General features: G+C 41.8%; 1 protein-coding gene across 3 annotated transcripts; it reads right to left on the bottom strand.

Moving 5' to 3' along the window:
* Positions 1-25142: 25142 nt before the first annotated feature.
* pcdh11 (protocadherin 11) lies at positions 25143-137451 on the bottom strand. 3 transcript variants are annotated; one of them, XM_084010532.1, is made up of 6 exons: positions 136871-137451; positions 128764-131271; positions 92311-92370; positions 73601-73636; positions 66789-66987; positions 25143-25773 (listed from the first exon to the last, which is right to left on the bottom strand). In XM_084010532.1, exons 1-6 carry the CDS (start codon positions 137408-137410, stop codon positions 25313-25315), a joined length of 3804 nt encoding a protein of 1267 aa, XP_083866658.1. In that variant the 5' UTR covers positions 137411-137451; the 3' UTR covers positions 25143-25312. The 3 variants fall into 3 exon arrangements, with proteins under 3 accessions (XP_083866658.1, XP_083866659.1, XP_083866660.1); XM_084010533.1 differs by lacking the exon at positions 92311-92370; XM_084010534.1 differs by lacking the exons at positions 25143-25773; positions 66789-66987; positions 73601-73636; positions 92311-92370 and adding an exon at positions 122263-124302 and having other exon boundaries at positions 136871-137450.
* Positions 137452-144179: the final 6728 nt, after the last annotated feature.

The raw sequence follows: 144179 nt of genomic DNA, 5'->3' as shown, positions 1-144179 counted from the left end.
AACTGATGTCACCGCAGATTTAAGAAAGCGCTTGATCCCGCTGGTGTACCCGACGTCATGACAGGAATCTTTACCGCCGTCTTACCAGACGACAGGAAAACAATCCCGGGTCAAATAAAACATGACGTCGCTGATTGGGTCGCACTGTGGGTGTGAACGTGTAAAAGGAAACATCACATTTAGTCCTTTTTCTCTCAGCTTGATTTGGATATCAAGAACAGCTTAGAGGATTACAGACACATAGAGACAAAGACGGGTAACAAACAATTTGATCTTCCGGTGCATCTACTGAGGAGTAACTCCAGGTAGATATGAAAGCTTAAAAAGGGATTATTTCAACTCATCCTAAGGGGAAAGACATTATTTGTTGGGACAGTTCAGTCTATATTAGAGAAAACATTAAGATCCCTCCCACAGCCGGAGAGGCCAGAAGTGTATATCGGTTGAGTTTACTTTAAAAACTGGATGGCAGTTTATAAAATCAATCTCCCATTCACTGCAACAAGGTCAACACTGTCCTCTCTTTGATTTCACACATTAGCTAAGATTGTCCATGAAACATTGCCCACGTTGAAAAAAAAAAAATACTGCTTTAAATGTCACCAATTCTAGTTATTGAGTGGTGCACTTCTTTCCTTTCTATGCAGCAAATTCTCGCTGTCAGTGTGTTTGCGTGTGCACGCGCTCATACTGGCACACTGTGCACACACATCTGCGACATACTGACAACTGTCTCGCTCTGAAGAGAAGAGTTGTGCTGGGCCAATTAATCCCTAAAGACAAAAGCAACCTCTTCCCATCTTGCGAGACCTTTTTCTTTCAAAAACAGAGATTGCTATATTTCTATTGTGCATCGCCGTGGCAGTGACAAGGAAACCAATGCTGACCTTCATTTAGACTACACAATGACAATACTGGAGGGGAATCAGAAAGTGAGGGAGAAAAAGAAAAACGGAAAATCAATAGCTCATTTTCTGCTTTTTTGTATAGGGATTCTGATGTTTGCTGAGATAAAGGTCGACAAGCCTGAGAGATCTCTTGCACCGTCTCAACTTGAACAACCCTGAATTTCTATTGTGTCCACAGCAATTTAAAGCTGTGGAATCAGATTTTGTCTGTAGACCTCTGATGTGTCTTATAGAAATATGGCTCAAATGTGTGCATATTAAATATGCACACATTTGAGCCATATTTCTGCACGTTGTCTATATTCCCCAGGAAAAGAAAAAACACCCATCACAACATCACTCCTCTTTATTATATATAAGAAAGCTAACCATTGATCCAGAGACTAATCAAGAAATCGTATATCTAGAGGGTATTCTGTGTATGATGTATATGAATACAAAATAAAGTACTTGTAACAGCATGTGTTACAAGTTAGTGTAATCCATTTATATAATTTTAACACACCAGAATAAAATGAGGTATGGATTCAGAGAAAAGCCTCCACACAGCTGGCAAGGTGTAAGCAGTGTATTAAACATTATACAAGATACTTGAAGCAGATCATCAAAAACACTGAAAACACCTTGGATGGGGAGGGCCAACAGATGTTTGATTCTGATATGATGCATTACGATTGATGAGGAGATGTCTTTGAAGCAAAGCAATGGAGGAAATTGGAGCGATTTGCTTGATGACTAAACTGTCAGGTAGCGATTTATAAAATGTGGTCATCTCATTATTAAAAAAAAAAGAACAGAACATTTTAAACATTTAGAAAATAGAAGAAAAAAAAATTCAGTTTCACAAATGACCAAGAAACATCCTCCTTTATCTCATTCATCACAGAAAATGGAAAATGATTCTGAAGTAATATGATGTCAAAAATGATTCCTGCTTCACATTTCAGCAGAGCCATCCGTCTTTTACCAGATGCTCCCCGTCGTGCGTGCTCACAATAATTTGTAGGTACTGAAGATGGTGTGATTATGTCCTCAGAAGACTCTCACATCCATCCTCACTTCCATCATTTTCCCCCATTCAAACAGGGGACGTGTGTCACAGCCTCTGGTAATTTTGATGTCTTTTTTTCTGCAGGATGGACGTGTCAAGATGGGTCACAAACCACCAATTCAACCTGTGTCAGGGCTACTTAAGCCTACTTACTTCCAAGGGGTGACACAAGAGCCAATAAGCATTCAACAAACAGTTGAAAATAAAAAATCCTCATTGTGACATCTTCATAGCTGTCTGTAAATGTGTCCACACCTTCGTAGCTGCAGTCCGAATGAATCATAAAGTAGAGTGTTGTGTTGATGGGGATGAGCTTGTATGATCGGCCAACCCACTCCTTGTAAATAAACATCAAATAAATAACATCATAAACTGCTCCGCTAGCTAGGGTGGGTATTTGGAATTAGATGTGTGTGTTTGTTTCCTCAACGTTGTATCATGCAGAATTAAACATTATGCCATCAATCAACACAACCAAGAGAGTGGGTATTGAATTATGCTGTGTACTGAATGTTATATTCCATATTAAGTTTTTTTTTTGTGTTGTTGTTGTTGACTATGTTAGGGAGGTGTTGATCCATTTTTTTTGCCATCTGGACTACATTTTCTTAAAGTAAACATTGTTATTTTATTGAACAGCTTCAAATTATAGGGGTGTTTATGACAGTGTCCAACCCTATAATAGCAGGTGTCATTCACTTAAATGAACATGGCTTAGTGCCATTTGTGGAGATTGAGCATTGGAAATATAAAGCAGGCACTCCTCTATACTTTGTTCATGTCAACTCCCATGACGAGACCAAAACAAACAATGTGTTATTTTTTTCCCTCAATATTTTATCAACTAATTCCTACTGAACATCGTCTTTAAAAATGGGTCACAGATAGAGTTCCATTTCTTTTCTTTTTTTCAAAGGGCTCGGTAATTTCCTAAAACAGCTGGGCACCGTAGATTTTAACAAATGTTACTTAAATAGGCGTAAACACGACTTTTGTTGGGACCTATTTTAAGATGCAGATTAATACACATCTCCACACTCTAGCGGGTGTGTATGGCAGCAGGACGGTGTATGTGGGACTGACTTAAAATAAACCATGTTCATCATCATAAAGAAACATGTCATACAGTGTAACAGTGTCGCTCATTAATATGTTTTCAATAGTTTTTTCGGCAATGGAGCTTTATGGCACTGAGGAATAACATCTCAGGCTTTAGATAGATAGTGGCCTACTTGTTCAATATCTATTCATTTATAGTTTTGTCATGTCTGCTGTTATTGTGGTATTTGGTTATTGTGTTCTTGTTTTCGTTTCCTCATGTGTGTTCCTTCCTGATTGATTCCTAACCGCCCCTCACCTGTGCCTTGGTGTCTCCCCCGCCTCCTGCTCTATTTAGTCAGTGTCTTCCCCTCACTTCCCTGCCAGATTGTCTTGATTCCCTTTATGATAGCTCTCCCAGTGTTCCTTTGTATTCTTAGTGCTCCTGTCTTTTCACCTCGCACTGTTTTTGACATCTTTCATCCCCTTTGGAATTGTTTGCCCCGCCGATCATTTACAAAGGTTTTCCAGCCTCTGTGTGGTTGTGCTTCCGGGTCCCGTAACTTCTACTAGCTTGATAGGTTTTAGTCTTTTCATGGGTTAGAAATATAATATCTCTCTTTTTTAACAAGTAACAAACGTATGAGGAATTGTGATGTTCTTCAATAGCGATACAACATTGTTTGTCGACTTGATGAAGATCTGTTGATCAAACTCTGTCCATCGATAACAGTTGTGGTTGCAAGCCACAGATGGTGTTCCGACTTCTCTGCTCAAAAATCAGCTACAAAATGAATTCAGCCCCAAATTGTAAAGCTAAACGCCAACAAAATAAAACATGCATAAAACATGCCACTCATTCTCAATAATCTGATGATGCCGACGTCGTGTATGAATAATGAATAAAGAATAATGGAAGGTAATGCAGCAGGATGGATGCTAAAGTACCTGTAGCTGCAATACCACCTGTTGTATGTGATTATTTGTGACACTGATGGCATAAGGAATGGAACCAGATAACAGATGCTTCCATCTAACCAGACTGCTGGGCTACTAATGAATCACGAAGCCTTTGAATGCTGAGTGGCATTTGAGAAGTCCCAGGGTGTGTGCTTGTTTTTTTTAAGTTAAAATGTTTTTTTCCCCCCTCGGTGCACCTGCACTATGACAGCTAGATGCCTCTCTTCCAGTGCATCATACGAGTAGCTCGTCAAGTGTGTGGTGAGGGATTGTAAATCCTAATGCGGAGATGGAATAGCTTATTTAATAGAAATAAACTAACGCTATAGACATGTAATGTATATATGCTCATATTTGACCAAAATGTGTCTCAAGGGCAGGTTGATTTCCTGTCCACAACGATGCCTCCCCATCAGTGAGAGTGACTGGCAGGGATGTTAGAAATCTTTTATCTGAATAAGCAGCATCCCTTTGCCCCCTACACTTGACTTGCACACATCAGCTGTTGTCTGCTGTGATCAATTACCTCAGATGAAAGTGACAAGGCTACTGCACCTTTGCAGCGCAGCATTTCCTGCACGAGCCTCAGCCCGAGGAGTGATGGGATGTCTCTGTCAGCAAATCTATCTCTCGAAATTCAGGCCTCTCAGCTGTGACACATGCTCAAACAGCAACAGAGATGTGACTACGGTATGGAAGAGAGGTGTCAGTTATTGAATGACCCCCACATATATTGGTGGAAAAGAATGAGGTGTCAGAACAAAAGTGGTAATAGACTGGAATACATTAAATAAGCTGGAGTGTCCATTGGACTGGAACCAATTCCGCCCGTTTCTTTAAAGCTCAGTTGTCTGAGAATCAGCAGTGGAGAGCGGACCCATGTGTGGTTTAGGGGATTATGTGAGGGTCGGGAAATAGAGATGAAAATGGAATACAAACAAAGCTGTGTACGCTCAAAAAACATCTTTGATTTCATCTCAGTCTCAAATGGGAAGACGTATAACACTTTGTGTTTTTGTTAATTTAGTCAAAGAGTAGTTATTCACGGAAAATGTGTTTCTTTTTTTAAAAGTATCTATTTGTTAATTGTGCAAGTGAGCAAGAAATATGGCCATACAAGCGACCAACATGAAAATTAACAAATGAAACATTAGACAGCAGAAGACAAGAAAAATAATTTGACTCAAACAAACTGGAACAAAAGAGCAAGCAACAATAGCTTACCAACAAGAGAGAGTGTGTGTGTGTGTGTCTGTGCCACTCACGTTGTTGGGACATATATTTTTTGCACAGACACATTGCGGGGACTCTCCTTCTTTATAGTCCCCGTAATGTAAATCAGAACATTTTAGGGTGAAAACGTATACAGTATTTCTTAATTATTTTTATTGGCTTTGATTTTTTCATCCTATCCAACCTCATTTAATTTCTTTCGATGAAAGAAAATAATTATAGTTACAATTACCATTAATTAATCAAATGAAATACTCATAAAAAAAAAACATATTTCCAAGGTTATTTACCTTTTGCTATTAATTTAAAATTATTACATATTTGCATTGAGATCAAATGTGTTGATATTTGCAACAATCGATGAAGGGTGACACTTCAAAGTGCGCATGGTAAAAGGGGAAAAAAGGTGTTCATCCATTTCCTAAGCCTTTCAAAAGTAGAAAAAATGTCACCGGTTCATTATCTTACCCATTTGCATGTTGACGCTTAAGCTTCACATCATCATGGAAACAAAATGCCTCTTGTGACTCTCATTTGTCTGACATTTCAAAAGATTTCAAAGTACATCTATGCCCCCTCCCCATCTCACGCACATACACCCTCCTCTCTAGCCGAGTAAATCTCATGGCATCGGCTGTGAAAGCTGCTGGGATCTGCTATTTTGTTCTCTTTGGGATTGCTGCCTCTTCCCACTTGATCCAAACAGTCAGCTTAGGGAGCTTGTGGCACACGGGCGTACAAGTTGCCAAGGAGCTGTCACCAAGATGTCCGCACAAAGGATTTCTCCTACAGACTAGTGGAGTTTCATACACAGAACAGAACTTTCCCTCGGTATTTGAATGTACATAGCGGTAGGGGGTGATCCAATTGCAGCCCCAGGAAACGCTTCAGTTTTGTGCCACAAACCCAGTTTAGTAACAAAATGACAGCTTGAGGAATAAATGGGTGTCGATGAGGTACAAGATGCAGCTTGACAACGCAGACATGGGGATTTATTTAGCAGGAAACCGTTGATGTTGGATGCCATGCAAATGAAAATCAGGCAGAACTCAGGGAAGGCTGTTGGGGATGATAACTTGGATATCATGTATTTCTCAACCTAGCGCTTTAGACAGGGTGATAAAAAAAGTATCTAAAAAGAAGAAATCTACACGTGTCGTGATTTGAAATACACAATTTTGTTTTTGTAACCAGATAATAAGCCTCCCTTCCTGATTATTGATGATAACAGCCCCCATGTTTTTTGTTTACGTCGTTTCCATCAGCCCCCATGATTACCGGCACACCAGTGATATTCAGTTTGGACATGTTTGAGTCAAGTGTGGAAAAACTCCAGAGTGAATCTTCAGCCACTGTCCATCTAATGGCATCAGAGGCCACAGACAGCACTCAATCAGTCTGAGCCTTCAAACTGACCTTGCTCAGCAATCATCTAGCTTCAGGGGATTAGGCAATCACTCAAACCACCTGGAAACTACTGTTTGTTCACATCCCACAGCCGCCATCATATCACAGATATACGTCAAAAGTATTTTTTTTTTATTTTAAGCCATGGGATTCATCAATATCACTCTGATGAGGGAGAAACCTCAGTGTTTCATACAAAAAACTTCACTGTGTCAACTGTCCGTTCATCCATTTCATTTTTTTTTTTTAGATAGAGCTTCCTAATTGGACATCGTTGCTTGATTATATCTATTATACAATCAGGATAATGAGGAACTTCACACAAGACATTCAGGCTCGCCTGCTTTCAGCAATTACACATACCAGAATATCAAGTTGTATGAAAACGTATTACGGCCATTGTGAGTAAAAGAAAAAAAAGGAGAAAAAACTCACACATTTGCTAAATTATAAAGTCATACATGTATGATTAAAAAAAATAAATAACAGGCCGCAGTAATGCTAGCCATCTGAATTTCGTTTATCCTCAAGAAGTGTTATTATTTTACAGTTTTCCTCATTTGCTTTTGCACAATTCTCAAATGATGATGAATATTTTCAAATCAACAATGTGTAACCACTGGGCACTGGATCACAACACATTTGAATTTCTCATTCTTTTAAACAAATTACAAAATGCTTTAGCACATATGCAAATGAGTAAGTATCTACAACTTGCAAAATTACCGATTGAATAAATGTTCCTGATCACAACTTATGTTGCTTCTCAGTTGAGTAGTTGTTCTCTTCAAAAACTGTATGAATTATTTCGTTGTGTAAGTCATCAAATGCATAATATTCCGTTCAATTGTCACGTTCAGTATCATTACTGTACTATGAAGTATTTTTGTAACGTCTACTAAATTGGTAAATTGTCTGTCAGATAAAGGATTATCTTCACTAACAATGGGAGTTTTTCACATCTTACATCAATCATTCACACACTTTCTCAAATTAGCTGACAGGTGCTAATCATGAATATGGCTGACTAAACATATTTATAGACCTTGACTATAAGAGAAAAAACACATGGAGCAACAATGAGGAACCTGATCAGGTGCATAATGAACAGGGGCAACATTCGGTTCACTTAACAAAAATAACATTGTAAATAAACATATAGGGCCCTAGTTTCGTAGACCAGGCGCAGTCAGCTTTCAGCGCAGCTGCGCCGCGCCGACGGGGTGTGTCCGCCTGGACTTTGCAAGTTTCGTGCACCGCGCAGGCTCGCGCAGGCACACCTCCCGTCTCGCCCACCGGCGCAAGTGGGAAAGAGGGAGGAGAAGAAGGCGTGAGTGGGAGACGAGGAGGAGACGAGGCGTGGACTGGGATTAATACAGCCGATTCAGATCTTCACCAATCAAATGAGCTCCTCTCCTCTCCTTTAATGCGTTAGGGGAGGTTCAGTGCAAGTTCCGTCACTTGACAACCCGATGACAGAAGCAGCGCCGCCGCTCCCACCACGCTCATCACGCGCTGTGCGCGCGTATCATAATAATAACAATGCCCATATTATAAAAAAACAGGAGAGAGAGAGGGAGATGTTTTGGTCCGAGAGGCTGAGTTTCCGTTACGCGTGCCATCCGCCTTTGATCTGACGTCAGATGTGACGGGACAATCTATATAGATATAAATTCACGTGTTGATTCAATGAGTTGCATTAAATAGTGTTTGTTGTGATTGTTTATTGCATTTAAATGTGCCTGGAACTGTGGAAACCTGCCTGTGAGGTCTCGGTGATGTGTGCGCACTGCGTGCCGTCAGCCAAACTTCCACTCCGCCAGCTGTGATTCGCCTTGAATGAATGGACTTTATTTGCGCCTTGCGCCGAAAGTAGACCAGGTCGGAGCTGGCGAGCTTTCAGCGCAGTCTTGGCGAGGCTTTTTGCCACGAAACTTCCGCTACGCCAAACTGAATCTGTGACGCCTCCCCCTGCTGCGCCGCCACACCCATCTTGGCGCAGGCGATCCACCAAACTGCCAAACTGACCGTGCGCAAGGCTGCGCGGGTCGAAACTTGCACTGCGCCACCCTGCGCCGCCCTGCGCTGGTCTACGAAACTAGGGCCCTCAGTCTCAATACAGCTATTTTTTTAATGGCAAAGGTCCTGAAAAATACAATTGTTTTCTTTCATGTTGTTTTTGTGTTCTTGTATGAACATAAATACATGCTAATCTTTTAAAAGTTACAGTAAGATTGTGATTAACAACTTTCTTTGACTTCACAAAGGTGCTTGTCTTTTATTTCACCACAAAACATGTTAAAACATTACCACGGTGACCATGACTACATGCTACTGTCACTATCAGTGTGAAGGGAAAACATAACAGAACTGCCCGTGTTGAACCACACATCATGGTGAATTATGTCCTCAGAGTTTGTTAGTCTGGAATACCCTGCTTGGTGTTCCTGTGACCCAGCCCCTGCAGATGAGAATGGATAGATAGATCGAGTCTACTAAAATATAATATATTTTGCAATCGGCGGCTCACACTACTTTTGTTGTTTCTGTTTCATGGTGGCATCTGTGCTTTGATGAGGTTGATCCAATTTTGCACAGTGAAGTGATCTGGTTCCTTGACAAACCCCCCCTACTATTTTTCATTACTATGGTTTGCACTTCACAATGAGGTTGTTTTTTTTCATAACGACTTTGAAATCACATGATTTATGATATTTGTCTCGTAAATGTGCCACTTTTATGTCGGAGAATATCCAAGTTTTTTCCTCCTGCCTGGCTCTGTAATTATAATTATAACTTTTTAAACCTACAGTGGCCCTAAAACACCATGGTAATTTCACTCATTTCTGTGTACATTGTCTTTTCTTGGTTTATTATAATTGTTTGCATTGTTAATTGCTGCCGTATTCAAAAACAGTGTGAGGTTTGACACTTATTCCCATCAGAGGGAGGGTGTCATGGAAGTGTCCCCCCTTCCCTCCTCCCCGCAACAGCATCACCATGTTGCTTTGTGACAATTATTCCCACTTCACCTCCCAGTGGCTTTCATAGTTTACAGTTTGCTCTTTAATTGCAAATGAGACGATCAAAGACACATCATGACAGAATATTATACTGATGTCGTTCTGTTTTTCACCATCATATTTTTGATTGGTCATGTTTTTACAGTGGCCCTGAAGGGCAAACAGCAACGACATTAACAAAAACACAACGACAAAAAGCAAACCACAATGACATTAACAAAAACATGACATGAACAAAAACACACCAACATTAACAAAAACACAACATAAACAAAAACACAACCACAAAAAGAAAAACACAATGATATTAACAAAAGCACAACCACAAAAAGAAAAATGCAACATTAACAAAAACACAATGACATGAACAAAAACACGACATGAACAAAAACACAATGACATGAACAAAAACACAACATGAACAAAAACATGACATTAACAAAAACACAACATTAACAAAAGACACAACATTAACAAAACACAATGATATTAACAAAAACACAACAACATTAACAAAAACACGACATGAACAAAAAACGTCATAAACAAAAACACAATGACAAAAAGAAAAACACGACAAACAAAAACACAACATTCATTAAAACACAACCACAAAAACAAATCACAACGACATGAACAAAAACACGACATGAACAAAAACACGACATGAACAAAAACACAACAACATGAACAAAAAACACAATGACATGAACAAAAACACAATGACATGAACAAAAACACAACATTAACAAAAACACAACAACATTAACAAAAAACACAACATTAACAAAAATACAATATGAACAAAAACACATTAACATTAACAAAAACATGACATGAACAAAAACACGACATTAAAGTAATGGTTCGGAGTAAAATGCACCCGAGGTAATTTCCACCATGACAGCCAAATACCCCTTCGGAAGCATTTTTAGCGATGGTCAGTATTGGTCAACAAGCCGCTATCAGCCGAATGTCTTAGTACTAGCGCTACGGTACAGAGGGTATATCTCGTAAATTACCCCACTAATAATGCATGGAATGTTACCAAACTTCTGCAGTAGTACACATAGGGTCTGTACTCACAAAACGAGGCATTTGAAAGTTTGTAAGTACACCAGGAGTTTATTTAAAAGAACACTTGCCTGATAGCTTCTATCCTCGGCTGCTATGCTACCGCAGCGTAGATGCCACTTCCGTGTTTACCCAGCCGATGCCGTGATGCGAGTTTCACGCGAGAGTATGAGAGTTTCACAAAGCAGGTTTAGTGAAAACCTTGAGTTAGTTAACCCTGAGATGAGGGTAACTCTGGTTTTTCGGTTTCACAAAGCCAGTTCAGCATAAATCTGAGTCAGTTACCCAGGTAACATACTCCGTGAACCTAACCTGCTCGCTAGCAGGTTTGCTTCAACAAACCGTGAGTTTCTCTCTACATGTCTCCGCTTTTTTCCGGAATCTGAACCAACTCTGAAAAAAATGTGCCATCCTTTCCAAAGTAATCGATATGGAAATAAAAGTGATTCTAGCAGCTTTGCGTTGGGAGGCAATTTTGATTACCTTTCCTTCCAATTACATTAGATATTATCTAAACAATATTCTCCGACATTTTCAACATTTCATATCGCGGACATAATCCGCAACCAGATTCTTTGCGGAGGTAGTGTTTTTGCGAACGGGAGATTTCTGAAATGTTTAAGTACATTTCTGTGTTGAAATATCTGCTTATATTTACTGTTTAATATGTGAAATATGATTAAAATCATATGCCTTAGTCAACGTATTTGCGCAATATTCTTATGCTTAATTTTCAACTGACGCCACTTTCTTTCTGTGCCTGGGGGGATTACACCCAATGAAAATGATAATTCATTCAGTGCGCTACTTTGTGAACTACGGGAGTTGAACCCCTGTCGCCTGCGCCGTGGGCGGCGTTACTAAACATTACACCACAGTGTTGCTGTGCAAGTCTGAAAATAAAGAGTCATTACCTTTAGATCAATAGACTGTTTCATTCAGTTATACACATTAGATCGGGCAGTAATTGTCTGCCACGCTAACTATCGCTACTTTGCTGCAGTTACGTTGCTCCGCTTTCTCAGGATGAGCTCGTTTTCTACATAAACACTCAGTAATATCTAATGACGCTCTCCCCGTTGCCATGGTGAATCGTAGTATCGGAGCTCCATTGATGATGGCTTTATAGAGTCGGCAGGCACGCGCGTAACTCAGAGTTTACATACTCAGAGTTGACTGAATTAATTCAAAACCGCTGTTCTGAAACTGAAAACTCAGAGTTGCCCATCTCAGAGTTGGTCAACTCAGAGTTCAGTGTTAGGTTCAGAGTTTGTTGAACCTGCTTTGTGAAACGGGCCCCTGGTGTACTTACAAACTTTCAAATGCCTTGTTTTGTTATGTGTACTACTGCAGAAGTTTGGTAACATTCCATGCATTATTAGGGGGGAAATTTACGAGATATACCCTCTGTACCGTAGCGCTAGTACTAAGTAGGGATGCAAATTATCGAGTAATTCATTAATCGATAGTTGTTTCATCTTATCGATCGATGATCGATTAATTGATAAGCGGCAATTCTTCTGAGAAGCTGAATTTCCCTCTGAATAGGTTCTATCTACTGTATACGTAACATAAAATGCTAACTTCCTTATGATATAAAGAAAAATGCAAATCATATTTTGAATAATTTCATTTTAATGCATCAATTTGGGGAATTTCCATCCATCCATCCATTGTCTACCGCTTATAATTTGGGGAATTTTGAGAACCAAAATATGACATCGTTTCCTGACCAATTTCTTCCAAACTGCTGGTACTGATACAAATGTTGACATACTAAATGGGGTTGAGGAGTTTAAGCATTCAAGAAAAGATGAAAACAAAAATGACTAAAACACAGTGCTGAGCCTTTATACTATTAGTTTATTATGACTATTATTATTATTATTAATAATAATATAAGTGGGTGACTATTCCTCAGCCTTCCTTGGTGTTTTGGTTTTGACCTCGTTCACATACGTCGCCACTCGCCCATCTCTGAGCGACAGCTGTCAATGAATGTGAATGTGTTCTAGGAATGTGGCCAGGACAGGCGATGCGATGTGGGCGGGGACGGAGAGAAAATAACTTTAACTTTCTGCGATGCGAGTGAAGCGAGTACCAATCGGAATGTAGAATAGAGATGATTGACAGTTGACGTCAACAGATAGTTCCACAGAGATTTGCTGCTTGAACTAGCCGTCGGCGGCAGTTTTTTTTTTTTTTTACCAGCAATTTTGCCAGAGGAGTGACTGGCGAGTAGCGACGTATGTGAACGGGGCTATACGCGCCGTCAAACTGGCCAGCTGAGGGGGGGGGGGGGGGGGGCGGCGCGGGGGACGCCTCGCCATGGCAACGGGGGAAAACAGAACGTTGATGAGCCAAACCAGCCGCGAGGATTTCCCCTTATAATAAGCGCTGCTGCCCTCCTGTTTAGGCCTATCATTAGAGCCGCTAGTTAAGTCCATTTGCCTTGATGAAAAAATTTTGGGCGAACATCAAGACTATGGCAGCCGAAATTAGACTATGGTGGTGGGCCATAATGTGTGGGAAACACCACTTCCCGTTTGTCTTGTTGTTGTCGTCAGAGCCCTGCTTCGCTTGTGTTCGCGTATGTGCGTCAAGACCGCCCTCACGTGGACTGGCGGGGAATTACGTGTTCAAAACGCAATTAATTGCAATTAATTTATTTTAATCGAGTAATTTCTTATCGACAATTAATCGATAATCGATTAATTGTTTGCATCCCTAGTACTAAGCCAATGCTGACCATCACTAAAAATGCTTCCGATGGGGTATTTGGTTGGATGTCATGGTGGAAATTACCTCAGGGACATTTTACTCCGAACCATCTCTTTAACAAAAACACAACTTTAACAAAAACACAACGATATTTACAAAAAAACATCATGAACAAAAATACGACATTAACAAAAACACAACCACAAAAGAAAAACACGACATTCACAAAAACACAATGACAAAAAGGAAAACACGACATAAACGAAAGCACAACAGTAATTAAAACACAACCACAAAAACAAACCACAACAACATGAACAAAAACACGACATTAATTAAAACACGACATGAACAAAAACATGACATTAACAAAAACACAGCGACATTAACAAAAACACGTCGAGAACAAAAACAGGATGTTTGTCCAGTTTGCAGAACTACTGGGACCACACATCTCCGCGATCCACCTGACCAGCGGCTGCAGTACGTCTCTGATCCCAAACTGCTCGGCCATCACTCGCCACAATCTGTCCCTCATCTCCGCATCGAAGCAGCCCTTCCACCTGTTAAAAAGACGGACATGCTCCATCCAATCAGCTATGATGTGTCAGAATGTACGATGGAAAAGACATCAGGTTAATTTATTTTCCTTCAAATCTTTTAAAAACATCAATGTTAACTATTTTTCTCAGTGTAAAATGCTATTTGGAAAGCAGAACGACATTCACGATCACTGTCACTTGTCATTTTGTGTATCAAAATGGACATGTATGCCATCTTTCAGTCAAGCAATCTACGTAAATGGAGAAAAGTGTAGCTGTGCTTTTAATTCAGCCTTTTGAATTAAGCACTTGCCCACTTGATAAAGCACCAGGCGAGGCATTGCTGAATAGCTGAATGGAACCACATGAGAGCTAAGCACATGGCAACACAGCTCACAAAGAGAAGGAGCATCTCTAGAGCAACTGTTTTAGCACTGTTGCATGAAGGATATACATAGTAAGTTATCAGCTTCGTTGTTGTTATGCATTAAATTTCACACTATCCAGAACATACTTTCGGTAATAGGGACCATGACATTATGAGTCTCCCAGTTTAACGAGGAAATGTCAGCCTACCTTCAGTGTTTCTAACTTGGGGACTGACAAGTAAGGAACTTGGGTTTGGTCTGGAGGAATCATAGTATTTATTCACGACAAATAAACAGATCGCACGCCACACTGCTATGTTGAACTGGGTAAAGTTGCCTGTTTTATGCACACAGTAAAGGTGGCAATTATTTATGGATTTTATCATTTCAACTGGGCAGCTGATTAGGCTCAACTGAGGAGAGGCTAACATCACGTTGCAGTCGTGGTATCAGGTGCGGTTGTATCAGAGGAAACTTAAGTGTAGATGGTCACTGGAAAAAAAAAAGGAGCTGAAAGAGGTGGGCAAGATTCCGGGAAAAAGGTTGCAAATTTGTGACTTTATAAAGTAGCAACTTTGCCGCTTTATAAAGTTGCAGATTTACTACTTTATTACGATGCTAACAACCGGCATCTATGCTAGCTAGCTTCCCATAAATGTTGCATTTATTTTCTAAGTAATTACAGTGGCCCTAATACGGCGTCGTACAGTTTCAGACCCAATGCCTGATACTGGTATTGATTAAAAAATAAATTTAGGCAATATATTCAGCTCTCCCAAAGAGTACTGTGTTTTAGTTGGTGAATAGTCAAATGGGTTCTCTTAAATTTATCCACATTGTTTGTCTAGCAAAGCCATTCATTTAGAACACTTGCCATCTTCCAAAAAAGGCTCAAGACTCACCTCGACTTGTATAGCATGACCGATTAACAACCCCTATGTTCTATGTTCTTACCTATAGCACTTTGATCATAGCAATGTTGTACTTGAGGTATACTTGCTGAACAGCTACTAGTTACTTTACTCAGATGAGAACACTTGTTTCTATTTTTTTTAGCTCTTACTTTATTGGCAATGATATGTTGTGGTTTCCTTCTTTCAACAAATGTACTTATTGTAAGTCGCTTTGGACAAAAGCGTCTGCTAAATACCCTAAATGTAAATGCCTTTCAGAAGCTAAAATAAACCTGCTGTTCCAGTCAAAAAACAATCATTAAGCATTAATTAATTCTGATGTCAAATAATCATGTTTTTATGTGGTTAAAAGAGAGTTCATTTTATTTTTTTAAATTTTTGCCATCCTCTGTGGGTTCCCATAGTGGGGGTCGGACCCCCCCAGGGGGTCGCAACATGTCGAGGGGGGGGGGGGGGGGGGGTCGTGAGATGATTTTCATTACTTTGACTGAGATATTCTCTAAAACATGGAAATTAAAGTATTGTGTCAAAATTAAGAACAATGTTAACTCAAAAGTTACATGGAGATGACTTTGACTGAGATATTCTGCTTTTACCCAATAGTAAATTGTTTAAGTAAAATCATATCATGGTTGTCAGGCTGTTGTTCTTTTGTGTTGTCATTATGTATGGATACGCCTATTAGTGCGTGCGTCCTGTGCACCAGTCTCTGGCACTCTTATTTCGGGGTCGCGGACTGGAAAGTTTGGGAACCTTGGTCTCTGGTATAACTTCTGATGTAAACCTGCTGTGCTAACTTAGTGACATCTGGCCAAACAACAAAACGAAAATGATTATTGCATGAAGTGAGGGAGCCAGCTTCAGGAGTGACTTTTCAACTCAAGACACCAAACATCGACTCTGCTCATCCCTTGACTCCCTGCTAAATGTCAATGTGTTACTACAAATGAGAAGGATTTGCTGGCGGTCATTTTCAATCACACTGCAGCATCTCTCTCATCATCTCCACAGTGTTCTCTATAATAAAGCCTTGTTTCAGGAGCAAAAAAAAAATAAGCCTCATCACATTCCTGCTTTACGTGATACTTCCTGCATCCAATTACGGGCCACATTAGGGTAATTTCCTCCCAGCGCTGCATTTGCATTCTGTACAAGACAGGCGGCAGGGATGTCAGTCATTAATCATGGCCCAATGAGGGCTGTCAGAGCGTTGTCATGCTTGTCAAATGTCTGCTCTCTAAACTCCCTCCAGTTATCAAATCCAGATCTCTGACCCACCTGCAAAGCTTGACAGAACTGGAGGTGACCTCTTTTGTGCAGGTAAAAGCACAGAGGAGGGGTGTGTGTGTGTGTGTGTGTGTGTGTGTGTGTGTGTGTGTGTGTGTGTGTGTGTGTGTGTGTGTGTGTGTGTACATGTGTTTACGGGCATGTTCATCTGCCTCCCTGCTCTTCTTCCACCCACACTTGCTCCATGTCAGTCTCTCTTTGTATGTATGTGTGTGTGTGTGTGTGTGTGTGTGTGTGTGTGTGTGTGTGTGTGTGTGTGTGTGTGTGTGTGTTAAGATCTCAATTAGCTAATCGCTGTTTGTTGCTTGTGCGGCCGATTAGAAAAAAAAAACAGCATAATAATTAAGAGTTCTAGGCTGGTGATTGTGTGCGAACATAAAGAAGAACCCATTGATCAGATAGTGCTAAACAATGCTAATTTGGCTGTGGCGATGCAGGAAAGCAACAACAACAAAAAACGCTGTTAGTTTTCTCGAGTCTGGTGACACAAAAATCCATGGCAGCAGCGCCAGATGTGAGACAATGAAATGCTTGCACTATTTGAATTGGCTTTATGTCGCCTCTTCTTTTCGGTCACTCCAAATTACACCTTGATGTCCATTATCTGCACACATAATTACTATATTGATTTTCAGTGTTGCCTCTTTCTTTTCATGCCACCATGCTTTTTTTGCTCGCCATTGTTCAATAGATGTTTTCTTGAAAGTAAAGGTTGATTGGCTAGAATAATACAGCTTTAGAAAGGCAAAGTGTGGTATTTTCATTTTCAGTCTGGGCTTTGGTTTCTGTCCATTTCATTACTGCATGACGATTGAAAAGTTGATAGACTTTGGATGGATAGATGGATGGATGAATGGATGGTGCACATAAGCAAAGTCAATATACAGCGTAGTAGCAGGGTATATTATCACATTCATTATCCATTTAGTAATCTAGCAACAATACAACAACAAGTAAGAACCTCTGAGTATGGAAATTGATTATATATTCAAACCACAAACACAACACACACCCTGCGTCAACATTGTTGTTTTGTTTGATCTTCCGGATTTCAAAGAGGAGGGAGAGGCGTCCTACCATCGAGACTCTGACAATAAACTCCATGGAGGAAGAGCTTCAGGGACTTGGTGCCTTAACTGCAGGAAAGCTGCGTGTGTGCTGAACGTGAACAGACTTGTCAGGCACAGTGGCTGCCTTGTGATACCGTCTTTGGATTCGCACAAAGAACTCGCAGTAGAAGCAGTTTCTCCGATGAACTTCCTTTCTGGGAAAAGAGCATGGTGTGAACTTAGTTTATCTTCATTGCCTATCAGGCAAGCCAAGAATATGTGTATTATCGTTTTTATTTTTTTATACTAAGACAGGAAAACCCTGGGAGAATCAAAGAGTGTAGATGGTATTTATGCTGATACATTTTACTTTGCATTTTATATTTTTACAGCTTTGCTAGTGTCTCTCTATGGATAGCAACGATGCTCTGTCCACTTTGGCGGAAATAAACAAACAAACATTTTTGATTTATTGAGATCCCATAACTTTTCATCTAGTGCAACCGAGAAATGATGAGAGATATTTTTCAGTAAAAAATATAAATAAATAAATAAAGTATCTAATAATAAAGCTTAGGTGATCCTCATACCTCTCTTCTACAAACTAAACTTAAGAGTACATGACATAGTACAAAGTCCATGAGAGTCTACTTAAGGTGGGTGGGAGTGGACTTTCATCCAGGATACCAGTGTCAGTGTCCCATACCACGCTAAAAGTAAACACACAAGTCGCTCATCGTGTGACTTATCAAAGGTCAATTCATTATTACCAATTACCCCAAATTTGGACTAATGTGTGGGTCCTCTATAAAGGCAGTCAAAACACTTTCTTTGACCTTTCAAAACCTCCTATAGATACTAACTGATATCATACAGAATGTGGTTATTCAGAGGGCCTGGCCATGTGGTTAACATCATTGTCATACTACTTGTGCCTCCATAGCAGAGACATTGTCAACGAGGAAGAAGCCGTTCCTGGAAATAAATTAATAAATACATTTATTTTCATGGAGCATTGATATCATACCCACATATCAGCTTGATTTCACATCAGGTTCACCTTTTGTCACTCGAGTTCCACACGTTGGTGTAGCTTTGAGGGCTAGTTTCCCCACTGTTTATATATTCATGTCTGAGATGTGGAGAACATTTTTGTGGAAGGTCCCGGGAGTCATTTCTGCAAAGTGTCCCTAAAGTTTGAGCTGAGATGGGAAAGAAACTCTTCAGGACCTCTGCCCTCTCTGTGCAGAATACCCCACAGAAACATTTAAAGTAGAAGGGAGTAGATGCTGCTGGTGGTTTTGAATGTCACTGCAGTAGAATAAATCTGTTGAATTATGTTAGCACTGCTTCGTCTCTCTTTTTGTTTTTGCAATTACCTTTAGTATTCATGTAACATTATGCATTTCTGCAAGAGTTCATCCCAACAGGGTGTCACATATATAGATAAACAAAGGTAAAATACAAAATAATATGCATTACGTTTCTTTAAGTAGTTGTTTTCAAGGTTTGTAACATCCTCTTGCATTCTCTGAGATCTAACGTGAATTAAAATATGGTTTATTTCCTGTTAAATCATGGCAGAACCACCAGTAAAGGGATTTATTCGACAGTCACCAGAGTTGAGTCCACTACAAAGAAGCATCAACTAGCACAGCAGGATAATATTGCTTCTTAAGCCTTCCTGTGACAAGGCTATCTACTCTCTCCAAAATATTTTACATGAACCTAACATTAGTCCATCTATTTTTTATTTTTTGTCATCAACATTCCTCTTTGTGTCAGGAACATTTTTTTTTCTGAGATTATCGTAATCATCTCGTTTGCTCGCACAGAAAAAAAGCTATGGTTTCATCCGTCTGCTGACCTCGTTTTCGTGGCCATCCAGAAAGCTTTGAGTGGAATTTTGTGTGCATGTGTACACTCAGCCGTCCCTTGGATGTCGTTGGCATGTCTCCGAAGCAATTTTCTCAACTATGAATAATTCACCAGATATTATTCCAAAGGTCATCTTATAGTAATTAGTACCCTGCTGTTGACTAAACAGCCTCAAGGTACCTGATGGCCAGTTTAATTACAATTTGAAATGAGTGTACTGTTTGACAATCTCTATATGTTCTCCTGACACTTCAACAGATGACACCTTGAGAACTAAGTAGGCTTACAAAAGTTGGCTTGTTAGCACATATGGATGGGGAGGGGGGGGCGCATGGTACTTTCTGTTCAAATATGCGGTAATTACTGGAAATGCAGATTGGTGTAGTTTTGTATGCATGTGTTGTGACAGTGTGGACACCCTCTGCACTGTCACTGTCTCATTATTAGCCAATTACCATTGAAAAAATAATGGGGCAGGTCACAGCTGGGTCAATTAAGGAGATTGGGGACTGAACATATGCTGGAGACGCGACGAGATGACACAGTCCAGCAAGCCTTTGGCGCGTTACGAGGTACATGACATGGCTCTTTGTGCTCCTCGAGTTCGGAGTCGGTGCCAAGAGATCCTGTCATGTCCTGTTGTGGTGAACATCAACCCCTGCACCGCACTGTAAGCTTGAGGTTTCCTCTCCGAGGGCTTGTATGTATTCATAAGAGAACAGCGGATAAAGCATTAAAGCAGAAGGGCTCAGGTAGGACACATAGCCCAGGGGGATTTGTCGAAACTGTTGCAGAGTTTGCCTTTGAGGCATCAAAGCTCATGGATAGATGGATGGACGGACACATGGAGTGATGGATGGCTGGGTTACATGGATCGATGGATGAGTGAATAGATACACAGCAGAAGTGTGTAAAAAGCAATGGCCAAAAAAGGTAATGAAAAAAGAGAGACTAATATACCATGAACACAGCTGTTTACTGTCGATGAGGCCACAGGTAGAGTGGACAGCCTCAGGGTAATACTGAAGGTGCTGCGAGTTATGATGATGCACATTAAGTCGGAAGTAAATCAAAGTTGACGTTCTTAGAAGCCATGGGCTTTTTTCGGCTCCTGGCTTAAACGTACCTTCACTTCTTGGCCCCAGAAGCAAAAGACTGAAATTAAGCTTTGTTGTGTGCTATTGATTTTTACTCTGAAATTTATAGGCTACTTCCTGGAGTGTATGGTCTATTCTGATATGATAATGGCTGGACAACCTAACAAGCAGAGGAGCGACCTTGTGTTGGGGGAAACTCAGTGATTTGTGTTGTTGGAGCAAATCAAAAAAGGTAGGAATTGATCGATGAGTCCTCTGCCCTTCCTAAACATAAACCATCAAAGTGCCCTTTAGACTCTAAAGGTGCCACGAGCTACGTGCTAAAGGCCCGATCATTAGTTTGTTTGACCACAAACATTTGAGGTATATTGACATAAGAGTTTGACTCACTCTATGAAAGCAAAATCAGCAGTTTGTACGCCCTTCTGAATTCATCATGAATGCTACGATGTTTAAAACCATGCTGGTTTGACTTTGTTCAGTAAAAAAAAATGGGAGAAAAAAAAGAAGAGTGAATGGATGTGCATCCAACAGATGGCCAGAGACTAAATTAATGCTAATGTTGCTTCGTAGGTGTTGGATGTGAAGGTGATACCATGGCAATGTTGAAAAAAAAAATTCTACTTTCAATGGTGGCCCCGGATGTGCTTAATACGGTTATGTTATTTAGATTTGTTTTTCTTTCTTTTCCCACACTGAAAAATGGAGTAACTTCCCCACATGATTAATTTCCTGAAATTAGGGGGAATGCCATGTCCAAATGTATGGGTCATCATCATAACCTTGTAATTGCCATAATTGGAATACTATGGCAGTATGAAAACCAATGCAAATGAAGGACAAGTGTGATCTGTGCATACTTTGAGGACTCAATATTTAATGGCTCAAGTAAAATTCAATGACAAGAAAAATCATTTCACCATATGGAAGGTCATTTTTTTCATAGTTTTCAAATGGGATATCTTACAAAGGCATGACAACACAGACTGTATAGCTTTAAATGACCAATACAGATTCGCTGGCGAGCATTGAAGCCTTCTCTCAAAGCAAAAACTTGACTTGACTCACGGATGACTAATTTACAAGCATATACTTAAGTTTTATATCATATTTTTGATATATTTTTTGTACAAGATACATTTGTGTACATAAAATATTCTGGCAAGGTGCATGCCAGTACACACACATATGTGCGCACACACACGCACGCTCATACATGCAAGGAGACACACACACACACTCTCCGTCACACACATACAAGATCACCTATAAACACATTCAAACGCACTCTCATCAATATTATGCATATGTATCCATTTACATTACAAGAGAGATTGTCATCTCATCACTTCGTATGGTTTCCCTTTTTCCTTTTTCTGTAGCATAGCAAAATTCCAATATTTAGCCTGTAGCCTTTAGTTATTACCGGATGCGTCTTTCCAGTTTGTAATTATTCCTACTAGTTCTTAGGGGTACTGCTATGTACAGTTTAAAATCCAGTTTACCTGACAGATAGTTGTGTGTACGCAGAGGCATAAGTGGAATGCACACTTCACAAAGTTTGAATGTACCATTTATGTTTGGTTCCGTAAGACAGACAAACAGGTAGAGCAGTAAACACCGATACCGACACCGAATCTAATGATAGATGCATGAACTACATAGTCAAGTGTCAAAAAACGCCTTGTGGAGGTCACACAGTTCATGCAAAGAATGACACAAGTTGAAATGGTAAGCATGACATACATTTTGAATAGAAACATTCTGAAAATAATAAAAAATAAAAGAAGAAATCTTCAGTTTTATGTAGACTATCCTCACTTTTAGGGCAGGGAGAATTAGAAAAATAGAAAAATAACAGTGAGAGCAGAATCATGCAAAGTGAAAACCTGTCACCGCCCTCCATGTGTTGTTTATTTCACTGTGTTTTAGGAAGTTGGAAACCTTTGACACAGAGTGACACAACTTCCTCAGGGGAACCTCATCCCCAAAAAATAAATGCAGATTCATATGGTATGCTCTTTGTCTGAGAAGTAAATAAATACAAAACCACTACTTTTACCTCTAGAAGGGCAAAGTAAAACAAAATAGGATTGCAGTCGACAAAAAAAAGTCATATTGGTATAAAAACCAACGTCTTACAGATGTACATTCATGCAGTTATTATACCTTTCCCTCTCAAGGTTGTCTTTCAATCCATGAAGCTGCTGCACCTTTACAACACACAGGAGTTATGTAGGCAGAGTAAGTTAAAACACAGTGAGGATTACAGATAGGTAATATTGTGCTTACTGTACACATGTGACCGGATAAATTATTTCAAACAATCACATTTTAATTACAGTGTGACATGTATTAGCCCGTAGATATTTCGTGGACATTCTTTCCCTCCATGGTATGAGGAAGGATGGAATGTTATATTTATACACCCTCCAACAGCAGATAATGTCTACTCTTATTGTTGATAAATGGCAAAGTTTCTTAAAAGCCTAATCGTTATTTTTCAGATTTATTTTTGTTTGAAAGACCCAAGCAGGAATTTCTTTGCCCTACTTATTCGCATAATTGTAAACAGAGACTGAAATACTTTTTTTTAGGCAACATTTGGATAAAAAAAAAAAGTGTTTGATTTGCATTTGTCAGAGTGATAAAATCCGAGCCAATTTTCAGTGACACTATGATGTATGTTCCCTTTGATATGTGCTCCTTTTGATTAAATATGTATTGTTTATACCATTTGGTGATGCATGTCTGTACTATAACAATGAAATGAGATGAAACGTGATAGAGAGGGAGAAAAAGTATCAGTAAATGCGCAGAAATTGGATTCCAAAACTGGGGCATTTTCATCAAGGGATGTTTATGGGAGGATTTGTTTGCTTGTTTTGAATTAAATTCCTGTTGGTAATTGACTGAGGTTAAATTGAATTGCGCCTGTTCCTTGTCCTTGACACACTGTTCCTTTAAGTGATCATTTCACTCACTCTCAGCTCAATCCTCTTTATAATGATAAGAGTACTGACCCCACGTATCAGAGAGAATAGGTGTGGTGGCTAAGAGCATGCAAACACAATTTGCCTCGCGCCTTCCCCTCGAGAATGCCACCTTGCATTATAGATATAGGCCCGTTCCCAATTTGCAAGATGGTACAAGAAAATTAAACGCATGAATCATATACCTGATGATGTAGACACCTGGCTTGGATGTTACTGGAAAGAAAAATTGGTATCAGCAAAGTCACTTATTGCTGTAGCAATAGATTATACTGCACCCAATTTGTTACCGCAACAAGTGAGTCTGAAGTAGTTATCATCAGCACAGTTTAGACACACGGGCAGTGATGCGGTGCATGGATGAAGAATCCATGTTGAGGGGCAGCCTGCAGGGAGGTCCTTTCAAATAATGCCAATGCCTATCCTTATGATAACTGCAAACACATCATTCACATAAATAATTTAGGCTCTTAGCCCTGAAGAAATTCTTCCACCCTCGTCTATTATTCCAGTGTCAACACATGGTAAAAACTGATAATAGCCGAACTGAGTTGTATAAAGTCATTAATGGCGAGAAAAGAAGGTGTTATTAATGGTACGATGGGGAGAGCTGCTATTTCTGAGCATGTTTCACCTATTCATTGCCTCTGAACATGCAGAGCATGTTTCCAGCTAGCCCAGAGAAGCATTCCTAAACCACAATAAGAGACACTACCGAGTTCACACATCAAAGTAATTAGACCGAGATTTTCATAATTGGCTCCATGGTAGTTATGACTGTATAAAAGTGTTTCTAAGCAGCAAAAATGTGAGAAACAGAAACGGAGGGAAGAAAAATAAAGGGTATGTTTCCAAAGGGCTAAGCCTTCAAGGCTAAGCTGTAGAGATAATGCAAGGAGTGAACATTGTCTTAATGGAGTTGGCAGAGATGGAGCAACTGCCATATGGAAAGCATCTTGAGTAAGTGTGTGTATGTGCAGGAGTTGTTGTTTTGTTTTTTTTTCATTATATTTTGTGTGCTAGTCCACGGTAAAAATGTAGAATGCAAAAAGATTGCCGGTGTTGTCTACCATTGGCCTAGTTCTGCTTTGTAGACTCTTTTTTTTAAACCCTTTCACAGTCCCCTGACCAAAATAGACTTCTGAAACACATTCAGGCGAGACAAAAGAAACATCTTCCACCACCAAAGGAGTTTGTGCCGCATGTTATACAGAGCAATACTTCACTAGAACTTGAACAGAAACACCATCCACTCAGAGCTCATAATTAACAGTTAGCGCAATTTAACTCACTCGACACAAAGTACTGTATTTGCAAGTGTTTCTACACAAAGAAATTATCTCTATTCAGAGCCTGCTAGGCTAAGACCATGAGGCTTAAAGCGTACGTTGCCCTTTCTTACCACAAAGCAAACATCACCAAACTTAAAGCAAATATTCGTCTTTTTTTTCTGTGATGTAACTACTTTGGTATATGACTACCTTTATTTATTATACATGGGCCTGCTATGTCAAAACTTGCATATCCTTTCAAATACATTACCTATCGGACTGAAACCGTGTGATTTTTGTCTGAACGACATTATCACGGTCCAATCCGTTCTCAGATGCCTTCATTAGTAAAACTGAGCGGGGAGCTGGTCGAAGTTATTCAAATTATGCATACCTCCACATGTTCGCATACATACTGATCATAACGTCACTGACAACAAGCCGTCTATGGATCGAGTCACATGTATGTCAGGGCGATGAAGACCTGTCTTTTTACTCTTACAACTGGTGCTCATGTAAGAAAGAGCCGCTGCCCCCTCCAGTGGGCGTCTGCTGCCCGTGGGAGGAGAAGCTCGCCAGCGGGATGACCTTGATGGGGTCCTCCTTCTTGCTGCAGTGTCTATCCAGGGTGTTGTAGAACTGCGGCCGATTGATCCCTTTGTCCAGTTCATCTTTTTTGGGCACGGACCTGCCCAAGGTGTGGCGACCATCCATGACCCCCATGCTGACCATGTTAACTTTGGCTCCCCGGGCGCAGCTCTGCTGGAAGCCAAAAGAGGGCATTGTACCGGTGATGGCGGTGGTGATCGGGGTGGAGGTGGGGCTGTTGCTGCCAGGACCCTGGAACTGGGCCAGGGCTGGGGGCATCCAGCAGCTGTCGGAGTGGCCCAGTATCAGACACTCCTGGGTGCAGGTCTCAGAGGCCTCAGCCAAGGCTTTCTGTAGGTTCACCTCAATAGCTGCAAAAAAAAGAAAGAAAAGGAGAATAAGAGAGAAAAATAAAACATAATTATTCCAACAGATCAGAACATACAGAGAGTGCAGCTGGAATGCAATAATTTTTTTCACGGCAATGCTGCGAAGGCACTGCTTGAACTCATGAATCATAATGTAAATAGAAGAAAGTTGTCGTCTTATCAGCGGCTGACCCACAAAATGTCAGCCTTTTAACAAAATGAAAGTCAGTGATAAATGTTTCATTTCATCTTGTAATGAGAAAAACACCAGCAGAGCATTTAATTTCCACTGGTATTCCCATGACTCTGTCTGTTTACCTACAATATGCAAGGAATTCCCTGTAGCTTAATTAGAGTTAGGAGGGGGAAAAAATGTCTTGCCGTCTGTGTCTCGGATTGGCTTTGCCGTGTTAAATATTTAATGAACACCTTAGCAGTGCATTGTTTATTTTAACCACTGTCAATGTGGGATACCTTAAACCTGTCTGATCTACCAGATTCCAAAATAAAACCTGGTTAAATGTGAAAACCCAAACAGGGAGAGCAAAGGAGACCAAATCCCATCACCCCAATATCCTTTTAGCATCTTTGGCGTATTCACATGCAATTAAAACACATGGTTAATTGAGCCAGCATTCAGTTTGCACGAGTGGAGGGGAAGGCAAAAACTCAAAATGCGAATGAGGAGGCGACTGGGCAAGGCTAAGCACTCAAACTATCTTATCTCATTATCCTGGCACTGACATCACATGTGGAATGAGTCTGGGAGGAGGTCTCAGCATTGAGCCTCAGCAATAAAGCCTGTCAAGCCAGATAATTAGAATGTAAAACAGTGTGCACCAAGGCAACCAGGAGCCTGCAGTGTTATGTTTCCTATGCCATGCGAAAGAAAAGAGGGGTCCTCATTCAAACATCACGTCACTCCTTTAGGCCTCAGCTTCAAGCTGTCATGTAGAAATTATTTAGTATATTTGCATAAGTAAGGATGTTATAAATAATTAAGCGGTCTAAGACCCCAGTATACAGGGATGACTATTTCCTTTATGCACACACATGTTTTGCATGCTCTGCGTCTTCTACTCCACCAGCATCTGCTAAATCTTCTCACCACCTATTGTTTTATTGCATTCTAATCAATGAAAATAAGTATTTGGTTATGCTATCGATACCAGTTTGGTCTCCAAAAACGAGATTGATGCGTAATGGGGCCAAAGCACTTTTTTTTTTGTATTTCCATGTGAGAAATGCAGATTGAATAGCACAGCATTTTTTAATTACAAGAGCAGTGTCTGAAAATGAGTCAGCTGGTATAAATTCTGAAGATATATCTGGCATGCCCACGTGGAGTCAAATCTGTCCTCTCCATACTGAACTGGAGCCTTGGAGCAGGAGTGTATAAATCCCCTGGGCGGTAAATGTGTCACCTTTCAGAGGGTCACTAACTTCATTAAGGAAAAAATGGATGCTGCTTTCTCATCCTCTGCGCTAGCACAATAGGGCCGAACCAAGTCTCGGCCGTGCCCCGACTCCATCGCGCTCCAAGTATTTCTGCTGTTGGTAATGCCTTTTTCAGGGTAGTCATTTTTGATGAGGTAATGTTAGCAACGTCTAATTCCACAAGCATGCAGCCGGACGCATGAAAGGACCTCAAAACACACAAGTGCCTCTATTCCAGACCTCTTCACTCTTCCTTAACTTAAAATAATCAGTGCAGCCAGAGGTGAAGCCGTCGTACTTTACAAATGAAAGGGGAAGTCTGTGGCGCCGTGACTTCACACGGCTTGAAGTCATAGCTGCTCAACAGCCTTCAGTGCCTTCAAATTCTGAAGGCAATATTTCACATCTAGCCTTTGCAACAAAAAAAAAACGACATTGGCCTGTACTATTTTCTATTCCAACGGGATAGTTTGGATAGGCGGCGGCGGTGGGGGTTGGGCGGGTGGGGGCGCGGCGTGAGTGATGTCGCTGACAGCTCTGGCTGCTTTCGTCAGCTAGAGGTATGCTGCAGCCTGCTTGTGATGCCACTGTCTTTTGTATTCAGGGGGAAACAACTGTACCCCGCGGAGCTTTCGGGAGGAATCACACATCACTGACGCCACGGATCCCCTGATGCCGAGAACATTCTTTTCTATGTTCCCTTCAAGGAAATTTGAATGGCAGACAAGTGGGGATAATGGTAAACAATTGGGCGTGATAGGCAGCGTGGCTTGGATCAAACCCAGCGTTCTCATTTGAGATGATTCGTCTTCTATACGAGCTGCGCTGGTGACGTGGTTGAAACAGGAGTGGGATACCTGTTTGGTTGCGCTAAACTCGACTTGACTGAACATCTGATAACGGGTTCACCTGCAATCACTCCCATCAACTGTGTTCATGTTCTAATTCAAAATGTCCTGCACACTAACTTGACTGCATAACATTTTTAGCTGCTCCTCTGTGCCACAATCCAAGGTTTTTGTTAAAGTTGATATTATGGTCATATACAAGGTCATTACCAGCAGTAGCCTACAGCAAGCTTGTTCTGCAGCATCAATACATCCTTTGGCCAGACACAGATCGAACACCACTGCATCCTCCTTCAGCTGACCTTCCGTCCGTGCGGTCAAGCAATACAGCTTGTATAAACATTAGACATGTGTAAGAGAGAGGTAAGAGAATGCTGCAAAGGATTACCAGAACGTTGGTTTTTTTAAAGTACAGCTGGAAATCCCAACGAGACAAATTCCACAATGTGAGTATTTCAAATATTGAGAAATACAAGAGGTCCACACAATGTTTTGCCCTAACAAAATAAAGTTTTGAGACATTACTTTTTTATCCAGACTTTAGTTTTTGTTGTTGTAAGCAGGAAAAATATATCCCACAGTTCCCCATAGTCCTGGGCCAATTTAAAACTGAATTAAACCCCTTCTGACACACACTTAAAGAAGCATCTCTCAAAGCTGTACATCTATTGTTTAATGTGTAATATAGTGTCCATATATTCAACCGTTTGTATCCAGCCCCCTGTTCAAACACATTTTGCAATATCCCAACCAGCTAGCGTACAGGTGATTCATCAATGATAATGTCCCTTTAAGTGCAGCTCTGATACTGAACAATCCCAGACAACAAATTCATGTTCTAATTTAAAACAATTAACTGCTGTGCTTGGCCCACCGGTATCTCCACTGCAATCTTCTATAACATATAGGATTTTTCCGGTTATATTTGTTGTGTGTAAGGCCATTCCTGCTCTGAATATTAATATGAGACATAATGCTGGAATAATAAGTATAATTCAAATTTCTAGGCCCATGCTGCTGCATTCTAATGGCGAGGTTCCTGTACACATTTGGTGATATAAAGATAATTGGTTTCATTTCGACATCAAGGTAATGTAATAATTTGATTTAGCCATGATAAACAGGTGGAAGGCATAATCCCATGAGGTTGTTGAAGTGCTACCTTAGCAACCAGATATTTGGTATGTTGACATTTTGGCGGGCATTATATTTTACCTTTTTTTATTATTATAATGCTATGCTTTCAACCTCGCTCGTCTTTTTCTCTAATGACCGTGAAATCCACTAATGCAAATACAAGTTCAGACAGACAGGCAGGCAGACACACGCACACAGCGAGGATGCATATTAGCTCGGCTTTTCAGCACAATGGCATGAGATATTTAACATGACAGTTGATGATATTTACTGACAGAGCGAGTTACATCTTGATGAGCTTCACATTAATGTCTGCACACATATCACGATTGAACGTATTATTTCAGCATGCACAAACTCATTATTGCTAATTAAAAGGATAATTGCATGCATCTAGGACATTAAATTCCTCAAACAGCCATCAGGAAGGTGGACGACGCCTCTGACTCATTCCTGCGATGTTAATTGGTGCAATCTTTTCGTTCTTTTAGCCTGAAACTTACATTCATCAAACTCACATATTTAAATTACATTTTGTCTTGTTCCATGTGTCAAATCTACGCTACATTTTCCAGAATTAACTATGCCAGGGAAATAAACCTTTCACCACTCAAAGCATTATCAGTGCCCATCAGCGTCAATTCAAACTGTTTTATGGTGCCAAATAAGAGAAGAAAAATGCAAAGAGGCCTTCTATTCGGCTGTATTAGATATTTACACATCTTTCATCAAGAGTAAAACGAAGCCCCCTGAAATACAACATGTACTGCAGCTATAAAAAGTGCAGAAATATGATCATTATCATATTTTGTGTTGTTGTGTGATGGGGAATGAGATGAAGCCAAGAGAGAGGGGAAGGAAGGACACGGTGCATGATCATGGCGGCGGTGTCTGGAAGGGTGAGACCAAAGGGCAGAAATACGAGAATATAGAAGATTCTTTCGAACAAATAGAAACAGTAGAAATAATTGGGTTTGTAATTACCAAGACTTTATCACTTCACTCGGCCTTATACCCGCTCCACACGTACAATCTGGATAAGCAAATGGATGGTCATTAATAATAATAGCGCTATTAAAAACCCCTTGGTGTTGCGGCGAAAAGAGAGATGCCAGAACTTTCACCACAGCTCTCGCAATCAACATTTGAAGGAGAGTCAGAATTACAAATCCAAGATACGTGTCGAGTGAAGTTCAAGATTCTGTTCAAGATATTGGGACGCTTGAGACTCTGCTTCCTGGAGGAATGAAAACCAGAAGAAATACTTAGTGCTGCATATGCATTACTTTTACGATGAATTGAGCACAGGCTCGCTCAGAGACCAGGGCCCTCATTTATAAAACTGTGCGTAGGATCCTTACTAAAAGTGTACGTACGGCAAAAAGCCAAAGTTTGCGTGCGCCAAAAAAAAATGCGATTTATAAAACTGTGCGCACGCAAGCTGTACGCAATGTTTCCTTTATAAATCACAGGATCACCTACAAGTGTGCGTACCTGAATCCCGCCCTGTACACGCCCACATTTTACTATGTTAATGAGCCGGCATGCAATCGTTTCCGTGTGGTGAATCACGGCGACAGGTCAGGAAAAAGCAAAGAAACGTAACTTTTCAGAAACGGAGAAAGAGACACTTGTTGGGGAGGTGAGGCCCGGACAATAATTTAATTTAGTGGCCACAGCAGCGGGATCACGAAGAAAAAGACGCAGTGCGAGTGGCAACACATTGCTGCAGTCAACGGCGTCAGCTGGACGGAGCGGACGGTGATCTGAAGGTAAATTACATCTTTCCGCTCCTAACATGGATTTAATGTATTGCTAGAGTATTTGAGGAAGTTTGATTTTGATGTGACTTTGACGGGGATTGTGTCCGAAAAGGAGGGAGACACAGACGCGAGACCAGAGAAGGGTGAATAGATTTTAAACTTTTATTGTATATAAAACAAAACGTTAAATCGTTTCTGTCCTTCCAGAGTCTGCAGCGTTGGGCTCAGAGGAGGGTGACGGTGAGGAGGGTGATGTGAGGAGGGTGAAGGTGACGGGCCCTCGGCACAGCGTCCGGGTCCGGCGCAAAGCAGCAGCGCACCCCGGGCGCATGGCACATCAAGCGGTCGGGTGCTCACTGATGCCGTCCTGCAACTTCAGCGAGACACAATCACCGCCATCAACAACGTTGCAGATGAGCTACGGCAAACGCGCACTGTGATTAATAAAATAATACGTTTACAATGAACATTGATTGTTGTCTTCCTTATCTTACTAACGCAGCATGACATCCTCACGGATTCTTGCGCCCTGTTGATACCCCTCCAGTCGGGCACGGGGCCGTGGCTCGGGCTCATCATGCTGGGGTCTCTACCACCTTTGCCGGGTGGTAGATTCTGCCTCCTGAAGTTCGGTAAAGTTGCGCTCTCCACGCTCCACGACTGAGCGCGCACGAGCGTGGCACTCATTATAGCGCATTTCCTCTGCGCTCTGGTGGTTTAAAAACGAGGATAAAGTGTAACAATTATACGATGGCTTAATGGCTGTATGTATGTGTGTTGATGATATATGCACATAAATAAGGAGAATATTTAGTTATTCCCGCTGTGTTCTACAGGGATCTAATGGAAGGTACATGCAATGGGCCGTCTCCTCCTCCTGCGGTGACAGCGCTGATTCAATATTTCAAAATGATTTTGATTTAAGATTTTAAAAGAAGGTGTTAATATGAAAAAACTATCACTCATTAAAAGCGTCAAAAACATTGCTGGAGTTCATCATGATAACGCAGATCTAACGTATGATATGGAGTATAATTAAATGTGTGCGAGTCATCAAAAATATATAGTTCTTCTCACGTTTACTGCTGATTCCCTTCCAGTCTCCAGAATGTGCGTACCGGTACGCATGCCTCAGAGTTTGCTTACGGGTACGCACACTTTCCCGTCAAGTTTGGTTTTTATAGATCACAACATTTGCGTGGAAAGTGGCGTACGCACGTTTCCAGCCCCGTTTTGTGCGTACGCAAGCTTTATAAATGAGGGCCCAGGTCTGTGACTTCTCTGGAGAAATCCTGTCTCTATGGCAATGAGACTTAGCTTCCCTCCGAATTTCAGACTCAAATGCAATTTGGTGTTTTTTTACTTTTATCAGGAGGAGGTACAGTATAATCCCCAGCGAAGGCAATAAGAGTTGTCATTGTCACCGCTGACAAGGGCATGAAGGAGGAAGTAAATATTCCTTTGTAGCAATAAACCTGGCATGATCTTTGGAAGGGGGATATCAACTGTGCGGCAGAGGTCAGTGGTGCCATGTAGGAGGTTGACATGTATTAAGATATATAAGGAGACGTGTTGGGGTAGACGGTCAAGTTTTATTAACTTTATTGTAGAATGTGGAATGAAACAATAGAAATATCACCATGTAGCCTGTCTTCATCCAATAACTATTGTTATCTGCTAACACATGCTCTGAGAATTGCAATGACTTAACTATGATAATAGCATAGTGGGGATTTTTCCCACTGAAACGTAATTTTCAGAACAATTGTATGCATCAGCGATACAAAGTGAGATAAAAGAAGAGGAGAAAGCTCCTCTTTCTTGTTTTTTTTTTAAGACAAATAGTGCCACATGAAATAAATGGCCTTTTTGTAAAGCAGACAATGTGACGCAGATAAGAGGGGAGCGAGGTTGTCCATATATACTCTGGACTAATTACTTTTGATGCATTTACTGAGACGTTCGCTGAACGAGGCGAGTCTCTGGGCCACATACGTATTTATCAGCACTTGTGGGACCCATACAGTTCCTCGCCTGTAATCCATCTACCCTTGTCTACTCCCGACCCCTTTTGCTTTCCTAGTGTTTGACCCATTGTAACTGAAAGTAATTGCAGGCAGAAAACAACATCTAATGATTACTTTATCTGGGAGTCTGAGAGAGAGTGAAAAGTCACAGACAGGTACTTTCAACAAAAGGAGGAGGCCCTTTTTGTTCCCCGACACACAATTTCAGACAACAAAGAATATTATTGACTAGGCTGAGATTAGAACACCAAAACAAATAACAAAGCACAGAGAGAGGACAAAGTGCACAAAGGGAGAAAGGATCCCTTGAACAACCGAGTGCCAAGCACTTGCTTCTTTCTTTTTTTTTGTTGCCATTGATTAAAAGTATGTTGTAGGTTGAAGCACCCATTTCTCCGCTGAGACTATACAACAGCGACAACAATGCATGGACTTAATTTAATATTAATGCATTTATCTCACCTTTGTTGTCAGAGGGAGGGAGAAAAACAACTAAAATGTTCTTATTACAGCAAAAGCAAGCACGGAATCAACAACGGCAATTGTGCGATTCCCATCGACAGGCAGCTTTCCTTCTTTCCTTCTCTTTTTTTTTTCCATGCGTGACATTGGTTGATTACGTCTCCTTCATTAAATCTGGACTACTATTGGGCCTCCCCACCCGGTGTCAACATCAACACAATCAGGCCTGGCCAAATACCCAGCGTGGGCCAGATAGATGAGAGGTGCAAACACCCAAACAATCTGCAATCAGCGCTCATCACCACAACGACACACGAGGAGGAGGAGGCACGGAGTTTCGGTTGGGGGGCTGAAAATACAAGACATGCTCATGTAGATAAACACACACACGCTCTTCTTTTGAAAAATAATACCATACAAGAGCAGCCGTTCATTCTCGGACAATGCCGTAGATATGCTGTAGGTGCGCCGTCAGTGACAAGGAAGCAATACATAAATGCATATTTATAAGATAAAAAAGGGGAATCCGCCTTAAAATTCATTGCACATGGATGAATGTCGGAACATTTCCATATTGTGTAGATAATGTGGGGTCTGGGAAATGAAAATAAAGAGTGTGGAATGAAAAGGAAGTGAATTTCTCTTTTCTTTTTTTTCGAAGACAGATGAAAAAAGAAAGCAAAATAGGCTGATTAAGTGCGACTTGACAAAGCTTTGATATTTGCAAGAAGATTGGATTGTTCCAGTGGAAATACTATCTAATCAATCATGATATTTTTTTAAAGAAATGACTGATCTAAAAATGAAAATGTCACTTTACACTCTTAGCTCTCCTTTTTAAAATCAAATTAAAAGCCGATTCCGAGCGTAAGCATACTCGAAGGAGAAGGGGAAACCTGTTGCGTGGCAGTCTCTACAACAAAATGGATGTTTTCAGATAAAGAAGATCGAGGCCTTCGCTTCACATGATGGAGGAGAGACCAGAGAGACAAACTGTACGGCAACCAATGTGCGACATCCCATGTCATGTAACAAGCAAATTCATCACACTGACCCATTGCCCCCAATTATTATGGAAAACAAGAATGAATCAAATTAACATTGAAGAAGCTCTCGGATCTGGCAGCCTGTCTGTATAGCCGATGGATTCGGCAGGAGGAAAAGAGAGGGTAATAAACAAGGTGCCACCGCATATGCCATATATCTTGCAGTCATTGATGATTAGCTCTGTTTTCCCTTAGCCATACATTACTGTTATTGCCTCCATGGCCAGGCAGATAGGAAGTGGATACAAAGGCATTGTGAAGCCCATCTTTCAACGGATAACTGGCAGGCTGAAAACCACTCAGCACCGGCGGCGGCAAGATTTCAGTGCATGAGTGATCCGGGCACGGTGGAAATTGTAATCTCTTATATGACAGAGATCAGCCGAGGACCTGCTGTACCGCTTTTTTGTTGTGTTTTTCTTTGGTATGTGTGTTTACAGCGAAGTGAAAATCATTCACTGTAGTCACAAAAAAAAAACGAAAAGGAGTCTCTCTCTTCAGATGTCAACAGCTCAAAGTCGCCGTGTTTTGTCCTACCGGGCAATCCTGAAAAGGTGTAATCTATATGAGGTGTCGGTGTCAGGAGCAGACACTCGCGTCGTCCCCTTTTCTCTTTTCCCTTTTCTTCCTCCATCTTCAAAATATGACGAGGACAGCTTAGTCGGCGGATGCAGACTGTGTACGGTATTAGTCACAGTCATTAGTGCTGAGCAAACTGATATTTGCAATATCAGTGTGCAGCGTAGCATGGTAAAGGTTTTAACATGAGGGGCAGACTCTTCACAGATCTCGCCGTGCATGTACACTTTAAAGGTTTTCCTTTTTTTTTTCGGAGCGCCACAGACCCTCCTCCTGGGACAACTATTAATTTTTCACTGAAACCTCCCCTGAATAATGAATTCCGTCCTATTTATATGCCGTGATAAGTCCGCTGAATGTCTAAAAAGGGGTTATCATGAAAAGGGTAAGGCTTTCAGAGGAAGACCTGTTCCTGCTTAACATGTTTAATTCATCCGCGTCGCCATGTTCTTGAAAGCAGGAGGAAAAAAAATGCATATAATGTATCACTGGCAAACATGAAAGCAGACCCAAGCGGCACATTCAATAAATCAAAGCTTTACTTTTTTTGATGTTGATTGTCACAAGCCTCCACCCAAACACCAGCTGTTGAAAGTTCAGATATATGACTTTTACTCCTCCAGGCACGCTGACAGATTTGCTCTAAAAATCACAGAGGTACTCAGTGGCTTGTGTTAATGTTTCTGTCACTGCACACTTCATTTGGGGTGTTGAGTGCAGGCATTGTCAACCAACGCTCCCAACAGCGGGAGCGACGGATACAGATAGACACATGGGAGGGGGCGGGGTAAAATGGCAGTTGCTGAAACATAAGGGAGGGAAAGGTGTTAAGTATAGCCCTACAACACAATAAAACCGGAACTTGTTTGAAAATCCGTGAGGGAAATGCAAATGAAATTGATGTCTGACACTTAAAATAGGCTAACTGTTGCTGTAGTCACTTCAATTTAGCCCCGGATAGAAGAAGCCTCATTTGTCTGCTGTTTGTATCAGCACTCTGAGGGAAGAAACCCATTCGTTACAGTTTTCTGACACAATTAATTGATGTCGCAGTCGGTTCTTCGCATAGTACTATCGAAGGAAATTAACTGCACATAACAAAGACGTGTGGCGATCTTATTCAACGCTATAGCTCAAGCATTTTTTCACGTCAGTACAAATGCAATTATAACTGAGTGTAATTAGGATTTAGTTTGTATTCTGTTGTAATCTACTTATTTACTTAGAAATTGCATACATGGTATTGGATTACTTCTCATAATTAAGAATTGGCCATACCTAGTCCTAAAAATAATTAGTTATATTCTTGTTAATTACAGTCTGCTGTCATTGTTTCAGATGTGATCTAAATATATTGTTAGACAATCAAGCTAGTTGGGCATGAAAACCTCAAGTGTCATTTCTCGAGTGGCAAGTCTTACAGCTCCTCTTTGGTTTCTAAATAGTCTCAACAGGAAATAAAAAATAATACGCTTTTATATATATACTATACTATTTATTTATTTCATAAAAGGGCGAAAGCAGGAAGTAGGCCTGCTGATTGTGTTCCCTCTGTGATGATGAAGAGAATGCTCCAATGGTTCCAACCGTCCACAGAGGAGGCGGCGGCGAAAATAGCCACACAACTACTTTGCTCCAGAGACTGCAAGCAACCCATTGACCTCAATGTCTTTTATGCCGTTTACCCTGGAGCGCTAACTATCATATATTAACACCCCACGCCTTTGATTTTGTGTGCCTGTCAGGCCCTGAGGACACTTGTATATATTGTGTCCCGGGGTGCTATCTGCTTCATGTGAGCTGTTTCATCCACCTCTAACACGACAAACACCCACAAAACAGGCAAGGGTATGTCACATTTCTTCTGCCTGGCATCTAGTATCGACTCTAATGTTGACATGTCTTCCTGGTGCCTGGGGAAAGCGTGGAGACACAAGAAGTTGGCAAAAAAAAAATAAATAAAAAGCCCTGAATGTCACTAACGGATCCGGGTGTTCGTAGGGATTGGAGGAGACATTTGCCGCCGCTTCCTGCCTTATTACTACTGCCAACCCACACTTACGATGACATCACCACACAGCCAACTTCATCCCGCAGTTTATTTGGAGCTAACCACGTTTGTGTGTGCATGTGTGTGATGGAGAGAAACAGGCTTGCCCTCTATGTAATTCAGTGTGTGAAGGCACCAATACCCATCTCTATGATAATGTCCTATTCGCCATGAGCAAAGACAGCAACACTGATACAATTCATTTCCCCTTTATTAACTGGCGTGGAAATGTAGTGCCCCGGCAGAAGTGACTCCCAAAGTCCATCAGGGATGAGGGGTGGCGGGGTTTGTTTTACGGGTGCGAGGAGAAAGCTACTCGTGCAGGGTGGGTGATTTCAGCAGCCATGCATCCATAACAAAGCATTTGTCAGTGTCAGTGGCTTAGTTTTAATGAACGATTAGCCATCGCATGGTACCCGGGGTCAAATCAGCGCCAATGATACACTCCTTATTCTCAGGGAATGAAAATGTCTGGTCACCTCTCGACGACTTCTAGCAGTTTTCAGTGTCATAAGTCTCATATATCTTGTTTGCATTACTTGTCTGAGTTCCGTGTGTGACGTCCGGAGTCAAGTCCAGTCAATCACTGTGACATTCAATTCACCAGAAGTGATGACTTGCCACCATTTTTTTCACGGGACTGATGTCCTCTTTATTTTTCGCGTCATCCCGGGACTCTTCCTGTCCGCCCGCTCCGATATTGCTAATTATTTCCAACTATCAGATAGACAGTTTCAATTTCAATTAAATCCCGTCTTCTCCGCTGACCTTGGGGTGGAGAACGGGGTTTGATCTCTCAGCCCGAACAGTTTCACTGGCAGTTATGGGTGCCATTTAAGAAGAAATTTAAACTCAATTTTAGCCCGACTTCCAGTGGAGACGCACCGGGTTCACCCCTGTCGAGACAGAAATGTGCTCAGTATATGTATTCCGGTAACACACTTAATGTGATAATTAAAAGAGGGCCCAATTAAAGCTTCAAGGCATAACTGGCTACTCTGATACACCCTCGGGTAGCTGTGAAGGACAGATTTACAACCATATGCAGCTAATCTAGCTGTCTGGGATGGGTTATGAATCTTAATACGACGATGTTACAACGGCTGCGTTGGGTGTACAAACACTGTCCCTCGTTCACAGCGTCAACAAGCAGGTAAACGCGGCCATAAAAACCGCTGTATGGGCAGCAAATGTGTGCACTTCATAATAATGGATCAACACGATAATAAGTTCTGCGTAATGGCACGCCGGGACGAATGGGATATTGGGGGCCTGCTGCAAAAATAGAAGGCACCATGTATGTAAGAAAAAACAATTATGTGATATTGACAGCGAGCGCAATCAAAGGCTCCCCTGCCAAACGCAATGAGGTGCCAATCAACTGAGTGACTCTGCCTCACGTTGCCGCCGCCGCTGCTGCCTTTCATTTTAGAGTCAGAGGAGATTCTGCCGTGGTGAATCATCAGTCAATAGCTCAGAGCTGATGGTTAATGCTGATTGATGACATTCACCCCCAGCACCACCACCACCGCCCACCCACACCCCCTGCACAAACACACACACACACACACTCCCCTGCATCATCTGCAATGAAATGCCACGGAGTGAGCTGAAATCAGGGGAAATCAAGAGGAAGCATGCAAGGTAGTTCTGTATTTAAAATGTTGCATTATTATTATTATTTGTGTTTTTTTTGTATGGGATTTGTAGCAGCTGTCACGTTGTTTTAGGAGTAGTGAAAGACGTGTTTTGATTAGCATTGTTCCAAACTAGCTTTACAGCCTCTGTCACCACGTTTTTGACGGCTTCATTGTTTCTTCCTTCGCGAGACACACGTTTGCTCAAGGAACGCTACTAAAAGGTCACCCATGATTGATTCAAGCTCCAATTAAAGTGATTATTAAAACAAATGATAAAGCGCCGAACATTTTCTCCCCGGCTCTTCCCCCCTGAAATAACGTGAGAATGTCATTCAAAGCCTGGCATTAGCCCGACACAGTGTACGGGGGCATCGGAGAACAATTTAGCACACGCATGTAATTAGCGTGATTCTATCAAATGTGACATTTCTATCACCACGACGCTCCGCTGCGCTCTTCCCCTTCACCTGTGGCGTCTCACTCACGACCTGAATAATAGAGCGAGATCGCTCCTCGACAGCGAGAGAGATCATTTTTCTGTGGAAACGTCTTAATGTGTATTTATGTGAAACACGGCGATGGTGAGCTGTAATAGGCACTTTTTCTAACCCAGAAATGTCAAGCAGGAGAAGGAACAATGCAACAAAACATAGGTATGATATTGAGTTGGCGAGAAGCTTCACCCCTAAACAAAACTCAAATTGTTTTCTCTTCCTTCTGCCTTTGCCTCTGCCGCTGTCTCCCTCTGTCTCCATCTCTTGTTATCCTCTGTTGTTTACTTTTCTAGATTTCATTCTCTTCTTCAGGGGGACTCTTTCGGATATTCTATTTTATTATCAAAAACATGCACTGGATCAGGCGTCTTCCACTTGAAGATTGTCCATACAACAATGAACAGGCAGCAGGTGATGCGGTCTTAAAAAACAGACTCTGGTGATGGTTTCCCATACCGCAGGGTTCGTAGCGCTTCTTTCATCTCCCCTCCACTCCACACCCACACATCCACTCTATTTATTTACAGTGGTTCTCAGGCAGTCAACACATTGTAGTCGGAGTGAAGGAATGCTGGATGTTTACCATCCATCTCTTTGACAAGCAGCATAAACTCATTTTCTAATTTGCAAGCGTGTGACCCCAGTCATCTCTATTCATAATTCATTACGGAAATATAATCAGACATCATAGCTCACCTTAAAACAACATTGAAGCATTGGAAAAGAAAAAGACAATGTATGAGGGACCTTTTAAATCAACTATCTGCACTGCTGAAACAATCTCAACAATGTATTCAGTGCTCAGAGACCGCTCCCCTTCATTTCAATTGCTCTTTGATTCATGTAGGTCTTCAAAGAGCAAGGTAGGACAATTACCATTTTAAGTGGTTAACATGCCCCAACTGGTATTTCTTTCCATTTCCATTTGCAATATTATTCATTTCCACTATTAAAACATGCTAAGAGCACTTCTCCCTTTTTATTCCGGGCTACATTGTACATCTTACCCCGCGAGTAAACAGACTAAATGCTCCTGAAACTGAGTGGCAAGAGGGGAATAATCATTAAGGAACAGCTTCCTGGAGACACTTTTCCCCGTCAAGGAACTATTATCAAGAATTGAAATGCAATGAGGAATAAATCACAATGATATTCTATACGCGACACTTAACTTCTCGTCTATTCCTCGTTCTAGTCCGCACTTCACAGAGCACACAACAAAGAATTGTAAACTCTACTGGCAGAAGAAGAAAGGGTATTCATTTTCCAACCTGTAAACTGTAAACTGAAATACCTGTGAAGTGGATAATTCTGTCAGGGAGAGACATGCATTTCCCCCTTCCTTGTGTCAACACAACTTCTTTTGAGGTGTGCAGCGATGTCTGTATAGACCTGATAAGTCTCTTATTCTCAGCAAAGAGTAATTTGCAAAATGCAGACGGCTGTACACAGACTCTCTCCACATTGTTAATTAAATCATTCTGCCTTTGATGTTTTCTCAGGTTTTAATGGGAAAATAACAGAATTAAACAGGATGCTGTCTCCTCTCCTTGTGAAAAGAATGATCCACGGATGGTGCATCAATTATTGGGGCTGAAATACTGTAAATAAATTAAATTCACCATAAATAAAACTGCGTGACTACTTGCTGAAAGCAAAGTATTGTGTGTCTTAAAAGCTGTCAAGGTACTGGCATGTGGAAGCGGGGATGTATTATTCACAGTTATTTGCACTTCAAACCTGTTGCCAAATGAACATTGACCATATGGTCAGGAAACAACCAAAAGGTGTGTCTGATACAAATTCCATGTGTGTCTCCTTATTATTTTAAATGAAATATAAAGTTGCATTCATCCAGGTCCTATCCAGTAAAGCTAATTCAGGAGGAAATGTGAAGGGGAAAAAAAGAGAGAGGTCGCTGGTGGGGTGAGATGGTGGTGTGGTGCTCGATGATCATGATTATACAGTATTCACCAGAAAACACCTGCCATCCCTTTCTAGCCTTCTGCAATTGCCTTTTAAATTTGATAAGCAAAAAAAAGCTGAGTTTCTTGCCGTAATGAAATTCACACTCAATCACAAGTCCACGGCCGCCATGAAAGGTCAGGCTATAAAAGAGAGATTTTGTTTCAGGAAAAAATAGAGACTGCCTAATTAGTTTACTCTGCTCGGCATGGGGCTGCTGAACAGTCGTGCTGAAAAGTATGACGCCATCCATTTTTTTGTTCACTCAATAACTTCCTGGGCCACAGATATGCAGAGGTTTATTACACCGTGACCTTTGCACTAATCAATCCACGGACGCTTTGTGTCTAAAGAGTAAAGCGGAAATCAGGCGGAGAGAGTGTATTTTACAAGTAGGGTCAAGCTGATAGCGGAATACAACCCCTTAAGTGTAAATGGCACTCTGATTATCTGAATAGTTAGTGTGTTTTTTGTTTTTTTTACCCCCGACCTCTAATTACTTCCAAGGCTAGTCTTTGAAAAAGCAATTATGGGCTGGGCCAAACTGTGCATCTCACTTTAACGCTTCAATTATTTTATAATTCATTTATTCCAATTTGCAAATATCAGCAATAAGAAGATCAGGGGGAAAAAATAATAAAAATCTCACTTTCTTTTTTTCTTTTGTGCCTCCAGCTCCACATTCCATTCAAAATCAAATTCAGTAAAATCTACTTAACCCACAACACATTCACACCTGTGATCATCTCTGTGGATACAGTTAATTGTTACAGATTAACTGGCAAACATGTCACACAATTAAGCACATGGCTCTGAAGCTCAAGATTATTTAGCGGTAGTCCGTGCCCTGAAAGTTATCAATAGGCACCTGATCTCAAGTGAGCCTATTAGGGAACCAAACCCCCCTGTATTCATTGCTTTTGTCCACCAGTAGAGGGCATGTAGTCTCCCTCAGACTCTCTTTTCAATGTCTTGCATGAAAAGTTACTTAAGACCACACTAATGCTACAGCTAAGCCCCTTGATGTGCCATTCGCTGTGAGGTACCTCTGCGGGGCTTTCTGTTTGTTACCATCACACATCCAGCCTTACAACATATGTGGCATTGCACAACGGGGAGCAACAGACGTGCACAAACCCCATCATCAAGAAATGCGCAATGGCTTTCTTTAGCGCTCACTTGACAGAAAGTGGATTTTTCAAGTGAAAAAAACATGTGTTTAATCAACATTCATTCAATCTATTTGAATCTATTCTGTGAGATTGCGAAGGTGTGAGGCGCCCGCTTAAAAGACGCGCCCCGCGAATGTCTAGCCACAGATGTCCAGAACCGAGTTGACAGCGCGGCCCCACAGACAGGCCCAACATTAATGATTTGTGACAGCTTCAACGAGCCAGGATATGAACAGTCACCCTGCAGCCATTACATAAGTAGAAACAGCTGTTGTTTCAGCAGAGGTTTTTTTGATTTCTTACAGTAACCGCTCCTGATAGCGGCACGGCCGCAGAGGGGGACCTCCCGTCACGTACAAATAGGCAAAGCGATATTGTCGAGGCAGCAAGTGGCTGCAGCACCGGTCGCAGTTTCAATGGAGCTGGATAAAGTAACTCCCTAATGTCCAGTGGTCCTTGTTGCACTCGGAAATTGAGACATCAATGAAAACAACTAACTGCATATATCGGTGGCTTTAGAGCCTCCTGCCAATGCCTGTTGTGTAATTATAACAGTCTGAATTATGTTTGGCGGTAAATCTGCAGCCCAGACTATGTTGTGATTATCACGGGCATGAATGGAGCGAGATTAAACCCCAGTTGGAGAATATAGTGAAGGAACTGCAATTAGATAGGACATCATTCCCTTTCTATTCGATTCGGAGAACAATAGGATTTAAAAGCCTATTTTGAAACCTGGTGAATGTACAGAACATGACAAACCACTTTGTTTCAACAGGACAAAAGACAGGCTTTGCATGTGTTTTCTGACAATTGCCTTTGCTTTCTATTTTCTGAGTCTTTTCTTTCCACATCACCCCAAAGAGCCAAACAGAGGGGCTTTGAATAGACATCCTGGAAAGAGTCGAGAGATTGCTTTGTATTGAAGGTACAAATGCCAGGTTGAGTCTTTCTGAATGGCCTTATTACCTAGTAGGTTACATCAGCATCACTCTTTTATTTTGAGCTTTTATTCGGTTGTTGTCATTCAGAACAAGCACCAATATTCTGCATTTAATAAATATGTTATTTAAAGCTAATTTAAAAAGTGATTACTGACAATTTCTGCAGAATTTTAAATGTCAGTTTTTGGTAAATTGTGATATACTGCACTACCGAAACACATATTCTTTCCAGGAAAGCTACATAACACAGCCTGAAAAACAATTAATCATTCTTCCCCATTCACCTTTTGTACAATTGTGCATCAGGCTCGCAAGATGTCTGGGTTTGCATGTCTGCATGCACTGTCCTTGGTTAGGATTCAGCAGATGGAACCATGGGATGGAGGTTATCAGCCATCCCATTCCCCTCTGGACTGTAATTCGTTGTCGACAATGTGCTATGGACCCTAAAGGCCTGCCATCTGCTTACTTTAGCTCCTTCCAAAGGTGAGACGTTTCAAAGCACCACCTGGTTGATGTTTTAGCCACGCGTGCCACCAACTCACTTGTACCCATGTACATATTGTGTAAAAATAGAATGTTTACATGCTATTTAAAAAAATATAATAAGCTGCAATAATTGGCCTTATACGGAATAGTTTATTCAATGTGATGACAGAGACATCTTTAAGATTATAACAAATAACTCTGATATTTCTCTCTTGAGTTTTTATGAAAACTCTAAATGTAAAAAGCATATAGAGAAACCATTGCGAGTTGACAAAAGTGTACAGCAGTCTTAATACCTACTTTAACAAGCCTCTATTTAACTTTTCATGGTTGCCGAACAAAATGACTACTTATATGTTTGCAAGAGCAGAGCAGGATTGAAATTAAGCAAGAGGCCACATAAAACGCATTCTCTGCACATTCATAAATGTGTCCAGTCATTGACGGTTTGCTCTTCCTCCTTACAGAGGGGAAAATCATTTTCTGGCTCGGAACAGATGTCTTGTTGCTTGTGGTTCTCTATGGTGTTCAGAGATTGCGTTTTGACAAGCAAGCCACCCTTAATCCTTGTTCACTTCCAGTTGCCAAGTCAATGTGACCAAATTTCCTCTCTCTGTGTACGTTTGTGTAAGCACATTTTGGGACGAGCAGTGGGGTTTATTCACAATATAATATGATCCGTCTGAGAAAAAGCCTGATCTTGTACATTATGTTTCCTTGTAAAAAAACAAAGTGTCACGATTTATGGTACAGTCAATTTAGTGAAGATTTTCAAAAACTAACTTGTTGGGAACAAAATGTTAGAACACATTTAAAAACAATTTGGAAATATTGTGTATATTACAGTTGTTTAATCAGCTGGTGGACTAAATGACCACAAATTACCGCTTTACTACCAGTATATGTCTGCAAAAACCATCATTGTAGCATTGTCCTCCCATCTCTTGCATTAACTTTGTCAATGAAGTAGCTGATTGAAGTTGCCAATTCTGAATACTCTTCACGAAGCACATAATATATGAGGATGTGCTGATCACGGCAAAGTTGATGGATTTCCCAGTGTTGCCTTCCTACGCTGGATTTTGCTGAATTAAGCAGATGATTAATATGTGCAGAAAAACACAGAGGTGGCTTAACAGATACACCGCGTCCCATGTGTCTCTTTATACTTAGATATTGAGCTCTTATCCCAAGCTTCCAGCCTGACCCTCAATACATCATCAAATTGATCTAGTGAGGAAGATTTAAGCCTCAGCTCGGGGACAGAAATCTCGTTCCAAGGTCAGGCAGTGGGAGGCAAAGGTTGAGGGTCACCTGTCCCCTCGCACCTGCCCTTGATGTATCCCCGAGCCCAACTCCCAGAGGGCCGGGGAGATTCCTATTCTGCTGATGAGTTAAACCTGTTTGAGCTGTAGAAATCCACAGGATTTCTATCGGCCTTGTCTGCTGCTGTGTCGGACAGCAATCGCACTACTTAGCTACATCAATCAATATCCACGCAACATGGACACAGCGTGGAGCAGCTGATGCAGCCAATGCTTGACGTCCAAAGTTTGCCCAGTGAACCAAAGTTCATCCCCGCAAAAAAAACTTGAGGCAGTTCATCATGAGATGGATTATCGCAAAGAAACTTTGACTGTGCGTAGACACACGGATTCCTCAGGAGGCAAAATCTCTTTAAACTAAATCACTCATTCCCTTGATGCATAGATAGGAGAAGCACTGAAGTTTTTTCCCAAACAGTAAAATTCAGGGTTTGCTAAGTATGGCGCATGAAGCCCATAGAAGCTGTGGACAGAAGGTATCCTCTGGGCGCTCGGAGAAATACTACGTATTAAATGGAGCGGCAAACTTTCCCTCTCTTTTTGAAATTGGGCATTATGTATGCATGTGGGGATGTTTGTTAAAAACCCTTGTCTGCTGTCAGGCTTCACCTCCTTTCCCCTAAGCTCGAGAAGGAAACGTAAGCTGTTTACAAATACAGTATGACAGGTTGGATACTGCTAACTTAAGTTTTCATGTCAAAACCTGTCAGTGACATTTAACAAGAAGAAAAAGCATGTCAGATCTAAAATGCTTCCAGAAAAAGAGACCAAACCGACTGACGCGTCGATGAAAATAACACTTAACCTGGGGTGCACTGAAGCACGTGTTTGAATAAATATAGCTTAATTCTTTTACACGTGTTGATATACCTAAGATCTAATATTGGGATCTTTCGGTGGCACTGTCATCTTATAAATCAAGTGGAAAAGCACATTGCTTCATTATTGTGTGGGCAGATTGAGTAAATTACACTATATGTGACCGACTGTGATTCAGTGTCACGAGAACTACTGTTTCTTTTTGTTTATGTTCCTTGTACACCTATAGCAGAATGTATATGTGAAAATATTGAGTTTGGTCAGAAGGCTTCGGGCTGTTTTGAGTTCAACTGGGAATATTTTTTTTTTTTCAAGGGCAGTGTGCAATCATGCTGTGTTATTCCCTATGATTGCCAGACCACTGGCAAAATACACACACACACACACACACACACACACACACACACACACACACACACAGAGAGAGAGACACGTGGCGAAGCTGTGTGAAAATGTGACTTCACAACATCAACAAAATATTCAAAGGGAAGATCAGAGTGAAGAGACATCAGACACCCCGGTCCAGGTGATATTACCATTTTTGTACATCAGGCTGCCCTTTTCTGGGACCCGGGAGTTTTGCCCCTTGAACTATGGATTAGCCGAGTCTGCTCTCAAGGCAACAAGACGGACACATAAAAATACAAATTAAGAGGCTCTTACAGAATTTCTCGATATGACGCTGTAGCAAAACAGGTGCCTGCAGAAGTAAACAGAGCAACTGAAGAAAGGGGCCAGGAGTAAGGATTCAGTGTGCAGTTTCCACCTAAGATAGCTGTCCATGTGGACTTTAGTAGTTTTACATATTTTCTTATGGCTGTATTGATTTAAGAGCCAATGATGCAGTGGGTCCACCAGACCCATGAACATTGGCTGAGTAACAAAAACACCACACATGGGGATGTTTTGTGTTCACATGAGCATACAACACAGCTACGTTAATGCAAAATATTATCTTTTAGGGAGTCTTTATTAAAATCCTAACAATCATTTACAATTTTGAGTGGAAACAAGAGTATTTTTTTTTATCATTTGTGTTATCCCATGGACAGACTACATGCATATTGTTCAGCTGCAGCCGTCAAATTAATTCATTTTATTGAGTTACCATTATTCTGATTTTTAATTTTCCCAACTTTGTGATTTGTTTGTGTATATATTTTGCCTGCCTGCAGTGCTTTGGGGCTTTAGTAATGAAAGGGAAACAATTTCAAAAGAGATTAACTCTTCAGCTACAGATAATAATGAAACAATGCATCATTTTCTACTCCTGTTGCAGCCACTGTATTAGAAATCCGGAAAAGAATATGTTGTGTAATTTGATTATATTTTCTCTCTCTGTCTCTCTCTGTTTAATTTATTTATGTTTATAGTCGGCTTTTATTAGACGTATGAATTCAGGGCAAGGACAGCATGATGGTTAACAGCCAACTAAACAGTGGTTTTAGGAAACCGTAATTGAGCCTGAGATCAGATGCTATTGTCTGAGTCAGGCCGGATCAGGAACTGAATTGCTTGGGGAAATATTTGTTTTCCAGTATAACTTATGGTAGCAGCCAGTTAGTAATACACAAACTCAGCAGGCGACTTATCAGGGCAAAGTATGTTCAAGAACGATACAAATGTGCAGGACTGTGGGTGGAGAATGGCTTCGAGCTTGTTAAAAGGGCCTGGTCAAGTTATGTCAAATTTTAACACCCATTCACGCAGATCGACCTCCGCGGCGTTCTGAAGGCTCATAAAGTCTGGTTCATCACCCCTTTGGCTTGCAGAGAGTGGGCGGATAGCAGGGAAAGAGCAGCTCTCAGGTACGCTAAAGTCATCCATGATGGAGTCTGTCAGCTCTGCAAATGGCTCCCTTTCGCCCTCCTGCCTTGTGCGTTTTACCAGCTAAAGGAGTTGATGACAGAAAGTCTATTGAACTCTGACTGTCTCTCCATACAAAATTTTTTTTTTTTTTGTAACATTGGGCAACATTCATGGAAGGAAAGAGCTTGATTATCAGTCAAATTTGTCCTTGAATTTACCGTCAGAGGAAGAAGTAAGGAGGTGGTACAAAACCTCCTCGTGAAGCCTCACTATTTGCTTCATATCAGCTCTTCGTCTTCCCTCGAATAATCAGAAATATGTCGAGAAATTCTATTTTGTTGCCAGGCTGCTGACAACCCTCGAGAATGGAGAAATACAATTAAATAATTTGCTGCTGCCGACACATCTTCAAGCACAGCAGGATTTGGGGGCAGAAAACTACGGGGGGGCTTTATGAACGCTATTGAATCAGCTTTTGAATGACAGATAACTTACTCAGAATCCCAGAGAAGATTTACCCAGATGGATATGCTTACCGCTAGGTAACAAACCTGTTTATTCTCCACATTACAACCCTTAATCAAAGTAAATGTGAAACATTGACACAGTGAATTTCAGTATAGTTTGGTTTTGCTAAATCAATAAATACATTTTGCATGTGTTTTTAAATGAAATTAAAATCAAGTGTGGATATTATACATTTATTCTGTCTCTTAAAAGCTGTTCTGTTTTCTTACCAACTTGCAGATACTCTCATATGTATTGTATTTATGCTGTTGATGACAAGAAAAAAATCCTCCAAAGGTATACGCCTAAGGATTCCTTTGTTTTCTTCCTGGAGGTCTGTGTTGGCCTGGTGGGAAAGAGAGTGTTGGATTTTGGCATACCAGGCTGCGTCCTTACATTTTGTTTCCCTCCACTAGTCCAATTTCATATTGATGAGTTCTGCAGCAATTCAAATTGCATGTCTTCTTTAAACATTTAACTAGCAAAAAAGAGCAATCACCCTCTTTGCTCAAATCCTGCCTCTGTTGAAAAATGCAAATGGAATTGCTGTGAAAATGAAAATCAGAACGAGGTACCTGAAGAAGGTCAGATTTTCCCAGCTAATAAGAACAGCCTCTGTCTCACCGTTATGACCTGAACACAGTGGGTTGAGAAAGCCAGCCTAACACATGATGGATCCTTGGTCGTTCAGCATCCCCTGAGGCTCAATACCAATATGGAATTTCTAATTTCACTATCTGTTTCAATATGAAATTGCAACTTGCTTTCAAGGATTTGCCATACTGCATATGTATTGCTCAACGGCTGTCAACTGCATAAAACAATAAAGCTGGATGCGTTTCTGATATTTGCCATCCAGTCCATAGAGAGACACGCTGACACTCTTTTCCAAAAAAAAGTCTCTCTTCTCTTTTTCCAGACAGAAGTTGATATGAATTCTTTACAAAAACGAAAACATACGTCTTTGCATCAGCACCGGGGATGATGTTGCTATGTTATTCCCTCATCATTAATGAAAACAAATCAACTTCTGACTGCATTATTCTGATGCCAGATTTTGCTCCATCTGAAATGCATAGATATGATAGTGATGAGGCGGTTGTGTGAGATAGGGAAAACAGAATATGTCACAACTACAGTAATAGTTTGGACAAGACAGCGAAGCTCACAATGTCTTCGGAACTTTGCTTGAACGAGGCGTGAGCGGCATGTTGGGTAAATCATATGAAAGAAAGTAAATTGGTGAAATAACTAAATTGGTACGGTCTATTTTTTTTTTATAACACTCATTCTGGATGGTCCCAAGGAAGCTGCTTAAAAATGATAATCCAGGAGAGGAAGGGAGAATCCCTACAGACCTGCCTCAAGCCCGCTTTCAACCCTAATAAGGAATATTATGCAGCCTTCCATAGAAACCCAAACTTCAGCCTTAAACTCTGCTGCCTGCTTGCCTTTCCCTGCCTTCATCATCTCTGCCTGAACAAGTATCGACATAGAAGTCTCAGAGCACCTATCAAATAGGTGATTTGGGATTCATTTGTCTCTGACAGATTATGAGGTACATTATCAAACATTAGTTTAACAGCGTGTTCTATTTATAATTGGATGTAATTGATCATCTTTGGGACGTCATTTATCCCAGAATCTAAGCAAACTAATAACAATAAGATACACAGTCCTCTGTTAGGGAAACTTACTTGATTTATCCTTAAGAATGTACTTCTTTCAGTGAGTTTTAAAATTTACAACATCAACAGTGTGCCCAAAAGTTGTTCAGGTCCTGGATGTACCTCCAGCAAGGTGATAATTACAGATCTTAGGTTTCTAACACTACCGAGCCGAATCCCAAAACAGTGCCGCCCAGAAGAGTGCTCCACCCGGCTTCGAGCTATACGTGAGGTTGCTTGGGCAAATTGTGGGACTCGTCATTACATGAAGCAAATGCTTCTGACACGTTGCATACGATTACTTTTTGGGTCTTTCTGCAGCTCTTCCCTTTTATCAGTGAGCTTGATTCAAATAATAAATGTCCTTTGTTTTAAACAAGACTTAATTAAGTACATTGGCTAATTAGCTTTTCTCTTTTTGCTTCTAATTTAATGAGTTAAGTACTGTTTTGCTCTGTAACATTGTAACATTGAACTGTAATATTGAACTGTTAAATGTTGCCTCCGCTACGATCCGACACTTTATGTTCAGTGTTTAAACATTACATTTTATTTCGAGCAACAGTATCCTGCTACACTGAAAAGTGATGAAATATGTAGAGATTCAATCAGGTGTGATGATGGGAGGTCTAGTTTACCCAGCATGTTGCTCTCTGACAGCGTGAAGGGAGACAGAGTTCAAACCTCGGCTATACAAGCTTCTCTACTAAATGAAGGCTTGTCGTGTAAAATTCAAATTAATGCATCAAAACTGCAACACATTTGATTTGTTTCAAGTTAAATTCGATAAGCACGGACAGCAAGCGCTCCCTAAACGGCGAGCGGTACTCAGGCGGGCGTCCAGCTCCATATGCTCAGTGATATTTTGTGGAATTACTGCATCAGTGTAGGACTCTCGGTTTTGGTTTAAACTCAGTGCTTTGTCAATATCTATCATGGCTGAAATTCTTATAGGACATGCAGCGTTCAACAAGTCCTTTAAAGACGCTGTCTCTTGTGGCATATGTGTCAATTTGCCCTGTGATTTATTTGTTGGCTAACGGAGTTGGTATCGCCTAACTCAGTCAGGTTGACAGTGTGTGTGTGTGTGTGTGTGTGTGTGTGTGTGTGTGTGTGTGTGTGTGGCAGTCATAGAGAGAGAGAGAGAGAGAGAGAGAGAGAGAGAGAGAGAGAGAGAGAATGAGAGAGAATAAGCAAGGGAGAGACACAGACTGTGCAATGCAATCATACTTGGCCTGCATCCACTCACACTGTAATGGGAAAAGCAGCGTGCAGGCATAACTCTCATGAGAAAACAGGGAAAGATGAGAAAATAAGTGGGTCAAGCACTAGGCGTGAGGGGCAGGACTGGCAAAGAGGACCCCACAGAAATCAATGCACTTCACAAGGCTTGCTTTGGTGGGATATCGAACACCAGAAAAGTGTGCTGTGGTGGTAAATGGCGGGCTAAAAGCTGAAGGTGCCCTCGCTGAGTTTGTTTATATCATTCCCGAAGGCACTGCTCGTCATCAGATCTTGTGAGTTAAGTATCATAATAGTTGTGTATTCTTTTCCGCTGTTACAGTAAATGGGGCCCAAGCTGTCGGGCATTATGACGCTCGCCTCCCGAGATGCGAGAAATGATACATCGCTGGTGTTCTTGTGTGAAAGAAGCTAATTGTTCTGTCAGTCCCAGTTCACATGTGAGCTGGCGTTCAAGGCAATTGCTAAATGTGTTAAGAATAATAATAGCACACAAACAGCATTCATGAGAAACAATATACTATTTCGCTTTTGAGTCTGACCTTCGTTTATTGCCATTGTGAGTTGATGAATTTGCAATTATGTTGATTGTATTTTCCTCATGGCCATCAGTCAAACAGGAAATAATTGTTTGTAGTGTAGCATATTTCTCAGTTATAACTAAAAGTAGCATTATAGATTAAATATAGTTTGTTTACAGCCAGTATAGCAACTTAATCAACTAAAAATAATGGAGCAAAGGATGTCAAAAACAACACAGAGATGCATTAAGAGAGGTTTTAATTTAATGTCAGTGTCTTTGGTAGTCCTCATGTGAGGTAGGTGAAATAAGACAAGGATGCTGTGGACTATCTTGAACTTTGTAATACATCAGTTGTTCTGTGTGTGTAACAGGATGGAGATGTGTTAACATGGAGTTGAAAGCCCAGTGCATCGTGTTCAAGTGCCAAACAGGAACAAAGCTTTTTTGATGCACTGGGAGTCAGAATGGGTTTCTCTTCAACGCAGGAACTTCACAGTGATTTGTCCTCATTCAAGTTTGAATAAAATTATGTCTGAACAATATTGAGAGAAAAAGTCGCAAATTTGACACTTTATAAAGTCGCAGATTTGCTTTATTACGATGCTAACAACCGGCATCTATGCTAGCTAACATCCCATGAATATCACATTTATTTTTCTAATAGGCTACATCGCAATGTGTGACAACACCTTGTAACGCTCCTAAGGGTCAGGGCTGTTGATGGTTATTGTTGGTTTTATTTACGTGGGCGAAATTGTCATCTTATGGGTGTTTATTGATCGGGTGGTTGGGCTAAAATACTAGCGGTAGCTTTCACTTGTTGTCATAGCAACAGCACTGATTTACGATCAGACGTTCGGGATTCTTTTGCACGTTGCATCCAGTCTCCAGTCTTGTGAATCATTGATCTGAACAGACTTTAATACGCCGTCGTCCATACCAGATTTAATTAATAAAACTATGTATTTTTCTGGTTCAGGAGACAGGATTTAACTAATTCAGTTTGGGAAATTAATGAACAAATGATACAGGTTTCAGAACCAAAAGTCTTTGTCTAATCTTGTATTTTTCAAAAAGAGCTAATTATTACACATTTACTTACAAAATGTTCACCATTGGATGCTGCGTATATATGTAATGCTCAGATAATTGTTTTAAATTTGCAAACACTGCACTCCATCGACGTTTACGTAACCTGGCAGCTGAGATTCTTCGTGACATGTTGAAGCCTTTTTGGGCTCTTGGCTCAATTACCTCGGCCGCCACCGTTGAGGGAAATTGCAAAGTGCTCTGTCACACTATTTTCTATAAAGAGGATCAACATATGGAATCCCTGACGCACAGGACACAAAATTGACCATAATTGGGACCACTTAAAATACAAAATGGAACACTTTCTGATTCCATCACCGGTGACCGCGACTTGTCTCTTCCTGCACCACCACCCTTTCTCTCTCGCGCCGACTCCATTGAACTCTGTTAGCCTACATGTCTATGTTTATCACAATTTGCCTTCCTGAATATGTCTTGCCCAATATATTATACATTAAACAACTGTTTTAATTCAAATATATGTGCAGAGTATATATTACTCCGTGGAGTCACAGTTACCTCTCTAGCACAACAATTAGACATCAACACAAATTTGGAGGAAATGATAAAAGAAGAGAAATATACAAGAACTTTTCCAGAGTCCTCAAGGAAACCAACAATCCAATGTCATCCCTACTCTATATAGTATATCTTGTCAGCGCATTAATTTGATATAAAACACCATGGGTCCAGTTCTGGGGGGGAAAAGAAAAAAAATCCCATTTCCAAATTGTGTCCTCGTTTGTTAGTGCAACGGCACCTCAATTACCCAGTGAGCAGGTTTTTATTTATTCATGCAGACAAAGTCACGTATTCATGAGGATTAACCCGAAACTCGCTCATAGACTGGCAGGCACAGATTGCATATTTTACCATACGAGGAATAGCTGACGCGTTTATCCTCAGAAGATTGAGAGAAAGCGAGATGAGAGGAGGAGGAATGGCTCCATGGGCTTTTGGGTCATTGCATGGTCAGTTTCACAAACTTTATTCTGATTTATGTTCTCAAGAATACGTGAGAGCATATTAGGCATAATATGTGTGCAGTGGAGAGCGTTCCTACTCGGGAGACGTGAGAGAGCATATGCACTATAAAACAAGATGGGAAATAGTGTAACGCTCTCTATTTGTTACCCCACTCTAGGTTTCTCCCCGAGGAATACAGGCTTTGTATCTGAAACTGCAAAAAACTATTTGAAAGGAACACATCCGAATACAACATCCACATCCACATGCACAAACAAGCTTAGGAACAGAACAGGCAATGTATGCACCAATTCCCGTAACTAAAAAAAGTCACAGTCTAACGCTGAACGCCAACAAAATGCATTCCCTTCAGATCAAATGTAGTCTCTCCGGAAAATATCAAATCATCCTAATAGCCAAACTTCTCTTCAGAAATTGTTAGGGAAATCCTCTGTCCCCTGTCATATTACCCACATTTATCAGGATGCAGCTTAGCCATTACGTCTGGGGGTTTATCAAATTATCTGCTCGCAGAATGGCCGAAAAGGGACACATTACAACCAACCGACTTTGTCTGAGCTGCTGCAAAGCAATATTCCAGGATGCTGCAGCAACCAAAAGCAAATTATGGTGAACATAACACAGAGTTCACTGGAGCGTTCACAGAATGGATGGCCCTATCCTGATTTCCTATCTGTTGGGACAGATGTCCCTACGTCTCTGTGACTCGTGAGGTGGACGGCCCTGTAAGCGATGGCAGATGCTCCAAAAGGTAAGACAGATGGATTTTGCCAGTGTTCTGTGAAAGTATATGCACATTTTTTCCACTTTGTAAAAAATGAATATTAATCATTTACAACACAACAATAATGACCATCATGCCAAGCTGGAAATGAAGAAAAACGTAAAGTCCTCCACGTGAGATTTTATGCGACGATGAACAAGATAATAGCTTTACAAACAATTGGAAGTGTTCCAATGCTTTCTATAGGAACAAGAATCTTTATAATAAGAAATGGCTGGAACCTTGTTGTCGTCTTGACCTTAACAACAAAAGATGTTACCCAACGCTGAAGACAGTCCAGGAAACCGCAGTATGGAGATTATAGGTAATATCCAGTCTTCTTTTGCTCTCTTTTGATGCTCTGAGCAACCAATAGAAAAATAGAACATCACTGCCTTTGACGAGGGGGATTTTTCTTTGTCTGCATTCATCTGCAGTAGGAGACGGTGGATGCGTGGGTGTTTATACGTATATTCAAGCTACACGTGTGAATGTATGCACATATCCCTGTGATTTTAGAGTCCCGGCAGTTGCTGACAAGAAGCCCAAAATGCCAGTATTTCACATACGCCAAGCCTGCACTGTGATATCGAGCTCTCATTGTTGGGTAATTGCCACTGATGGAGAAAAACAATATTTCATTCAACACGATCTGTGGTAAACTGAAATCAATGAGGCTGAATAGTGTGATTAAAATTTGATCGGATCACTGACGACCAACAATGACAACAAACACGGAACAGAGCTCCCTTTTTTGTTTTTCTTTCTGCGCAGACAAAAAAGGCCGCTCAGTGGTTTAAATGTTGTTCAGCGTGGCCTGGATAATGGCTGCCTCTTGATCCTTTTTGGAATTCATTAAGCCCCAACTTTTTTTCCCTACTTCACATTAATTGTGAATAGAGACAGTGACTCTGTTTGAGACCTGGTTATCGAGACACAGGAGACTTTTTTTTTCTGTTTGAGTTTTGGAATGTTCTCGTGTTGGGCTGCTGTGTTCACGTTTGATCTCTTGCAGCACGAGAACCATACTGAAGACGGATCGGCTCTCAAAGACCCTCAGGTTGTCAGTGGTAGTGTTTTGTGCTCCTTAGTTGTACAAAGGTTTGTTCAGCTAGATGCAGATCAAGGCGTGTGTGTATTTGTGTGTTTGCCTGTTCCCCCTGGTATTTGAAGTTGTTGCGTGCGCTGTGCATCTGTGAAAGTAACAGTGATTAATCAAGTAACCAAATACCAAATAGGATTTTAAATTGTTTTTTTTTATCATTTTATAGAGCAAGAGCAGATATACAGAAGAGGGGAGGAAAGTAGGTCAGGTGTTAAGCTTAAGGTATGATGAAGTTGGACTTTTAAAGATAAACGTTCCTTGCAATCCTTTTATTCTCTACTGGTTCATTAGCCATTAGAAACAATTAGTTCATAGATTTAGTTTCTTTTTCCAGAACACACAGTATGGGTGGCCCGTTCTATTTTATGCTAATTTTTTTTTACTTTAAGACTAAAATGGTCCCAGATCACCGATGTCTGGTGTTTTTTTAAACGGCTGCCTCTTACTTTTGCTTCCTTCATCTTGAATCTTTCATTTTTGTGCTTTTCTTCTTTATGGTTTGAAAACAAACATTTTAAAAGAGAGCTTTTTTGTGATCACATGTATTCAATTCCTTCAGGGATGAGAAGTTAAGGTCCCTGAGTCTGTGGTTTGTTACATGGACCGGTGTTCTCTCAATCATCCTTTTATAACACATTCGAGACAAGACAGCATGAGAGACCCCGTGGCACCACCGTCCACACCACCATGTGTTGCATTAAGGGTGTATTATGGCATGGACCAGTGAGTCCCAGATGCGACAGCAGGGCTGATCATCAATTATTATACCTCAGTGGGTCAAAATGAGCATATCTGCTCGTTGCAACAACCCCAGAGCTGGCCTGTGGCGGCTGAGTGACGGCTTAGTGCACGTGTAAGCCCAGCGACACCAGCCGGAGCCCTTGCCGAGGCGGTGGGACATGCCTCAAGACAACATCTGCCTCCCCTTGGTGACCTGCCGAGTTAAGCCAACTGCAGAATCAAGGGCACGCTCGCAGAGGTCCCTGATTTATCATAACAAAGACTTTGCTGCCTCTGCTGCCTGTAACTGGCTTCAGGAGACGTTCCAGTCTACTAACACTGTGAACTCACTCCTTCTAACATGGTCTTTCTTTCATTCTGTATTTATTTCCTCTTCCTGCCAATCTATCGAAAAATAAAGTGCATATCCAGATTTAAAGTTAAGTCATCAACCGCTGCTTTTAAAAAATTATATATTCGGGGAAACAATTAATAAAATAATTTCCCAAACAAAATATTGGAAATATGCCATTTCCTTGTGTTAATCCAATTATGGTGGCATACTCTCAATCTGCTCTGTGAGGGTTTTAGCTCTTGTGAGAGGCTGAATTAGTCGGCGTGAGTGGGCCTCTGTATGACAGATGTTTGACACTTGAAATCCGGTGGGACCCCTGGCTAAATGGAATCAGGACAAATCAATGCAATCACGCAGGTGTCTGGGGGGAAACAGGGACAAAGGGACGGGGTCTGTCTGCCCCTTAGCACAAGCTCTTGGCGAGGCTTGAGCACCAGGTCTGCTTCTGCATGGAGTGGCAGACAGCTGACTGAACTCACGAGTGCTGCATTGCCTTGAGGTCACCGCAGATGCCTCGCAAAGAGGCCCCTGACCAGAAGTGCCGCAAAGTCTGACCACTGTGAATGTGAAGGCCTCGGCTCACCGAGGAGAGTTTGTGTGTTCAGTGTCAAGACCCTCAAAAATAGTTATTTTCTGTCATTGTTTGGCCCGACGTGTCCTGCAGGGCCAACCTGGAGATCTACTCCCTCGACGGATCGCATCTGAAAACCACATCCTTTCTTTCTGTACAGCTCCTTCTTCCTTCCACTGCCACACCCTCACTCCATTTGTCAGAGTTACCAGCCTGCGAGTGGTCTCTCAAGTGATCCATTTGTCCCCGTGAATACCAATTTATCAACCAGTCAGTGCATACATTGATCGGGTGGGGATAGGCCCCTATACGGCACATGTGAGAGTAATCCCGTTCATGGGCGCGCACTCAACACCTGGATTAAATCACAGCGCTAACTCTGAATGTAGATTAATAACATACTGTAACCTGCACGCTTTATTATATTCCAACCGATTGAATTAACTGCTGTTACCTTCATCAATGTGTGTGTGTGTGTGTGTGTGTGTGTGTGTGTGTGTGTGTGTGTGTGTGTGTGTGTGTGTGTGTGTGTGTGTGTGTGCGCGCGCATGTGTGTAACTGTGTGAGAGAGAGAGAACTGTTATGCATGAGATTTATTGCGATCCCATGCCTGTGCTTGTGAAATTAATGATTTCACAGGAAAATATTGCATTTCTTGTGAATGACACATTTGACTTGAAATATGCTAATGCATGAAATATGGACAGATGGCATTATAGTTGTAGCCGTCTGTCATCATATCATTGATGTCATTGCAGCAATACTGCAGCTATCACTGTAAATTGAATCCCATCAAAACTGCAGTTTATCTCACAGTGATTTCTTATTGAAAAATAAGACGGAGAAAAGCAGCAACACATTGGTCACAACGTGCCGCTCTCCATTATTTTTCTTCTGTTTTTGTTCCTCTTTCTCTTCTGTCAGCATCCTTGTAGCATTCACTTTGCCCTGACGCATCAACAAATGGGCTATTTTTTTAGGTGAAAGGAGCTTGGTCCTATATGTCTCCAATCTGCCGCGCTGTTCCAGCAGCATATCAAGACAAGCCAGGTCAATAACATTAAAGACGGTGCAGGTTGGTGAAAATACAACCCCTGCGATGCCGTGGTCTGCTCAGCCTTCAGGAGACATATTGATGCACAGTTATTTTGGTCAATAAGTCCTTCTGAGTAGAGGCCATCCTTATCCTTGAGACCGACTGCATGTGAAAAATGAGAAAGGGATGAGACCATGCATTTTAATCTGTCTATGGCGCTATATCTTAAAGGGGGGGGGGGGGGCGGTGATGGAGCATGTGGGGGGAGGAGAAAGAAGAAGGGGGAGAGAGAGGGAGAGAGAGAGAGAGCTGCACTTCCTCTAACCCCGTCTCAGCCTCACTAATGCAGTTGTTACCAATGAACCATGCCATCGGTTATACGGAAATACAACACCTCCGAGCCAGAGCATAATGGCTTTATTGAAACATGAAGCAGGCTGATCTCTGACCTTGTGACAGGACTAATATGACATCAAATCTCAATTCACACATTTGCATATACACAGACGATTCAATGTTTCTGTCCCAGCGTCAAAGAAAACTCCATCGGATTCAAGTTTTAACTGGGCAGGTGTGCATACAGTGTGTGTTAGTGTGCACGTTGTGTGCGAGGGGGTAGAGTTGCAGGGAGGGACAGGAGCAGTTAAATTGCAGGCGGAAACATATTAATGCAAACACAAGCTCTCAAACTCAAAATGAAAAGCAGTGGGGGTTTTTTTGTAAAGAAGCTATCTATAACAAATGGCCTTGAATAAAACATTAGCACATCTATATTTTATAGCTTCCCATGTTTTGCCCCAGCTTCTGAGGGAAGTGAAAGTTCTTTCAGACAGGTAAACCTCAGCTCATCACACTGAAAGGACAGCATGGTACTGTAGGGTTTGTGGTGTCCAGATCTGCGGTGAGATTTCTTCAAAGTTTAAAAGTTCAAGTAAGTTTAAAAAAAAATGATCCGAGGAGTGTTCGGACTGAACAGTGTTTTCTCGCCAAATTTGACCAGATTGAAACGAGGATGAAATATATTTGATACGTTACCTTTAGCCTCTGCCAAAGACACGATGAGCTTCCAAAAAAATGTCTCATCCATTTGTTTAATTTGTGTTGTTGTTGTTAATGATTCACGTTTGATGTGACTGGGATCATATCTGCTACATGGGATCAATGACTAAAGTAGTTCACCTCTCTTGAACCCGGCGATTCACCGGTTTAATATGCAGTCCGAGCCATATTCCAGTTTAGGAATCACAGAGTTACTGAGATGGAACAAAGTGAATTGCTGGCTGGGGCCTTTGAGCCTGCGTGCTTGTTTGAAGTCTCTCTCTCTCCCTGCCGAGTTTGGGATACGCTGTCCAGAGACACGATCAAACTCGGCAGCTATTGATCCCATCCCAAACCAGACACAAGACTTACTGAACATGTTAACATCTTTGGAATGAGTATTTTAATTGTAGAGGTCTTTTAAAAGCCCACTCGAACCACAGTTCTGGAACTTTTTAGACGGTCAAACAACATGTTTTTTTCTTAATAGTCGAGCTGAACTATCTGAGGATTCAAAACACATCTCAGCATTAACTGATGTTAAAATAACAGAACTAATTATGCATGTGTAACAAAAACACAATCTGTATACAATCTGTTCCACTATTTAAAAAGTGATTTAATCCACTAAAATAGTTTAGTTTATAAGATAAGTAAATGAATATAATTCCATCCATCCATCCATTTTCTACCGCTTATCCTGTATTTTAGGGTCACGGGGGGGCTGGAGCCAATCCCAGCTGTCATTGGGCGAAGGCAGGGTACACCCTGGACAGGACGCCAGTCTATCACAGGGAGACATGTAGAGACAAACAACCATTCACACTCACATTCACACCTACGGGCAATTTAGAGTCATCAATTAACCTATCCCCATCCTGCATGTCTTTGGACTGTGGGAGGAAGCCGGAGAACCCGGAGAGAACCCACGCTTACACGGGGAGAACATGCAAACTCCACACAGAAGGAACCCGGGCCGACCCGGGAATCGAACCCAGGACCCTCTTGCTGTGAGGCGAGAGTGCTACCCACTACACCACCGTGCAGCCCATGAATATAATTGAAAAGGTTATTATTATTTTTATATTTCTAGAGTAAAAAACTAAATAATCTTACAGCAATCCTCTCATGCATCAAAACCAAATGTGAAAATAAGTATTTGTCACTTATAATGTGCTTTAGAGTTAAAGGTCTGTTTTAAATGATTTGTAAGTAAGCTCTCAATATATCCTTCGGGATTTGTGAACTTGAAGCATTTCTAATGGTATGGAAACTGTAATCGCCAAGCTCTGATTGTCCTGGAATCTCTCAACAGCCTATGTTTGTACCAGAAAGCCCCCCATCTCAACTTCACAGAAGACTTTGGCAGGACATAAAGACGGGGCCTAATACTCTGGAAAAGGAGGTTTCTAACATGACACTTCACAGTCGTTTGAAGGCGGGTGGAGAGAGATTTCTGCGAGCTGAGTTGACTCCTCCAGATCAATAGCTCGTCTCTCTCTCTCTCTCTCTCTCTCTCTCTCTCCGAGACGACTGGTGTGGCATTTGAACCAGATAAAACAAGGGTTCCCCTCCATCTCACCTCTGAGAACTGAGCACTTCCACCAAATCCCAATCGGTTGAGGAGGATACAGATGAGTCCGTCTAAATCCCCTTCTGACTCAGCTCTAGACCCCCGGCGGTCAAAAAAAGGGGAGAGGAAATAAGAAAAGAAAAAAATCTAAAATCATCTTAAAAGGAAAGGTCCCATCTATGTAGGTTAATACTCACTGTTGCTTCATTTAGCTCTGTTGCAGGCCCACTGGGGCAGCTGTAAAAAGTTCTGGGAGCCAGAAGGCACAAAGCCTTTTATTTATTTATATGAGGGAGAATATATAGCGAGAAGCAAACTGGTGCAAATGATGTGAAAAAAGACGTTTCGTGAAGTTATCTTGGAGATTGTGGAATAACTGGGGGAAAAGAAAAAAAAAAAACCTGAATAGGATGCATTACCATTTTCTATGCGGCATGAATTAAATATACACACCGCGGAATATCTCTGATAACGCGACAATTTGTAAGGTCATGATGTGAAATGAATGAGAAACGCTTCCCCGCCCCATCTTTCAACAACCACCAGCGACGTACCCTTAAGCAAGGCACTTCAGTCTTAATTACTGTAACACAGCGGCTCATTTGTCAGGGGCGGATGACGAGATGGGCTGGCGGGAGCAGGAGGTTGCGCTAAGTGTTAATGCGGAGAAGGGCATTACTATCAAAGAGAATGCCTGCTCAGACAATTTGCACGTGAGTAAAAGTTGGGGATGTAAAAAAAAAAAAAAAAACACCAAGCCTGAGAGACTTACAACAGTTCATCAGCTCTCTAACCTGTGGTCAGCCAATTATCTGGATGCACCGATGTTGGACTTTAAACTCTCTGAACAAGGGGTCCTCTTCTCCTTTGCATGTCAGCTTAGTCTTTCCCCCTGGTTGCTGATGACATTGTAACACTAATTACGGCTAATTGTTCTATGCTGAATGGATTTAGTCACATTTGCAAATGATATGCCATTGGTCAGTGTCACAATGTTTCCGTAGAAAAATTCGACGGGGGAATGGAAATTTGCACAAATGAATGTAATTAAGAAGCACATTCATTACTTCTAATTGCATATGAGAACCCTCAAAGTGAAACGGAGATTGGACTCATGTGAATAATTAATGCAGCTAACTGTACTGCACACTATGGCGCCGCCCCGTAATAATGGTGTGTGCCAAAACTATCTGTACGTACGAGAAAAATGTAGTGCCGGAGATTAGCGTGTAGTGCTGGAGTTCCAATCACGAGCAAACAACTATGTTTATGCTTCCTCGTGAAAATCCCTTTATTCATGGAGCACATTGTGTCTAGACAGTTGAATTCCAATCTTAGCGCAAGCTCGGTATTGGCGGCCAGACATGCTGGGTAAAGTCAGAGGTTTGAGAAATATTACAAATTCAAGTGGTCCCTGCACACTAGTTTTTTTTTTTGAAAAGACATGAAAAAGGGCGGTTGTAGATCAGTGGACCGTAAACTCGGTCTGAGAGCTATTATGAACATTTTAGACCTACAGAAATCAAAGAGTTGGGAGCGTGACCCCCACAAAGTATGAACTCAGCAATCCTTTAATCAGATTATTTGTCTACTGGCATGAGGAATTATACGATGTACTATAAAAAACAACACTAAAAATCACAAAGAATAAAATCATTTATATATCAAACAAAATTAACCCTTGAAACCTAATATTTGGTGAAACGATTCCCATTTTAGAAAAAAAAAAAAGTCAGTAGTTTTATAAAACGCTGTGCAGCATGTTTAAAACTGTAATCTTATTATACTTGCAGTGTTTAAAAAGGATTGGCTTATTTTAATAGCAGATTTAGATCTTAGACAGACAAGGTGTAAGCCGGTCATTTGAAAGCCATATGCCACAGATTAAGATACGGCACTATAATGGACAGCTTTTTTTATGTTTCTTCCAGAGACTAATGCACTGCTTCAAAACTGCCTGTAGTGAGCTGCTTGTAAGTGGGCAAAAGCACAAGCTCTTAAATCCCCCAGCTCCAACAACAAGGGGAAGAAATAAGTATATTACAAATCGTCCAGGGAACTAAAATTGTGTATTGTTTGAAAAATGTGAAGGATTTAGACTCGGATTTGCTCCCACTTTGCTGCACTTTGTCTGAGGGCTTAGCTCTTTGTGCTGTTCATGACATGATGATTCCCATCATTCAGAAATAAGAAAAGAAAAAAAGAGCTTTTCTGGGTGTCAATAATTCAACATCAGGCTGTCCAAAATGAATAAATACATGGAAAAACAAAAACACTTGATTTTATTATTTGAAGTCAACAAAGCTTAACTGATCCCAAGTGCAATCACATCACACAGAAAACGGCCATTGATCAGTTACTATTTTTAATTTTTTTTGGGGGGGAGGGGGGGGAGGGGTTAATAACAAAATCCACATTGTCTGAGCCAAGATGGGTCAAGAATGACATTTCCATCAACTGGGTACCGCTAGTATTCCACTTAAACAGGGCTCTGAGTGAATCCAGGAAAAGTCAGTCACTACTGATGCCTGGAAGGTGAACCTCCGTTAGACTGTGCCAAGGATGAGTCATATGAGAGAACGTCAGCTGAAACAGTACAGCCTTCTTATTTCAGGGAAGAGATGCGCTGCATATGATTATGCGTTCCCGTTTTTGATGTTTTGATGAAGTGTTGCGATTTGGCCTAAAGGGACAGGTACAATTCATCGGGCCTAATTGTTCCGGATATGTAGTTCTGTAAAAGCAGGCTGTGGGGGTTGGACCCTAATAAACACACATGCTAATGATATTAATGCGGAGCTTTTCATCTATTTTCCGAGACAGAGGAGGAAATATCAAAACCTTTTGGAACAATGTGTGACAAAAGAGGCGACAGCACAAAGACTGATGGCGGGTGGTGAAGTAAGCCTGGAGGGGGAAGCAAGAGCCCATAAAATGAACAGCCGCCTGACTCATAAATAATAGAAACATAAAATGTCATATGAACTTTATTTCAAGAGTGGGTGGCCTAATAAAGATGCAGGTTTAAAGAGGAGTCGAGAAATTCATTGTCATAAGAAGGCCACATGGCTTGCCTTTGGCACGGACAATTATTCAACGCAGGCTGACATTCCGGTCCGAGCTGAAGCACCTTTGCAAAACAACACCCGCATTTGACTCCTGAAATTCTCCTTTCTACAGACTTGATGCTCGAGTCTTTCAATCTCTGAGCTCTATTTCATCCCCTTCACTTGGAGACGTTCCATCTCCCCCTCTTTCCGCTTTCGCCTTGTTCTTTGTGCTTTACAAATTCGGTCGACATAACAAGAGATTGCCACCGCCGTGTCAGCCTGGTGTTCATTGATAAAACCATATCAAATCCATCTCAGACCCCCTAGCCCCCCCTTCCCATCTCCAGCACCAACACACTCATCTCTGAGACGGTCAACATGCACAGGATCCATCTCTCTTTTTGAACAGAGCAGTACAGAGTCGGAGTTTATCTTTAAACTTCTGGAAGGAGAAAATGAAGCCGGGTGAGCCCGGGAAGACTTTCACTCTGTCTTCAAATGATGTGTGAACGTGTGCGCGAGGGTGCCATCAGCAGCATCTAAAAGTCAATGAAAGAACCTCCCTTGACTTTAGGTGAGAATATATGGGGGTAAATGGTATTTACTTAAATTATAGATGGATTAAATATGAACTTAGCAGCCCGGAAAGGCAAACAATACACATATTGAAAGCTGCATAGCTCTACATATATTTCATTTTCATTTTATTTCATATATTTCATACATTTCATTTTGAATTTAATATAATTTGGTCAGATAACGGAGCAGAGCAAGGGGACTTGTGGTCAAATAAGTAAAGTGACTTTTCTAATATCCAACTACACTCTTGGTTAGTCCGTTAACTCTCTCACTGATTTTTAATGCAGCAATTTGTAAGAGTACACATGCATTTACTAAATTAGCATGGTCTCTTATCTAAAACTAATCCACTTCCACCAATATTACCCCAGAGGGAAAGTGGGTTATAAGTGCAGTATTTGAGTAAGTTCATGACATATGAGATGTTTATGTCACTGAATATTAATGAGATGATGAGAAATTGCCACTGTATGTGAATGAATCTCACATATGAATCACTGGTGTCACTGTGGTGAATACATTAAAAGGGAACAGCTGGGGAAGGAGCAGTTTGATCATTAGATGTATGAGTTTGCATGAGCGTGGTGCGCAGATCTGTGTGTGTGTGTGTGTGTGTGTGTGTGTGTGTGTGTGTGTGTGTGTGTGTGTGAGAGTGAGAGAGAGAGAGAGAGAGACAGAGAGAGAGAGAGTATACGGGGGTCAGTTGGTTGTGCGTGGCTATCTTGTAAAAAAAAAGAATTATTGCTGTATCTTGGAATATCCTGCTATCAGAAAAAGGAAAAACACATATGGACGGACCTTTGCATGTAAATGAACAGGAAGCCATCGCCAGGATGTCACCCATCTTGTCTAATGTCGAACAAATGCATTCACAATCACACTCACACTGACACCCAAGCCCCAGAGCTGTCAGCGCAGCTTCTGGGGAGGCTGATGCACCAAGAACTGTTGTCTCACTTACAGCTATGACACAATGGCTATAGGCCTGTTGCACGTAGGTCTATATGCAAACCAATCTATTTCTACCTGCCCTGTACATTTTCTCTCCTGAGCCCCCACAAAATTGACTTATTTCTTTATTGTTGTTGTTGTTTTTTGACAAGTAACTCAATGCAATGGCGAAAGGTATTTCGAGCGAGGATACACTGGCCAGCAAGGGAGGAGTGAACGTCTGCACCGAAACCTCAATCCAGCCTGCAATATATGATGCAGGGTAACCTCCAGAAAATAAAATCCAACCCACCAGGTCTAGAATATCCAGCCTGAAGTGGAGAGGGGTTGCTATGTGACAAGGACAACAATATGGGAGAATAGCCTTGTTCATGTTTAGGTGGAGCAAAATCATTTCAGCAGCTTCATTGGCATGCTGCTGGTGCATGGGCTTTGGAGCTACACCACCACTGGTGGAAAAACACACGGTCCTCTGTGGTGTGTCTTAAGCACACTTCTTTTCCCCCCTCAGCCAGATATTTGAGCAATATTTTCTTTTAAAAAGAGAAAAATCTGTTGTATATGTATGAGGAAGGAGTTTTGCTTTCCTGCGTTCAATGGTGCTTTTTTTTATGGAGAACATCATTGGGCAGTAAGCCAGGCAGTGACAGCTGTCTTGTGAATCATTTGAATAAATTCAACTTCAGAGGTATAAGTCCCCTACAGCTTAGCACTGGACAACATTTACGAAAATTCAGCCTCGTAAAATTAACTGTCGTTAATATTATAACGAAATAGCTGCTTGTTTGGATGAAATCCAATTTATTTGCTTTTCTAATGTGACGGAGATGGTTTGGGTTTTACATTCTGTAAAAACTGACAAATGCGGTGGATGGGTCGGCAGTTTATTTCCCCCTCAGTAGTGCAGCCCTTCTTCTTGGTTGACTACTTGTGCAACAAATCTGTTGTCCTACTCCTCTAAAGAATGACCTCACAAAGAACAGCATGCGCAGCAAGCATTTATGTGTAACCAGCTCACTATACTAGTTATTTGACAGAAATCGGGATCTTGTTAAATGTTTGCGGGGCTGTCTTGTTTCTATGGCAATCACAGCTGTAATCTGAGTGAATTATTTTACTGTCTCAAAAACACAGATGGCCTCTTGTAAATTACATTTTTCGGGAGTCAGCCTCAAAAATCACCGAAAAACGATAAAAACGAAAACATAAAATAACACATTTGCCTGCTGTCTGAGCAAAAAGACGGTACTCACTAGATTCGGGGTCTGAGTTTCCATCTCCCTCTGTGCGGCTGTTAGGTGATGTTTGCTCATAGTACTCGTCCTGGGGGAAGCCGACGGGGAGAGGCTGGGTGGTGCTGGCCGTGCTGCTAGGCTCCGGGTCTCCCAGCCCACTGTCACTGCAGCTCTCCTGGGAACCGTCTGGGAGATGGAATGTCACGCGGCGCTGGGTCTGGAGCACACCAACAAACAAGAAACGTTCTGTCAGAATGTCTGTCCTGTTCAAAATGCCCAGAAAGATAACTTAAAATATAGGACATAATGGATGAAGAGAATGGAATAAAGCATTTAACGACAAGAGTTGTTCTATCAAAGAGTGAGTAAAAATAATGGTGATTGATCATGTGACCCATGAACGAAAGTGCTTGAACTTGCTGCTTTGCCCAGAAATAAGATCTCTGTGTCTGTGGCGACATTCCCGTGCAAAATTCAAAATAATTGACATCAGTCAGCAGCGGTTGGTCTGCCCAGGTGGAGCTACTCACGGAAACGTACGCTGCGTTTCATTGTAATCGGAAATCGGTAAACTTCTGCTGAGTCATGTTCCCTCTAGTGTAAAGTGTTTGGCCGGCACAGCCAGGTACATTTCATTACTGCTGACTTACAATGGAGGATCAACAGCCAGAGAAAGAAGACCATTCAACTTCCAGTCCCAAGAAAAAAGCAGCAAAAAACTAATGGAAGTGAGGAAGGAAAGTCATCAAGAAGCAAAGTGACCCTCAACGACGGAAAACCACGGACCTCCTTTCAGTGTGGAGCATTTGAAGGCATCACGCAGATGAGAGACAGTCGACACTATTGGGTGAGGGATATGAGGTCCCAGAGGCGCGCCTGCAGTTCCATCTACCGCCAAAGAGGCCGCTATGCAACGCATCTCAAATCTTACAGACTGCCACTTTAATATACTTGTGAACTTTATCAACACGACAAACATATTTATTTAAACGCAAGCCAGTATTTATTCCTAAACCTAACTGAGTTGTTCTTAGTAGTTTGGTTTGAATTCACAAAGCTAAGCACGTTTTAGAAACTGTGATTGCGACAAGAGAACGATTAGGAATAACATCACATTACAATTATCAGAGATCTCAAAACCTGAAAAAAAATTATCAGCTAAGGGAGAAAATGTGTTATATTTTCTTATGTTGGTGAATTGGCCGACCTTGTCAAAAGCCGATGTCATCATCAATTCAACGGATGATCCCTTGCCCTCAGTTAATGCTACACTACCGTTTTTGTTAACTTATCCAAACGCTGTCTTATTTATTGGGCACCAGAGAGGTATTTAAAATTACGTCTTGTCATTCCAGGAATACATGCACCCTGGTACTATCCTTTATAGGTATTCTCTGAGTTTTTAAAGAGATACTTGGCACACATCACCGACGATTATTAATATGAGTGGCGAAAAAGAAAAGCTATTCATGGCTGAATGAGTAGAGATAATATTTTACAAGGGAAATCCATGACTAATTGCATCAAGTGTTTTTGTTACTGCATCCATCACCTTTATCATATCTTAGTTGGAAAGCATGACAAAATTGCATCCTGTCACCAGGGGGACTAATTGAAACAGTGACCTCATAACCCAAAAAATGATTTCTGGTCTGTTGAGTCTCGAGAATTACTTTTCAGATAATAAACCGACTAAAAAATTCATAATTGAGGCGCCTGGTCCTGTGAATAGATGGGAAGTGTATTAACAGGTTGAACTATGTCCTAGTTTTCCTTCTCACCCCAGTTTAGACACAAAAGAAGTGGAAATGCAAGTGGAGGCTGCAGACTTTGATTTGCAAAGTCTTGGGGATCACAGGAGTGTGGGCATTTGCTTCTGAAAGGTGCAGGCCTCTTTGATTTCTCTGGTGGTTTACAGAAGTTCATGCTGCGACCTTTCTTTGGAGCTAAAAAAAAATAAAACACACATCCTGTGTGTGTGTGTGCGTGTGTCATGATGTCCACTAACATGTTAGCAATTCCTCCAGAAAACACACCACAATGTGAAGGTTTCACATTGTGAGGAACGGTGGGTAACCTGCACTGTAGTGACCAATGATTGATTTTTTATTTTGATTTTTTTGCTTTAGCTTCATTTTCTTTGATTTGTAAAAAAAAAAAAAAAAAGTAGGAACGAGGGGAACTGACTTGGCTCTAACACGCGTAAAGATGTTGCAGTGATATATGCTTTAGAATGAATCCATGTCTTCACATGACTCCCCGAGTAGCATCACACCGCATCACACTGTATAGGACAATAAAACACATAAAATATAATTACACCCTCAGCTTCGGTTATTGCGGTGAATTTTATTCATCCCATTATTCAAACTGATAAGAGTTGGGGGTTTTTTTTTCAAGAACAAATAAACCAGGAGCGCAAATTAGTATCTTGATTTTCTTCATTGCTGTAGCAATAAGAGCAACATGCGCGTCCTGAATTAAAAACATCATTAACACATGCTCTTTTACGCTCAGGAGGGGGGCCGATGTCTCCGTGCGAACATATTTTTTCTTAGCCACTACAGTGCGCAGATAAAGCACTTATTGTTCTTTGATCAGACTGAATAAGGCTTGGGAAACCGGAGAGAGGGAGAGTGAAATAAAGTCTGGCACTAATGAAGGACACACTGCCAAAAACCAAGTGCACAAAAAGCTTAATTTAAAAACTATCAGAGAGGGTTGACTAACCTAAATCCACACAATTAGCACCCTGAAAGCACAACTGAGTGGTTTTCAATGCTATGATGTTGAAACAGCTAGCTAAATATTCTATTTACTTGATTCATCCGGATCCTGAGGCCACACATCGCTGTGTGTGTGTGTGTGTGTGTGTGTGTGTGTGTGTGTGTGTGTGTGTGTGTGTGTGTGTGTGTGTGTGTGTGTGTGTGTGTGTGTGTGTGTGTGCTGGTAAGCCAGATAGGGAATAAGATTGTAAAAGGGTCGCACAGTCAAAGACACAAACAGAAAAAGAAAAACCCACACAGAACCTTCAACTTGTGTGTGCGATAACAACAGTAAAACTTTTTTGTTGCTGTTGTTTCTATGAGGAGAATGAGAAAGAAAAGAGTAATTTGTTATTTTCCGCACTCGCATTTATTTCTGAACCACACAGAAATATATGATGAAGGACTCCTTGAAGTTAATCTCGTTTTTACTGTATGTGCTGTGACGTCTGCTGCCAAATGATGGGGTATATTTCTAAGGTTCTGTATAAAAAAGGATTGCTCCCCCCTCCTCCCTCCCCAATCCTTTTCATTCATTTTCTAATACAGAGAAAATGAATACCTTGTTGGCAGAATCACATATCGTGCGCCATTTTTGCCCACACTTTCAAGTAGTCTAAATATCTACTTGTTCTCAAACAGTGTTGGCAGCTGTTCCTCAAATGACTGGATGCAGGAATAAAGGAATGTCCAGGTTCCAGCAAAAAGAAAGGGCCCACTTATGAAAGGTTGGCAGCTCTACAAAAAAGCATGCTTCCCCTCCACACGACTCTAATTATTGGAAACTTGCTCCAACAATGGCATCCAGAATCTATTAGAACAAACAGCTGTCCGTGACAATTAGGACATAATCATTTTGCATAAGGGAGTGTCTTCATTTCGAGATGGCAAGCTTATTCAAGCTCATTCAAGTCGCTGCCAGATGTTGAGAAAAAGCCTAATTTGATTCCACAATGCACTCAATACCGAGCTGCAATATTAACTACAACTAAACGCCATTAATGGGCCTTAAATAAATTAAAGTTCCGCATTGACTAATGTGAATAAAACATCACGCCGAAAGATAAACATGACAAACAAACACAAACATTCGCCGAGGAGTTAAGGTGAGTGTTTTGCTTAGCATTATCACTTATTTAAAGAAGCTGCCAGAAATCCATAAAGCAAAGACAAGCTGCGGTAAGAGATATCAAGACCAAACAAAGCCCGTGCAGCCAGATAAAACACAGCCTTGAGAAGTATGTACACAGAGATAAAATGAACAGGAGAGACGCATGCCAAGTTCTGACATACAACAAGCCAGCAAATCCAAAAACCCTCCCTCTGGTAGCCGCCAAGACAATAGGCAGATGGGGCTGGATTCACGGGTTACCGGATTAGGACGCCATTATATTTAGATATAGACGGAGCAGAGGCCAAGTGGCAGCAACCCTTTTTTTCTTTTGGTAGGCCACGGCTCTTCCAGTGTTATTATTATTATGTGTACTCCCCCCAACCCCCCCCCCAACAAGCACTCTCTAGAAATAGCAAAGAAGTCAGTGCTGCACAGAGAAGGACTTGGCTGACAACCGCCTCACTTTGAGTGATAAACAGGGACCACTTAGGAGTGAATCAGGGGAGATTGGCTCTGCCATTTCAGATAAGGATCAGCTCGCGGGCACACCTAGAACTGCATAAATCTGTTCAGAGAGGGTGGCGATTTGTCATGTCGCATATGCCTTGTGTAGGGAGAAAAAAAAACAAAGTAAAAAAAAAAAAAAACGGCAATGGGAACGTATTTATCAAAGAAATGCCCCTTTTCAGCTTGATGAGTGCAACATCCACAAAAATCTGTCAGTTCTGTCTTTTTGCACACGCCGTTCCAGTGCAGCCGACTATGTGCGAGGTGATGTGCCACTGTGTGCGAAACGATGAGCTAGCGGGAACATGCAAGAAGGAGGTGATTGTAGCAAGTGGGATGAGAGATTGCTGGGTGATTTTTTTTGACAAATGATTCTTTTTTATCAATTTCATCTGTTATCGAGTCATACGCTGTGATGATCTTCTCTGTGTGATATGAGCTACGACGGCTTTAGTGAGAGTTTCCAGAGAAGCGGGGACTTACACTGAACTGTGTTGTTCTTCTAAGCACTAAGCTGTAGTTGCCAATTTCACAGGAACAGATGCACAACATATATGTGCCAGTTGTATTATAAATGTACGCCAAATAATATTAGAAATATTTAACAATATCCGACTGCTAATTTGGGACTGCTTAGCAAACACTACAGTTAGGACTAAGCACACACTAGTCAGTGTGCGCCAACATTCTCTGATGAAAAGTTTGAAAGTGTGTTAAAGCAACTCTAAGGACCAAGGACTAGCGACATAAGCTGCAAGATAAATAGCATTACTGAAACACCAGGCCATGATGGTCAGATGCCACAGCACAATTGAGTTTAACGTTAATGGCGTCTTCCGAGGACGCTGCGTCCCATATTTCACATAAACAAGCAACACGCAGACAATATAAAGTGAGAAATTGTTCCTGTCATTCTCAGGAAAACTTGACAGTATAGAAGCCCTTTGCTAAAGAAAACAAAGACATTTACCGGGATGTGAAGAAGTCGTTAATCCTTAAGGGCAAAAATTAAGTTTGAGAAGAAATGTCTGTCTGTCTGCTTGTCTTTCGCGGACTGTATCTTGGGAACCACTTATCCAATCTACTTTTCGCTTGGCCGGTGTATTGCTGCGGACACAAGGAAGCGCCGTGTCCAATTTGATGCAACATGTTCAATATTAAGGGGATACTTCACCCATACTATTTTTGAATGGTCGTGCATCATATGCTACCCTCATTTTCTCTAGATAAGGGAGATCTCCATATTTGTATTCTGAAAAAGAGCCTCAGATGACGCAAATATGGTCATGTTGCGTCATTGGAGGCTGCTTTGGTTAGAGGGGGTGAGACTACAATACAAGTTCCTCATGTTTTCAACCCGCCTATAGGTGGCGGGACCCACTGAGGCTAAAGACCTATTACAGACCAGTGGGTGGGACCTCGCTTGCAGAAACTAAAAGCAACATTTGCCATTGTGCTTGGAAGCTTGTGCCTGCGGAGCTATGCATTGTGGGAGTTGTTGTCTTGCATCCACATGCACAAAAAGTCACTGTCTGCATTTTCTCGGTCAAGAAGGCACCAAATTCTACATTTATTTTACCTTTCAACTACATACGTATATGACCCACTTTCAATACAGATCCATGTTTCCACCGGTGAAGTATCCCTTTAATAAACTTTGAATAACCAAGTGGAGGTAGGCCTCTGGTGTTTCTTCCCTGAGTATAGACCTATCTCACTGGTGTGACTATGACAATCCTTTTGTGACTCGGGTGTGTGACGCAACTGTGTCATAGCAGGTGCCTTGCTCAGGACAGTAAGCACAAGTGTAACATGGTTTGTATGAGCCACAAATGTTTTCAACAGCACTGCATTAGTTCCGATAGAATACTACATGTTTCACATATGGTCATGACCGTGACATTGCAACCTTGCAGAGAGATATTAAGTCAAGTCATGAACAAGTTTAAAAGACCAATCATCGCTGTTGGATGAAAAGGTTGCATCTTAAAAATATTTAAAAATACATTTTTAGATTAAACACACTGTTGCCCATAAAGTTGGAATATTTGTTTTCTTTTCAGACACAATCCTCTGTTTATTCCTATTTAAATGCATCAGTCATCACTTTTGACCACGTGCTATTTTTACATTTTGGGTCCCAATTACCCAGGTGAAATGAATTCATGCATAACATTTGTTTGGCGCTATAAAAGACAAGCCATTTGCCAATCATTCAACCTTAATGGGCCACCATGTATGTTTTATTTAATGAATTCTTATGTTTAACCCACGAAACGTTTCGTTCCAATCAAACTGTGGTTTTGACATTTTCAAATGGCAGCAATGTTTGTTTCAGGCAAGAGAGATTATAGAGCAGATGTGTAGGTGCAGCCAATGTAAAATACTTTAATAATCACAAAGCTGAAGGGAATGCACATGCAGGATGAGAGCAGAGAACTTACGTTCACAGATGTTATCTTGCCAAGCTGACAGGCCTCCTGCGAAGACAAAAGAACACATCAGGATTTACTAGGAAACACATATATGGAACGCCAAAGGAGACTGCACTGGGAACTTCCCTGTCTTCTTAAACACACTCACACTTCACAATTGACAACCTCCTAGATTTCTTTGGCTTTAAGTCTCTTTCTCAAATTGGAATTGGATCATTTAGGGCAACATATTGATTTCTTCCTCAGACACAGACAAGAGTTTGTACTTGCACATGTTTCGTGCTCGGTAGGCAAGCCATCAAAAACGGGCTGCAGAATACACACCTTCAACCCAGAAATGTAAAGAATAGGGCAAACCTGACATCCTGGCAACACAAGCCATACAACCGACACTTTGATAAAGATGTTTTCTCTGCATGTCAGGGAGGAAAGTGAACAGAATATCAAATGAAGCATCAAAAATTAACAATAAACAGCGACACGCTTCTAAATTGGGAACAAAAGACACCCGCAAGCCTGCAAAATAGCATCCTCTCTCTGGGGACTGAGATAACTCACAGAGAGATAAGAGTATTTAATTTTTAATCACCAATTTTTTTGTACTGTGTATAATAATCTAACTCATGACTTGATTTGCAAAGAAAATAGAAGAAGTCTGGCAGTGAGGAGGCACTTAGACTAGGGAGCATCAGAGAGGACTGCTAGGCTGGAACGGTAAAACAATGAACAGGAAACAAGTTCATGTCAACAGATTATTCCACCACAGTTGTTCACTGAGGATGCTGCTACCGAGGGAGCGAGCAGTAGCTACACAAAACTATTCATCAAAAATAAAATGGAGCTGCTGGTGGACAACTGAACTAAATAAACAATTATGCATCCAAACTTCTGACAAATAACTGTAGGTTTGTGTTTGTGGGCATATTTTCAGTTGCAAATTTATATAAATGTATACAGTAACCATTAAGGAACTATGTTCAAACTAAAGTCACGCATACAGAATTTTGTTGATTCAAGATTCAAATGTTTGAATATATATTATATCAACATTTAATATGGTGGCTATTGTTTTGTGCACTATGGCACTGCTTTGTTCTGATAACAACGTTATAAGGCATGATAATAAGTCAATGTTTTTCACAACTTGTTGCGCTGCCCCTTCGACTCAGTCAAAATTTTGATTGTTTACAACACTCACGCCCCTCCCCCTCTATCACCGAGCTCCTCCGCTCCCTCCCATCGAGTGCTCGTCAGCGCGCATGCACCAGATTCCTGTGAACGCGCCCGTGTCTTCTCTCATCGATAAACGGCATGGAGGTAGGCTGAACAGAGGTAGGCTGGCTAACTAACTCATAGATAGCAACTGCTAACGTCATTTAGCGTATGCCTAGCTTGAGGTGTGTGCCTGTGATATTGTAACATGCGTGAGTGGGGAGATGGGATCTGTGGCGTGTGCACAAACTGCGAACTGCGCTGAGTGGATAGGATGATACGGGCGCGGTGGATTTTTGCAAAACAAGCTCTACGTTCACGTAGAGGTGCATTTTTTTTTTCTGAAGACCGAACAATATTATGACACGTAGCACAAAAGGCGAGGTAGGTTTGAAAGTCAGCAGTTGCTTGCTGACCTGAAGGGCCATGCATACATTATTTCATAAAATAAATACTAAATCTGTGAAATTATGATCTAATAAGTGTAGTCACCAAAGTCAATAATAATCTTATCATCTAGCTAGAGATACAGGAGTTGCAGCTGCCTCACCACCGTACTACAGAGCAGCTTCTTCACTTAAGCTACTCCACCCTTCACTGTTTCATATAGTTTTGTTTTGTGTGTGTTTCCTTTCTTATAGTGCAATAATTAGACTACAAACTTAATTGCATTGTGCAAATTGTACAATGACAATACACTGAACCCTTGAAAAATAACTAACACAATTACAAAAGCAGGAATATGCAATAATGTAATATTTAACATGAAACATGCAAACAAAGGAAATGCAAAAAAATAATGGAAAGATACAGCCTTGGAGTCTGGAGCATGCTAGCAACCACCCCTATGAATTCATTCATAAGGATATGGAATGTCTCGCTCTCTTTCCCACTGTCTCTGTATATTTGTTTTTTTACCTTTTCTTTATTGTATATTTGAGCTTGCCAACATTTGTCAGGTCTGTTTGAGGTGTTGCTCATTTGCATCCACTGACTGGTCATTTAAAGCAGGCTTTTACTTGAGGCTGCCATCAAGCAGTTTATTTCTTCTCCAAGTAATGTTTTATTCAGCATCTTGTGACACATACTTCAAGTTAGAGACCTTGCCAACCAATTAAATATATGATAATGTACATGAGGGAACTGAGAAGGTGACCTATGCTTGTCTCATACTTAGATGACATTCAAAATAGTGGTTGTACATCTGATTGCTAGAGACATGATTTTTTTCTAGGGGGGTTGGGGAGCGGGGGGGGGGGGGGGGTTCTACTAAGTATGGATTGGTCAGTGACCTTCTCTCTTCATGTATACGCCTCTCAAACTAGCAGTTTCAAAGCACCCACATGCACGCCTGTGAGAGAGAGTTATGCTTAAGATAAGTGCATTTGTTGGTGAACCACATCAAAGTGGAGAGGGATGTCTTAGCGAGCAAAGGCAGTGGAGCTCGAACCGAGCCTTTGATCACCCCAGGCACTCTGATCATTAAAATATTGGATAAATAATTGATTAAAAACACCAGACCTTATTGTGGTCTGTTTCTGTATCCAAGTGAATCCCAATGTGGAGACACAGTGGCTGCACGATGAATGAATGGATGTAGAGAGGTAGTATGCTGTAGCGTTATGGCATGCTTTCACACAATGTACGCAAATGATATGTGATATTGTTGAAATGTTTTCTGACTACAGTGCAGACTTTGAGTTACAGTATCAACTGGAGACCGGTTGAAGTGCTGCAATAACCCGCCGTCTCAAGTGAGGGTCTGAACTGTGGCACAGAGGTAGGAGGACAGGGTTATAATCACAAGGTAAGGTACGAGTGCATTCCAGCTGTGCGTACATGACTGGAGGCTAGCTAATATTACATCTGCCGTGGAAGCCTGCAGTGTGCAAGCCAAAGACAATGTGCCTACTGTGTGCATACAAAGATATTAAAAAGATATTTTCCATCAGCTTTTGTACATATTCTCACTCAGTACATTGATGTTTACATTTATAGTATAAAAATGAACCTAAATTAATCAAGATTTGAATTCTTTATTTATTGCCATATGTGCCTTGAAGCATGAAAGCCAAGCAATATATTTTACACAGCTATTGGGTGACCAACATAAGCAGAGTTGGTGGTTATTCTTGGGTTTGATTTTAACACAATTCCTGTACTGTGATAGAGAAACAATAAAAGATCAAGCAAATACAAAAGCTAGCTCTTTCTAAAGTAATAATGGAGAGGCAACAGCAAGTACACGATTGCATTTCCTGTAAGTGATTGACGATTACGAGGGAGCTGTCTCAGCTCATCATGAGTTCATGGTGTGATGCTGCTCTCTGCATTCAAGCACAATTAAAAAAGTCAGTACCCCCTATTGTCTACATGCAACTAATATAGTTTAATTGTACCCAATCAAATAATCTGGATTTCCGCTTGACATCACAGAGGTCTGTCAACATGAGATTATTAAGGAATAACAATCAACTTCATATTCCTTGTGCTTGTGGTCAGTGAATACTGAAAAATGATCAGTTGTCTTCATAAGGAAGGACACATCCCACTATATTAGAGTCATATGGAAAATGAAACCCAGCATTTAAACATGTATATTATGTCCCAATTTAAGTGGCATCTTCATCCCTCAGGAATAAGGCAGTCACAATGCAATGCTTTGTTGAGTCATCTCTCTCAGCAATAAATTCAAAATAAAAAATAAATAAATTAACGGTGCCCGACTGGTGCCTGCTATTTGTGAAAAAAAATGTTTAAAGAGTGTATGATGTGATAACTTCAAGCTACGCTGAAAGCCTTAAAACCCCCTCATCCCCGGGGTCCCCGTGCTCCTAATAGTTTAACACTAATGAGATCTGCTGCTCCCATCTCTGCAGCCTCCCACATTACAGTGTACTTCGTAGTGTAAATACCTTTGAAGGTGGGGAGAAGCGCAGAGCGAGGCAAAAGAGAGACAGGAAGCATGCTAGCTAGCCACGGTCTCTGGAGCTGCCGAAGCCCGCAATTCCATCTGTTTTGACTCTGACTCAGGGGTTCATTGGTGAGGCTCGCCACACTGTGCTGCTGTACAATTCAAGTCTCCCTGCATGAAGTGTGTGAAAATAATGGTCAAGGGGACTTGTCAGGACTGCTCGGTACAGCACTACAACTTCAAGCTGTTTAGAGGGAGTGGGAGAAAAGCGTGTGGCCTGCCGTCAAATGTTTATCCCCTCGGGTGAGCCGGAGGTGGCTGAATTCATCAATAGGAGAATAATGACAGCTTTTTCAGGTGTCACAGTCACACACACACACACACACACATATGCAGACATATGCACACACGTAATACAAATAATCACAGTGGAAAAGTTGGACATACGTGCCATCTGCTCCTGTGTGAAGGCAACAGGAGACACGGACGTCTCAGCCAAGAGTGGGCAGAGTTGAGGTTTACATCCCCTCTATTTCTGGCAAACGCAGCAGGTCTTAGACAGCGTGATAAAACTGTTGCAAACAAAACACCTCCTCATCAAAAGGGGCTAATAAAGTCTTCAATATACTTAAGTGTAGGCTTAGATAAATAGAATCCCCATTTCCCCTCCACGTTGGTGTTCAGTTGTCCAAAGCCTATTGATATACTTATTGACATTCAATAAAGGGAAACCCTCTCAGCAAACCGCATAGAGTGGCGTAAAACCTGTACACTCCTTGAGTGTGCACAAGGAGCAACTTTCCCTTTAACGCAATTAACCAGACAACAATAATGTCACAGTGTGTTCGAACCAATTTTGATTTACAAGTGGACAACATGTTGCCTTTTCATCAGCTTATTATTATTAAGTGGTCCGTATATTTGTGTGTTTCCCCTGGACAATCCCCCCTCTCGCTTCCCTCTCGGCGAGGTATTGATCCTCCCAGTCTACTGCCCCCCTCCTGATTTCATTAGGCTAGCTGCTGTTAATTACTCCACACTCTAACCTTTTGCTGTTTCATTTGGACCGACAAATTGGGTGAATTAAAAAAAGGGGGGAGGAAGGAAGAGGAAAAGAGAGAAAGGGAGGGTGAAAAGGAAAAAGCTCCCTGGCAGCTGTAGCTGTGAACCCCCCTCCCCCCTCTCTCTGTGGCACTTGTGTCAGAATCCCAAGCGGCGTAATAATTAAAAAAGTTCATCAATTTTCTCTTTGCTCATCAAATTATGCAGAAGGAGGCTACTCTGGTAATTGTTGCAGAGGATTCATTTATGAAAACCATACCAGCTAGATCTAGTATGGTTGTCTGGGGAGCTGGAGAATTATTCCTTTTTCTCTTCTTGATGTATTTGTAAAAGGTTTTCTCAGCTTCGAGCAGGCTAATCATGAAGATGAAGACATTTGATTCATTTATGCATATTTGTTTACAAGGATCATGTGACAGACATAACTACCTTCTAATTTTTTCTTCCCGCACCTCTCTCTACAGGCACGCCAATTTGTCTTCTTAAGGAAGGTATTAGAAGGGGATGGTATGACACATGGCTGCAAAAGTTATAATTAGACTTAATTTAATACCTTATGTCATGAGATAACATGCGTGGTGCATGGCATCTAAAGCGCACTTAAATCACTGGGGAATGTAATTGATTAACCATATGAGACTGGGAACCAGATGATGAGGACGATGCTCTTAATCCATGTTAAATCAATATAGCCACTTCCTACACATCAAGGGATTATTGGGAGAAATTACTACCAGCTGTAATTGCTGATTTACAACACATCAGATAATTTTCTTGCTCGGTGCATCAATGTGTTTGCGTGTACAAGTGAGTCAAAAAACATTACGCTAAGACTGCTTTAATCACCTGCTTTAAAGTGGGACAATGTTTCAACGCGGATACATTTCCAACCGAGCGAGTGACATTTATAGGATCCTCTGGATCCTTAATGTGAGAGATGCCCTTTCCTCAAGGTTGAGTACATTCTAGTTGAAAAGATTCTACATGATACAGAAGGAGCCATTCAGAGTACTCCCTTTGGCTGAGATAATAACTTCATCATAATTAGCTTGTGGTGCTCCGGAGTGTTGAATTGTCGGTTGCAGTGGGATCTGGGCTGATTTATTGCTTGATTTAATTACGTATCAAAATTCAATTAGACATGCTTTCAACCAAATTCAAAGTGAGTTTTGTCAAGCTGTCCCTTGAAATCAGGCGCGGCTTGAAGGACATTCTTCATAATGCAGTGACATCCAACCAACTTAATAATTATCGCTTACCAAAGAAAATGTGTGCCGGAAGATGAAAATAGGAGGGGGGGAGGGGGCTAGGCCAGTTTTAGAGATGCGTTTTTTTACTCTTCCAGTACTTGTTTCACATCTCAACTGACATCAAACAGCATCAAATAGTTCGAAACAGACCTTGATTCAGTAGTGATGTGAAGAGGGTTGCAGGTACTTTACCAAAAGAAGATACACGACAAAATGCTCTTTGAGGTTGACTCTGACTGAGGAAGTGTCTGGCTTTCTTTACCCACATCACTCACTGCTTGCTCACCCCCTTTTGCTCCAGACTACACTGGGGGGAAAAAGGGGAGCTGTTTTGAATAAGTGTCACACCAGCCTCCAAGAGCTTCATTGATCTTTACTACTATGCAAATGCAGGATGTCATGGTGTCTATGCTAAGAAGCCATGGAAGGGAAGGAATATTTCAGCCGGAGGTCTCTGACTGAAGTGTAGTCCCTTACCAGTGTTGTAAATACACTCATTGACAATTTTATTAGATATACCTTGGTACCACACCGTGAATGGCGCTCTTTGACCCTCAGAACAGCAACACTTCTTTTTGTGAGGCACCGATTCAACAAGGTGCCACAAATGTTCCATAGGGATGATCATAGTGAATTGACAGCATAGTTGCTGCAGTTTATTTTTCCGTGGCGTGAATTCTTGGAACGTCCTACTTCCCCTCATCCCACAAGCGTTTTATTAGGCTGTGATCTGTGGACTGTGCAGACCGCTGGAATAAAGTAAAGTAATTTCCTGGAACCTTCTTCAGACAATGACTTATTATCTTGCCGGAAAATCCCCTCGAAAACAAAAAATACTGTCAATATGAAGGTTTGCACCTGGTCAGCAACAATGTTGGCTGTAAGCAAAAATATCATAAGAACATCGAGTTCTGGCAGGCATAAGGCGTTTTTTTTTCTTTTTTTCTTTGCTTTCGGTCAAGCCCCTACAATATCAGGTATCCACTGCATTACAGAGATGAACATCTTGCCCTGCAATACCGACAACACAATTACTCACTAGCTGTGGTCATCTTGGTCAATGTTTAGCTTTTAAATGTATGTTTGTGGAAAGAATATGCCAGCGTCATATTTTGCAGCACGTATTTTGAAGCGTGATGAGAGCAGATCCACTCCACCTCAATTAACACATCCCACCTACCTTGACTTGACTTGATTATTCACTTGTTTGGTCATTACATCTCGGCTGTAACTGCCACAATGAATTACAATAGTTTTACTTCACAACCTCCCCAAAAACCAACCTGAACTGCTTGTTTGCGTCATGTAAATTGTGATTCTGTTTCTTGTTAAATTACAACAATATATACATACATGCAATTGTCTTATCTCATGTGCAAATCCAGAGGAATAATTAAAATCCATAACGGAAGCAAGGGGCCAAACTGAAGCAGTTGTTGTGGTCGGTTAAGTGTAGTGGGAAGTCGGCTGTCAGTGTAGTAATAAAACAGGCAATAAAAAAATGTTCTCAGTAAAATATGTTTTAAAAGAGTGTGAATCGCTCCAACCATGAGAGGTCCTTGAGGATATAATTATAAATGAAGGGTCAAGCAGTATGTGCCACGGACAGACAGGGAGATGCACACCCCCTCAATCACGCATGCACACGAAAGTACCTGATCTCCTGGTGGAAATCCAAATTTGCACATTTGACTTTTTGGTTATTGAAAATTTCTGTGACACCTGGGTGGAGCCTACAGGTTTCTAAAGCTGGACTGCAGGTGGAGTGCTCAGACCTGTCTGCCTGCGCTGTGCTGCACGGTGAGTCACCACGGCTCAACTGTCTGGATGCAAGAGCAGCGTTGATGGGAAGGTACGTGTAATAAAGCGGCCGCTAGCCCAAGTGTTCTGTCAAAGAGGAAACATTGTGGAAAAGAGAACGGAAAAAACCTCTTGATGTGTCAAAACTTCAGTTTATCAAGACTCGCTGGTAATGTGAATTGTTCATCCGTTTGATCTCTCTCCCATTGAAACATCTGACAGCTTTCTTCATTGAGACTGGCAGAGGCATTGTCCATAGATTGTGATGTGCAATGACATACTGTATCACAGGCTCATCTTTGAAGCAACGCCAGAATGACTGTCATTCACTGACAAACATGAGGCATAATAATGATACTGATTAATGATTTCTTTGAACATTTATGGAAATGATCTCCCGAAAAACTGGGAGTCACTCTTGGCTTTAATGTAAAAACACAATTTATAGCCAAATGGCTGGCTTTAAATGGTTTTCAAGCTAAATTCATCTGGATTTTGACGATGTATTCACTGTCATTCTTCACGTGTCACCACAAGCATAAGGCTTCACAGAGCAGCTTGTTAGACATTAACTATTCCTACGACTGTGAATGAGCAGTGATAATACTTTATTAATGTCTCTAAGAATAATAGCTTTCTCCCTGCAGAAGTGTTGATGGCCCTCCCCGCACAGAGATCAATTCATTTTAATAGACCAAATTTATCATAAAGAAAACTGCATTATATGTGCATCTGGAATAAACTGTGCAGCCATTTACTGTGGGCTGTAAGTCAAAACATTCTATCGTTGCAGTTCTATCTTTACTGTATCTTGGAATAAAGAGAAGCTTCTTTGAAATGTCCAAACACATGAATAAATCATCGTATTGCCTTTACTATGATATTCCACTTCTACAAATAGTGACCATAATAGCCATTCTTACCACGGATAAATGAAAGGAATGTTTCTCTGACAAAAAGCTGAATATACAAGTTTTCTATATGCAGAAAACAGTCCAGTTGGCCAGGGATCAAAGGCAGAACTCAACTGCCTGTGGTTTTCCCCACAAGACTACATAAGTGTAATATTTGTGACAGACTACTCGCTCAGTTGGACTTATAATCATTGTTGTATGTGGAGGTGGGCCTGGTTGGCATTCAGCTGCAGCAGAGAGAGAGAGAGAGAGAGGTGTGAGGGGGGGAGGTTCATGAGAACAATGCCAGGTGAGGTTGATTGGCACAGCTGGTGCTTATCGTCCAATCAGTCTCTCCCTTTTAAAAGCAGTAGCGTGCTGGCCCCCTCAGATGCACACAAACACAAAGAAGCAACACAAGTGTTGTAGATCTGAAACATTGTTTCACTGAGCTGTGAATCTGAAGGCAGCTGGACCTTGAAGATCAGAAAAGCTGGGGAAATTAAAAGGCTCATGCTCCAAAAAATGTGTCGAAAGTGCATTTGACCAGTCGCAAGAATGAACGTGTGATTGTTAGCAGCAGTCTGTCGCGTCTGTGTTTGTGCTGGGAAAAGTCGTGGTGGCAGCTGCCTTGTGAGATTGCAATTTTGAGAATGTTGCACACATTTCTTTTACATGAACAGACATGGGATTGTCAGGTTTTAAATATTTAAAACAAGATATGTTTTGTGCAGCAATTATAAAACAAGATGGTGCTCGACACCCAGGCTTCTACTAAAATGTAAAAAATAAAATAAAAAGAAGTCAACGACATAAAATGGATCTAAAACTTTACTGTTCCTGGTAAAATATTTACAGTCAACAAACTCAATATTTAGGAAGAGACTACTACTTCCTCCGTCTCGGGTGAGACAAATGCCATGTTCATAAATTCCAGGTAATCTAACTGTAAATATAGAAATGTTCGTTTGTATCCATCTGGAGAATCGTTCACCCATGAATGTGAGAACCAAACGTGACGATTACGTACCGCCTTTGGTTGCAGTGAATCATCGTCTGCATAAGGTTACACATTTCTAAACGCCAAGTAAAAAAGGCAGTTAAATGGCATCGTTGTCCCTTGTGCTCCTTCGGTTACTTCTAAGAACAGCATACATTTAATTGAAGATTTTACTTCCACTGACAACTTCCTTTTCCAATGTGCTGAAGCCGTCAACACATGAGAGGGAACGCAGACAACCCTTCTTGCGAAAGCCAGTGGCACCGACTTGGTAAAACATTGATAAAGCACAGAGACAAGGCTCATATCCCCATTTGCTCCGTGCATATCTTCCTCAAATATGTTGATGTCAGATTTTCTGGCAGTGCAGTCAGTTAAAAGTGTGCCATTGATGTAATTCAAACGCCACTGAGCACAGAGCTGTCTTTCTTCCCCAGCCTGCGCCTCACCCAATTGGGGTCCATCACCAAAACAAACTTCCCCTCACTGCCAGGGTAATTTTTCCTCCTCTTCCACAACTCAGCACCATTCATATTAATATCTTTGTAGAAGGAAAATGTGTGCTCCAGGAGGCCAGTCCCCTGTGTTTTTTTTTCTCCCCCCCCAGAAAACCCTCGTGCTGTTTCTCTGGCCACAGCCAAGCGCATTAACATATGTTCTCACAGTGCACAGTGCTACTCTGCATTGGTAAATGCCTTATTACAGGAAGACCCGCTCTGTGGTCTTCCACTGAATATCCATAAGTAGTAAAACATAGCCATATCTGCCCACTCAGAACAGTAGGGATGTGTCTCACATGACAGGGGGGCTCCTTAACATTTAGTCAGAGGCCCCTCTCTGTCAAATTGATATTCCTCCCACACACAGTAATGGCGGTGGTAATAATGACAAATAAAGGCAATATTGCTACTGCATGGTGCACACTGAGCATAATAAGGTCATCTGCTGGTTATGTTTCTTTTTTTCCTTCTCGTATTTATGCCTTTTTAGCATGCAGAGTCAAATTCTCTCAGTATGACTTACATCTCCAAAGACTATGCTAGTGTGAAATATGCAAAGGCAGAGGGTGAGAAAAATATCCTGGGCAATGCAGCATGTTCTTGCTTAGAGAGCTTACACGCTTGTAATCATTTCCAAACTGCAATTTCCTCTTATATTCCATTTGGGGGTTTTTTTTGGTTGTTCTTTCTTTCCCCGCCTTTCCATCTGAACTAATACAAGGCTTTTTCCAAGATCATGAAATCTGTGTCACGGAATAAAAACTGCGTCTGTTCACAATCGGTGCAAAATGTGGGATATGACACTCACTATTCTCTAAACAGTCTCTCGGAGATGATGCACAAACTACAGAGCGGTAAATAAAGCAAACAAAAAAAAATAATGAGGCACGTTGAGACACCTGTGTGGTGCAGCGGGATGTTTTTCACAAGACATCCTTGTGTCTGCCATTCATTTAACTGATGTGTGGGAACATGTTGGTTTTTTCTAGAACCCTAAATAACGTCTTTAGTTCATATCGAGGTGAAAACATCCAGGGAAACACTTGACATATTAACATGAATTAGAGATGCAGCTTCATCAGCACCTAAATGTGTTGCCCATATGATGACTATAAATTATAATTTACTGCAGAAATGTAGCTTCTGGTTGAATGCATTTGTGGATATCAACCCGCAAAGTTCTTGAAGTTCGTATGTTTGTGGTCATTGGCTCATACGGATTTTTTTTTTTCTTTTCTAATTTGAGTGATCTTTGTTCTTTCCGACAGAGACACGTTTGCGCCGTTTTGATCTGAAAGCTGATTCTAAAAGAATGCTTTTCAAACACTACAGAGAAACCGTCTTATTCCTGCTCAGCGCTGGCCTCCATGTCATCCCACCATAGTGCTGATTTATAACGGTCGGGAGGGAAAACTAGGAGGCCAGGATACATCATTGAAACATGGAAGTATTGAATAATACTTTGCTCATGAATAAAATCATTAAAATAAGCTCTTTTACGAGACCATAACCGTGAATCTTGAGCGGTTTATGATTAATGCTTCATCTATAAATTAAAGGTTTTAGATTTCAAAGGTTTTTATTGAAATATTTATTTATGTTTTTAGTTTATTTTCTTATTTTTTATTTTTTTATTCCAGTTTTAACAGGCCAGATCACCTGAGGACACAAGTTATGTTGGCTTTAACTTTTGAGATCTCTTTTTTAGACAATCTAGTTTGGGTTGCATTGATGTGCAGCAAACTAATGAAGCCTCAAAGGCTTTGTTTAAGTCATTAAACATGGAAATCTAACGGCGCAGTTTTCTTCTAATGGCAAACGATTGCATGGTAACAATGTGGTCAAGAAAATCAATGTCATTGAAAACTTAAAGTAGTTGCATTGGCACTTTGTTCATTTGCAAGAAAGCATATGATATTGCTGTTATGTATAAAGGTCAGTTCGCAAATATCAGCGTAAAGGTTTATCTCAAAACATGAATGACCCGAAGGATGCTTCTGTGGAATAAATGTCCATCTCCTTTTTCTATAGCATTTGTTGTGTTTCAATAAGCTTTCAACCAGGATGTCATCATGGCTGATTACTCATTTCAGACACAAAGATTGTTACAGAAGCAGTGAGTGGATTTAGGGGAACCTAACGGTGACCCTTTACGTGGTAAAGATGTTTGCGTTCAAGCAGGGACGATTCTAGGACCTTTATGAATGAACCCAGAAAAAAAGCATTATTTTGGACTATCATTCCCATTTGTGAATGAAGAACATCAGACTTTTGTAATTAGGGGAAATCACTGTGACTGGAAATCTTACTTTAATGCTGAGCAAAAAAGCCATCATTTGGTTTTACAAAGTACTACAACTTAAATTGTATCTCTAATTAAAAGATAATGAGGTGTAATGGGGGTGAATGGGGCAGGTGGGAGAGGGAGAAAGTGGATCATACCATGATGCGGTTGGGGGGGGGGGGGGGGGGGGTTTGTGACTAATTTCTATGTTGCATTTAATGCAATATTTTTTTAGGGGTGCTGGGACTCAATTTAGGGGTGCCCACTAAAACGGGCTAGATACACCTATGCGTTCATGTATTGAACTACTGTAGCATTTATTAAGGAGATGTGTTAGTTCTTGTCTTTAAAAACTTTATAAACTAATCTCAATCTGCTGCTTTGGATGTTCTAGCTTTAAGACTTCAACCCAGGAAATGCAAAAAGTGTCATTATTATCTTAGCCATTATTCTGATGATGGAAATCACCTTTATTCAGTAGATTCAGATTTATTCATGAGTAATAACCCGACCCACAATGAATTGCAAATGTTTTTGTGTATTAAGTTACTTGGAGTTTTTACCATTAAAGTAACTAATTACACCATACCATATGAACAGAGTTTAGTATGTGAACAGAGTCTTCTATTCCTCCCACTATTCAACACTACATCAACAGTGGCAAATTGCTTTCCTCCCAAGCCTGTTTAATGAATGAACCAATCACGCATTAATGGCACAATCTACGGAGGAGTGCTCCGTGTTTGCAGACTTTCCCCATTCCAGACGTCGTTTTCGAGTGCAGCGGTGTTTGTTGACATTGTGAAAAAGAAGTGAGCAGCAGGAAAGAGGAGTTATGAGTGACATTCAAGCTAGTTAATGGGTTTCAACACATGTAACACCCACCCTGCTTACATGTTGAAGGCTATGATCTTCCCACTGTGTATCTGAAAACTAGAGACACAATTTTTTTCTCACCTTTTCTTGTGGTACAAGTGCAAGTTGTGCATCATTTACATTCTCTTCATTTGGTCGATAATTGATCACTGTTTGAGTGATTTAATTTACACACGGTCACTATATAGTTTGCCTCTTCCTCAGGATTTACTGTCAGAACCTGGTGCTTTGATACGTTTCCACTATTGCTTTCTGTGTGTATTTTTCTTTTTATTCTTTTTCTTTCACTGCATCCAAATGTTACCTATCATTGTTTGTCCTGAGTTCAGATCTAGAATTGTATCCGCTCAATCTTGACAGGAGAAAACATGGGGATGGAGCACGTTTGCAGCATGATGGAAAGCAGCATTTTTTGTCTCCCTCTTTGGCTTCTAAGGTACATTTTGTCACAGCAGGTCAAATATGACACTGCTGCACTATAGAAATGTGCCTTGGTTCACGTCTCGCAGCCTTTGTGCAGTCCACGTGAACACCTCAATAGGTTCTGTGAAAGTCACATTTGCCCTAGTCCAAGTCGTTATTATAAACCCCGGGACTTGGTATTATCCACCAGTGAGGCTAAGGTGCTTATACATTAGCAATCTAGGGGACCAGGCTTCTGGACAGCAGTCCTGGAGCACACAGTGACTTCCCATTAATAGGTTGCGGAGCATCGGGAGAGCCCACCCTGAGCAGAGATTTCCATGCGGATGTGACCTATGGCACAGGGGTACCTGCCCCCAGCCATCTGCACTGATTTGACAAATGATTCTATATCAAAGGCCTCTGCACTGATTTGGGTGGTAATTGATTGGAAGAGAGGCCCTCAAATCCCTGATTGGTTTAGGTGGTTGTGGGGAGGAGATAGGCTGTGGCAAGTGAGAGAAAAAGGACAAGCCAGCAGAGGAGAGAGAGAGAGAGAGCGAGAGATCCGGGTAATATAAAAAGATCTGCCTCATTTGCACTTTGAGAGAATTCAGGATGAAATTTTGTGCACTGTGCAATTTCTGCAAACAATATGCACGGTATATAAAGTGTTTTTTTTTTTACAGAACCACCCATGTCGTCTCTGTGTTTCTGTTTCTTTTTGTAAGGCAACTGTCAGGATATCCAATTTGTTGGTGTGCCCGTGAAGATTGGATTTCACCATTCAAAGAGAGGAATTTGGTTAGAAATGGAATATCATTGATTTGTTCCACACGGAGGTGTGGTCTGATGCAGATATGAGCATGGCAAGCTGGCTGAGGGAGGGAGTCACAGATTATATATTTCTTCATCAATTTCCCTGGAATTTTTGATGCCATTAACCCTTGTTGTGGAAATTGTGTGACGAGAGAGATAATATCAAACATGGAGGCTTTTCATTGTCGGTGATTCCCCTGAGGATTACCTCAATCTCATAAATCATTATAAGACGAGCACTGCATGAAAGCGCACGCATGCATGAATGAATTATATACTGAATACATATTATACATATGAAATGTAATCTGCTTTATGTTCGGCATAAATCCAAAGGTTTGAATATGTCATTGAAAAGTTATTGTGAAGCTGTTAAACATACTCTTTAACGACAGCAAATACAATTTGGGGTATTTTTCTGTCAAATTTACACTGTAAATGTGAATCCAATCATATTTGTTTCCACGTTGTTGCACACAAAAAAATATTAAAGCTCGTTCAACGTATAAGCCATGATTTGACCAGCGCTCCAACCAGTCATGTATACAGTATGGCATGTTTGATGTTCTGCAGATCAGCCAGGAGACTGCAGTGCCCTGTTAATGCAACTGTGACAGCAATGCCACGTATATATAGGACTACTGCCTTTATTACACGGCAGGCTGGCTGCACCGCATACCTTTTGCCATTTGACACAGACATGTGGTGCTTGCTAGTGACAGATGCTGCACAGTACTGGTCCCAGAGGTCACAAATGACCTTTTGGATTGTCTTTTTTTCCAGTCACAAAGAATTATTTGTTTGACGATGGCCACCAATGCAACCCCGGGCACTCTGATGGAGCCGTGGGTTGTCGCTGCTTGTCTTTTGAGATCACGTTTGCCTCGTGTGTGTGTGTGTGTGTGTGTGTGTGTGTGTGTGTGTGTGTGTGTCTGACGGGTTGAGTAAGTAAATATGTGTGTGTGCTTTTTGTGAGGACGTGCATGTGGACGTACGTGTCCAGGAAGATGCCTCACTAGCCACCCATAGTCAGCCTGATGCCTTTAACTAAGCTTAATTGCTGCATGACTAGCCTCTTGTTTGGATGCCAGAGGGATTTTCTTTTATTATACAGAATGAATCATCATTAAGATGTGCTTATTCAGTGGCCTTCTTCCTTGGCTCAAAGATGCTGCTGCACACGAGATCTCCTTAGCGCTTTATCTGTGGCAATCGGAGCATTTACATTTGCATCCCAGTCACACCTCGCAGGATAAAGTACGCTTCAAGAAGCGGCGTGTCTGTCTCGCATGTTCGTCACTCAGCTCCTACATTGTAAGGGTGACATTTCACAGGAGAGGGTTCTCATCTTCTGCGGAAAGTAGAACTGTGAAATGGCATCCCGGAGTTGCACGGCTTTGGTCTACCTTAGCAATTTCAGAGCTGGCAGGGACAGGGTGCAGTGCAGGCGCCATACTGTCAGAGGTGCTTGATCCCCCGCCCCCATCCCTGCCCTCTCCATCTGCCACCTAACTAGAAGGCACTGTTCACATAGATGCATAACATGTATTTATGCATGCATGCACACACATTCTTACCCTCACGTACACAGTCATAACAGGCTGAACACTGCCCTACAAAATAAAATAACTAAAAACTACATATACAACATTTTGTCGAAACAGAAATAAAAATATGCTCAAGAGTGATGTTTCAGAAGTTTCTGTTCGCCATCTTTGCTACAAATGCGATTCTACAGTTTACGTACAGGAACGTGCATGCATGTGCACATCCCTCATTGCAATCCATTGCTACCCTGTTGTGCTGTAATGAGAAACTGTTATTCGTGCTGTAGTTTCAGAAGAAAACCTTGTGAAAAACCGACAAAATTTGCTACCGCCTCAAGCCGCGTGTCAGAAATATGATCTTACCCTCACCTCTTACCCTAACTGTCGTACTGTAATGATGCTCTGAGGTGAGCCCACTCATCAATTATTCACAGAATGCAAGATTTTCACCCTTTATCTTCTCACCAGCTAGAGGAGGCCATTTAGGGGAAATGGAGGAGGAAATAAAGGAAATGCGAGAGCGGAGGAGAAAAAGCAGCAAGCCGCTCGGCGGATGAATAAGACAGTTTGCGGTGGACAGACAATGCTCACGTTGTGAGTTATAATTGTAGTTTAACAATGTGCAGACCTCTGGGATTTTCTGTATGCAATATATGGCCTTTAGACTTGGATCGCTATGGAAACCAAAGGCTGAACGACCTGCAGTGCCCACCCACTCGGACAGCCGTTAATCATCTTCGCTCAGATCCTGGCACTGCAGAATTTGGCCAATGTGTCAAGAAGCAATTATATATACTTATTGCCCGGGCACCGGATCTCCTCCCTCCCCTGTCTTCCCTCGCTCTCACTCTCTTAATATAATCACAGAGCAGTCAGTTTAAAAGCCCTCTGTTCATTTCACTATCTATCTGGGGGATGCACACAATGCAGATGAAGAGAAGTGTAAAAAGACAGAGGATATTCTATTCTGAGAGCCATTATCATTAGAATATTCTTTTCATATAAATCATATCCAGCCATTTACTCGTTTTACCAGCCTCCTGAGCTGACTGACATACTAAATTAGCCCAGCTGGCCCATTGCATTCACTGCACATATTGGGTTGGTGCGGATCATGGAGACTAATGTGAGCTGACGAGAGGGAGATTATGTTCCGCTGCTAACAGCTAAAACGTGAATAACGCGATCTGCAAACCCACGGTGTTCCCCCATTACATCAGCCTCGATCAGCTGTGTGAGAATGGAAAAAGAGTAAGGAGGAGGAGGAGGAGGAGGAGGAGGAGAGAGTGACCGGAAAATGTGGCGGCCAAAAATAACCGGACGTGTTGGAGCTAGGGAAAGAGAGGTTTTCCTGTATTAAAACTTCTGCAACATCCCATCCTACGATATATGTCAGATTATAATTTCTCACAAAAGAGACATCAGACATGAGGGGGAGGTGTATCATATTGTATTATTAGTTACTCTCCAACCACAGTCTGCAGCTTTCAAAGTCAGTTTAGACAGCAAGCTGTGCATTAGCGATGTAGAGGACTCTTAGGCTTTGAACAGTTGATGACAGGCTGTCAGACAGCTACCCTCCATTGGGCTCCTTTTACCAAGGTCCACTCTTGCAACAAGCCACTCTCCAGCATCCCGGCTATTCATCCAGAAAAAGGACACAGGCATTTTTGACACATTTGGTGCTAAGTGAAGTGAAAGTGCGTGAATTTCACTGCATAGCACATTATCACATTTGCAAGAGGCATGCACCGGGAGAAGACGGAAGGATCTCTGACTTGTGACCAGCTGAGTGATGTGATGACTCTGACTGTGCATATACGGGACTCATTATCGTTGAATAGATCTGCCCTTCTTGCCTTGTGCCGATTAAATGCTGAATCTCAATGAAATGCAGAGAGGGAAATAGCAGGAACAAACAACATTTCAATATTTGATTTGAAATAAAATGTTGTGTATTCATAATAACTAATAAGCAAATGAACTTGTGCACCCTTTGTCAAAGAGCATATAGTGAATCGAACGGCAAATATGTGAAAAGATGAGAAGGGTCTTGATGATGAGAGATTTAAAAAGGCACATAAACTAAACCTAAATGCCAAACATAATTATTTCACATAATGTCATTTGTCCCTTGCTTGAAAGCAAACTGGAGCTTACCTTATGAGGACACATGGGGGGCGGTGAGTGGAAAGAGTTCTCTGGTGTCTGGCTCAGGTTCTACAAGAAAAACACATTATCAGGCATGTTTTCAGTGGAGGGCATTTCCCAGCAAATCTTCACCGACAAAAGTTGCAGATATTTCCCAGTCCTCTCCATTAGCATTTTTGTAATATATTATAGAGGGGTTAAGCGACTCTCAAGCTACAAACAGGTCTTTGTGGCCGACTAATCCAAAACCACAGCTTTTATTGACAGTCGCATTTTAAATCTTTATCTTATGCAGTGTGAGTGGGTACAGTAATGTGTTTTGTTTTCCAGTTTCCCCTTCCTTCTATCCCTCCACAAAGATTACAAATCCTTCTTTGTCAGAAGATTTCTCTGAACATATGTTTAGACTTTTTGCACACACGCCTGAGTGCATTTTTTGAGGTTAAATGATTATCACATTGTTAATACACCGATACATCACTCAGATACAAGAAAACACCATTAAAAAGCCGATGCAAGGTAAGTCAACAAGCCAACAACAGATGGCCCCGCTGCTTGTGATTATGCAAAGATGCAAAGTATTTGCATATTCACAATGCCACCATTATAAAAGAAAAAAAAAAGGAAAACAAGAAGCCATCTTGAGCTGACCTCCAGTGAGGAATGAAAAGAGGGATGGGAGAGGCAAACCCAGCAGGGATGTGATGGGTTCCACAAACTTCTTTGGGAATCTACCAAGGGGCCTGCCTCCTGGGAAGCCCTGTTGATTTCCAAGCAGGTGCTTTCAGTTATGCCCTCATATCCAATTAAGTGCCTGTGGTATGTCTGATGCTCCCTGACACTATTAATGGCTGCCTTATGGTATCACCAGGACAGATGAGACACTCAACTCTCCAGACTCTTAACATCTATATTTCATTGCAACATGGAAGGAGAACACCTCTCTGGCCGAGGCAACTGAGAGAGAGAGGAAAAAGAGCCAGGCTTTCACTGCAGCATAAACACTGCATCATTAAATATAAATGAATAAATGGGCCTTGCTGGGATGGTGGAATTAGTAGACAAAATTTTCCCTACAGATTGAGTAGTCTCTATAACCAGGATATCTTAATTGATGTGACACATAAACGCAAGTTATTTTCTTAGGGGATACGAGCTATAAATTGAATTTGCTTCTGAGTTTGTAGCATGCATGTAGATGATATGATTTCCAGTGAAGGAAGCAGAATGATTTTGATTTCAAGCAATGCCTCCAAAAAAAAGTATTTTATAGTGCAAATATGAACCACCGTTTTAATAATATGCAGATGATTCTACCCTGTGTCACCACAGAACGGTAAATCAACGGTAACAATCCTGAATACACCAAATGAAAATGGAGACATTTATTTAAAATCTGTTTAAATTTGCAAGCAAACAGGGTTTCATTACATTGTCATCAACCACTTTAAAGCACGAATGATGTGGAAGAAGCAATACTTAAAAGCACACATTTAATGTGATGCTAGAAACTCGGTTTGGATTGAGTGTTTTAGTTCATTTAAATGAAGGAGTCTGTTCAAGCTTGATACCAACCATAGATAATCTAAATCCCTTTCCCTTTCTTGGACGCAAACACAATCACATAGCAAGATCTCCCCAGGCTATAATCACTGTTGTTTTTTTGTTTGTGTGTTTTTTGCTGAATTTCTCCCCATTGCAATCTCATTTTAATTCTTTGAAAGGAGTAAATCATCACTTTTCATTCACGCCATGTTCTTTTGTCACAAGGTTTCAGTATAATGCACACATGTAAAAGATAATTATTAATCATTCTTTGTTTTTTTTATCAATGCGGAAAGCATGCAGCGAGATAGCAATAACTCATATTCCGTTTTACAGGAAACACAGATGCGATGATGCTCATGTTAACCCAAGATAAAGACATAAATAGAAAAGGAATGAGGAAAATACAACTGTCATTTTTCAACTCACCTATGGTCTGGAACATTTTGCATCTGATAGGGAAACACTATTGACAACCTTTGCAACAGAGGGCCTTGGATTACACCATGTATCGATGTTTTTGTCTTTTCAGAGCATTTGCGGTGGTTATTGTAATTTGATGAGGCCCAGAGAGCACAAAGCCATGATATACAGCAACATTTATTTTCTGAGGAAACGGAAAGATAACTGAAATATGATGTTTCTTTGTCTGATGTCTTGGAGACATGCTGATTTAGCAAGGATCGAAGTTTGTTTTCCTTCAGCACAATTCTAACCCTACAATTAACCTCACCTACAAAAGTCTTAATTATGTAGAGCATGTAATATCAGTATAACAAAGACCCCTAGCTTGTTTAAAAGGCTTATTAAAGCAAACCTTGCATAACTTCCGCTCTGTTTCTATCTACCAGATGTAGTATATAGTAGTCTGGTCACATTCAACAAGCCAACTTCCCTTACAAGCCCTATGAAAAAACAAGAGCACTATTCAGGGCTGAGTGGACAGAGACTTGTGGCACATTTGTGTTCCTAGCCCCATCAGCTCAGCCTCCATTCTCCACACACAAGGAGGCTTTATTCTGTCATCTTCCCCAGCTTCCTCAAAAATGCCAGGCTACATTTTTAGTAAACTGTGTTTCCAGCAACTAGTTACTGCTTTTCTAGCTCTGTTGCCACCCTGACGTTGCCCCCCCCCCCCCCCCCCCCCCATAAAATATAGTTCTCTCACTGGGATTAAAGGAGCAATGTAGTTCAAGGATTATCAAATGCCTTTGATCATGTGACTGCCATGTTTTTGATCTGCTGCACATAGCACCAAATATATTCTTTTTTTCTTGCCTTCTGTGTCTGTCCCTCTCCATGGATTTCCCTTCGCCTGATGGTTCTCTGCAGTGTGAGAAGACCTCTTGACAGGCGGTGAAAAGAGAGAAGTGTAACAAACGTAAATCACAAGCACCATGCGAGATAGAGCTGCCTTGTGTTAAAGTTTCATTCACATGTTTATAGCATAAGGAGAATAAGGTGCATATATATTTTAGCAAAAATGTGTTTTTGATTCTGTCCATATTGAACTACTTTTCCGCCATTTGAGGCAATGACGAAGATGCTTTGAGCATAAAAGAAAGCGACAATGAATTATTTGTCTTTGAAAGAGGAAGTAAGGTTTCAGATGCCTCAACCCCCCACTGCACCCCCAACTGCACCCTGCTGCTGTTCATTAGCAATTTCTGAGCCTTGGGCTATTCTGCAGTGTTTCAATCCCCGCATTATTATTATTATTATTATTTAGTGGCTGACTTGGACATGCAATCAAAGGGACACGCAATATGTGCAACACTTGTATCGCAAAGCAATGCCTTTTCCGTGATGCCCAGACTAAAAACCTATAACTGTGAGCCAGGGGATCCGTGGCTCAAATTAAGTCAACATACCTCAAAAAAAATGTTTGTTTTTTTTATCCTCATTGCACAATCACCCCCTATTAATGTCATTGCCAAGTCGAAAACAGGACATATCAAAACAATTATTTTGATGTGGCTTCAAGCAACACAACATTTCAATGTGAATGGCACTCGAACCTTGAATCATTATAAGGCGTGGTTTCAGGCAAAGAAAAATCCCATCAAAAAATGATTGAATATCATTTTAATGGATAAAACCTACGAGGCTTTCATACTGTCTACCTGCCATGTTATTAGATAGACCATGTCAGTCAAGCTACGGGATACAGAAACAACATACAGACAGGCTGACAAGACATAAGCATGCTGCCTTCCATCTCCGTCCCTGCTTGGCATGTTTATCTAGTCTTGCGAGCTTAGTGCAGTACTGTGCATATGCATACAGAATGATGAAGGTTCAAAAACTAGTGCCTGAAGGAAGCTGCGCATATAGCACAAGCTCTTTGAAATTGTGCCAGGGCGGGCCTCATTTGCAAAGCAATTTGACAACAAAAGTAAAATACTCTACAACTTCAAACCCAAATCCTAGAGATGCCAACTGGTGCGGCGCTGCGGTTTTGCTCAGAGAGGGTGTACAAGAAGGTTACATCCGGTGTCTTGTGCGTGCGCTTCTGACATGGCTTGTTTGCAGACCTAGGATTGCACCAGTGCAATGTCATGATTGCTTTGGCAGGGAAAGAGGGCCTAATTTACATGAGAGGGAGTCCTGGAGGCACACAGGAGCTTGCCTTTGACCAAGGTGCCAACAAGCCTGCAGAAAAACAACACAATTACAACCTACAAGGCTGACTGTGTTTTGCACAAACTCGCTCTCAGTACAGCAGGACCACATACTAGTAAATATGTGGTTCAAACTGTTATGTATTGGTTTGATATATATATATATATTTATTTTTTTTTATATTCAAATGATATTTAAACTTTTGAGGCCACTTTGGATTCATTATTTCATGTATGAATACATTTTATGCAAAATGTCTAGTACATTTGACTCTCCTCTGGTAGACTGGAATCCAATGCATCTCTGTTATATTGAGCAATCGGTCAACATCCAGTCCTCATTCAATGGAGATTTTGAGGGTTTTTTTCCTCCATCCCTGTGATTCTTAACAGTGTCTGGTACCATGGATTGTTTTGACAAGTGCAATATTGCTATGGATTAACTCGAACAGGATTTCATACCATGTGGGGTTTATGATAATCTTAAATATGTCGATGAAGCTTAATATTGTTTTTACTGACAACTGCTATGACTTTGCATTGGGACATTCTCAGAAACCTGATACCAACAGAAAGGCTGATGTTATTTTCAATTGCTGTTTTGAAATAAAGCTGCTGTATACCACAATACATGTGGGGCATCTACAAAGGTTTGTGTGTCAATTCTGTGCTTCCCTGATCTCTTTTGGAAAATCAGGTCCCGTAGCATCTCTATTCGTTTGGTTACTTTCAAGCTTTTTCTATTTTGACTCGACACTGGCAGCTACAGTGCATGGCCTTCAGGTGAGAGAGGGGGCGACTTGATGTTTTTTTTTATTTATATTGGACCGCCAGCATAAGTCACAGGTCTACACCGTGTATGCACTCCTACTGAAGTTCAAGGTCTACAGTACTAAAAAAAAATCTTTTAAACATAATATTTATTTTCAACAGTGTTTCATTTGAAAAAATCCCTCCAAACTGTACACAGACAGCCTTATTTACTGGCTCTAATGACAGACCATGATGGGGAAACATTTGGAAATGATCAGTTTGTTGAAGTAGTACATTCTGAATCAATAATGAATCAGTGGGAATCATATTAGCACGGTATTAGAAAAATGTGACATTCTGCTGATTATGTCTCCAATTGTCTTGCGTGAGTTATGTAAATTGTCTGGTTTATAAGGGGAGAAGTCTGCTTGGATTAAGTTGGATATAATTATATGTGTGTTTAGACATTTCACATTCACTGTCTCCGTATGAAACGCCAGCGAACGGGCAAACACTACAGAATTGACGTCGCTCGGATAATTCGGAGAGGAGGGGCAGTATACAAATTGAGGCCACGAGACGAGAGACTGCGTGCTGAAAAGCTTTCTAATCCAGTAATATTTTGGGTGACTTTCTAAGATAAATACACTGGCATTGTCTTGATGAGAGCGCCTCGCCTCATTTAAGTGTCTTTGGGATCTGGATCAATCCGCATGGCGGGAGTCAGACTTGTACACTTGACCATATAATGTGGCGTGCTTGTCACAACCCGGAAAGCGTTTCTCTCTTCAAAGTATATTTCTTGGCCTGGGTTCGTCACTCACTCCCTCTAACCAATTTGTCATTCTAAGCCTGGCCTCTCTGCTGCCAGCGCCTAGATGATAGCAGTGGGCCTCTCTGATCCAGGCAGTGGCGAGGGAGCAGGCCAAGTGTTACGCGAGCCACCCTGGGACAGCGAGCAGGCGCTTCTGCCGGCTGATGCACGCCTCCACGGCCGAGAGTAACTGGCTTTGCAGATGCTTTCAATTCGACACAGAGTGGAGCTCATCTACTTTGTTGGGGACATTTGCTTTGTGCTTGTGCACTGCGTTTGTGCCCGTTTGTGTATGTTACGAGCGTGTGTGTGTGTGTGTGTGTCACAGAAAGATTAAGAGAGGTTTGCGCGTGTGTACACATTTGTATGTGTTTGTGCATGACTGGATATATCTGTGTTTGTGTGAAGCTGATTTTTTTTATATATATAAAGACATTATTGTGAAATGAGGCTGAGCTTTTTTTGGGGGGCGGGGGGGTCGCAATTACATTATTCACTAAGTTCTGATGACCTACTACTTCTCTGCTAATGTCCTTTAAAGTCACCGTTTCCCCCCCATTGGCAGACCTCCCTAAAGAGGCAACACAACACTGGCGTTGTCACTTCATCATTCCTGTTTTAAACAGCCATTAATGACCTCATTCAAATGCTTGGATGCCGCTTCGTTGTTAAGCTTATCAGCGACAGTCAACCAATTTACTACTGCGGCTCCCTCTCTAGTCGGGTGAGCAAAGCATTAAGTGCATTCAAAATGACATTAGCCGCACATTGTTATTGACTGCCTCTCACGGTCAGGCAAAAACTTTATTTTGATCAAATGAAAACAAAAGCCATCTTATCAAGTCCAATTACAGCTCATGTTCTCCGCATTAGCCAACCCACTCTGCTTTTTGCATGTGCGGAGTCAGGACTGATAAATATCTCAGCAGCTTTTGATAGAGATGATACAACGTGGTGTTTGGGGAACTGAAGAATGTAACACCGTTCGCAAGTAAATGTGGCCAGTGCATGCTAATCATCTTCTGTTTGTTAAATCACAGAGAAGCCGCTGTTTTGATGAGCTGCCTGCTCTCCTCTCTGCAGAGGTGCTCGACGTCGACCTTTCAGACCCCTGTGTTTTTTTCTCCATGTTTTTTGCAACTGTGTTTCGGATTAAACTATGCATGTCTAATGCATTTTCACAGGAGTAGATGTATTTATCTTCAGCGCATAGACTGCCACCCACCATTCTTCACCCAACAATCGGCTTTTCCCAAAATAGACCCCTTTCCATCGCCTGCATGAGAATTGAGACGTGAAGGAGCTTGTTGAACGCGTCGCCCGAGCTTCTCGTTAGACATCGATACCCATCTCCACAAAGGGAACAGCCTTTTATCTGTCTGAGCGTGATTCTGTATTTGATTGGGAATAAATCTGTACGACTCCAATCAGTTTCCCTTGTATGAGCACAGTTAACATGTGTGTGACTGCTCCTTGAGCACTGATGGCAGAGAGATGGGCGGTTAAGGCCAGAGCCCCAATCAAACCAGCTGTGTGCCATTCCCCCCGTGGCACTGGTTGTGTTCCACAATGCTGGCTGGCAGCACGCCTCAACCGAGCCCCCCAGTCTGGGGAGTTAGGGCCACACATGAACCAGGACATGTAAGCAGATTGGGGTTTGAGCTATACAAACATTTGTCAGAGACAGGGCTGCTATGCAAGCAGAAATAATCTCATTGGTTGCGTTAAACCTCAGTGGAGAGTTTTCTGTCCAAACAGCAGTAGTCTGCTGAAGCCCGGTGCAAAAGGCAGGGGATGAGACAGTAGGTAGCTAATATCATGAATCCCTGAGTGAAAGAATGCAATTAAGTCATACGTAAGACGGGTTGGATTTACACCATTTGGGCCAATTTGTACTAATAATTGTGTGTTCTGGTTATATAGCATTTCATCTGAAAAAGAATACAATTATGAACTAAATGTGACATTTAATGAAAAAAATTTAAAAAATAAAAAAGGGCCGTCATACGTTTATCAATAGAGTAAAAAACATCTAAATGTAACAAAGTGCAACATTCACTTTCATGTCTTTTTTAATTCTATTTTACCCTCTCACACTGAATATGCATTAGCCACTGGATCCATCTTTTTTATGGGTACTCACTGCATTAGGAGAATGTCTGCTTTTGTGGAAACATGTCTAGTTTTAATATAATATCACCCTCACTTTTAAATGTATTTTCCACAACAAAAAATATTGCCTTCCATTCACTCCACAGCCAGACCTTAATATCTAATAAACAATAGTTCATACCGGTCTCTTAAACTCAGCTATTACTAAACCAAGTATTACCTAAAGCAAAGACTGTTCAGGCTCACATTCATTTACATGAAGGAAAGAGATTCCTTCTTTTTGAAGCAATGCAATTAATTAATATACACATTAAACACATTAAAAATGTAGTCAAAATGTATGACGATAATCCTTCAACAAATTTTTATATTATTCCCTGCAGGTCCCTCCATGATGAAAAATGACCATAGACTCCATAAAATATGGATGTAGTCTGTGAGGTTTCTCAAGAGCTGTAAACATGTACATTTCTGCTGTAAAGCGATTGAGTCCGCCTCGAGTGGCCATTTGAGGAACTGCCGTTTTTGGCACCTGTGTCATGAATAGACCTATAACCAAACATTTGGGTTACAACAGCACACTATTGATGTTTTTATTTTTTTAAGCCTTTACAGATTCAACACAATTGTAGCTCTTTTAAATGTGGGGTTTGCTTTTGCCATCAGCATAATGTAACTACAATATGTCTTAGTATAACACACAATGGGAAAGTAAACAGCAGTCATTTAGATGTTTAAATACCGTCTTTAAGACATGGTCATTTACTTGTGTTGCACAGGGATCAATCCTTAACAAGTAGCCCTTCAGGCTGCTCTGCCAATCCCTACATGTGTTTCCAACATAATATCTGGGGTGTTATGATCACCAATGGAATTGCAAATGTGTTTATTTTTTTCCCGTTTTCAGGTGGTCCTACATGAATTATGCAGATCTACGCTGTTACACATTTCAAAGAGATTGGCTTTGAATAGATGTTCTCGTTGTGCGGCCCTGGCTCGTTCTGACTTCTGCCCCGCCCCCTCAACACAAACCATTTTCCCTGAATGACATGCCGAAACCATCAGTGGAGGCTATCAAACGGGAGGCACATACAAGGCCTTCTAAACACCTTTGAGCACTATCGATGGCAGAGGCAGAGGTTATGACCACAGAATGGGGCGGATATTTATGTCTCTCACTCCGCATTACCAGCATCTTTGGGGAAAAAAAGCTTTATAGATTTGGACAGAAGCGAAGGGAGGCTTTATCTGTACCAACACAGAGAAACACATTAAGGGATCAGAACCCCAAAGGTCAATTGTGGCTGTGGGCAGTGCTTTGTTATGGTGTCCTCTCTGTTTATACTGCACTGAAGCCAAGAGACACATGTGAAAACATGTAATGGTACCAATTTTGTGTACAATTTAGAAGTTTGCGGTCCTCATTATAAAACACAGAAACTGAATACAGTTCTTTTTGCTTAATAAACATTGTGTTGATACATGGTCCTGTTCTCTGCTCGGCATTCTGTGCCCTTTATCACACATAACAATTGGATAATAGTTGCTGATGTAATGTAAAAAAAAAAAAATGTAAAATGGGTGATAGTTGACACAAAACAGCTAAGACTCTCTGAATGTATTCATCTGTGAGCTCATTTGTGATACAAGTAGAAAAGGTGAGCCGAAATGCAGTTTTATCATTTCAATATGTACAAACCTAATGCAATATCTACTGTTATTGTAACTGCAGCTCTTTGTCAACGCTTGCACATTGTATGTATGTATGTATATATAATATATATATATTCAGGATCAACAATAGACTATGTGACACTGTGTTGTGATTTACTTGTATTTTACAGGGCAACACTCACTGGTTGAGACAAATCCTTAATCCCTCACAAGATAACAATAATAATAATAATAATAGTGTAATCCTTATTCCCAGATGGGACTATTTTCTGAAAAGAGTTTTTGGCCCCACAGAGGTTATATTCAAGAAGAAGTGCAATGGGGAGTTATTTTAAATATGCAGCAATTAAAATAAGACACATTGCCCAATTCTACTCCCCATGCTAATCCTCTCTGACACAAATGTAGCTATTGTAGAGCAAAAACTTTCCAATTTCATTGTATCCAGTCTGCATCAGGTTATAATATTGCACTCTCCCTCCGTCCCCAAGTGTATTTCCTCAGAAAAATTTATTCTCGGATGCCAGTGGGTGCAACTGTGATCCGACTACTACCTGCCATTGAAAAAGCACTAGATTTTAGTTACAAAATACCAAGTTTACAACATTTTTCTCTGGGGGGGGAGGGGATAAAAAATAAAAAATATGGCTGCAACAGCTGCCGCAGTGCTTCTGAATAAATGCAGCACAGATGAAAGATGATGAGTGCCTTTTTAGTCCTGGACTTCACAAGAGCCCGAGAACACACACATGCGCAGGCGTTCACACAGAGAAAACGCATCCACGGATGCAAAACGCTGGTAAACATACGACTGAAGAGGTGCTGCTTAATGTTTTGTTTTTTTCCTTTCTAATGCAAAAGACGACTGACGTGGAGACAGATGGAATCATTTTCTAACCCTGAAAAATCCTTCATGACCACAATTAATGGCGGTGAATAATCCTAATGAATGCTACGCCAAGTCTGCGATTGCCATCTTGTTATCTGCTATACGGGCTCCTGGAAAATGTTAATTGTTATGCTAATCTTCCAAACAGAAAGATGCAGATGAGCAAAAGCACATGTATAAGGGGTGACGAGATTATTTACTATTACATATTATATGTACTGTATATTTTTCTATTTCTTTTTGTCTTTGATTCCCCTCTCCCCCCCTCCTTTTTTTTTTTTTTGAAAGCAGTCATTCTAAATCCAATACAGTTTCTCTCAGCGTGAGGCAGCTTCAAAGCCCTGCTCTGTGGTCAGGCCCGTCGATCCTCTCACCCACCTCCTGGTTGTTTAAGAGAGCAAAAGCACAGCAGTGCAGTTTCTTAAACATACAGATCCACCCCAGCACCAACAGAGGGACCACTGTTTGTCAAAAGAGCCCCTCTCTCTCTCTCTCTCTCTCTCTCTCTCTCTCTCTCTCTCTCTCTCTCTCTCTTTCCTGCTATCTTTCTTCACCTTGGACTCTGACTCTCTCTCCCCCCTCTCATTACCCTCCCTCCTCCACAGTCCTCATTAAACCCACATACTCCCCACTTTCTCTCTCTCTCTCTCTCTCTCCTACAATTCCCTCACACGCACACTCCATCTGTCAGTTACCTCACCCTTTCCATTGCTCTACCATCATTTCTCTCTCTCTCTCTCTCTCTCTCTCTCTCTATCCCCCGCTACTTCAGCTGTCCTCGCTCTTCACCTGGCACTCCATCCCAGCGTCCCTGCGCCTCCCTTCTATCTTTTGCCGCAACTCAATCCCTATCGCCGCCGCTGCCTTTCGCCTCACTCACGATGTAAAGTGATTGATGCCAAGCCTGGGCTCCGGGCCATCCCTCCTGCCTCACGCACACACACACACACACACACACACGGGGGGGACATCACACTGAACCCAGAGGGGATGCCGTTACCTCAGGAGGGGAGTTGAAGTGGAGTGCGGCCATGGGAGGTTTTGGCGAACAAGCCGTGCCCACCCATGTCTGAGGGGAGACAGGCTTGGGGGTGCCCTTGGTGGGGAGCACGAATTGGTACACTGGAGTGCTCATTACGACTCTGTAGGGACGGTCCTGCGGGCCAGCCGCTGTGTGGCTGCAGAGCTCATTACGCCAGGCGGCCACGGAGCTCGAGGCACCGGCAGAGATAAGAAAAGGGAGGGCTGCCTAGATTACCCTTAATCAGAGGCACCTGTAGACAGCCAGCACCTCCCTCCTCATTGCCTTCCGTTAAGCCCCCTCCCATCCCAACGCGCACGCTCTCACTCTTCCTCGCTGCTGTAATTATTGCAATTGCTTCACTAGACTGTCATTCCTGAGCGCAAAGTTGCACAGCTTGCCTTCTAATGAGAAACCCAACTATGATCCGGAGGTGTTATTTATTTATTTAATTATTTATTCAACGCAGCACGTATAATGTCAATTATTTAAATTAGTGTGATCTTAGCATGCCGCGCTCAGGCGAGAAGCTCTGCCCTACTGTGCGTTATCAGCATTCGACTCACATCAGTCTCTCCATCCACCTCTACGTGGCAAACGAGAGTTAATTAAGTTCTAATGCGACGTGGGAAGCAAATCGAAGAGATATGATTCAAATCAGCTACTATTGAAATAGGAGACGACACACATCAGCTACGTAAACATGTTACCGTGGCGATATCTTGTAAAATTAAAAAGCCAATGGTTCAGACAGTGCCCAAAACAAGACATACAGTGTACCTTAGCAAATGTGAATGGATTAGAAACGCCTGGTTCCATATCATTCAGATGCAGTCAGGTTTCAGTTTAAAATGAGCTGTTGGAGCCCAGGTAGTCAGATTTCAGCAGTATAAACTGAGAGAAAGCCAACCACTTCAAATTATACACTTTCAGTTTTTTAGGCCAGCGGGGAACTACGCAAATCAACTTTTGGCAGCGATAATCTCATTCACCCACTACATCACTTTCCCTCCACCTGTAACCCGATGTGAAACCAGCACCATGCCAAGTCGAGAACACCGCGAGCTCCCGCCTGCTCATTTGCATAATAAGAAGCGTTGCTGTCAGTTGTTTGGGCAAATGTCTATTTCTCAGGATGACAGAACAAACAAGCGTCGACTTTGATGTGAGTTAGAGGGTGCTAGCTAAACTCTGTTTTAAGTGCTGAGGAGATGTACAATAGGGATTAATGAAAACAAGAACGATGCGATGTGCATGACTGAACCACTTTTGTTATTCTCTCTCTCCTTCCTTGCACACCTCCCTTCAGGTGCCGAGACGCTCTTTGAAACCAACTGTCAAGCTGTTGTCTGTGCAGGCAGCATACAAAGAGTTCATCCAAAACCTGCACTTTATTTTTCTTTTTTTTTTCTTGAAGCGCTTGAATGGATGTTCTTATCAGGCTGTTCGCGATACGTTTGAGACAACACTAACTGCCAGTTATCAGTATTTGAGCCGTAGTACTCAGATTAGTTGTATTATGTGTATTATTGCGATACATGCGTGCCTTAATCACACCACGGGGGAAAAGTAAGTCTCTGTATTTGAATCCTTAAATTGTTATTCCTCTGGCAAATTACATTATTTCATGTCACTTAATGGGTATTAGGAATTATAAAACCAAAAAAAAAGCATAAACATTTAAAATCCTTAGCAGCTAAAGCGCTCCACCCACATCCCTCTATCATGTCACCCAACAGATTCTGCCTCAATTAAATTCCTACGCCCACTTATAAACTGGTTTGCTGAATTTATGATTTTGCTGTTTACGATTTGCAGATGTTTTGAGCGACTATTTTATTTATTTTTTTTACTTTTTATCTGTTTGGGCCTCTGGTAGTACTGGATTGTGGTTCATAAAGCTCTAATCTACCATGCTTTCTAAATGTAAATAATACAAAGAAATGGAAATAGTCACAAGAAGCAAATATTTGAAGCAATTAAAAGGAACAGTTAATTGTCGCATAAATATTTAAAGAGTTTTGTCACTAATCGTGGAACATGGCCTCATTATTTCAGCCTGATGAGCTGCCACACCTGACAGAAATATGACATGAATAACAAAAACAAAAGATTTTGTGTTGAGAGGCTGATCGGCTCGTTCCCTCGGTGCCCGGTAAGAATACGTACTTCACGGGCTGCGGTAGCTGCACCATGGGGGGAAGAATCAAGTTCAAAGAAGTTGTCGTTCTCGCAGACTGGAATAAAGTGTGAAGCATTCACAAAACATCCAGTTTTATGCGTGTTTTATCTCCGAGTTTAGCTGATGAAATGGAACCGCCACACATTTTGTTTTGCCTGCAGTGAAAAGGCAAAAGGTGAAACAAAGAAACAAAACGCAAGAAATAGAAGAGAGAGAGAGAAAAAAGGCCCTTTCAACATAGAAAGATTGTATTTTCAATCTCTGTCATGGTCACAAATCAAAATCCCCCAAGTTTTGTAGCAACATGCCGCCCCACGAGCCTTCACTTGTGCTCCTTTATTCTGTTTGTAGTTATGCAACTCTAAAAAACTAAAAGCTAAGGGCTTGTGACAGAGTTACTGAAACTAAATTGTCATAAATTTTCATCGCTTACAAAATGATGGATTACATTCATCAGTGCGACGTCTCTAATCTAATCGGGAGCCGTGCTCATCAAACTCCTCTCGGAGGAGATATACTGATCTGGGATCACTAAATATGTCCTTGTTTTTCTTCCATTTTCATCCTGATCCAAAGCTAAAACTGATGTTGGATCAGCATGGGCACTTTGGAAATTATAGTCCTTATCGCATTTGTGCTTTTGATGAAAGGGCTATAAAAGACAGGATCATTGAAACAGCTCAACATGACATTCAGGATAAGGATGTAGCAAAATGAGAATTCTGCTAGATAGATAGATAGATAGATAGATAGATAGATAGATAGATAGATAGATAGATAGATAGATAGATAGATAGATAGATAGATAGATAGATAGATAGATAGATAGATAGATAGATGTTACATGTCTATGAAATAACTGCAAACAGGTTTTGGGTTTCAGCAGAGGCCTGCTATTAGGACACATTTGGCTTTCCCTCTCCCTGCCCACACATAATGACACACTTGAGTTGCTAAGGCTGATGTTCTGCATAGGCCAGGGCCACGCTCTTCATACCAAATGATACTGGGACGTGAACTGTGGTGTATAGTGTATTTCTTTTTCTGCAACCTGCTAGTACATTTGTTTTCATTAGGCGAGTTTGGTCAGCAGTCTAGGCCCTCGTGTCCAGTAATGGAGCGTACAATTGCGAGCCCATTATAGACTCGCAGTGAAATAAATGATATATTGATCTTAAATATTTCACACTCTTGTGTCTCTCCGAACAGCTGTTACTGCCGCCACATGAAAATCTTGTTACACGTCTCCTTGAGAGCGAATAGTCAGTGCACTTCATGCTTCTCACTCATTGGCTGTAAGTGCGATTCCCCTGGTCTCCATGCAACCTTTCTTGGGACATTAAGATCTTGAACAATAAGGCGACATATTTGGTGACGCGATCGGGGCTGTAATGAAAACAAACTGCACGCAGAGGTACGACACCGAGCATTAATGAAATTACAGAGCTGGAACTCGGTAGACGTCTCTACGCATTGTGCGATGAAACAGAACAGGACAGGAAAGCAACTGATGCGTGCGAGTCACAGTCACAATTACTATTTCATTAAGGAGCTGCCACCATTGGCAGGCATTCTCTGGCATTGTTGTGGGGAGGCTGGCACGGCACCGGAAGGCGGGGTGTGGGGGATGAGGGTTTGGGGGGGCTGCGGGGGAGGGAGGTGGGGGCGGTGTCTGAGGAGGAAGGGTGGGGAGGAAACATGCTTTAATTTGGGTCATCTCCCAGTCTGCACAAGGTCGAGTGACAGAGCCTCCCCTGCACCTAATCTCAAAACACATATGTTGTACTGGGTATCCACCTGAATTAATTGACCTAATTATTCCTGATACATGAAGAAGGGGGGGTTAAAGACACGGAAAAAACATTTTTAGTCGCACGAAAACTCCTTGTAGAGGCACGCATGCATTTAGTGAGATTGAGGCTGTCAAGGAGACAGTTTAGTGCTTAATTGCTTCAAAGGGGGAAAGATGCTTTATGCTGAAGAGCAGAGTGTGGTTGTTGGGGGATGGGGAGGGGGGGGGGTCATCCATCTTAGCACAGACACACGAAAGCAGACAGGCGCCACGGGTCAAGACGCTGCCCCGGATGCCACGTTGCACCGTGCTAAATAGCTCTGTGTCTCATGTCGCTCAGACGTACAATATCAAATAAAAAGGGTAAAAGGTGGAAACAATACACTTAATAGAAATACACTTTTCTGAAAGATGTGTCCTGTATTAAATGTAAGAATTGGTCACAACAGGATCTTATTGAGACTAATGATTACAAAAGGGCTTGATGGTGTTATACACAAACATCATAATCTATAAATGGTCTGTGTATGACCACATTTCAAACGTGTTGGGGTAAAGAAGAGCTGCTACTTAGATGCCAGAAAAAAAACTAAAAGATAACAAAGGGCTAAGCGTTGCACAAATAACTGGAATTATAGTTCATTACTGTTAATTTCTAAATTGCCTTGAGTCAGCCTGACCACTTCAACCATCACAAACCCGTGGCTGATGGAGGCTAATTTTTGCAGGTGTTATACTGCACTTTATTCATCTCACTTTATGTGTAACTGGTTATGTTAATAGGATTTCAACTCAATTTATTCAAGTGCTGATCAATGGCATGCAATCTCGGCACTTCATGCATTATGTATTTTAATGGAACTCACTTGCTTTATAGCTGAATGGCTAAAGGTTAACAGTCCCAATAGGTGGGACTCCCTGAAGACTAATCTGAACTTCAAACACAGCTTTTTTCCCCCCCTTTTTTTTTTTAACTGCACAGGCAAAAGCGCACAACAACAGAAAAGTTGTTTTTATCACCACGTCTTATGGCTCACTGGGAGAAAGAAAGCGATTTATTACCGCACATCCTTTGGTCATATTAATGTGACTATAAATGCCCATAGACATTTTACGCTCTGTAGGAAGTGAGGTGGGGGGAAAAGGAGGAGTTAGAGGTTAGGGAATCAGCAAGAAGGGTATGGTGCAAAGGAAGGAGAAGGGGGGAGTGGGGATGTATAGGTGGGGTAGAGGTGAAGTGAGAAGAGACGTGGGATGACAAAAGTCTCATATCAACAACGGAGATAGATATGTCAAAAACGCTGTAATTATGCTATTTTAAATGGCATTTTCATATCAAAAATGAAAGTCATTTCACCAGTCAGATCATAAGCCTCTCTCTGCAGTTTAATATGAAAAACATCCAGGCGTCTCCAAGGGCCCTCGTCTCTCTCCACTGCCACTCCCTGCTCAATAAAACTGGCATGCTATTCCCCAAGATGAGAGTCCCAGTGGACTACGTGAGGACTGTGAGGTAAAAACCCCTCCAGTCCCTACTAAATCTAGAAGTGGGAGACAGAAGGTGCTAGAGACATATCCTGTGAGGGTCACTCGGCAGTTTTCATCTTATTGTATTCGCAGTCATCAAGATTTGCCTGTGGCTTCTGGGAAATGATGTTGAGTCGTCTGCCATGAGATGACTTTTTCCATCCCTATGGAAACTGTCCATTTTTGTCACTTTGAGGAAGGCTGAGCTATATGGACATTTCAGTCCATTATGAAGAAAACATTAGCAGTGTAATGGATCTGTAAAGAGACGTAAATATCTAGTCAGTGGGTATTTATCCAATGACGAAAGATGGGAAAAAATCTAATCTGACTTTTTCAGGACTTAAATGGACGAGCGACGCAGTGAACCTCACAGCTGGCCTACTTGAATGTGGATCGCTGTGCTGGGACACTTGACACTATTGCCCGGTAAACAAACGCGAGCGCGTGAGCGTGTCAACAACGGGGAGACTCTTGACTTGTGCAATCAAAATTTGGCTGAATTAGCCGCCATTATCATTCCGCCACTGTTTTAGTTTCACGCGGATGAAAGTGGATTACTGGTAAGATGTACGATTGTTAAGGGAGTAGGGGTATTTCGCGAAGCGAGTGGAGGCTTAGAGCTGTCAGAAAATCACTTAGTCGACAAAAGATTCCAGTCAGAAACATGATGTATATAACCTGTAAAGAAGCACTTGCTTTCAACACAGCCTGAACTGGGGCCAGCCGTTTTAACTGGCGCCATCAGTCTCCTCCAGGTAATGCAATTAGATGCCACTAATATCTTGGGATGCTCTTCAAGCTGCAAATGCACTTTTGCTAAATAGCACACACTGTAATAACTAGTGACAGCACTCAGGGAGCCAGATTGAAAAAGCTTTTGCATGTGATTGGTTCAAGTAATTGCACATACAGAATGCTCCCACTGATAGAATTCATGAACCGAAAACAGATGTTGTCCACATCTACGCCGGCTTGTTTGCTTTGTTGCCAGGCAACGCGACTCACCTTGGGTTAAAATATGCATGGTACATTCGCAATATAGGCTTGGGCAGTCCGACGGCGCAATTACACTCCTGTGGTCTGTTTGCAGGAGTTCTGCGTATGGATCAAGTCACCAGGTTCACTAGCCAGACCACAGAAAAGTAATCCACTCAAGACTTGGTGGTTTGCTGTTTGGCTCTGGGCCTGAAACCCGCAATTAGGGCTCTGTTCCACCCAAACAGGGACTCAGGTGTCTTGGAACCCATTTTTTTTTCCAATGCAAGCATTGAGATGTTTTAAATTACTTAATAGAGCATTAAGAAAACTCAAGCTCACTCGTGTCTGGTCTTTTGTCATTCACATGTATAATACAAACGGCCTGCAGTAGCTCTCAAGTAGCTTAAGGGAAGCTGTGGGGCTGTCAGACCATTGATGGCAATGCTCTTGCTATCTCGTAACAGTCAAAGTCACAAGAAACACCAACTCAACACACACACACAAACATACGAGTGCACAGAATGTGCATCGGCAAAATGCCTCAGGGCTACATGTATGAGTAGTGTTTCAACTAAAGTTCATGGAATCATCGTAATCTTGGGCTAAATCTCTTGACTGTATGGATTAACAGGAATATCAAAGTGCATTATGCAATATAACTATACGGGGCAGATCGGGATCTGTGATAAGGACTATGAATCCAGAGAAAGAGAGAGAGAGATAGAGAGACAGAGAAGGGAATGGGATCTGCTTCTTGCTCCCACTATCCCCCTCAAGGCAACGTTAGGATAAGTCTTCTAAGGGATTATCCCAGCTACACAATGTTCTCTGTTCTGCCCATTGTACGCCTCTTTAAGCACAATTGGTAAATTAGTTATTTATATTGCGGATGGATGAAAGTCAGACACTGGATTTTCTTTTGATTTGGTTTTGGGGAAGCATTACAAACAATTGGCTATGTGTGTTCTTTCCATGCCAGATTCCACTGAGTAGACATTCATGAATCTGTATAAGAATACAATTTGGAGTGGGGAAACTTAAAGCATGCCAGAAGTTTTTTATTACCTAATTGCACCTTACAGATATGGTTTTCAAGTACAGAACCGTCTGCCGTGTTTTCCGAGCTCAAGAAAGGGCACTCAGCCAGCAGGAGTTAGACAATACCATGCAGTTGAGATGCTCGGCTTCACTAATTTCAGTTCGCCTGCCAGCTCAATAGGGGCCCAAATCAGTCTTAAATGAGTTACACATGGGATCAGATATCTCTGTGGGAACCCTCCTGCTTTTAATTTAAGGTAAACTAATAGCTTCATTTATTTGTAATTAGAAAGAAAAAAATAATATCCTGCTTTAAAACTGTATCATGTTATCCACTTTCAACTGGCAGCTCACTCTTCAATAGTTCATGAATTTTAATTCATTTCGGCGTTTAGCCCAATCCCCCAGTTGTATGAGGCGACAGAGAGTTTTAGTCAAATTGAATTACCCTCTCTGTGTTTCACTGGTCTCACCCCCTACCGTCCTCATTTCCCTCAACATTCTCCTCCTCCTCCACCTCCCTTCCTTCTCTCATTCCTTTCATTTTACCCTTCGTATGTTTTCTTACTTTACCCATCCGTATAAGTTCCTTATTTTTCCTCATAGACTGCCTGGAGACAGCAGCAAGTTGTATGTCTGTGTTTTAAATCTGGTCGCCCCCAGCACATGTAAATGACTTTGGTACTTGATGTTTGAAGAGAAGAGATGAAGAAAAAAATCCCTAAGTGCAAAATCAAACAGATAAGAGGCAGGAATTTTCACTTTGCTGGGGAATGTGTGACTTGACATGCACTGCCTTTTATCTGTTTCTTTAAAGTAGTCAAGGACAGTTAGTTTTGGAGGCATTCTAATCCTGAATGTTAAGGATACATTTACTGGTTTTCTATTTATGTCACATAAATCCTTTTTTAGGAGGAATCTTATGAAAGGAAAACAGACATTGCTATAACTTTCACAGTAAATCAAGCTGATGTGTACAGGTCAGCCCTTGTGTTATCACCCGATCCCATATGTGTGGCTCTGCGCTGGAAATAGTCTACGAAGTGATCATACATACATACATAAGCAACCCATATAATAAAAACCTGCGAGGAAATATCTCACATGCCAGGAAGTTGGTTGCTCCGTGCGTTTGAGGCTATGTGGCCGTATGACCCACATTACTCCAAGTCATTCAACTGACCTCTGAGGTGTTATCTCCAAACGGCAAACATGGCAGCATTACTGCCCCCCCTCTCCTTGCCAGGGATGCCAGAAAATATCTGACTTTGCAAAGATCCAGTCTCGCTGCATCTGCAAATTCACATTTTCAAGGTCAAATGTTGTGTTGAGAATATGGGAGATAATGGTGTTACAATAAATTACGGGAATGCATCCCTTACACAGTTCCAGACGAATAAATGGATTTTTAAACAGTCCTCTGTGATAAAAAAAAAAAAAGAAAAAGAAAAAGGAGGGACAATCAAGCCTGTCCCGTGTGATTCCGATGGCAGGAAACCTTGAGATTCAGAAAGAGTACTGTGAACATTTACTCTATGAAATCTAGATGGTTTGAGCGGTTGGGGTTCGTACTTGTGATCCCTCTTAAGACCTGTTCTTAACTCCTAGTGTGGAGCACTTCGTCCTTCTCTGACCTGGATCATCAGCAGTAAGCCCATTAGAAAGAGAACACCAGATGACAAATATCTCAGGATCATGCCGAGTATTCATCTGCCACATTTGTCTGCGTGACAAAGCACTTCCTGCTGACAGGAAGGGTCATCTTACAGGGTTGCCATGCTGCCAATGGAAATGTCCCTTACATCTCAGAATTAACTCACTGGCTATCATCTATTTAGTGTGGGAAGAATGACCATCCATGGACCATCCAGTGAATTCCACTGAGGCTTAATGGACATTGTCTGGGGAGAGACACTGGCCTCCATTTCTACCCAGCGTGTGTTTCGAGACAAGCAGTTGTACATTGACGAGTGGATAAAACTCCATAACTTAACCGGAGAGACTGGCCACCCCTGGCAATCTCTTTGTTGTGTCTAAAAATAGTGAATCCCAACGGTCCCTCTTGGAAAAAGCAGGCACACTTCATTATTTCATTATATTCCCCCCACTCTGATTTACATGCACACCAGAGGAAGAGTAATTTTTATCTGAGCGTTGTGGCTGTGGCGAGGAGCTGTATACTGATCCCCAGCAGAATAGCAGGATACAAAAACAAGGCAGAGATCCATTCAGTGCATCACACCCTCGCGAGGCAGACATGATCTTGTGTTATCCGTGTTTCCCCTAAAGCATCAAGGCATATATACATCATGTCCATGAGACCTGGACTAGGGAAACTCAGCCCTTTTCAGTCACCACGTTAAATAATGTATCAAGGAGCTGAATGGAGTTTAATTTGAGACGAATCCAGGATTCAGTGTGGCACGCTCTTCTCTGATGCCCTCAGCTTCGTTCACTTGATGTTTTATTTTGCCTGTGTGCGGCGCATACTTAGAAGTATATGTGCATATTCCCTAAGAAACTATGAATAATTCTGCATTCATCTCATTGCGTTGACTCACTGACATTGCTTTGCATTACTGTGCACTTCCATTGAGAGTTGCCATTGGACTATCTGTGACCTCGGTGCCTCTCCCTCTGTGCAGTCAGCACCCATAGCAGGTACATGGGAATACTGGACACATGAGAAGCAGCATGCCGTGCACCATGCATCGATTGCATTATATATCAGTGTTGTCCAGTCAAAAACAAATGAAGCCAACCGAAGTGTTCAATGTGAGTAGCGCGGTTCGCGTCTACAAGAGGTGGTTGCATCCAGAAAATTCTGTTTAGAAAGACTTATTATCTGTAGAGATGAACTTTGATTTGTCACCAGAAGGCCGTATGTGATATAAGCTACAAACTTTCCTGCACCTCCCAGGACAATAGGGCACGAATACAATTAGGGCCTGTTCTCGTAGGTGTATTTAATCATCCTGACACACTTCCCAAACATTTCATCAATGGCTAATGTTTGCATCGAGGAGGAACCCTACAAAAGGTACCCAAAGGATTTGCAGACTTTGGTCAATGTGAGTCACCGGGGGGGTCAAACAAATGTGGTGTGCCTGGGTGACCTTAATCACTTCCAGGTTCATCCAGGCTCAGATTTCACTTGTGTGCCTTATTTCAGGTCACTGCCTCAAAGTCAAAGTAGGGCACAGTCATTATCTGAGGGAGCATAACACAATCATCCACACAATACAATAAGGTCGGCACAATTCACTGAAGTGTTGTCCATTACCTCTGGGCTTGAACACGTGTGCTCCATCACAAGCAGCGCCTGTCTATATGTGTTGGTAATATATGTAGAGAATTTGTCTGAAATACATGTGCAATTCTCCCGGATGCCTGGGTCTTTCTCTTTCTCCGAAAATTGAGAATGTAACCCCAATCACAGCAAAACACAAGCAGAGGAAAACCGATTTGGAGAGAACATAGTGGTCTGTATATACAGAGGCTTTTGGAAAATAGAAAGAAGTAAAAAAATAAGTAAAATTGTGATAACGGGAAAATGGCTGTATGGTGTTCCGATCTAACTATTCTAATCACATTGAACTGGCTACAAAGTCCATAAAACATAATGATTGTGAAAGTGGTTGGATTCTTGTTTCATTGGTTTTTACTTGTAAAAGATAGTAGAGAAACTGCAATATCCTTACACAGGAGAAACTCTAAATGAAGTCAGTTCTTTAAAAAAAAAAAAGAAGTTACAATTGCAACCAAGACATAACTGCAAAAAAAAGACATCTCAAGGGGTGTGTGGGAAGCACCAATTTCCTTCAAAATGCATAGCACAGCATGACGTGAAGCCATTTCAGTCTGACCGAGCAACAAAGACCTCTGCTACAAAACAAACTGTCAAAATGACATGTAATCTGTCTGACTGATGTTAGGAATGAGTTGTTGCTCTTTGTTGAAGGCCCGTATGCACATACATTCTTTATGAGCGTCAGTGAATATCACACACATTATTTAGAAGAAGACTCTCTGATTCTATGGTGCTTTCATGTTTCAAGCTGTAGCTGTCCTTACACTGTGTTGTGGAATATGAGCCCAGGCACTGCAACTACATTCTACATTACAGCCTCCTCTATATTAAAAGCAAGAGGCTATTCAGTTAAAAGTATGAAAGTGGAGAGTCGTCTGGTGGAGAAAAGCTATTTGGTCAAAACTTTTTTAAAGGTTTAGAGATGTTTGCTCTTGTGTTGCATGTAAATCCCGTTGTTTGGACAATGGTGTCCGGACATTGGTATGGATAGAGATGCAGTCCATTAGCATTAGCTACATCATGTGTTTCATTACTCACTAGCATTAGCTTTTTTTTGCGGTTCCTCATTCATCATTCTCTGCTAATGGCTCCATGCATATACCTTCAAGCTGATAGATGCAGTTTCCATACACATCTCAAGCACATGACATGCGGTGTATTTCTAGTATGAGGAAGCACTTACATAGCACAGCACTGATGACAAGAAAGAAAGAAGAAAAAAAGTCATTACAGCATTAATCACAGCAAGTATGACATAATGATATCAAGCTGTGGATGTAGTTCCAATTATAACGTGCACCCATCGTGGCCCTCATACAAAACCGCTTTGAATGTAATCAGATATTCACATTTGAGTGTTTTTCAAGCATTCACTTTGAACCCTTTTGCTTGTCACTGGGCGAAGTGAGAGCGCAGAAGGAAAATCAGCATGCTTTTGTGTACACGTGGATTAACTTGCGCTGGGTACATGTTTGAGCGGGATGCATTTGGGGCCTCTGCTTGTCTTTTGTGTTCCTGCCCCAGATTGAGCCTGACAGCCGTGTACAGTATCCTGTTATAGAACACAACGCGCAGACAAAGGACGGAGAAGAGGCATCAAATGCTTTTCGGTGAAACAATACGTGCAAAACCTTTTCCACAGTCATCCTACTTATGTCGTGGGAAGCTCTAATTAGTTAATGGGCTGATCTCATCAGACAAATGCTTTTGTTGCAGGTGTCCGGTCCAAGCTGAGAAGATTGCCAGAGGCATAAGGTTAGAGTTGCGGGCTTATAAAACCAATATAAACGACTTACTAACTTATACGCGGCCATGCTTAAACACTGCATGTGATCCGAGGTATTGCATCGCCAGTTACTAGAAAGACATGATACTGCATCTTGTAGTTGTCATGGTGAAATTATGCAGTGAAACTCCAGCAAATAGGAATTGTACTGACATCAACTGCGATTTCCAATACGGCCTTTGTCGACTGAAATCAGGGCAACTGGGTTTTCTTTCTTTCTGTCTTTCTTTTTTTCGACTGTACAAGAAGCAAAGGGGCTTGCCTCTGTCTATAGTTGGAAGAGGTCAGCACCCTCACTGTTCAGTCTTGAAGTGTTACAGTCACCCTGGGATAGATTTCTGGGTTCATCGTGCCAGTGTCATCACGTTGAGGAACAGGCTGCTTCAAACATGAGTAAGGAGATACCACTCAAGGCATGTCTTCCCGTGGTTGGATATAGCATGTCTACTGTGCCAGAACAGTGTGGGGTGTTTGAAATGCAGTGATTAGCGCAGTGTCCGGTTAATTTAAATGGGGTTTGCAATGGGACTAATCACGAATTAAGAGTCGGCATCTACTTTAAATCGCCTTCTTTACGCATTCGTGGGGGGATACTGGCAGGATGGAAAAAGGCAATTGTCTGCGGCCTCCCGATTATCCCCTGTAAAAGCCTATAATCTGGCTGAAAGTACTTAAAGAGTCAAGCAGCAAAATAAACAACATTGATTATCATTCCACTGTTCTTTTTTTTTTTTTTTACTCGAAGTGGACCATGCAGAGAAATAGGGGGTTGGGGGCAAGGTTGCACCTTCCCCCATCAGCGCCATCTGCTTGGGCAAATGTTAAGGCAGGCTAAATACCCGCTGAGTCCTCTGTTCAAACCAGATTATCAGCTATTCTAAGGAGGCGGATGAGCATCTTAATCATCTCCCAATCTCTTTTACAAAAGCAAATCAAGAATTCTGTCCAAAGGATTACAAGGATTAAGGAGGACAAAGACATGGCCCTGCTTGGACAATGTCTTAAGTTGTTGCCTTTCAGTCTGACTCCATTCAGCATGCAAACATGCAACAACTGCACCATGTCATGACATAATACTTAACACTGCTTAATTCCCTCAAGCTTAATCATCACTTTCAGGAATTTTTTTCTTTTTTTTCATGATATATGGTTTAAGGTTAGCATTTCGGCAACACAACACATCTAGCGTAGCACTGCAGTGTTCAATTGCATTAATTTGTGAACATTGGAACCCATTTAGTCATAGAGCTCAATTACACTTTAGAAAAGAGCCTCTACTTTACATTATTGACAGCATCACATAGTGTGAACGATGACCCACAGTGGGACGTGGCTCGGTTTGAAAACTGTGTTTATTAGCCCCAGCAGCATGATTGATTGCTGGACAGTTTTTTCTTCCACTGTAAGCTTCAAAGAGGATAAAATGAGGGCACATTCCAATGCAAACAACCTCTATGTGGCTGTGGCAGATGTCCACAGAATGCTGATGCACCTGGTTGCTAAAAACAATAAATGCATGTTGCCTCCTCTTTGCTGTATCTGGTTTGGTGCTCAGGGGATTAGTGTTAAATCTGCATGGGCAAAGCCATGGTTGAAACCTTGTGATCACTTTAAAGAGGGGTGGGGTGAGGGAAATGGGAGTAGCGGGCGTCTCCTAAAGAATGCTTGTTAGGCTCACTTATCCCCACTATAACAACTGGAGTAACATCTATTCAACAAATCAATCAAGTACTGACAAAACCAAACCAAAGCAACTACATCGCCAGACACTTTGCGTGCCTTTCGAGAGAGCATTGTTAATCCCACTAGAAAGGATTTTTCTATCTGGGATATTTTAGTGAAGACAGAGACACACTGTCTTGCAGGCACACCATATGCTCCTTGCTCACTATCAGCATCTACTGTTTTAGATCACACTTTTAACAAGGAACAAACAATTGCACAAGCAATCGATGTTCCTCAGATCCCCGCTCCACAGTCACACCTCGTTTAATCAACAGAATTGTTTTCAATGAAAACAATCTCCGGGCTGTAGAGCTACTCAGTGTCTCAGAAAGAACCACTCGGTGGGCTTCAACACTGATTTGATTGTTGCACACACAAAGGTAGCTAGACGACGGCAGCTATGGGGGATGATTGAATTATTCAGTTTGGCAGAGATTTGGCAGCAATTGTGTGGAGTGTTGCCTTGAGTGGAGTGCAACAGAAAGACAGCATCTTCTTGTTTCCTGCTCCACTGCACAGCACATGCATAAATAGCCCCTGCTTAGGAAGTCAGTATCGCTTCAGGACAACTCCACATCATACCCCGAGAATGCTTCCTCCTTGCTAACTGACCAACACATCCCCATAGACAGCCTGAGCATCAAATGATCAATTTTAAGCATTTATCGTATTTATTTTTGACATAGACGGGCCGGGACACACCAGTTCGTAGTACTCACAGCCTAGGCTCCGCACTCCGCTCATAAATGATTACGATTTTAGGGCCAATGACTTTGTGACATAAGCATAGTCAACCGCCTGGTGCTCAAATGGTTACCATTAAGTCATTAAGTCATTAAGTTTGCCATCGTTTACACTGTGAGTATTGTTAGCACTGAAAGCTACAAGCTGCTTTATTTTGTTTTCGTGTAGCACCTAGCCCGCCCAGTGCGATACTAGCTAGCACTACTGTGCTGAGACTGCAGGATTATCTTGCTATCGCAACATGCTTTCCTGCGCTCTGACAAACGCACAAACATGAGTCAGTGGATGACATTGTTGAATTCCAGTCATTTCACAGCTGGCTAACTAGCTAGCTAGTGTCCTAATTCCACCATGCTTTGGTGTTTGGAATGTTGTCACTCGTCTGGCCATAGCAATGTGTCATTTATTAGTCAGGCTAGTTAGCTATGTAGCTCGCTAATTCCACTTTCAAATGCAAAACATTCAGTGAAATAAAATGTACCTCTCAAAATTCAAAATACTCAACAATCAACATGCCACAACCTTAGGGACAGTAAATTATCTAAAAATATTCAGTGCAGTGTAATGTGATCTTTGGAAATGGGATGACAGTAGTAGCTAGTAGGATATAGTCACTTATTAGTAACCGTCTTTTCAAAAACACATACAAGCCTCAAAATTAATAAGAGGGATATTCGCAGATGTATATTATATCATAGAACAACCGAATGTTTAAATATCTTAAGTGTGTTAATCACAGATTAACCACAGATTTTTTTAAACATTAAAAAAAAAAACACTGACTTCCAATAAGGCAATGCTGACTCATTCCCAGGTTTTAGGACTCATACCTGCACCACTTTATAGGAGAGATGGCTGCTGAGTGAGTGATTCTGTTCCTACATACAATATAATATTACTGTTCACTGGAGATTAATTTCAATATGGCTGCTGTACCCCTTCATCCTTCCCTGAACATAAACCATTCATCAGCCCGCACACATATACTACCTAAGGATATACTGTTAATATAAATATTGATGTTTATTGTTGTTTACTTTTTAAAAAATGTTATTGCATGTCATCCAAATTGTATTTTTGGGGAATTGGCAACAATGTTATTGGAACTTTCATGCCAATAAAGCCTCTTTGAATTTGACCGTATCTGTTGTCACCACTGGAAACACAGTTGTGTGAGGATTTGGCTGCCGGAATCATCAAATTCATAACTTGTAAAGAGGGAGAAACAAATACAAACCAACTTTCAATTTACTGATTTAATAATGGTTTAGAGAAATAACATAAAAGAAAATAGTGCAGCTCAGTTTAAAAAGTTAGCCGGGACAGAAGCTGCAGTGATCCTTTATTTAAACAATCTGGAATCTGGAATTGTCATTCTACACCATCTGCAGCGGATGACTGTGATCTCAGCGGAAAATGCAAGTGACTTGTAAAATCAATGTATTGTAAAGAAAAAAATGGGTTTCGCCATCTTGATAGCTCCATTGCAATGTTATCCATATGAATAACAAATGGGTTCCAGTTTTATGTTACATTTATCAGAGAGGAAGAATTGATAACATGGGGGGTGATGTACTGATTGCATTCTCAAGGTTGTGGAAAGTCAACGGGCTTTCAGCACTGATCCCTTTTGTTTTTTAAGAAACTTCATCTGTGGTTTCCTATTCATCTTAGAAGTTATCCTTCATTACCGGTCGTAAACATGCTGGATAACAGCAGATGACGTCTAACGATTGTATATTACAGGAAACTACTGTGTATAACCAGCTTTACTGAAAAGCCCCATAGCCATACTGTAAATAATGAAATGTGGAAGTTGGAGGAAAAAAAATAATAAATGAAGACCATATGGATAGCCTCAGCACCACAGCACAATAAATTGCTGCTTGTGTCTGTGTAAGCTTCTCTGTGCTGGTTGATGTCGCCCGACATTTCATTGCATTACATGTAATCAAACTCTACATATAAGTAGCTTCCTGGCCTGTTAGATGACATTTAATGCCGAGTCTTTATAAATCAAGAATCAGTATGTCGAGAAGAAAAAAACTCTAATCACTTCCCTCAGTGACATACTGTACTACAGCCACAGGACAACCTTTAAAAGTCGTTTTATAGAGTGTAAAAACACGGCGAATGCACTTAATGCAAGCGGACCGAAATCGCGAGCGCCTGCTGAGAGCCGTAACAACTGCACATTTCTGCGGGAACAGAGGGGCAGCAACAAATATGTTCCAAGGACAAAGACATTTTCTGTTATAAACTAGACCAACAACTCCACTGAATCTTTTTTCTTCCTTTCCTGCCATCCCTTCCTTCTCACCTTTGACTTTGCACTCCGAAGCAGAAGATAAAATCCATTTATCGCCTACTCTATCTTGTTAAGGCAAATGTTAAGACTCATTAATGCTGTGGCTTTGTTGGAGGCTTTTTTTATTACTAGCATTTGTTTATGGCTCATTTGAAACATTTCATTACTTAATTATGCATAACACGAAAAAATCAAATCATAATTTATCTAGCTCAAAGAGATACAACTACCTTATGATCTACCCTTTTTTGAAGTAAGAACAAGGCGTTTAGGAGGTTTACATTTATCTATTAATAGGCTGACATTTATGCACCCTCCATACGAGAATGCTCTATTTGACTGTGCACTGTTTTCTCAAATCACCGAGGACACTTTCCCCGAGGGAACTGATTAGCTCTTTCTCAGTTTTAAAATATGGAGAAACTTTGATAAGCAATTAAACATTTTCTGTTGTCTCTACTCTTGCTTTGTTTTATGCCTTTCAAGTCTGTATTTTTGGATCAAATCCGCATAAACACCGCATAACACAATGTTAGGGCACCGGTTATTGCACCCTCTAGCATCAATCTTCCTCTCAGATGTGTAAAACCACGTGTTTGTGTACTACTGTACATCATAATAGCGGGGTTATCATTATCAAATGATCATTATCAGCCCTCATGGAGGAGAAACAGAGGGGAAAACTGTGTTGTTCCAAAAAAAGCTTTTCCTTCTGCTGTTTTCTGTCTGTGCACTTCAAAGGATGTGCTCCCACCAAATTTCCATAACTTTTTGTTTTTTATCTGTAATCTGTTCCTAATGAGCGATGTATATCTACACCATTTCTCCATCACGGTCTCCTTAAATGCTACATTGTCGCAAACTGTAGGAGGTATGGGCAGTTTGAAATGAGCCAATTAATGGTCTCCAGACCAGCACAGCCACACACAGCCCACCCGCCTGTTTGACACATACTGCTCCTGGCTAACTGTATATGAGATAAACAAATGATTATTCTACTAAATGTATTTTTTTTTTTAATAATTCTTTTTTGTCTCACTGTTCTCATGAAGCTGATACAGAATAATGTCCAGAAAACTGAACTGACTAATATTGGATGCGCAAAAGCAATGAATAAGAAGAGTCGTCAAAATGTGCAATACAATGCAAAAGACTTTAATAAATTTCAGAAGCGCACACATACATAAACAAAACATTTACAGTTTTCTCCACACTGGCAAATCAAAGTCAATTACAAAGATCATGTAAGGTGCATATTGTACTTCACATTGAATAAAAGTGAGGTTGTCTGTCTCCCTTTACAAGGAAAAAAGCTCTCCCCATGTAGAGTATTTTTTTTTTCTTTTCCCCAAAGATCAGGCAAATCTAATCATTACACAGTGCTAGGATGCTATGTATATTTCATACGGTGGCTCCTACGCAGTAGTGAATACATTTGATACCATAATTACATGAATATACCTCCTTCAATAAAAACAACCTGCCTCACAAAGAGGCAACTCACATCAAATTAAAAGCTTTAAAATAGACATAGTCGGTGGAACCTTGACATATTAAGGCTGAAACAAAAATCAAAAAGGCTTCCAGTCCGTGCAGTAAATTCATTTTACTATATATAGTCTCTCAGAAGAAGGGAAAGAGCCTCTGGTTCAGTCCATCTGTACATTTCCAATTGAATACACAGGCTATGTCTATTTTAATGACTCTAATTCTGCGGTTATCTGTATGTACTGTAGGTGTCGTTTATGCCTTACCTATCAAAGTAGTCTTTAGCTTACCAATGAACAGGACTATTGAACAACAATGCCGCTAACCCATCAAGCCATTTATCGGTGTATACTGTAGAAATTAATCTAGCCAGGACGCGTTGTACCATGGTGATTCTATAGGTGTAGAAACAGTAGAAGCAAAACGATGCTCTGAATAAAACGCCTCAGAAGTAGTAAGTGCACCATCGTGGATTTTCTGCCAAATGTGAAGTTATTGCTGTTTTTTTTTTAGACTGAAGCCTGGATTACCTTTTCAATTTGGTGTTCGATGTTCACAAAATGTATTTTCGACGGTATAAATAAGTGCACAAAGTCAAGTCATTTTTTTTTTTTTTTTTGCTTAAGCCTAACAACTTTAAAGACTGCCTGAGGATTATTATTATTATTATTCTCACAGGTTAAATCACTTCCGAATTGAAAGTGAAACACAAAAGGTCAGGCTCAGTGCTTTTTCAAATCTGCCCTACATAAACAGCTTTTGATTATAACCCCAGCAGTTAGTCCCTTGTGATTGTGGCTTAGCTCAAAGTATTAAACTTGTCCTACCATCCCGATCCCACTGTTTAGAACAGCATGGGCGATCGGTAGCACTCGCCTTGTGGGGGCCATGCATATTTCCTGTAGCGCTAGCCGCGCTCCTCACTAACAATGTGATCGGTGGCTTCAGAAGTGGGACAGAAAAGGTGCACTGTGATGTGGGCTGGGTACCGACGGGGAGCCTACAGGTTGTAGGCCGTGCAGCATAAATACACTATAAGTCATAAGATCCATGAGCAAGCCCAGAGAAAGCAATGTCAAAATGAGACCAAAAAAATAAGTACGAAAAATAAAATGGCCACCAGGCAGTTTTGAAAAAAACAAGGCAAAGAAAATGGAATCAATAAATATAAACACCATCAACTCTGTGACATACATACATATAAACATACTTTACAGATCTACTGACTGTATTTGACACCTATTTTACAGAGCGGGTGCTGGAGAGGGACCTTTTCTCAAGGAAGGGTCAGGGCATACAGTATCGTCCTCACTGACACAGGTAAGTAATAGCATACTAATCAATAAAGCATTTCAAACTTCCAACGGCTTTGTCAGTTTCAGCAGCCAGGCAACATGAAGCAGCCCCCCACCCCCACCCCCACCCAAGAAGTTCATCTTTTCTCTCGATTGCATGAAGAGGTGGGGTTAGAGGCTGTAGAGACAGTAAAGTACTTGTTTCACCTCTTCAGTTCTCGCCTTCCTTCTTTCCTCCCTCAGCCCTCTCTTTCTCTCTCTCTCACTCTCTCTCTCTTTTCTCTCTTTTTTTCTCGCTTTAGGTAGTGGGAGCTAGAGATTGATTTTAATCCTGTGGGAGCGAGCTGTACCTGTGCCACAGAGTGTGCCATAGTGTGGTGGTTTCAGTGCCGTCTCCTGAAATATAGAGAGACAGACAGATATAGGGAGATTGTAGTTAAAATATCATTGAGCTCTGAGCAGCCTAAGTAGCCTTATCAGTGTGAGGCTACGCTGAACACTGAATTAAAAAAAAATCGCCGAAAAGAGTATAGAAGATTAACAAAAAAAAGAGGGGTGGGGGGGGGGATAAAAAAGCATTCTTCAAGGCACGACTGGCAATCAAGTCATTATCTTGTCAGGTTTCCTTGAAGAATGCTACAAGTGTCACACGCTTGTGCATTTTCCTGTACTTATCAGAGCATGCAATCTTATCCAATTATCACTCCCAATTTGTCTTTTTTGTCTCCCACCACACTAGTGCAGCACTCTTCATTCCCCCTCAAAAAGCCATTTGGATCAATTTAGGCCCACTCTTTCGTTCCGACCCTTGCCAGTGGGGTCCTCTGATATGTACAGAATATGACATTTTTGCTGTTCCTACAAAAAAGAATAAGCAACACGTCTGCCAATATCTGAAGCAAGAAGAACCTGACCTGATTGTGCTTTACATTAGCAAAGGCACAGTGATGCACAGATGCAATGACTCAACTGAAGAAAAAAAAAAAAAAGAATGATGAGAAAATAAAAAAAAGTAATGCCTTAAATCAGTCGCGAGGATTTAATACCGGCATTAGATTTGATTAACAAGCCTAGTTAGCCTTTTTGAAATCGTGGCTTCTACCTGCTGGCTATGCACCCACTATGAGTCAGCACAAGCACTTTGTCATCAGACCCTGGGTGGCTGGTGTGAAAAGCCCATACATCTGCCCACACAAATAAATGACGGCATGCAAGTATTGTGTCCACGTTATCCAGTGCATTTATGGTGGGATTTCTTTTGAATGAACATTATACATTGCATTATAAAGTAGGCAGAACAGTCGTGGTCTAATTGTATCAAACTGCAATGTGTGCGTATGTGACACTCTTTCGTTAAGCAGTGACCCCGTGGGCACAGAATTACGGGCCAAACAAAAGAACGCGTTTGACATTTTTTTTAGTCCCTGCATATTCACAGCGATGTCTGAGATCACTCAAGCAGGGTGGCAACTCATTTGATCTGCCTCTGCTAGAGCACATACACTCACAAGAGCTCCTCATCACTGGAGGCAGACTGACCTCTGCTATCACGGGGCAGGGGGTTAAAAGAAAATGATGAGATGCGTACAAACCGAGGAGAGAGGTGAGGGAAGGGGGGAGGTGTTTCGCGTCTGCAAAACTACAGCCCTCGCTGTATAATGTAGCCATATGGTGACACAAATCTGTGGTCTCTGAAGTCTTTTTCTTTATCAGCTACATTTGTAAAGTCCCTGAAAACATTTTGGTGACCTTCAACTGTAATCATCTCCTCCTGTGCGCCCCTCCGCTTTAGGTCGAGCGGGTGGTGTGGGGGCATTGAGTGATCACTACAAAGGCACTAAAGCACCATCTGTCACTCTTGTGAACCGAAAAGGAAAACACAACAACCTGCCTGTGATCTTTAGTTCTGGACTTCGGGTATTAGGGTTTAGGCTCAAGAGAGACTCAATCGCTGGCTCTGACAGACCAAATGCGGCGTTTGTTTTAACAGCCACATTTGAAATAATCTCTACATATTCTCGAGTGGACAAATATAATCTTTGTTGTTTGTTTACCTACTCAGATGAAAGAGACAACTTTTGAAGGAGTGATATTTTTTCGTGTCTTCTCTTTTAGACTTTGAACACAGATTTTCCTTTTAAAGGAGCACGAAGATGAGATCAAGCAGGGAAGGAATTATAATAGCTCCAACAAACAGGACAGTTGGTCATCTATTGTCACATCACTTCAGATCCTGAGGAATGCGACTCGCCCAAGGATGGAACGTGGCATCGCTGATAATCTTAAAGGACGGCTGCCTTTTTTTCTTCTTCTTTCTTATCAGCCTCATTTGAAACCTAATTACAGTGATTTTAATCATACTGTATTACGAGTGATTAACCCTATAGTGCATTTAATTAACCTTTGCAGCCACCGATTCTCACCAGGCAAAGCTCTGGCTTTTTTTTTTCCATGACACAGGCTTTAAATAAGCTCACTTAAAACTGGTGGGAAATCTAATGTCTAAAGTGGGAGGCATCACTTGTCAATTGCTCAAGGGGACAGGAAAAGAATTATGTATTATCAGCTTAACATCACTGAATATATGGTTGATGAGTAGAACTGATGAGGACATATTTTACTTGATAACATTCAGATTCGGGGAGCACATGGCTTTGAAATCGGAGAATATTAAAGCGATTGAGCCTGACCTCTCTTCAAGAAACGGATAGATACAGTATATGGTATACCTCAGAAATAAACGGTTTCAAACAGGGCCTGGAGATTAGGTAGGATGTTTACTAATTATATATTCATTGATTTTAAATGATTTCGACAAAAATACTCCACTCTGATCAGCAACATAAGTGGAAATCAATTGAAGTCCCTGATGCATAAAATTCATGAAGGATGATAATAATAATTTTGAATTGTTGAACAGGCTGAATATCTCTGCATATTTCAGGGCAGTCACTACCGGTAAGAGGGGAGAAATCATTCTGACAATTCGTCAGTGTGTCGTATAAACACATTATGAATTTAATCTTTGGTACCAAGGGCATGTAGCTGGCTTATGTATAATGTACCGTGGCAGATAGCTTTTAACCAGGATTTCAAATAAAAGGTGGATGAAGGGAATGACTATCAACTCTGTGTGGGTGTCTTCATAAATTATCCGAGGCACAATACTTTGCGGGATCAACAGTCATTCATCAAAACTATGCCATGTGGAATTTGAACGCTTGCTAGATGTCACACAGAAGCGTACGGGGAGCGGGAAAAAAGACAGACACGAACCAAAGATCTGAAAACTGTGCACGATATGAGGCTAGACACAAAACAAAAAGCAAGCACCTCATCAAACAAAATCAATTATTGATGCAATATCATGAAATTGACCCAGAATTTGGATGAATGGCAGTTGTGATAATTATGATCAAAACAGTAACAAAAACAAAAGCCAATGCAACAACCAACCAAACCCTCAAAAAAATAATAATAAAGGAATAAAAATGAAAATGGTTGAAAAACAACAAATTCAACTGGATGTTTGACACTGAGGGGAAACATGGATCCACACGTATCGGTATGAATACATTTCTACCCCATGCACGGACTAGTCAGCCTTGATTAGTTCCACCGTGCCGGTGTTAGCAGGTCTAATATCAACATGTAGCATGCTCTGCCATGTATCCAGGATACAGTGATAGTGTCCTCTCTAACACATACTACAACACCACAGCATCAAACCCTTGTTGTGATGTCATTACAGCCCCTTTCTGTGTGACGTAAACTAACGAATGTAAAGAATGCGTATCTACATATGCCATTTATAACAATAATTGGGGCCATTAAAGTAGAGCATTTATGGGCTAAATGCAACATCGGCCAAGCAGGCTTTTTATGGACTTCTGCTCCCTTGGTGTTTAAGTATATTGGTCTCAAGGCTCTGCGTCACCTTGATCCCCGTGACCCCCCTCCTTCCCCCAAGAAGTGCTCAGTCTTCCCCACAGTGCTCTGCTCTGGCTGTCAGCACTGAGCAAGGCCACCTCTTCTTACCTCTGATTTACATTTATTTCCCTCGCCAGCTTTTATTTATTGGGGCACTTCGCATTTGGCACATATCTCTTACGGAATCGTAAGCCCTTTGCTGTACCTTGGCATTCAAATGAGCTTCTCTCCACACAAAGTCTCACTGGCAAAGCACTTAATATTTTAAGGACAAAATCTACAACAACAACAAAAGTTGGACTGTTTGTCTCGTTTTTGTTTTGTTTTTTTGTGTTTCACACTTTTTGTCCATATGAATACCTGATGAACTGTTACTGTGGCTTCCATATTTATTCATATTGCTGTGCCTTGTTTAAACATGTCAGTCAAAATGTGTTAGCACACAGCGTCATTCGTCCTTGACCTCAAATCCATCGGTAGCGAGGTCAATCATCGCCGCCTATCCCAGGCTCTTCTAAATCTGGCTCGACATTGCCACCAACCACTCAGACTCGGAGTTTAAAATAGCTAGCCATCATAATTGCACCGCTGCCATTATTCAAGCTTTTGAATATGAAATTAACCTGCGCATGTGTTTTCGGAAATGATTATGCAATTATGAGTGCTTATGAAGGAGGGTGAATACATGAATTAAAAAACGGCACAGCGACTGGTTTGCTGTATTAATTGTGACAAATTATGCTTTTGTTTTCTTTTCATTTTTCAAGTGCAAATGACATTCATGTAGACGTGGTCATGGTCTGTGTGGGAAAACCCCCTGGCTCCATGCTGCCACCCTCCCCCTTTCACATCACCTACCATGGGACAGCAAGGGGAGTGTGAATGGGGACTAGTGTGGGTGGGTTTAAAAAGGAAGTCATGAATTACCTGTCGGGTGGTGATTTGCCCCGCAGTCTTGAATCCCCCCTGACAGTTGCACTCTGAGACACTGTACGGGTCGGAGCTAGTCGATGAGCACTTGGAGAGTGTGTCGCAGCCCACCACGAACGTGTTGTCCAAGGGGAGCTCCTGGATCACATGGTGTTTCTTTGGGGCTACTGGAGTCTCCGGTTTGATTTGAAACGTGGGCTGGGGGGACGCGGACTTGTAATGCTTGGCTAAGTCTGGGCTGTCGGGTTTGAAGGTGGTGGGCGTGGTGGCCCAGTTATACTTCCCCATGGTCTGCTCCTCTAGCTCCACAGGGAGATCCAGCGTGCCGTTTACATGCTCGTGGGTGGGGTCGTCGGGCTTGGATTCATCTATTGTCACAAAGTTCAAGAGGAGGCTCTTGGGGGATCGCTTCTTCCTCTTCTTCTTCTTCTTGATCTGACGGTTGTCTTGGTTGGGCGACACCCACTCGCCACTCTGCTTGCCCTTCTGCACCACCTTGTGCCTGGGCGTCTGCCGGCAGCGCACCAAGGCGGTCACGAATATCACCAGGATGACGGTCATGGTCCCCGCTATGATCGCTATGACGACGATCACGTATCCGTTGGCTTGAGGCGTCACCTCGCTGTCACCGATGTTACGATCCAAGGGTGTCTCCATGCTTTTTCGCAGCTGCTCCTGGATGAAGGTGGCATTTGACACAGTGTCATTGACAAACAGGTGAATGAGCGCGATGGCGTGCAACGACTCGGGCTGACCTAGATCTTTCACCTTGACTACCAGCCTATGCAGCCCGTGATCAGCAGCCACTATTTTCTCCTGCAGTGTTATGTTACCCGTCGTTTTGTCGACGGCGAAGAGACCTCGAGGGGAGACCCTAGATGTGATGATGATGCTGCTGATGATGCTGTACTGCAGCTCAGCGTTCATACCCGTGTCATTGTCAATGGCAAACACTCTGGTGACCACAGCGCCGGTGGTGGTGGCGGTCCGCACTAAGTCGTATGAGTAATTGGAGGACGGGATGACGAACACGGGCCGATTGTCGTTCACGTCGACTACATTGATAGTGACCTTGGCGTAGGAGGAGCTCGGAGGTTGCCCTCCGTCAACTGCCTTGACCATGAAGGTGTAGGAGCTCTGCTGCTCCCTATCGAAGGTTATATTAGGTTTGATCACACCGGTTTGGGGGTCGATGATGAAATTATCTTTCCCGTTCAAAACGGACAGGGTTATGATGGCGTTATCTCCGGCATCTGCGTCCGTCACTGTGATTAAGCCCACGGTTCCGTAGAGGGGCAGGTTCTCAGGCACATAGAAGTTGTACTCGGGGTGTGTGAAAGCCGGGCTGTTGTCATTAAGGTCCTGGACGATTAACCTGACAGTGACATTGCTCTGCAGGGACGTGGAGCCATTGTCCCTCGCTATGACAGTGAATGAGTACCTCTCCTGTTTCTCTCTGTCCAGCCGCTTGCCAACGGAGAGAATTCCTGAGCGTCGGTCTATGTTAAAACCGTCAGGTGCATCAGGACTGAGCGTATAAATAATCTCGGCATTATGTCCGCTGTCTGCGTCAGTGGCGCTGATTTTTATTAACTGTGTCGAAGGGTCATTGTTCTCCGGGATGGAAAGTTGGATTTCCGGCTGGGGGAAGATGGGTGCGTTGTCGTTCTCATCCTTGATTTTAATTAAAACCATAGCGGAAGTGTTCAAAGGAGGCGTCCCCCTATCCGAGGCCACTATCTTAATTGCATATTCTCGAGTCGTCTCGTAATCTAGGGGGGCGGCCGTCTCTAGCAAGAACTGGTCATTAAAGACGGGCTTCAATCGGAACGGGACGTCGTGGTCAGTGTAGCACGCTACTTTGCCATAAAGATCGGCATCCTTGTCAGTGACAGTGATGAGTGCAATTTTGGTGTTGAGAGGCGCGTTCTCAGACAGCAGAACGGTCCCGTTAACCAGGTTGATAATGTAGCGAGTGTCTATGGAGGGCACATTGTCATTAACGTCCGTTACATTAACAATCACCGTGGCTCTGGAGGGGGTGGAGCTGCCGTCGCTGGCGAGGACGATGAGTTTGTGAACAGGGGTTACCTCCCTGTCCAGCGGCTGCTTCACGGTGATCAGCCCCGTGGAGCCGTCGATGGTGAAGTGGCGCTTGGTCGAGGCGGAGATCTGGTTGCTGAAGGCGAAGTGGATCTGCGCGTTGGATCCCAGGTCCGCGTCCGAGGCGTGGAGCTGAGCAACCGACGTCCCTGCGGGGGCGTTCTCTGGCACGGTGACCTCCAGCTCGCTGTCCTTGAAGACGGGACGATTGTCGTTGACGTCGGAGATGGTCACTTGGAGGATGGCGGTGCTGGACTTGGGGGGGTTGCCGCCGTCCTCCACCTTTATCTTCATGACGAAGGTGTCCTTCTGCTCGCGGTCCAGGTTCTGCTGGACGATGAGCTGCGGCCACTTGTCCCCTTCAGGTGTCTCGATGATGTCTAAACCAAACTCGCTGACACTCTGCAAACACAAGACGACACTTTGAGTTAGGTTTGTTCTCATAGTATTCATTTTTATTCATGTGAACAGCACATAAATCTTGATTGTTTTTCCTTATATGACTTGAGGATCACATTTTCACTTGGGTAATAACAAAGAAAGGGACAAATCATGGTGATGTATGATAATTTGTTCTTCATCCTGTTTTTTTGTCTTAGGAAGGATCTTTGGATCAGACTTTAGGCAGTGATGAATGTCACAAGCAAATAAATTGGCCCAGGTCATTTTAAACAAGGCAGCTGGTTCTTGGCTCTGCTCTGCTCATCTCAGTTCAACACCGCTTAATCAACGACATTTTCAAAAATGCTAATCGTTTACTCATTTCCTACTTACACTACACAATACATAGCAAATCAATTCTACCCGTACGAGTATGAACAATCGCCGTAGTTCCTCCACCTCTCCTAGCAACTACTGTTTGAGAGGATACATTTCCCTCTTTAGACTCTACCTTTTTTCTGCCTTCACTAGAATGAGATTCCACTCTACCTTCCTATCTTCCTCTCAAGTTAAAATAAAGCAGGCAGCCCTGCAACTATTCAACTTCATGATGGGAGAGAGAACACTAGAAGTGGAGACACAACAATGAGCTCCCACTTATATACACTGCAACACCAGATCACCGCAGATTAAGAGAAGGGAGTGAAAAACCTGCATATTAGAAAGGCTTCTTTTTTTCCTTTTTTGCTCAAGAAGGGCTAAATCTAGCTGGAGGAAAATGAAAACAAATGCATAAGTAATCCCCACGAGAAACCAGGGGAGCTGGCACCGACTGTTAAGAGTAATTGCCTTCCACCTTAAAAAAAAAAACGACCACTGATATTTACAATTTCCGATGTGGGGGGGTATATTGTCCGGATCCATAAATGTTTTCAAATTAGACGCAAGAGGAAGGAAATGAAGGATGAGAGGCAAGTGACAGAAAAAGGGGGGAGAAAGAGAGAGAGCAAGGGGGGGAGGAAATAAGAAGAAGATCAAGCCCATGAATGAGCCGCATGCACATTACGAAACAAAGAAGCCCTTTGAAGCTCTTTCAGTCAGAAGTAGTTTCATGGTAAAACAAGAAAAAGCATCCTCTTTAAAGAGATAAGCTTCATGCTGCACATAATGTTGGAAGAGATTACTCTGTCTAGGCACAGCTATCAAATGAGATTAAGATATATGCATTCTCCTTGTTCGAGGAAGGAACATTTCAGTCTTCGGTGGGGTTTTTCAAATCTGGAACCGTCCTCGTGCCAACGCGGCGTTGTAGCCGACACGAGCAAACGTGCAGCTGCAGCATGTCAATTATTATGTACTCTGCAAAACTGCTTGCAGAGGGAATGTTGTCAACATGTCCGTGATTGACAGAACTACTTAAACCAGCCCTTGCCGCGGTTGTGATCAGACCTTATTTTGTGATCCCTCTGGCAAGCGAGAGTCATGTGGCAATGGGCAGTATATGAAACATGTGTGGCAATGTAGAGAAATGGATCAACACAACGCACACTGCAGAACTGTTTCTGTCATAACCGAAAGGTCCAAGACAACATTCTGTGGGGCTCTATCGCTAAGCGCTACTCCATCCACACAGAGCTCCCTCAATCCCCAGTTGTTTGAATAGTTCACAGTTTCGGCACAGTAGCCGAGTATCTGCACATGGATATTTGGCAAAGCCCAGATTTAATAGTGGGATGTTGAGTTAGGAATGTGTCAAAGGGAATGCTGCACGATGATTTATGAGCCAGCATTTCCTCTATGCTTTTGTCTTGGTTTCACACAATTTTACAACTGACAAGACAGCACTCAGCGCATTTCAATAAGTTGAAGGAAGCTATCTCTCGGGCTGTGTGTCCTCCTGAATGCAGAATTAGCCAGGTGGATTGTGATAAGATCTAGGGCAGGCTAAGAAAAGGCCAAATACTTGCATGAATCATCCGCCGGAAACCTTTACGGCTCGGCGAGAAGGATGGAGCACTCTAAACGGCACATTATATCATATATTCTTCTAACATGCGTAGACATAGGTACGTTTCTTCATGAACTTTGATTACCGGCATGATCAGAGAGGGATGAGAGTATGTGTGTGGTATACACAATCTAATCACAGTTGGCTAATTTAAATGAAAATCATTAAAGGATACTGACGGAAGCAGAGGTGGCGGATGATGAGGGAAGGATGACTCTGAAGCCCGCTTTTGTAGACAGCAGCTGATCAGTGGATGCATCTTTCAGTCAAGTTGATGACCTTATTAAAACTAAGAGGAGACCGAGATTGGGCTGTGAATATATCAGGATGGCTCGAGTCACGGTGATGCCCATGGACAGGGCTAACTGGGGAGGGCTATTCATCACAAGCTATAGCACCTCTTTATAATGCTGATAGAAACTCACCCTCTCTCTCTGTCTCTGTCTCTCTCATTCCTCCCTCATTCGATCCCTCCACCCCTCATCCACTATTTCCCCTGGCCGTGATCTCATGCATATAATTAAGACAAAAGAAGCTGGGAAATGTTTGCCAACCCTTAGAAGAGGATAATGTGTCAAAATAGGATGCTAATGAAAACCGGAAATGCTTGACAGAGAGCTCTCTAGTCCAAAAAAACCCTATTCACTGCCTATAGGCAATGCATTAATCAACATTTTCTTGCTACTTGGGGAATGGGGCTTGAATAAATTTCGCATCTTCAAATGCAAAGTTGGCATCAGTTTATGTATAAAGTTATTCAAGCTCAGACTTGGGAGTACCAGCAAAAAAGAGCACTTAGAAAATCGTAGGTATATTTTAGATAGAAATGCCGAGTGGCAAAGGTTTAAGTCTAAGAGCCCTCCAGATTTGCCCAACACACACACTTCAACAGTCTTTTTTTTTTTTTTTGTAGAGCATGGACTGACATGAAATGACTTGAACAAGACGCCCACCTAAAATGTGTCTGAGGATGCTGACATGGATGCAACTTGTGATGCTGCAAACTGTAGCCAAACGTACCACTGGGATAAGAAAAGGGGCCGGTGCTCGTGAACAGCCAAAACCAACAGTGGAATCTCCTTTCGGTCTTGAGAATATTTCCGCATCGGCCTCTGAGTCGTCCCCGTGAATACATAAAGTGATCTAATCTGCTTTCATGAGAGCTCCTCCTCCATCCAAGCATGTGATTGCTTACTCTGACCTTGACCATTTCTTAGGATGCCTTCCTCTGCAGTCCAGGTGACGTAGCACACCACTGCACTACACTAATGGCAGAGTTTCACTCAAAGTGTGATTACCGACCATTACGTGTGATGCCGGAGCACCGTGTTGAATGAAATCGGCCATTGTCCCTCTCAGCTTTGGAAAAAGGACAAAGTTGCGTCGTCCATTTGTTGTGATTGTTGACAATTCAGGCATGCTACATGTGGAGTGAGTGCGGCTCACTGTGCTACACAATGGTAGCAATTTCAGCACCGCGCCTTGCACAACACAGGGGGAACTGGGCAAACTATCTTTCTGAGGGAGCCTCTGAGACAAATCTCACAGGACCAACAAAGATAGTCCAAGGGTGGCTTAGCGGCCAAGAGCTATTCTTGGAAATGCTAGCACATTCCTTCCCCACTAAACCCTCGGCTTTCTACTGCTCTTCTGAAATAATTTTTTTTTTTAAAGATACCAAAGGTTGGACATGTTCCTGGCATCTCCCTGTGTTTTACTCTTACGGAACCTGGAACACAAGGAAATTAATCTTGAGCACAATGAGAATATAATGAGGAGTACCGAATCGGGGGGGGGGGGGGGGGGACTGAGGATTCTCTAAGAAACATTTTTCTGCAAAAGATAATACAAGCACAGTCTAGGCGAGGGTTTTAGAAAGCTTTATGTTGTGAAAAGGGCAGAGAAAATGATTGCAGATGATCATCATAATGAGCAGAACATTTGGTTGGTGATTTTCCAGGCATGAACAATTCAGGACATTGCGCTGGAGAGGCCTTGGCAGTGGGACTAAAAATGCAAATTGGTATTCGAGGCAGACACAGAGAGCGACGATTCTCTTCATTCCACCCCAGTGTTAACTTCATCTGAGGCTCCAAGAAGGACTTGTCATTTTGGTCTTGCAGCCACACTCTCAAAAGCCACTAACCTTTCTTTATGTATTATGTTTAGTGTTTTCCCTCCACGGTGCTCGCGTCTCCCTCTTTAATTACACTTGGTTTTTAAGAGCTCATGTCATCTCCGATATCCATCTATCCACAAAGCACAGAGCGTTGTCTAGACTATAAATGAAGAATGCATGATATCATCCTACAGTTCTGGATTTAGGGCCGACTCCATATGGCGACATGGAATATTGCACTGCGGTTTAATAAAGCTTTAATTAGATGATGGAGAAAAGCTTTTCCTGGTTCCACGGGAGACTCCTATTAAACATAACACAGTTGCTCTCCTTCTCACTTGCTTGAATCGACTTTGTTCAGCACATGTAACCTGTTGCAAGAAATTGAACATGCTATTTTTTGCTGCGTGTGCGCTTTCTACTGCGTGTTCCCTCACACGGCTGTACATGGAGAAAACATCTCGTTCTTTATGGCCTTCTCTCATTATGAAATAAAGCATATGGAAATGTTAATGGCGGGCATAAAACATTGTAGGCCTCATGACATATTCCACTTCATGGAAAAAAAGTAGGTCATATTTCCAACGTGTCAAAATGAATTTCCTAAATGGCTATACACTACAGCACTGCAGCTCTACAGCAGGTTTACAGGGGATCCTATGCCGCAGGAGCTCAGTCATATTACATGCAAAGCATACGGTAAGAAAGAATCTGAAGAGATTTAATGATTTAAAATACCGAGCCAATCAGAGCTGATGTAGACAGGTGGCATGCTGCAGGCGGAGCAGTGTGTCAGAATCCATCAATAATATGTGTGCTGTCTACTATTCTGCTTGCTTTGAAGACAATGAAAGAAAGACAATTCACCTCATATTTTGGTCCTCATTGTATCACTTTCTAATTGTTTTCTCCCAGCAGGGATGCTAGCCTAGTCTTTAGTTTATCAAATGGAAATGTTCTGCTCTTGGATTTCCAAAAAGCGTATTTATTCTACTAAAAGCTTTTTATTCTATTAAGACTGCAAAGCAGACCAGTAACAGGAAGACTGTACCAGTAACATGAGGCCTCGGGTCCGTATGTTTCACTAGCAATAGTGTTCATTCCCGTATTGGAATAAATGAATTAGAACAAGATGGCTTTTAATTCAGGCATGACATTGCAGACATGCATTAATAGCCTCTATCAAGAAAATTCAGCTTCCAGGTACTCGGATGATTTTAATTATGAATTATCTAATTACAGCTGGCGATTCGGTAAATATCAAATAGTCATGACTGGAATGTGCTCAGGGACTGTAGCAGTCCTGGTGTTGGATAAAAAACTCAACCTGAACCTTAACATGTACAGAAAGCAATGTTTTCTTTTTAAGGTGGGTTTGGGAAAAATACCCCCCGATTAATACTTCTTGTTTCAAAATGAAGACTAATTTAATCCTGCAACATAAAAACATTCATGTTTCACTTTGTGTGAGATGAAACAGGAGTGAGCCTCACCTTGACCAGTTCATAATGCTGAATCCCATTGATCCCTACATCAGGGTCAAACGCCGAGGGCACTGGGTATCGAGTGTTGATGGCCGTGTTCTCTGGGATGGAGATGTTTATTACGGTCGACTGGAAAAGCGGCGCGTTGTCATTTACATCCTCTATCAGGAATCGGATCTTCACCAGTCGGAAGATCTCGTCCGGCAGCACGGCCACCTCAATCTCATAGTAGCAGCGTTTCTCGGCGAAGACCCCGGAGCACAGCTTCTCCCGGTCGATCCTGTGATTGGTGGTAAAGATCTCCCCGGTGTTGGCCTCCACTCTCACCAAAGGCACGTCGCCCGTCTTGTACACGGGCTTGAACTGCAGCGGCGAGGACAGCCTGATGTTGGGGTCCAGGTTGAGGTCCAGGTCCTTGCGCAGGTTCCCGATGCGGACGTTCTCCGGCTGCTCCTCCTTCACCGTGTAGTCCCTCTCCTGGGCCCGACACAGCGAGACCACACAGGCGAGCAAGACCAGCAGCCCATGGGCCCAGCTTGCCAAGTCCATACTCAGGGGTGGATGGGGGCTTCACTTCTAGAGCAGCGATTCTGCCACAAGAGAGGTGAGACAAAGAAGGGAAAAAAGAAGAGAGAAAGGCAGAACATGAACTGTCAATGCACAAAAATGATATTGCATTCATGTAAAGAGAACTGTTTTCAACTTGACCCGTTCATCCTGACTAGTTAGGAGCCCGCATCCTTCGCACGTCTTTGTGAGCAAATTAACGGCAGGTTTGCACAATTAACCTCCGATGACCTCCATTGAGTAAGCGGACACGTAAAAGGTCAGCGGTTCACGCATTCCATTGCGTTCATACCGTCGCCGTAATGAACCGTTTCATATTTCCATTGAGAAGTGTGAAAGCAGTCGAGTCGAGTGTTGCAACAAAAAACGATTTGCTTTGAACGCTTAAAAAATATGATGAAAAGAAGAAAAAAAAAAAAAAACTTTGACTCATATCTGAGTCAATGTCAGTCAATATGGTGCAGCGGTGTTCATCAACTGAACCCCACAGCCAGACTTCAGCTGATATGGAGACGCACACACAACACACACACACACACACACACACAACACACACACAATTTACAGCAGCTATTAATAGAAAACCTCATTTGCTACGAACGTAAACAATTGAGCTCTCAAATATTTAATGGACACCCATGTGTGTAAACATGCACAGTATGATAAGAGCACTGTTTGGAGGATCTGCTGTGAAAGGAGACAACAATGTGGAATTATTTATCGTGGATGCCGCCATCAGTCAAATTAGTGAAATTGAATCCCGACGAGTGTTTTTTTTTTTTCCAACGTGAAAAGTCGTTTGCGCTGAATGATGCCTTTGATAAAGAGCCTTAACAGATAATGCGGCGCAGATTGGTTCTGCCATCACTAAGCATTATTCATTAATACATCTCCTTGTGTTTGGTTGCCGCTTTATGTGCCGCTGTTCTACAAAATCTTTAACTGTTTTATATGTGCAAATGCTTGCCAAAGGGCAAGAACCCCATTTGCCAAAAACCCAAGTAGGTCATTGGAAGATGATGAAGGAGTCATACTCTGCAACGCCTTCACTGCCAGTATATGCTAGCATGAAATATTGACTACTTCCACCAGTTAATTAGTGGCATATTTAGTAAGTTATTATGGGAGTCACTCCATGGCGTTTGATAGCTCACGTTTTGGACTCGTTCACTCATTTAATCCATTCTCGGGTATCTTTAATAAATGAAATTCCATCATTTCCGCCTGCAATCACATTGCTCTCCTAAATGCTTGGCCACACAGGCTTTAATTGACTTTTGATATTTCAGTGTTTCTAATGGAGTGTAATTATTAAACTACATCCTTGTTCAGTAGATTTTTTTTTTTCAGGAGAACAACAGAATTACATTGCATATCTTTTCGAATGTTCTAGTCCGCGATGACGAATGAGGGTGGATATGTTTACTCCTCATAATAATCCCGGATCCTCGTGTGTATTCCAGTGCAATATATTTAATGACTAATATAATTTCATCACTCATATCCCACTGTGTATTTAGGTCCACCCACCCCTGAATGTTTATCAAGCGTATGATCTTCCTCAAGATATTGACTTATATTCATACTTATATTCATAAGGCAGCTGCCTTGAAAATCAAGCGGCCATTTCCGTCATAGTATGGCAAAAGTGACAGCCATCACAGGAAACGATGTACAGCTGGTGCTGAATATGCATACATACCCACAGTAACAAGGGACCACAAATGGCTCTTTGGGAGCTGAAATATTGCCTTCTTCATGAAATTCCCATCCATTTACATGAGTCAAACAATATCCTGTAGAAAAGATATGACTACCTAAACTGCACTACAGGGGTCTCCTAAATTGGCAAGGCAATAGCGTTCCCATTGAAGCTCTCGGCCTGCCGACAAAGGGGAATTGATTAAAAAAATAGGAATTAAATTAAGCTGGTTTTTGAATCAGCAACAATTGCGAGGCATTCATGCAGCCTGTGAGGACAGATTTCTTTTCCGCCCGTTTCATAAAGCGGTCACACGAGACTCATTAAAGCACAGTCGGACATGAAAAACATGCCTCTGACATTGCTCAGCATGAGGGTTGCCCATTCGACAACTCTAGCTCCGGCAGCGTCCGACCGTCACGTCAAAATGTTGACGAGATCTCTCCCATCCGTAGCTGTGACAACCTTTTTTACTTTGAAGTGTGCATCTCTCTCTCTCTCTCTCTGAGAGAGCGAGCAGCCGTTGCGTTACCGTGATGATCGCCAGGCAGTCCGAGGCTGAGCTCGCACAATGCATAATGAAGTTTAAATTACATCCTTAAATGGGATGTGATTCAGCGAAGTGAGAAGAAGAAAAAGGGAAAAAAAAAAGAGAGCGGAAAAGATCAAAGCATGATCTAGATTTCCTCTCCCTTGTAAGTGACAATAATTTTCTGCAGGATGAAGGGGTGTAGTGCGATTTTGACTCAGAGTACAAATGGAGCAACAAAAAAAGACACCCTGGTAATGCTAATGTGATGCTGAGTAACCCCATTTTACTAGCATAGCAGATATATACGCAGCCTACATTCGTGGTGCTGTGTATCGATATAAAACGCTACTCGTCGCCCCTCATGAAGCCAAACTGCTAAAATGATGATAAATATTTTATAGGTAAGAGGCACATGTTGCCCTTCAACACAGCCAATCTTGTCAACTCCTCTTATTCTAATACCTTAATGCGTGTTTCTTTTCTCATATGCATGATATTTCTTGACATTTGCATGGCTTTTCACTTGTCACAACGCTTTATGAGTCTGTCCATGAGGGATAGGCAAGGTGAGAGGAGGAATTGTGCTGGAAGGGGGTGGGGGGGAGGGGAGAAAATCCTAGGTGTCAGTCACTGTGTCTCCTTTGCTTGCATTTCACTAGTCTCCTGAAATGCTATTTTGAGCCCCAGACAGCAGGTTGAATCCAGTAGGCAAACTCAAGCTTCCCCCTTGGGAGACACAGAGTGAAGAGGAGCAGGCCGGCCCAGGATCACTTTACACAACAGTGTGATGGACAGTCCTTCCTGCCGTGTGCGTCCGCCGAAGGTAGCAGCAGTGAGAGGCGAGACATATAGAGCTACCCCCCCTCCCTACCTTCACCCCTAAATATGCCCCCGACTGGAAACATTCAGTGCAGGTAGTCCGAGGCTGGGAGCCAAGCAATGAGTCCTTTAAGTGTCAAAAGGGTGCTTTTCACCACCGTTGTATCTATCAATATTGCCTTTGGATACAAAGAGATTTTCAAAGAGGGCATTGGTAGAAGTAATACTTGATTGTCTTGGGCTTTTTCTCTTTTAACAGCGTTAAGGATTGCTGACAGCCTGACAGACCAGGTTTCTGTCAAGATCAGTCGGTTCTTTTTTCAGCTCACATAGCTAGAACAATTCTCTTTACACTGTGGAGGAATAAAAGTTGTTCTCTCCTGGGGAACTTCCGACAATATCACCTAAGTTGCGCTGGAAAGTGAGAGTGCGATGAAGTGACGCTCGACATAAACTGCCACACTGACAGTGTTAACAGTAGATTTAATACTGACAAATGATGTGTATAGGAGTTCAAATATCACTGGGATTTGCACATCAGGATATTTTGTGACACTAAAAAAAAAAGGAAATAGCTCGTTTATCACAATTCTGACACGTAAATTGTAGCACAATGTTTGTATAATGTCTGGCGATGCTGTCAGGATGGAGATCCCTGTGGTTTTTCGCATTTCAATCAGTTTTTTTTATTTGTAAATCGGCTTGGATTATGAAGAGTCATACTACTTTGGTAATTAAATGGTCACTTAGTAATATTTCTTCCCCTCCTGCATTAGCAAGATGACGAACTAATTTATAACGTTGTAATTATGGACCTCAAGAGGGCAGTCCATACATGCAAATGTACTCCTAATGCTAAATATAAGTGTGATTATACCAATGTAACTTTACATCATCTTTAATGCTGACGTTGGCTTTAAAATCCATTATTTTTAATGAACATGTGACACAATTCTAAATGACAGACAAGTGAATAAATTGCCAGAGGAGATTGTGCAATTAATTAAAACAATGTATTAAAAGAATTAAACTTCTGAGTGTATAGATTATGAATAATTGCTAAAATAGACTTTTTCTTTTGAGTGACTCTGGAAAAACACTGTGAAAGAAAGATCTTGGAAAAGCATCACGCGTCTTGAAACAGGCCAATTCAATGTGGGAAGTCATTTTCAATACATTCTCCTTTATGAGAAGTGAACAGGACAATTCAGCAGCTGCATGATATCAGGAAGCTATTCAGGAGACGATCTGCAACTAAAGATGGCCTTAAATGACAAACTCTTAACTGACTGAGGTTTTTATACAAATGTGATAATGGAGGCAGAAATGTGAAGATAGAACATACAATGGGAGATGAAAACTAGAGCGAAAGCGACAACTAGGGGGAAGCATCTCTGAGGCTATAAATCAGTGACTTCCAACTCTTTAGGACACAGTCAGTCTCCCTAACAAGTGAAGGCAAAAACCTTCAGTAGATATTTAGATGGAACTCATCACAGGGATCCAAATAATGGGAGATGTGTGTATCAGGATATTGCAGGCTGCATTCATGTGTTGCTCTGTACCTGCCGGTGAATATGAAATGCAGGATGGGCAACCAGCAGGTGGTTTTATTGCGATTTTCAAATCAAACAATATACTCAGCCTGCTTCCATTTACCAGGCAGACTCCACTTTTAATAGAAATACCTCACAGTCAAAATCCACGCTGCTCACCTTGGGATGGTTCACATTACCATTTGATTTAATTCTCCAGCAAATATTGAGTTCAACAGGCCGCGTGGGACTCTTTAAAAAAAAATGGGGCCCCAATAATAATCATCTATTGCATATTGAGCGTCTGTAAGGTATTAGGAAGTCAAAACAACCAACTGTGGCGGTTCCAATGTGGCCAACGGGCATTTTTAGGCTACGTCGCCGACTATTTCAACTGTTTCAAGAAGAAAACACAATTTCATCTTTCTTTCTTTTTTTTGTCAAAGAGCACGAGCGTGAACAGACGGAGCCCCCGTAGGGGACGCACTGTGACAGCTGAACCGCTTGACCAGAAGCGCGTTTCCGTTGCCGCGCATACACGCACCGAGCTCAGCCGCCGAGGAAACCCGCACCGACGAGTCCCCGCAGTCGGATGCTCTTGGAAAGCAGGCCTATCTGTTCTGGCGATCGGTGCCGAGCAATACTTAAAAAAAATAAATAATAATAAATACATATGTATCGCCCGGAGTCGTGACCAAAACGCCCACAAGTCCATAATGCGACAGCTCAGACTCTCCACTGTATCCGCCGGATCATTCCCATTTACAGGAGACGCGCGGGGGACGCCGGCTTCATCTTTGGAGCAAGCTCTAGGAAAAACCCACGGAGCGTCAAAATGACCCACAATCCGAGCGGACGCTGATTTATCCGAGCAGCCCCGCGGACGAGCACTCATTCTCCGCGCAGCTCGTGTTCATCGGAGTGACTGTAAATTCAAACGCAGGTCCCTCGCCGGTATTGAAACATCAATTAGATTTTATGCGGAGCACATAAATTAGGCTGTTTGGACGCTTCTCCGGGATGCAGACCGGCCATGTGCAAACATATGAGAGACCACTGAAGTAAAAAACACACACACATTAGGATCCCAACAGTAAAGTGACGGTTAAGAGCAAAATCTTACCTTTTCCGCTCGAATGGGATGAAAAAAATCAACCGAGAGGAGCGTCTGGTTGAGACATCACTGATTTACGGAGGGAAAAAGAAGTGCCATGAATTAAACTGAAGTCGGGAAAGATCCTCATCGGAAGCGGCAGCGAAAAAAAAACGCAATGCAATGTAGAAAGACAAAAAATGTTATCCACTACAAAAACTTATCCATGCGCTAAAAAAAACAACTGTGGTCCTTTATGTGCAAGAGACGAGGAGGAAAAAATCACGCACAGCTATCAAGTTAGAATGAAACGACGCTGTAATTCCTCTTTGGGTGTCTTGGGCTCGCAATCCCACGGCCAGAGATGCACATTGATCCACGCTTGTTTTACATTAACTTTGTATCTCTAGCCTACGTCAGCATTGAATACTTTCTTTTTTTTTGACCAGCTTCAAATCGCCGTCACCCAAACTTACACTTGTGCGTAAAACGCTTCCTGACCCCCGCGCGTAAAACTTCAATCCAAGTGCGACAAAAAAAAAAGACTTCTGATGGAAAAACTGTGAGCCTAAACCTAAATTGTTTTATAACCACTTGTCTTTTTTTTTTTACTGATTCGAGGTTGCGCACGCTCCCCAAAAACTCTTGAAGGAGGGATGCAGAGAGCGCATCGCCCCCCAATGGAGTTGGATCAAAGTGTGCCTCAGTGCAGCATCATTTACAGGAGCCGGGATAGGCGGTTCACCGTATCTGTCTGCTAAGCTGTAGATGTCTCAGTAGTATTGTATGAACTCAGTTCCTCAATGCTGCCCACCTCTCTCCCTCTCGCTCTCCCTCCGACTGACATCATGGCGGAAGGAGGAGCCAAGCACAGATTTAAGAGCCCCGGTCCTCTTAAAGCCGCACTGCGTTGGAGAGATGCTCGCACTGAGATGTAGGTGTTTGGCGGGGATGTGTGTGTGTGTGTGTGTGTGTGTGTGTGTGTGTGTGTGTGTGTGTGTGTGTGTGTGTGTGTGTGTGTGTGTGTGTGTGTGTCTGTGCTGTTTGCAGTAGCCACAGTGCTCCAGAAA

Source organism: Eutrigla gurnardus (genome assembly GCF_963514095.1).
Source record: "Eutrigla gurnardus genome assembly, chromosome: 5".
NCBI classification, from domain to species: Eukaryota; Metazoa; Chordata; class Actinopteri; order Perciformes; family Triglidae; genus Eutrigla; species Eutrigla gurnardus.
Note: the sequence above shows the minus strand (reverse complement) of the source record. Positions and strands in the feature narration are given on the sequence as shown.

What these genes read in the sequence shown, in the direction of transcription:
- pcdh11 (XM_084010532.1), bottom strand. Translation starts at nt 137,410, where the DNA reads ATGGACTTGGCAAGCTGGGCCCATGGGCTGCTGGTCTTGCTCGCCTGT. An exon ending in GGCAAATCACCACCCGACAG is followed by an intron (nt 92,371 to 128,763) that starts GTAATTCATGAC and finishes TTTTTCTTGTAG; the next exon opens with AACCTGAGCCAGACACCAGA. An exon ending in GCAAGATAACATCTGTGAAC is followed by an intron (nt 66,988 to 73,600) that starts GTAAGTTCTCTG and finishes GGTGTGCTCCAG; the next exon opens with ACCCAGCGCCGCGTGACATT.